A 106,163-nucleotide genomic window follows, 5' to 3' on the forward strand; every position below is an offset into this window, starting at 1 on the left:
TAAATTAATTTGGTCATAAAAAAATTTAACGAAATAGAAAATGTTAGAGGATCAACACTACACTTTTAATTAGTAGAAAAAAAAAATGAAGAGTTCGTTAACGTTGGCCTCAAATGCAAGGCAAATACAAGAAAAAATATTGATCGTTTTAATTTTTTTTTTAAAAGATATCAATATGAATTAAGTTGGTCATTTTATTATTTTCCTATTAATTTCTAAAGTACAATTTATTAAGTGTCATGTGACACTTAACAATGGCTGATAGCAAAATATTATCAAAAAGACCAATTTGATTTTTTAGCGACTAACCGACTAAATTAAATACATGCACAATTTTTTAAATACTAATTTAATTATTAAATCAATATATATTAAGAGAACAAGTTTATTAATTTGAATCACACGAGAGTAATTTGAGAATTTTATATCTTTTAAGCAAGTGTAGAGTTTATTTTAGATTGTCCTGTTATCTTGAAATGAGTTAAACAACAAACTAATTGGATTTTTTTTTTTATGGATAAGACATGTTACACTGACTCACATAAGAAATACTTATAAGGTGAATTTTATGGTATTTATAGTATAATTTAATTTTTGTCTAATTTATTTGTTATGGTAATTAAGTTTTAAATATTTAATTATTATTTATTTTTATACTTTTAAAATTAAATATTAATTTTTAACCCTTTTAAAAAGTTAGGCAAACATTTATAGGCATTATAACAATCACCTACTTATAATCCAATTTGAAACAATCATTAAAAGTTAATTCTCTATATTTTCTGAATAACCCTAGCAATTAAAAAACTAAATTGAAAGTATTTTTCTTGTTGAACGAACTTCAAAGTAAACTAAATTCCATAGTTTATATTAGGAGTTTATATGGTCCGACTGGCGAGGATCCAAACATTTTGAAAATTAATTTGGTATAATTTTATTGGGTTTAAGTTAGGTAAAGATATTAAAAATAGACCTGGTCATTATTTAGGGTCGAATCCGAGTCAAAGTGAATCCAACTTTACTTAATTTATGTGCACTCTAAGAAGACTAATATATATATATATATTTTAAATTAATTCTAATATTATGTTATATTAATTATAAATTTATTATTTTATTAAAAAAGTTTAGGAGGCCAGCAACTTTATTGAATTCTGGCCAGCATATAACCAGCAAAGAAAAGTGAGTCATTAGATGAAATCTCACACCATTAAAATCATCATTGATGGTTGTTTGATGGCTATAAATCACAAAAGTTGTTGGCTCCCTAGCACTCCTCTATTTTATTTTTAAGAGGAGTGCTAGGAGACCAACAAATTTTGTGATTTGTAGCCATCAATTAGTTATTATTGGTATTTTTAATGGTGTGAGATTTTATCCAATGGTGTAGGATTATTCACTTTTCTTTTGTTGGTTAAGTGGTAGCCAGATTTTGATAAAAGTATTGGCTCGTTAGACTTTCTCAATCTTTAATCACACTTGTTGAATTAGAAAATAAGTAAAAAAAAGTATGAAATTAGAACTTATGGACAAATTCAAATTCAAATATGGATATCAATTTCTCGGTAACAAGTATATTTTTTTTTCTTTATAAATAAATGCATAATAATTTTTTGACTTAAAGTTTATCAAGACCCGAACTTCACTGATTTAGATTCGGTTTTAGTGTGACCCGAAAGTAGTAAGATTACACCGAGTCTAAAACTAAATAAGGATCTCAAAAATAGACTCACTCATTATTTAAAGTCAGATTCGAATCGAAGCAAACGCAACTTCACTCGACCCATGTACACCTTTAATTTACATTTCAGAATTAAAATTAACACAATTGAAAAAATTGTTCTACTTCGATTACAGACAGCCTCTAAAAACATAGAAAGGAGGAGATTTAATAAACATTTGACATAATACAATAACTAGAAGATGGATCATGAACTTATTATTTATACAAAATTATATCTTGCTACTGCATTTTTCTAGTACTATACATAAGAATTTGGATAATCTAGGAACTTTATAATTTAAGTTGAGCCAAGTCATACCATATTTGCTCAAATGCTTTAACAATGAGATCATGGTATTCACTTGAATTCAGTGAAAGATAGCAGGCAAGAAGGTTCTCCAAATCCTTGGAAGCAAGGATTTGATTCTCTCTAATCATCTCCACCATTGAATCCCTGAAGTCTTTCTGCGGATCGACTGACGACTTAACGATGGCAAACCCCTCCGGAAAACCTGCATTCTTTGAGTTTGATCCTCTGCAGGACACACTCCTTCTTGCATAGGCTTGAACCTTCCGGTTCGCGAGTTTTGGAGAATTCACTCTTAGCTTTATTCCTTTAGAATTAGCAGAGGATTTTCGAGATACTAGACATGTTTGAGTTGGACTTATGAAGATTTGTTCTTCGAATTTCGCCGGCTTTGTCAAGATTGGAGCAAGGCCTAACTGCGAAATTGCGTCGGTTGATCCACTCTTCATGTCAATTATGATGTCATTGGTTGAAGAACTGACTCTGCAGCTACATTCAGAGGTTACCAATCTATTAGGCCTGCTGCCACGAGCATTAAACTCGTGGCAGTCAGACTCGGACGAAGAATCACATCCTCTTGTTTTATGTTTTGGTTTAGTCCAATTTGGACTATTCTTTTCTAGAGAATGAAAGCTCCAAGATTCTAACACCGGCGACGAAACAATCGGCGGCGAAGAAGGCTCATAGATTGTTTTCCTTTTAGTTTTTCTCTTTGAGGAGGACTTTCTTGGCGAATCGCCGAATACAAAATCGGAATGTTTAGTGTAAATAGGAGAGTTATGAAACTTACCAGCTTTGTTATTGCTTGGTTCAATGGAGAAATAGTGATGAGAAGTTGAAGTTGTTACTTTCTTGTTCTTGATAACATGAGAGGCATTGTTTCTCTTCCTTGATTTGCTCATATCCCTCAGTTTGTAGAACCAACCATTTGGTATCATATCTGAAAATTTGAACTTGTTATTCCCCATCATCAAAGTGTGTGTTTTGGACTCAAATTGTTGAAATGGAAGATGTAGGAAGCTAGGGAAGTTGGTTTATAACATGAAAAGAATAAAAATGGAAGTAATAATATAAAGTTGGTGTTCCTTCAATGCAAAAATGAAAGTAAAGGGGGACCAAATTGACTTTCTCTAATCATTGCTTCCAGAAAACACGCACAAATCTCTGACCTTTGTGTTAGTATATATTCGTATTAATTAATTAGTCTTTATAGCTGCGTTTGTTTACGACAATAGGACAGAGACACAGAGACACAAAATCGTGTTTGACAGAGGAGGTGACAATGTATCTAGAGACACTGAATTAGTGTATTTTGTATCCATCCTGACAAGAAGGACATGGAAACACTAACAAGGGACACAACTTATTTTTCATTTTTTTCTTTCATTATTCTTGTTAATTTTTCATAATTATATTTTTTATTATTATATTTTTCATCTCAAATTTTTTGAATGAAAAAAAATGTGAATAAATTAAATTTTCATAATTTGTTCTAGTTTATCACTAAACAGAAATACAAGAACACAAAATTTTGTGTCTCTGTCCATCAGTATCTTGTCTTATCATATTCTCAATGTCTTGTCCTGTCCTATTCTCAGAAACAAACGCAACCTATGTTCCTGCTTATCAAAGATGTCAATTCCTTGGTATGTAATAAAGATACCTTAATGCTGGATAAATTAAAAAAAAATCAGAACTTATTTTATTTAATAAAAATTAATAAATAATAAATAAAATAAATTTTGATTAATTTTAGCTCTTTTTTTGTTATCAAATATTTCGATAGAAATATACTATATTAGAATTAACCAAAATTTTGGCATGGCTCCAAGTATCTAAAATCTTGCTTGATAATAAAAAAGAAACTTAGAGAAATTTTTAATTGAAGTATTTTTTTTTTTCACTTTCAAACAAAAAATATTTTTTTTTCTCATCAACATTAATTTTGCATCCATAAAATAATACTATATAGATATTTAAGACGGCCAAACTAACAAGTAGGTCTCTTTATATAATGGATAAATACTTAAATATATACGTTTACGGTTTACCATAGATTTTATGATTTTACAACCTAAGAAGCTAAAGAACAGTATGGTAATGTAATAATGTCACAAAAGTTCCATGATAAAAGCATGTTTAAGTGTCCTCATATAACTCCTTGAAGAATTTACTAGGTAATAGATTACCTTCCATCACTACTACTTATGAACACTTTTTATGGGTCAACAATATTCTATTTTACCAACACTTTGATAGTGGTAGAAGGAAATAGTAATAGTAACCCATAATTTGGTTCTCCATGCTTTGTTTGGGGATATTCATGTATTTAATCTTTAAGCAAGTAATCATGAATTCAACAAACAAGGGAGACCCATTTAAAAACACTTGTTTTATTTATTTATTTATTTTTTAATTACTTGTTTCTAAGCATTAGAAATGATGACATTCATTTGTTCTGCCACAAAAACAAATCTTATCGCATAGAATTGGTTATATAGATGCCATGAATTTTATTTGGTAGATCTTACAAAATTGTAAAATATTATAAGAAATTTTTGTTAATTGATTATAAAAAGTGTTTACTTAGCAATATGGCTATGCATTCATCCCCAACTTTGCTATTATTATTATGATTAAAATATTATGATTTTTCTAACTGACGACAGTAGTGAAAATTTTCAAAAGAAATATGTTTTAAACTTCAACTTTATCATTGCATTAAAATCTTACATTTTCTTATGAGAGACAATCTTAGTCCTATATAACTCCCAACACTAGTTTTTCGTTACTTCAACTTTATAGAGAGCATTTAGTTATTTATCTAGTATTCTTTTTCTTTTCTTTTTTTTTTTAAAGCTTACTAGATATAAATCTTCGAGTATCTTGGATTGAAAACTAATAACTAATTTTTAGTTGGAAAAAAAATCCTCTAATAGAAAGTTGGTAAAGTAATAAAATAATATAACAATTATCTTTGAATTTGTAATTTTTAGGGTTAAATACAATTTTGATCCGTAAAATATAAGTCGAAAAATTTTTTTGTCTCTAATTTTTTTTTTCATACAAAATCGTCTCTAAGATTTAACTTGGTTTAAAATCATTCTTTACCAAAATTTTTAATTCTATTATCAAGTTATCTCTAACTAAAAAAGTTATTAAAAAAAAAAAAAAGAAAACGAACGAGAGGAAGAAAGAAAGGAGAAAGAAAGAAGAAAAAGAAAAAAGAAAAGAAAAGAAGAAGGAAAAAGGGAAAAAAAAAAGAAGGAAAAATAGAAGCAACTCCCACTTCTATATAGTCTTTTCTTTCAATTCCTCTCTTCCAAATTTACTTCGTCATCCTTTTTAGTAAAATAATATAATAATTATCTTTAAATTTATAATTTTTATTATTTGTGAATTACACCATTTTAATTTAAAAAGTCTTACTTTAGAAGAACTTTATCGCCATCAAAATTGTAACCTCAATACTTAAACAACAACCCAAACAAGTTACAACTACCATTATGATAGATATCATTATTTTGACTTGACTTTTTTTTTTTTCATAAATAGAGTCATACCAAGTTGCAATTGGACCATTTTCAATCCCCAAGTTCAGGTGAATTCGGTGTATTTGCCAAATGATGTAAACTCACGTATAGCCGTCTTCATGTAAAATTGATAGTTAAAAATCGTTAAATAATAATTTAATCAAACCATTCAAATTATCTAATAATTCTCTACTATTAATTTTACATAAAAATAATTACATGTGAATTTTCTTTGTCTAATATCATTGTTCATGCCCAATACAAGCCCAAGGTTGGTAACGCTTAAATTTAGCCCTTTTTAGTTTTTTTTTTTTTTTTTTTGGATCCACCTATATTTTCATGTTGCTTAGAGTAAATCCATGCTACCAACAAAAACAAAAAAAAAAAGAGTAAATCCATTCTATTTATGTTTATTTGAGTAATTAGTTCATTTATCTATTTTAATAAGTATCGAAAGTTTGAATTATGTCTTAGGTATGTAATAACCCATTAATTAACGATAAATTCTTAGTCTTTAGCTCGTCGAATTAGAAAATATCGTAAGAAAGAGAAGCCGAGCCTCATACATGATAAGGGGGAGGCAATAACCTCCCCCAACTATCAAGTTTTCCTTATAAGTTATGCATAAATTTTAGTTTATCCCCTCTTAAATTTTGTATTTTTTTTTTTTGTTAATGGTAAAAAATTTTTAGCCCTTTCCTAAAAGTTAATCTAGTCCCCTGGTAAGAAATCGAAAAGAAAAAAAATGCTATGTAAATACCTAATAAGAAAGTCATACTAACTAGTATCTATATCACATCATTCTTTTCTTTGGAGCATACAATGTGCCATTTATTTTACCGCATCTATTCAAGCTACACAGAAAACTATTGATATTTGTTTCCATACTCACAAGTCCTAATCCCACAGGCACATGCAAGAGTCTTGACTCTTGATGAGAACTATTTGGTGATTATGATTGTAAAAGAAATGAACATGAGTGACTTGATGGATGTTAGAGAACTCTCTAATGATATATTGATATGTTTGGCCAGAGGATCCCCCATTTATGGCTTAAGTGGGAGAGAGCACAAAGATATTAGTAACTCTTTTTGTCAAGGATTGCTTTTTTTTTTATTAAACTATCATTTCTATCCACACAAGTTTTAAACGCTGACAAATTTATCCATAAAAAAAAAAAACTAACATTTCTATTCACAAAAGATGATTCAGTATGCTAAAATTATTCAAACACTAAAAAATCACCTAATAACTTCGAATTATCATTTTTCTAACCCTAATTTCAACACCCCTCCTTTAAATCTCAATCCTCCCTTTATTTTTTTCATGGATTTCACCACCTTCACCAACACCACCATGGCCACCAACCGTAAGCCTCACCTTCGGAGACAAAGGAAACTTTGATGGCGCACCGCCTGCCGCTAGGGACTGGATCCCGTCCTCCACGCCTTCCCGTGTAACCTCCTGGTAAAAAGCAAGCATCCCATGTGCACCACCCAAAGAAATCACCTTTGTGTCGTCATCGCTGTTCTCGATGCAAAGCTCGAGCTTGTCGCGGATGTTGCATTGAAGGCATGCTCTGAAGCCTCCTTCAATGAGAGGGAGGAAGACAGTGTAGAGAATCTAGTTACTCTCGTCGCTGTTGTTAGATTCGAGGTGAGAACCGTCCTTGGTCTTAACGAGAAGGCACTGAGTTTCCAATGTAATGTCTCTTCCTTTGTCATCCTCTGAGCCATCAACTATAGCTTGAAGCGGAAGGAGGAAGGCGAGGTTTACAATTGGTGATGGTAATGGTTGAAAGAGCCTAACAACAGAAACAACACAAATATCCAATACAAGAACAATATGGAAGCACTCAACACAATATAGCAGCAACTATGAACAAGCAAATATAGCAAGTAAAGCAATAACAAGAACACACCGAGATTTTGACGTGGAAAACCCCCTCAATGTGAGAGGTAAAAACCACGGGTCGTCCAGATCAATTAAATAGCTCCATTATAATCAAACGAGGTACAAGAGAGTCTCAAACAAAGCACAAAAACGTGCATATAACCAGCCAAAACATCAAAGCACCAAAGCTCATAAATGAGAAGCAAGAAGATGAAAAATACCCAAAAACAGAGCTGTTGTTCGAAGCCTATTTCTTCCTCTGTATACCTCCAATTAAAAACTCCACCGCCCAGAATGAAGAACAAGATGAGATGAATACGCAGTTCAAATTTCAAACCGATCCAACGATGAACGAATGAGAAACTACCATTTGAAATTTACTGCTTTGCATAAAAACGGGAATTTTGTTTTCCCTCTTCTCTCTCACTTTGTGGCTACACTCTCTACCTCTCTCAATGACCTCCAAAATCTGATTAGGGTTGTGACACATTAGATGCAAAGAAACACCCTCAAAATGTTGGGTTTGGACCTCACAAAGGAGAGAAAAAACCCAACAATGGTGTTGGTGAAGGAGGTGGTAAAATCTATGAGAAGAGGGTTGAGATATGAGGGAGAGGTGTTGAGATTAGAGTTAGAAAAATGGTCATTTGGAATTTTTAGGTAATTTTTCATTGTTTGAATAATTTTGTTGTTGGTAATTTTTCATTGTTTGAATAATTTTGTTGTTGGTAAAAATGATCGTTTCTATTTTTTATGGATAGATTTGTCAACGTTTGAAACATTTGTGGGTAAAAATGGTAATTTACTTTTTTTTCTTTTTTTTTTTACATGAAATTCTAGGTAATGATACATCTACATTAATTTGAGATGGAAATGAAAATGAAGCAGCAAGTAGCATATCCGAAAACACAGACAAATCAGCACATAAACTAAGGGAGATTACGGGGAAAAAAAATTAGCTAAATCAATCAATCAATAAATAAGAAAGAAAGGAACAAAGAAGAGAATATAGAAAGAAACTTTTCCCTTGATGCACAAAAGTGACATCAATCATCCTACCAAAGTCAAAGCATGCTTCTAGGCTCCTTAAACGTTTGCAGAGACACTTAGTGCTTATATATTGCTCACCAAATTGTTCTTCACATTGGCAGCAAGAATTTAACTTGCATCCTTGTGGAATACGAGGTCATTTGTTATCAATTGCATCTATCATCTTTGGCAAAAGATAGAAATTACTAATTAGAAACAGTCAGAACAAGCATATACACATCAAGATCCTAATCATCGGGATGCAGACGAGATTACAGGATACAAGAACTAAACTGATGGATTAAGTCTCTAACACAACCTAGTAGTCATGGTTATCTTGAACAGCTAAGCTACCACTAAAGAAATTCTTGTACAGAACAAGAATTACCAGCTAAAAAGACTACTACAAAGCTTCAGATTGTTTTGAGATATAAACTTGAGACTTCACCAATGTTTGTCCGATTTTAATGCCAGGCATGATCATGAACTGAACACTGTAGGTTCCTTGTTCTGCAATCTCTCTTTCCACATTGACAGATTCCATGTACAAACTTGAGAACATGCTTCCATTGTCTGCATAAAACATGGTTGCATTGGGGTCTATTGATGCTGCAGAACCTAGCAAAACCCAAACCCATTTAGCCATTTTCGTGAATAATTGATAGAACTCTGTTCTCGGGTGCTTGCCGTTTGATACCAAACTCCGGTGATCCAAATTTCCAAAGAAAGACTCTTCCATTGTGCGATGAACAACCAGAAGATACTTTGTTCTGCAAAATTTAGAGAAATCTGAGTCTGGATTCTCCATCAGTGCATCAATTGGATCATCAAACTTCACAACATCACCAACATCATAAGATCTTAAGGACACCCCATGAAACATTCTGCGAGCAATGTAGGCCTCAAAAGCATACTTCTTGTCTCCCCTTTTGACATAAACAGCATCATTCTCAATCCATTTTGCTGCAGCATCCAAGTCCCAACCTGAAGCCTTCATCAAGCTAATCAACGGTTTTGCAAAATCATGAATGGACATTGAAGAAGCCTCGAAGACCTCATGGAACTTAGCAACACTTGAAACACTTGCATTCTTCATCTTATTTATCCTCTTGATCTTCTCTGTCAGATTCTTATTCACCATCTCCAAATCATGAAGCTCTTGTCGCAACCGAAGAATCTTAGAGTCTTTAACATTGTTCTTACCCTTAAGCTTCCCCAACAATGCTTCCTTGGCCTTAATTTCAGATCGTAAGCGATCAAATCTCCCGGCATTTAACATTGCAATCCTGCATTGCTTCTCCTTATATTCAACCTTGAACTTGCAAAGCTTCTCAAGCTCAGCACTTACTCTTTTATCAGCAGAAACAACCTTGTGAGGGTCATAAGGTATATGAGCTTGTTGGAGCTCAAGATAAGCCAATTTGATAGCCGAAACAACATCGAAGATCTTCATGATCTCCAAACCAGCACAAAAACCCTCACCTTTAGGCACCTCAAATTCAATGGGATGTGGATGGATTTTCTGTCCATGGCTCCTATTATCATCACTTGCAACACTACTAGTGTTTCCACTCACTGAGGCATTATCACAAACAGGTTTGTGCAAGTGATGGAGATTGGGGAGTTCAGATGAGAACACCCCAATGGATTTCAATGTGCACACTTTTGCCAACTTGCTAACAATTTCTGATATGTTTGGGTTTGGTTTTATGAGTTTGGTGTTTGAACATTCCATCCCAAAAATATCAAAAACTTTCTAAACTCATAAAAAGACCAATCAATCCCTAACAAAGTTCTAGCTTTGCTTCAAAATACAACTAAAACCAACCATCCACAAAATCTTCACACAAAGAAGCAAATTCAAAGACATTAGATTATTAGAAAACAACAAAAGAAGCAAGATTTTCACTACTTAAAGCACTATCTAACATTTACCAATAAAGGGGTGTCTTTAGATTCAAAGTAGTGAATATTAAACATGATAATGAAACATAATAACAAAAAAAGGACACATTTTGAGGATGAACAAAGCATGAGTGTGTTCAAGTTGGAGGATGCAAGAGAGAAAATCTTACCAGAAGAAAGTTGAAGGGAAAAGGGTGAATGGAAATGTTGGTGTTGGAAAGAGAGAAGGGTAGAAACATTTAGTTGAGGTTCTGACATGCTGAAAAAGCTTGAAAGTAGTGAAGGCGCGTGTGAGAGTGTGTCCTTGTGCTCTTTTCTGCAAACACTGTCAAATGCGACAAAATTCATCGACTCTTGTTATTATTACTTTTCTTTTCTTTGCTCTTTGGAACCAAGTGCATGCACAACCGCGGGAATCTTTTGCTTCGAAATATGCTATTTTCTTCACTTAAAATAATTGGGTTAACTTTTTATCTTACATTTTTTATTAAGGAAAATTGATTTAATTAAATAATTTTAATTGTTTATTTGTATATTTTACCTCAATTATTTTTGGGAAGTAGGGTGCCTGATGGTGAAAGATTGGAGATCCGAAACTAGGTAGAGTTAGTGTTGTAATTCAAATTTTAAAATTAAAAAATTTTAAATAATTTTTCAATGTTTAAATAATATTATCTATCAAATTTTATTTTTTTATGGATATAACGTTAAATTTATTTATCAATGATTTTTTTTAACATTTTAAATATTTATTGGTACAAATATTAGTTTATTTGAAGAGAAAAAAAAAACGAAAATAATACTTAAGATTTTACAAAATCAGCCATTATGTTTATTAGGGGTGGAGCTACACATATGGAAAGGAGGCAATGGCCCCAAATTTTTAATTTTTGTTAAAGAAAAAAGAATAATAGATATAGTCCCTCTTTTTTTTTATTTCCTAGCCTCTCTCTTTTTTTTTTTTTGGTACACTTTTTCTGTCCTCCTTTCATTCATAAAAAAAATCAGTCTATTTTTATATATCATTAACAGAGTATAATAATTTTAGGCTTAGTCTAATAGTTTGCTTTATTTAAAAAATAAAATATAATTTTTTTTCTCTCAATATCTTCATTCACTCAAATTTCTCACTTTTATTTTGCAGCAGATAATAATTTTAGTAAATTATTAAAATCACCTCCCCTAAATAATTAATCTAGCTCCGCCCCTAATGTTTATCCAAATTATTTTATATATTTTTTAATAAAGTAAGTATTGTTAAAATTATTATGTGTTTTTGCACAATTAAACTTTAACAAAATTGCAAAAACAAAAAAATTAAAGACCTATACTTTTATATTTTTGTTTGTATTTTGATTATAAATATAATTTTAGTTTGATTATATTGTTTATAAAGTTTGATAATAGATATGATATAAAACTACTCTATATTTTTACATAGGCGATTGATTTTTTGCATTCGTGTAATATGGTTGAAGATTTTTGAACTTCTTTGTTTAAGAGTTTAAAATAAATACAGAATAGAGGTTTGGAGAGTTTATTATATATTTTTACAATTTTATTTTTTATTAAAATGTTAAGAATTATAATGTTAAATGATAATATGGTCATTTATTATGAATAAAATGTCAAATTAAATTAAACCTAATAATACAATTTGAAAGAACTTGAAAACGAGGAATTTAAAAGGTTTTGGAAGCTAGAGTATTTTTAAAATTAAATTATTGTATGTACTAGACAAAATTCTAACATTGAATACTTGGTTTTTGTTGTGATAAGAATGAGACGTGGATGTCCATTTCCATGTAAAACTTATTTTCTCAAGAAGGAATAATATTAAATGAACGTTGAAATTATATCCTCCCATTCATGTATAAATAGAGGCCTTTGTTTCTAAGAAAAATATAATCAACAATAACAACGTTCTCTCTCTTATATTCTCTCTCCTTACAAGTATTTTAAGCACTCCTCTCTCTTACTTTTTATATATAATATTAGTAAATATATTAATCATCTCTATTATATTAAGATAGTAATTCTAGTAAATATTACTACTTGGGTTATCTAATTATATTTTCATATTTTATTTGTTACTTCTTCTTTATTTATTTAGTTATTTTATAACAGTTTTTTTTTTTTTGTGATTCGTTAAATATTTGTTTAAGCTAACTATTAAATCAACCAAAATTCTGTAATATAAATAGAATTTTTTTTTGTGAACAAAGTTTTGTTATTGAGAAATGTAGGCCCATACTAATATATATAAGATCTACATACACTTGTAACAAAAAATCTAGAACATACAACAACATAACATCATAGTACTGGGCTCATTAAGATATCTGAATCTGATCTTAAGTCAAATGAGGCCTAGTACCTCAAAACTAACCCCACCTACAAAACTCTTATGAAAGTTGCTAAAATGATTTGTATCCCACATAATAATGATGCATGCTGGCCTCAGATAATGCTACAAGCCTACAACTAAAAGGTGCAGAGATAGAAAATATAGACATAAATAATAGCTAGACATCTCAATTAATGGGTAAATACTTTTGAAATATTTTCCCTTCGAATTTTCCCATAACATATTTGGCTAATTCTTGTGTATTTGTCTCCATGCCTGCTTAGCATCATGTCCTTGCTGATTTATTGCAATTTATTTGATTAGTTAATATTATAAGATTTTTATTATACTATTAGTATATAAATTAATCTCTTATGAAAAGCTGAAATATATGTATAGAAACAATTTTTAGAAAAAAAAAATTATTTTATAAAGTATAAAATCTTGTCTCCAAAAATTGAAATGGTGCCTTTTGCAAATTAAAATGGCATGTGACACTGTTCCTGTGGAAGTGGAGCACACGCTACTTGTAAGTTATATTGGATTGGGTCCATACAATATCTATCTTTTGGTATTTGACGCAAGTTTATGATATGTAGCCCCACATGGGCATGGGTTGCTTCTTCATTAAATTGCATTCAGACTTCAATCCTAAGTCTTTCAGTTAGCAATAAGGTGCAATCTATTATTTACTAAGTGAGACAGAGACATGTCATTGCAATTTGCAAGTTAAATAGATTTGAATGTGATGGCTGGATGTGGACGTATCTTGTGAATTTTATCATAGGTTTTATAGTTATATGAATGACAATGGATGCAAGAAGGAAAGGATGAAACAAAGAGTTAAGCTTTAAATTAGTACATCAAGTTACACTTAGAGATTTAACGCTTTTTAATTTCAATATAAACGCTGAGTGGTGTTGGACTCCATTATGGGGGAGGGAGGTGCTTCACAATACTGTGGTGTCAGTGTAGTCACAATTCGGACCTTCCGAGTTTTTGCTGGCTAAACGGACCGTCCGATTTGCCATTCACCAGACGCATGGTCTGATTTGGAAGGGGATGGACACGCGTCGCGCAGCAACTTCTCTCCAAACGGTGCCCTGAAACCAAACAAAGACTCATGCGTTAACCACTCTCACTATGCGAATACAATCACTTTCATAGATTTCACTTTCAACTTGAATCCCCCCATTCTTCTTCTTCGTTTCTCTTCTCAACCGTACATGGTGGAAGAAATAAAAGCATGCCAAAGAAACACAAAATTAAAGATATTGATCAACCTGAACTTCATGTTATACATTATCTCAGTCATCCTGATTATGTAAATTTTTTTTTGAATATTTTTAAATATTTTATATTTATAATTATTATTGTTAAAAATTTACTTCTTATGATTGTTATTATTAGAAGTGTAATTTAGAAATATAAATAGAATGATTATTAGTATTTTTCAGCATTTATATGATTTTTCTGAATTTTTTTAACTAAATTTTAATTATAAATATTATTGTTAGTAAATTAATTATTATTATTTTATTAGTTGTTGAATTTTAAAATGTAAACAGAATGATAGGGATTTTTTTATAAAGAACGTAATTTTTTTGGGGATATTTTAATATTTTTATTATAATTATTATTTAATATAAATATAACCAAATTAAAAAGTGCCAACGGCTCAATTTTTATTATAATTATTATTGAAAATAGGGTTAATTTTTTTAAATCCTTTTAAAATTATTAACTATAATTGTTATGGATGAAGCTAAATGTTATTGTTGTTGTGAGAAACTGTTAATACTAAATGAGTAGTAGTAATATTTTTAAAGCACGTTAGTTTTATTTTGAGAATATTTTAATTTTTTTAATTATAATTTTTATTGTTAGCAAGTTAGTTAGTTGTTATTAATGTTGTTAGAAAATGAATTTAGGCATAGATTGATTATTATTATTTTTTAAAATTGAGAAAAATATGTTTAAATAATAGTAAATGACTAATTAATATTAGATATTATTCAAGATGTTGTAATATTGTAGAGAATTTTGATTAGGAATTTATGTATTAGTTATTATTATTATTAGTAGTTAGTTATGATTTATGAAGAATTTTAAGGATTAATAATTAATTTTAGAAGTTAGAATTATCTGTTTTATAAGGTTTTAGTAAATGAATTTATGATAGTAACTTGTTTCTTGTTGAGCTATTTGTGCAAATTTTGTAACCATCATAGTTATTTAATTTTGGCAGGAGTTTATTGTTTTAGTTGTTGTGGTTAAAAAATTATTATATTTTAGTAGTAAGTTAGTAATTGTTAACAAGTTCGACTAATAATTTGTTATGTTTTTTGTAGAAATTAAGAATGTTGACATGTGACCACCCAGTTCCTCTGGATCAGTACAACGATAGGGTGGAGGAGCATTTACGATAAAAAAAAACTAATTTATTCGTAAATAATTCAATAACTAACTAAAAAAAACTAATACGACGAATTACGTACCTGCAGTCATGTATTCCGGAAACTCCAGAACATGCATGGCTTCCAAGTTCAGAACTCGCATGAATGATGGCTCCTCAAACGGCAGTTCGTTTGCGAGTGCATTTTCCACCTCTGTCACATCTGGAGCCATACTTCCGTCACCTTGATCTTCATCTCCATCTGGATCAACACATTCGTAGTTGCTTTCGAACTCTTCTTCACTGTCACTATTATAATCTTCCCGTAGAATATTCCGGTCGGCCTCAAATTGTTCAAACTCAACATACAACTCGATGAACGAGATCTGAGCCCGGTTTTCAATATATATTGAAAACATCTCTTGCATGCTTGCTTCGTCCGTCACATATCTGGTTTGAAATTGGACGAAGCCACCAAACACCGGTATGGGATATTTGTATAGAATACATGATATTTTTCTTGCCCTCTTAGAATCAATCTTTTCACAGATCACACATTTGAGCTCTTCAAATGAGATGATAAAAGGAATAACAACATCTAGTGAATTTTCACAAATAAACTTTACTCCTTCAGACGTTTGTAACAAAATCTGACCAAAATAATACACTTTTAACAATACTCTGTCACTCATTTCTCTCAATCACTAAAAAAGGAGCATAACCAAAGCTACTAAATTTTCTGGTTCAAAACAAGTAAGGAAGAAACTCAAAAAGAAGAAACAGAAGAAGCAGCCGTTGAAGAAGGGGAAGAAGACGCGAGTAAACTACCACCAATTCCCTACACACTTTTATATACGCCTCTATAATCAACTCGGACACTTCGACTAGGTTAACCTGATTCAAAAAAATATTAAACAATGAAATCGGACCATGCGTTTTCATGTTCCAGTTCATATAAAAAATTGCCTAAGTTTAGCCAAAACGGAGGGTCCGAGTTCAGTCTTCCCGAATTCAAACTCTCAACATGCAACTTAGACCATGCGAGTTGATGTTCCATTTCATCAGTTAAAAACCCCATCTCAAGCAACACGGAGGGTCCGATTTCAACCTTCCGAAATTTAATTCCTCTTACCTCACAAAACGGACCATGCGATTTGTTAGGGAATAGTTTAAAACCAAAATGTTGTCCCACATATATGTCTAGTCCCCCTTGAATCCATATCGAAGAATAGCACACATATGCCTTCCATTTCCATAAAATTGAGCCGAGATTTAAAGTGGTCTCTAAAATTAATAATTATTTAATTTTAATTTTGAATTTATATTTTAAAATTTAGAGTAGTTCTTTAGACAATTTTTGTCTATCATTAGTCATCAAAAAGTTGAGGTGGATTGATTCTTATCACGTTGACACTAAAATTATGTCATTTTATATTTATGAAAAAGGGTAAATCATAAAAATACATCCGAATAATTTTGTCGTTGACAAAAATACATTCGAATTTTGTTATCGACAAAAATGCTCTCAAATAGTTTTAAAACGTAACAAAAATGCACAACATTAAATATGTATTTTCAAAAAATATTTTAGAGATTAAATTTTGATGTGATTTTTTGCAAACATGATTAAAAAAATGAGATTTTTTATCCTTAAAATTTGGTGATTTTTGCTAAGTATATTTTTTTTTGTGATTTTTTTATCAATAATCAATAATACTTTTAAAAAAATCACAATAAAAATATACTTACCGAAAAATTGCCAAATTTTAAGAATAATAATATCTCATTTTTCTAATCATACTTGTAAAAAACCGCATCAAAATTCAATCTCTAAAGCATTTTTTGAGAAATACAAATTTAATATTGGATATTTTTGTCGCATTTTAAAATTATTTGAGAACATTTTTGTCAATAGCAAAATTCGAGTACATTTTTGTCAACAACAAAATTATTCGAGTGCTTTTTTAGTAGTTTATCCAATAAAAAAAAAACTAACTGCGTCGGAGGCCCCCTCCCAACCTACTCTCCCATACTCTCAGTACTCAACACATGTCAGAGGTGGAGCCGTTAGTTAGCCGTGGGCATGCCAACGTGACTAGACTTAGTCCACCTCAGCTTTCCAATAACTAATGATAAACAAAAATTGTCTGAAGGACTACTATGAGTTTCGGAGTGTTATTTTGAGGATAAAATTGAGTAACTATTAACTTTAGTAACTACTTTGAGTCTCGAGTGTAATTTCAAAGACTATTTTGAGACTTATCTCAAGAAACAAATGGATGAAAATTATCTTAAGAAAAATGTTAGAGAACCATAGATTTTGTTCTTGCTGAGTTTCGCCGGTGTATAGCTCATCTGTCGATGAATGTCTTCAAGTTTCTCGTCGGAATGAGTTATACGTCGGCAATGAGAGAACAAGGGGGTGGATACCTGCAAAAGACACTCCGACGCTCAAGTCAGTAAGTGTTTAAGAGGTATAAGAATAATTCTATGAATATAGAATGTATATAGAACATATCTAGAATCTCTATAGAATATATGATGTATATAGAAATTAGTGCCTTTTATAGGCGTAGAGTTGATGGATAGAGTTGATGATATGACCGTTGATCATTAAGTCAGAATAATGGTCATTAAGTCGGTAATGAAGGTATCGGTTACAGAATGAATGATAATTAAGGCCGAGTTATAACTCATAATGCACAATAAAGACCGAGTTATAAGGTGACGGATCAGAATTTATTTTTTTATTATTTTTAGCTATTTATCTAATTTTTTATTTTAATAATCTAATAATATATTTAACTTACATTTTTTAATATTAATGACTAATTGATGGATACAAATAATAAATTCTAATAAAAGCAATGCTACGTAGCTAATAAATATTATTATTTTTTGCCAATACTTAATCAACAATAATTTACATCCATATTTATAGAATTTTGTATACAAAAATTATATAATTTGTATTTATATTTACAGAATTTTGTACATATAAATTAATATAATTTATACTCATATTTTTTAGAATCTGTATACATAAATTAATACAATTTATTTATTAAATACAATTTAATATTTATCATCATCAAATAAAGATAAAAATATTAAAAATGGTTGCTTCCAAAATTTATCTTATGATAATTTTCTAATATTTTCCTTAATTTGTAAGAGGTTCCACGTAATAAGGGAATACATCTATCTTTTGGGGAAAAGATAAAGGAAATTCCACCTAACAAGGAGCCGAATATGCTAAAGAATTAGCTTAAATAAATTAATTGAATTCTTGGATCAAATAACCAGTTAGCAACTAATTTCCTCTTTTATCGGCAGATAGGCGATACTGTTGGGTCATGAAGGTCACGTGAAATGCTACTAAGTTCAGTTCCCTTGCTTGGTAAAACACATTTTAATCACTTTTGTGCTGTCCCCAAATCCAACCAGTAACACACCGAATAATCTAACAACGGCTTCCCAAGATTATGCTATTGTTCTATTCTGGTATGTTCCATTATTCCCTCTCTATATTTTTTGTGGTGCTATTTTCTCTGCATGTGAATAATTCTAGTTTTTTTTTTTTTTTTTTATAACATTTATTGTGTTAAATTTTAATTATAGTCATTTTATTTCCTTGTTATATATAATTTATTAAGGCATATAAGGTAAGAATAAATATGTATTAAATTAAATATGAGAAATGCTAAAATACACAAGTTCATGTTACATTAGCATCATACATATTTTGACTTGTACATAAATTACATTATTTTTTATACATTAAATTTTGCTTCTATTTTTTTGGGGTTAAATTTGTAATTTTATCTTTTTCTGCGTTAATGACTTTGCTAGTCCTTTTCTATCGTAGTTAATGTTATCACTTTAATGCTTTATTGTTCTAATACTACTTAATTATATATTATTTTTAATATCTTTTTTGATATTTTAATTCAATTAATATCAAATATTTATTTATTTGTTTACAGAAAATATGTAGCATTCACGCAAAAAAAAAAAAAAAAAAAACTTCTGTAAACAAAATTCTATGTTAAATTTTGTTTTATGTGTGAATAAGAAATAAAAGAACAAAAGAAAATTTAATATTAAGTTTTACTAAATTATTGGGATAATTTACTTGGATAAAATAAATGTTTAATTACTATGTCGATTCCTATAGTTTCATCGAATTTTTAATTAGGTTCTTATACTTTTTTTTTCTTTTCAATTAAGTCCTTATACCATATTAGATTTTATAATTAAGTCTCTACCGTAACAAAAACGTTGAAATTAACAGAATATTCTGTTAAACTATATAAAATATTCAGTCAAGTGTTAGACATATTCGTTTTGCTTAACAGAATATTTCGTTAATTCCAGCATTTTTATCACGGTAGGAACTTAATTACAAAATCTGATATGGTATAGGAACTCAATCAAAGAGAAAAAAAATATAGGGACCAATTAAAAATTCAGTGAAACTATAAGGACTAACAGAGTAATTAAACCTAAAATAAATGAAGTTTAAAATTATGCCCCTAAACTATAATCGATTACACATCCTGTCCTAAACATTTATATATAAATCAAATCGTACTCTATACTCAAGAGAGAATGAGAGGTGAAATACGGTGAGAAAGATGGCCATGCCATCGGAAGAGATAAGGGGGAGAGCGTGGGAGGGTGTGTATCAGTGTCAAGGAGGGTTTTTCTCAAGAGGGTTTAGAAAAGCCATCCAAGATCTCTTTTAGAGATAAGGTCGTTGGTGTAGAGAAGTCTAAGCCCTTTGGATTAGTAGGTTTACGCCATGGTGACAGGTAAGGTGATTCTCGTCCACCAAGTATCAGTTTACGAGAGAGGCAAAGAATTGTCTAGCTGAACCATATAAGGAAGCCATCGTGATCAAGGTGCTGGATAAACATTATGGCTACACGGCTCTTATGCATAAGCTTCTGATAGTATGGCGCATCAAATGAGGGTTTGATTTGTTGGATGTGGGGTTTGGATATATTTTTTTTTTTAATTTGGTATTGCTGCAGATCGTGAGAAAGTCATGCTTGGTAGCCCGTGGTTGATAGATGGTCACTATTTAGGCCATGCGCACAATCCTTCGGATCAAGGCTAGTATGGATTCAAGTCTTGAGACTTCCGATTTGGTGCTACCAGGAACAAGCGATGCTGCGGATTGCTTCTGCAATAGGGGTTCCGGTGAAAGTAGACTTAGCCACGAAGCTTGCAGAGAGAGAAAAATATGTCCGAACTTGTGTTCAAATTAATCTTGGGTTACCGATAATCAAACATATTATAGTAGAGGGTATGACTCATGAAGTGGAGTACGAGAGTTTGCAGTTGATTTTTCTACTTGTGCACAGTATGGGCATGATAAATCGTTGTGCATGGAGAAGGAGTCATCGGAAGGGAAGGGTGATTCTTTTGGTGATGGAAAGAATCATGAAGCCCCGACATTAGTGCCACACAACAATCATGAAATTCAAAAAGAGGTTGAATCGGAAGCTCACGATTTGGGTGAGGATTCTCGTAATTTGGACGAGAAATTAGGAGTTGTTAAAGGGAATGATGCGGTTACGGAATCATTGACCCCTCACATGGCTGATGGTCATGTTAAGGAGGCATGCATGGATGATGGAGAGGGCTGGCAACAAGTGCTGAGGAAAAATTCACAATGGATCATCCATCAGGTTTGAAGGACCAAGACGGAAAGCAGCACATGTATGGTTCAAGAAGGGTCCCAAGGCCCAATTTGCATGGTGATAGAGGCAAATCGATTGGCATTAGGATGGGGCAGCGAGGAAAGCATGAAATTGTGCCATCTCCATCGCACAAAATTCCTGTACATCGTGGAATTTCTCTCCAGAAGCGTCCGTGACCTTCCTCCCTGCAGAACTCGCCAGTTGATAAAAATAGCGGCGCAACGGAGGGAACCTTAGTAGATGGAAGCATGGCGGGTGTAGCATTTGGGGATCCGAGAGTGGCAATTATTGAGGATCAGAGTGTGCCAGTACCGCAGGACAAACCACCTATTGAGGTTGGTGATTCTAATTAGAGTATTATGTTCTTATTTATTCTGTCTCTATTATTTATGGATAGTTTAAATATGATTGTTTGGAATATTAGGGGTGCTTCTAATAAGTTAGCCCAGGTGTATTGTAAGGAACTTGTTAAAAAATTTAGACCTGTTTTCTTTATTGTGGTTGAAACCCACTCCCCTTTTCAGCATGTAAAAGCTCTGGAAAAAGTTGGGCTATCACTTTGTTGGTATAGTGGAAGCAAAGGGGCATAAGGGAGGTATTTGGTTTCTATCCTCTATGCAGGGTATTTATTGTAAGGTCATTGATGCTTTTGATCAAGGTGTTACTGTTGAGGTTCAATCTGATAATTTAATTTGGAGGTATAGTGGTATTTATGATAGCTCTCAATTTAATAAAAGGATCCTCCTTTGAGATTATCTTGTTGCACAATCTATGATTTTTCAAGGATCTTGGATTATTCTTGGTGATTTTAATGAAGTCATATTTTTCCATGAATATAAGGGCTATCAATTTTCTCATCAAAGAGCAAACATGTTTGCTACTTCATTAGGGGATAGTGGTTTATTGATCTGAAGATTATTGCGAAATGATTTTCTTGGTACAAGAGGATAAAAAATTATGTTGACGTGGCAAAAAAGCTTGACCGAGTCTGTATAAATAGTGGTTGGTTATCTATCTTTCTAGAGGCTTATGCAGAAGTTTTAAATAGGATTCAGTCTGATCACTGCCCTATTCTGGTGCGTTGTAAAGGTCGTCCTCAACCTAAAGGGAATCGACCTTTTCAATTTGTTGCTGCTTGGACTACTCATCCCGGGTATAAGAATATTGTGAATCAGTCATGGTAGTCTAGTAATAGAGGAATTCATGGCAAACTTTCGAAAGTGCAAAAGAATTCATTAGAGTTTAACTCGAAGGTGTTTTGTAATATTTTTGTTAAGAAATGTGAATTAGAGCAACAGATTAATTATTTACAGAAGCATTTGGAAGTGGTGGATATCATTCATTTGCGTCAGAAAGAGCAACAGTTGCTTAATGATTATAATAATACACTAGTGCAAGAAGAGCTCATATGGTTCCAAAAGTCTAGAGAGCAGTGGGTAAGGTTCGAAGATAGGAATATAAGATTCTTTCATATTCAAACTCTTGTGCGAAGGAAGCATAATAAGATTCATGGCCTTTTTCTCAAGGATGGAGTATAAAAAACTGATCCGGGGGTTCTCAGTCGAGAAGCAGAGTCTTTCTACAAAAGTTTATTCTGTCGTTTGGATAATGTTGATTTGGGTTGCCTTTGTGATATGCCTCTTCCTTCTCTGAAAGAGGAAGCTTGCAATGATCTTACGTCACCAATTACTATGGAGGAAGTCAGAACAGTTGTTTTTCACATGAACTCTTTTAAAGCTCCGGATCCTGATGGGTTTCAAGCTTTCTTTTTCAAGGAATATTGGAAGATCATTAGTCTTGATGTTTGGAAGATGGTTAAGCAGGCATTCTCCGATGTTGCTCTTGATCCGAGAATGGTGGAGACTTTACTGGTTCTTATTCTAAAGGTTGAATCGCTGGTATCTATGAAAGATTTCAGGCCGATTAGTCTCTGCAATGTAATTTACAAAATTATCACGAAGGTCCTTATTAATAGGGTCCGTCCTCATCTTGCAGAGATTGTTGGCCTGCTTCAAGGAGGATTTATTCCGGGACGAAGAACTCCTAACAACATCATTATTGCTTAAGAGGTCATCTACTTTATGAAGAAGACTAAATCAAAGAAAGGCACACTGACCTTTAAGATTGATCTGGAAAAAGCTTATGACAGAGTTGACTTGAGGTTTTTAGTCCATACCTTTAAGAGCTTTGGTTTTCCCATTCCTACAATTAATTTGATTATGAATTGTGTCACTGCTTCTTCCTTATCTATTCTTTGGAATGGGAATCGTCTGAATGGCTTTACTTCTAGACAAGGAGACCCAATATCACCCAATCTTTTTGTGTTGTGTATGGAGAGATTGGCATACTTTATTAGTCATCAGGTTGATTTGGGCTTGTAGGAGCCGGTTGCTATTTTTAGAGGGGGACCAAGAATATCTCACTTAATGTTTGCGGATGACTTGCTTTTATTCTGAAAAGCTACAAAGAGACAAGTGCAAAATGTGATGTTGGTTTTAGAAACTTTTTTCAAAATATCTGGGATGAAGATTAATGTCGAGAAGTCTAAAGCACTTTGCTCCAAGAATTTCTCTGCAATAAGGAAAGAAGTTTTCATTGGGGTTTTCTCTATCAGATTTGTCCAAGACTTAGGCAAGTATCTTGGGATTACACTTAGCTATTCTAGGGTGACCCATTCAGCTTTCAATGGTATCCTAGATAAGATTCGAGGTAGACTAGCAAGTTAGAAAGGGAGTTTACTCAATCGGACTTGTAGACTCTGCTTGGTTAATTCTGTTGCAGCCACTATTCCCACGTACCAAATGCAGGTATCTATTTTTTCCAACGGAATCATTAGTAAATTGGAGTCTATGATGAATAATTTTCTTTGGAAAGGACAAGTTGATGGAAGAGGATTGTATCTTGTTAGTTGGAAGGTACTGGTTACTCCAAAAAAATATGGAGGTTTGGGAATTAGAAATTCTTATTGTGTGAATATTGCTCTTTTTGGGAAGCTAGTTTGGACTTTTTTCTAGCAGCCAGACAAGTTATGGGTCTAATTATTGGATGCCAAATACCGATCATCTCTATATGACTGTTTTAGTTGTCCTAAGAACAAGGGCTCTCCCATTTGAAAGAGTCTTTGCAAGGCTTGGGAAGTGTTGAAGGATGAGTTTGCTTAGTGTATTGAGAATTTGAACCAGAATTTTTGGTTTTCTAGCTGGAGGAGAGAAGGACAGTTTTCTAATGAGATTGATTATGTTCACATTTCTGATTTGAACCTCCGGATACAGGATATTTGGACGGTTGGTAGGTGGTATTTGGATACTCTTTATTCTCCTTTATCTTAAAATCTGAAAGGTAATATTCTTTCTTACAATCCAGATGTGCAAGCAGACCCGAAAGCGAGTTGGTATTAGTCTGGATTTGCTGTCAAAGTCTATGATTCATGCAATGGTTACTTGTGATTGTGTAAGCAACTATTTGGTTGGGAGGAGCAGGAGAATTGGCTTTGGCTTTGGCGTCAACTTGTTCCGAAAAAGCACAAGTTTTTAGCTTGGCTGTGTCTTGAGGAGGCTCTTCCTACTACAAGTTTTTGCTTCAGAAGAGGCATGTCATCATCGGATAGGTGCCCAAGATGTCTTTCTAGCCAGGAATCAATTTTACACTATATTTGAGATTGTCCAAAAGTTCAGCTTATATGGCATAGGTTGGATATTTCTTGTCATCCTTTGGATTTGAAGAACTGGTTCTTGTATCATATCAGAGAGCATCCATTCGGGTTCTTTTCGGGACTTTGGTGGATATGACGAGTAAGGAATAATGACATCTTTAATCCTCGTGAGAGTTGGCCTCCAAAAAAAAGTGATTTGTCTGGCATTAGCTTCAGAAACAGAGCTTAGGAATACTTATGAATTACAACGTACGTCCCTTCCCTCTATTTTAAATGGTTTTTGGAATCCCCCATCCATTGGTACTTTCAAGATTAATTGTGATGCTAGTTATCCTGGTTCAGGTGATAGTGTTGGTTTTGTTTGCGTTATTAGAGATTGTAATGGGAGTTGACAAATGAGATGTTTAGGAATAATTGAGAGTAATAGTATTCTTCAAGGGAATTGTTGCTATTTGGAGAAGATATCTCTTAGCTTGGGATATGGGTCAACGAGATGTTATTTGTGAGACGGATTGTGTGGAAGCGTTTAAACTTGTTACTAATCACCAAGATGGTTTTGGGTTTATTGATTCGTTGGTGCTCAAAATAAGAGATATCATGCATTGGAATTGTCGTGTTGACTTTTGTTTGATTATGAGAGATGCAAACACGGTGGCAAACAACATGGCAAATATGGTGATGAGGTTACAACTTCATCGTGTGGAGCTTCGTTCTCCTTAAAAGGAGTTTAAGAGTAGTCTTGAACGGGGCTGTCTTTCTATTTAAGCAGTTTCTTTGTTTTTCTTATTCTTTTTCTTTGTTTAGTTTATTTAAGTCACAAAAAAAAAAAAAACATATAAATCAAATCATGCTATTTACATGTAAATCAAATTAACTTGATTCCATTTACTATATATATGCTATACAAGTACTAACTCGAATCAAGTTAATTTGATTTGATGCGTGTACAAATTATTGACATTAACTTTAAAACATAAATGCCAATAACAAAATATCTGTTTGGATTCAAATAAAATATTAACAAAAAAGAGTAAGAATAGAAATTTAATATTTATGTTTTAATTTAAATTCTAAAAAATCTACATTTTTATAAACTTATGAATTTAAAATGGAATAAAAACTATTTCTAAAAATTCATTAAAAAATTATCCATTGACTCATTAGCATCTAAAAAATTATTACTAAAACTTTTGATGTTAAAAAAGTTATTATAAAGTATAGTCATCTAAGGTGGCATAGGAATTAAAATTTAAGGACTGATTAGTTTGCAAAAATATTTTCTATTTTTGTTTTTAATTTTTTTTAAAATAATTTTCATTTCCAACTTTTTCACATATAAAAAAACGTGATTGGTTTGTAAAAAGATGATTCATTTTTAAACGTCGAAAATAATAAAATTATATTTAATTGGCATATTTTTAAAATGTACTTTTCAATGTTATAAAATATAAAATAATATTTTTATTAAATGTACGATTTAGTTATTTAATTTTTTATTAAATTAATAATTTATTTTTATACAATATCAAATATTAAATAAATTACTATCTTAAAATAATTAATTGTGTTCATATAGATCTATCATTAAAAAATATAAGACTAAAAAAGACTATTAATTAATCTATTATTTATTATAATTCCTTTAATTCAATTAGTACATACTCCGTACTAAAAAATAATTCAATAAATATACTTATTTTATTTTAAATTTTAGAACTAAATTGATCATATTTTTATTGGTTATTTTTTTTACTGTTTCTAGTATTGTTTGCTGTACTTAGTTATTTTAGTTGAATTTGGAAGACCCATCTTATTTTTATACCTATATTAAAAAATTATGTTATCTTTTTATTCAAATTAATTAATAAAATTTTATTTAAAAAATTGACCATATTAAGAATATATTCAAAAGATAAATAGATCACCGACCTTTTAAATCGTGGACCTTTTGGTTTATCAAAATTGAAAAATATATTTAAATCCCTCACTTTTAATAGATAATTATACTCTTATGTAAAATTGGGGTTAAAAACTATAACAGATAATGCTGTGTCCGTTATGGTGATGATGGTGATGATGCATAGGGTTGGCAAAAAATAAAAAGACAAATAGATTTTTCCGTCAGATCCATCATGTCTGCTGCCACGTCAGTCTCAACTTTTTCTGTCTCTTTTTTACTGCTGTCATCTTCTGCGGCACAATTGATACCGACAAATAATAAATCGAATCAAGTTAATTCGATTTACATGTAAATTGCATAAATCAAATTCATTTGATTTGTAAATTGAATCAATTTGATTTGATTTATATAGATATATTTAAGATAGGATGTGTAACTAATTCTATTTTAGAATATCTGTATAATTTTAAATTCTATTTTTTTAACGTAATTATCTTAAATTTTTATTGAATATATTTATTTAAAAAAAAATTATTTGAAAAAGATAAAAAAGAGAAAAAAAAAAAAGAAAGGTTAATAAGGAGAGAGAAAATGCTAAAGTAATTAATGTAAATTGAAGAAGGATATAAATAAAGAGTCAAGCTATATATGTATAAGTGTTTTTGAAATAAAGTTCAATTAAGTTGGTACAAAATTTAACTAAAAAAAATATGTACATTATTATATCACTATTTTTTTTTGTGTTTTTTACGTCACATAAATTTTTATTGGAGAGCACAAAAATTTATTGATATAGTATATAAATTTTTAAAATTAGCAAAAAGAATTTTGTATATAACACAAATTTATCGATATAACACATAAATCTTTATACATAGCACATAATCTTTTCTACAAATATATTTTGTTAGTTGGGTGAGTCAATATTATAGATATGTAGTCTTTTAAAAATTTTTATACTGTACATCAAAATTTTTATATTATGCACCAAAATTTTTATATTGTACATTAAATTATATGTTGTGCATATTTCATTGGTATAGTATATAAATATTTGTATACAATATACAAATTTTTGTATATAAAACACAATTTTTTATTATAAATATATTTTATTAATTGAATAAGTCAATATTTGGAGTATATAATTCTCAAAAAATTTATGTATTATAAATCAAAGTTTATGTAATATACATATTTTATGGATACAATATACAAATTTTTGTATAATATTTCTTATAAATAAAAGAGCGTGCAAGAATTTAATTAAAAACTTGGTTCAAACGCCTGGTATTTTTCACAAATAAAAGAAGAGAATTTTATCAGAAAGAGAAAAAGTTAAACTATAATTAATATGAATAATGATGATAATATACATATTCATTCTTAATTATAAAGCTAACATAAAAAATGAATAAATTTGTTGTCAAAATCAAAATTTGTAGGAGCTTGTGTATGTTAGCCATTTTCATTAAATGTATTATTAATAAAATTTATGTTTGATAATACAATAATAATATTTTGAAAATAAAATATTTCTATCAGGAAATCTTTAATAATATCAGTATTTTTTTACAAATTCATAGTAAACATATCGTAAAAAAAAAAAAAAAAAAATCATATATGGAGTAATATTATTAAAAATATGAGTGATATTGTTATTTTTTAATATTAATTACATAAAATCTAATCCAACTCTAGCGATTTATTTAAAATTGGATCCAATCAAATTAAAACTGTTATGATTTTGATTTGTCATTTTGCATTGAATTAAATGAACAATGTTATTTTGACCAAACACTTGTATCACAAATTCATACTAATATGCCACATTATTCTAACAAAACGAATATCCATTTTTCCAAAATTACCCCCAAAAAAACACGTGCCAAGATCCAATTGCAAGATTTCAACAACCGCAACACTACACGTGTGTGGACACAAACAAAACCTTCACGTTTTCCCCCCGAACTTTCGTAAGCCAAAAAATAACAAAAATAATAAAACAAAATTAAAATACTCTTATCCCGGTTCTCTTAAACGGAAAAAGCAGCAAAACTAGGCCAATAAAACCAGAAACATGCATAATCAAAACCAAATCCTCTCAGTCACTATTCAAAACCCAACAAATAACAGATTTTGCGACCAACCCATTTCAATTCCCACCCCCGATAACAAAACCCATATCCCAATTTTCAATCTTCACCATCAACGGCAAATCTTCATTTTCCGGTAGTCCCAATGCCGGAAATTGAAGACCACTCGCCACCGTCTCCGACGGAGCAAAGGGCTCTATTCGGGAAATACGACCTTGGAAGGCTCTTAGGATGCGGCGCGTTCGCGAAGGTTTACCACGCGCGGAACCTTGAGACTGGAGAAAGCGTGGCGGTGAAGATCATAAACAAGAAGAAGTTACAGGGAACCGGTTTAGCCGGTAACGTGAAGCGAGAGATAAACATAATGAGTAGGTTGCACCACCCTCACATCGTGAAGCTCCGCGAGGTTCTTGCGACGAAGACGAAGATCTTCTTCGTAATGGAGTTTATTAAAGGTGGTGAATTGTTTGCGAGGGTTTCTAAGGGGAGATTCTCGGAAGATCTGAGCCGTCAGTATTTTCATCAGCTGATCTCGGCCGTTGGATATTGCCACTCGCGTGGGGTGTTTCATAGGGATCTTAAACCGGAGAATCTCTTGCTTGATGAACATGGCAATTTGAAGGTTTCGGATTTTGGATTGAGTGCAGTTAGGGATCAGGTCAGGGCTTTGGCTTCAATTAACAGCATAATTTCGGGTTAATTTCATCTTTCATATTCTAATTATTATTCAATTTAGGGTTCGAATTTGCAAAGTATTCTTTAGTCCTAACATTATATTTTAGAAAGAGATTGAAGAAATTCAACAAATAACTTATTACTTATTACGTTTGGATTTTTTACGTTAAAAACATTTCTAAGAAGTGCTTTTCTAAACCATTTTCTATTTGTTTATAGAATTTGCTTTTGATATATTGTACTATAAAACAATTTTGAGTTAATAATCAGATTGGTTTATGAATAGATAGTGATCCTCAAAATTTTAATTTACTTCATTTGATTTTTTAATTTAATATTTGTGACTTACGTTTTTTATCTTTATACTTCAATTTGTTCTCTAAAAATATTTTAAAATTTTAAAAATTGGTTTACTGACGGAAGTAAAGTTAGAACCAATGTGAGCCATAAATATTATTGAATAAAACACTAGTATAATTTCAGGAATATTAACTCAATTCATTCCATTTTTTTTTTTAAATTAAGAGTGGAACTCGAATTTGAGATCTTTTAGTGAGAAGGAGAGACTATGCATAGCTCGTTGGCTAACTCAATCCATTCAATTACGTATAAATGGTTATGAAAAAAAATGTGATTAAACGATGTTTAATCTTTTACATGATTATTTTATCAGAATTAAATTTTTATTTATAATTATTATGTTTTACCAAATATAATAATTAGATTCTGTACCTTTTTAAAGCGTACAAACTAATCTAGACAAAGTTGAATCTTATTTTTTAAGAAAAGTTTTTACGTTTATGCTTCTAATGAACACTGGCATCTTTCCCAACATTTTTGACACTTTTTTTTTTCCAGATACACCCTGATGGACTATTACACACGCTGTGTGGGACCCCTGCCTACGTGGCACCTGAGATTCTATCGAAACGCGGCTACGACGGTGCCAAAGTTGACGTATGGTCATGCGGCGTCGTTTTGTTCGTTCTAACGGCAGGGTACTTGCCGTTTAATGACCCGAACTTAATGGTTATGTATAGAAAGATCTACAAAGGAGAGTTTCGGTGTCCACGTTGGATGTCACCGGATCTCAAAAGATTCCTCCGGAAGCTTCTAGATGTTAACCCAGAGACAAGAATAACTGTCGAAGAAATGAAAAAGGATCCGTGGTTTAGAAAGGGCTACAAAGAGATTAAGCCTTATGAGGATGATTATGGGCTTGGGCTTGGGGTTGGGCCCAATAAGGTCTTGAATGCGTTTGATATAGTAACTTTTTCTTCCGGTTTGGATTTGTCAGGGCTGTTTGGTGATATTGGTAGTGGGAAGGGAGAGTGGTTGGTGGTTAGGGGGTTACCGGAGGAGGTGGTGGAGGTGGCGGAGGAGGTTGGGGTGGCGCAAGGGATGGCGGTGAGGTGGAAGAAGGAGGGTGGGGTTGACTTGGGAAGGATGAAAGGGGAATTGGAGATTGGGGTGGAAGCTTACCGGCTACCGGCCGAGATGGTTTTGGTTGAGGTTAGAAAGAAGTTTGGGGATGACGTGGCTTTTAGGGAACTTTGGGAGAATAAACTCAAGCCTAGGTTTCTCTTGTTAAAATGTGGTTCCGATGTTGCGACCACCTCGTCGCAACATAACGAGGAACCAGAGTCTCCGGTTCTAAACGAACAAAGCAGAAACAATAAACCAGAAGTGATTTATGATCAATGTTGAGACAAATCCTGAAAGAATTGGGTCAAAAAATTCTTACCCGATCCAAACCAGTTCGATGGCAATTTAATTGGTTCGATTTTAATTTGTCTTTAATTTAATCCAATTCGAACCACAAACATCCCTATCAAACATTATTGTTAAATGAAGTGTGATCGTTCGAATCCCGCCTTGTGCATGCAGCAGTTTATTGGCTAGTGGCAGACCTTTAAATGGAGCTCCGATCTGCGACGGATTAGTCTTTCGCCTGTCGGGTTGGGGATACCGTGGGCAACAAAAAAAAAAAAAAGAAGTGTGATCTACTGATTTCACAAAAGGGTTCATACATCCAATAATAGATGGAGTGGGGTCAACGAGACTCCATCTAATGGATGATGGGAGATGAATTGAGAATTTGGGATGATGTTTGAAACTGAATTGAAGCTTCTTAAAACAACGAAGGTTGGTGGTGGGGCAGAATGTTTGATTACCGTAGCACATGCATCGGTTTGGGACTTGAAAATGAAGATGGTGGGTTAGATTTGGAAATTTTTGGATGGTAATGACCTCTCAACAATGATTATATATGATTGGATTTATTTATTTATATAAGAAAAATAATAGATAAGGGAGGGAGTATGTAAGAAAAAATGATAGACAAGTGGATTCTTTTGACGTAGGAACTATAGTTTTTAACATATGCTAAGGACTCAATTTTCTAGCTTTGTAAGAAAAAATGATGTAACAAAAATGGAAAAATCATGCACGTGTTAGGCATGTTTTTGCATTGAGGTTACCATCAGAATATGTAAATAAGTAAGTTAACATACAAGCTACAAATAATGGAGGATAGAATCCAAAAGAAATTAAGAATGCATTCGCCATTTTTTTTATACGGAAGGGGATTCTTTCTTTCTTTTTGTTTTTTATTTTTTTTACTTTTTATTTTTTATTAGGTGATTTAATACTTTTTTTTCTTTCCAAATTTTGATTTATTATGTGCATTTAATATGGAGACCTTTTTATATTACTAATAATTCTTGGTAGAGCTAGTTTTTTTCTTTCATTGCTTAATGGATAGTGGTGATACAATGCCCTGGCATAGATGATTATAAATTAGACAATTAGTAAAAATGCAAACAAGCCAATTTCTCAAATACCAAAGACTCTTTTTTGTCCATTTTTATTTTATTTTAAAAAACGACTTATTCATTTTTTTAATTTATTATTTCTCAAACAGGTTCAGAGGCTCAATTTTTTGATATGGAATCAATTATCATGTTGATCCTGAATCTGAAGAACAGGTGTGTTTATAAAATATATGGAGGTGATTATTTTTTTAAATTCAGAAGAACAAATCGGATGCACCGATTTAGGGGGAGAAGAAATCTGAGGTTCCGAATTTAGTTTGCTGAAAATTGAAATTTGGTAGTTCATAACTTGGAGTTTTCGAATTGTGTGTAAACAATTTTTTTTTTACTTCTAACAAGTTTTTAATGGTTAAAAAATATAAAAATTAAAAATTCAAATTGGTAGGTCAGTTTTACAAATAAAAAAATTAATTAGAGAAAAATTGAAATTTGAGACTCAGATTTGTATACATATATATACATACCAACGGTCCACTTGCAGAAACTTCATCTTCTTCCACTCATCTTCTTTCTGGTTTTTTACCGTTTTGAGTTTCTTTTTTTTTTTTTTTTTACTTTTGTCCATATGAACTATCAGTGAAGCATAGTTTTTAAACAAAATGAAAAATAGAGTTATCTTAGAATTATATTATCATGGTCAAATTTTGTTACAAACACTTGAGAGTGTAAAATTTGTATGTGAAAATTTATATGAACTTGTTGTTCCTTTTATATTATCATTTGAAAAACTAAAAAGTGTTATTTGTAAAAGAATAGGCCCGCATATAACTAAATACCTTATCACTAAGTACCTTATAAAAAACATCTAGATGAACATATTCAATACCCTACACGGAACCGTAAACAAGAAGGCCATAACTAATTATGGTTTAACACATAACCTAATTAATTATTATCTTTAATAGCTTAATTATTTTTTGCAATAATTAGTTCTAATTCTTATCTATTCTACTACAAGTATAGTTTATACATTAAACCAAAAATTCTAATTCATATTTGCATATAATTTAAAAGACTCAAATTATCGACAAACTAAGCTCTATTAATTTATTTGTTAACATTCTTTAATTAATTCATGATGACACTAACATTAAATAGATACTACCAACAACCTCAATATCAGGTGATATAAAATCTTTCAACCAACAAACTAAATTTTAATTACACATTCTACTAACAAATACAATTAATAAATTTATAAAATAATTATAATTATGGCATAACAAATATAATACTAATTATTATTCTCAACCATATTATTATTATTATTAATAATAACAACACCGTAAACTAGCTACTGTTATAGACATATATATGCATATTATTATTAGGGATAAGTATTGTTTTGGTCCCTAACGTTGAGGGTTGGAATCGAATCCGTCCCCAACATAATTTTTGACTTAAAATCATTCTTAATATTTTTTTTTCCTATTAAAATCGTCTTTTTTAATAAAATTTTTAATTTTATTCCTAAACTACTCCTATTTTAATAAAAAAATTATAAAATTAAAAAAAAAAAACAAAAGAACGCGTGTTTGGGGGGGGGGAAGGAAAGGGAAAGGACGCGGGGTGGGGGTGCGGGGGAGGGGCAGGGGGAGGGGGACGGCGGCAGCGAAACTTGGAGCCGCCATCGCCATCGTCGTGGCCGTCGCTGTTGGGAATCACGAGGGAGAGAGGAGACGCGAGCCACTGTCGCCGCTGACCTCGCCGCCGCACCTCGCCGCCTCGCCGCTTCATCTGCACCTCACCCCCTCGCCACTGCACCTTCCCATTTCTCCTTCAGCTTCTTGTTTTTTGGTTCTGCAGCTTGCTTCTACTTTCTTGCTTTCCTGATTTTGCTTCTTGCTTCTGCTTCTTGCTTTCTTACTTCTGCTTCTTGTTTTTGCGTCTGCTGCTTCTACTTCTTGCTTCTTGCTTCCCGATTTTTGATTCTGCTTCTGTTTCTGCTTTCTTGCTTTTAATCAAAAATAAAATCAAGGAGCATTTGTTGAATGAAAATGAAATTGTATTTTCTGTTTCTGCTTGTTAAATTTTAATGGTTAAATTTTTTTTTTTCAAATGTGATAATTTTGCTCCTGAATTTACTCAATCGGTGGTAGACTGGTAGCACAATTCTCATCTGGCTGACGCCATTAATGATTATTCTACTCTGCTTCTGCTTCTACTTGTGCAATGGATGAAAATACAATGAATGAATTGTTGCTTCTTGCTTTTATTTCTGATTTTATCAATGTTGAAGTAACTCTATATATTTTGCTTTCTGCTTGTTGCTTGTTGCTTTCTTGCTTTTATTTTACTCTGCTTCTGCTTCTGTGAATTTTGATTTGTTGTTTTCTGATTTTATTGTTGTTGTGTGTTGATTTGTTTGTTGAATTTGTTAAATTTTTTATTCCTTGATTTGTTGAATTTGTGTTGATTTCATTGATGTTGTTTTTCTCAGTGGTGGAAGTAATGGTGCTGGTGGTGGTAGAAATAAAGGTGCTGATGGTAGGAGAGGGTATTTTTGTCCAGAAAAAATTAAAAGGACGATTTTAATAAGAAAAAAACGTTAAAGATGATTTTAAGTCAAAAATTACATTGGAGACGGGTTCAATTCTGACTCTCAACGTTAGAGACCAAAACAATACTTATCCCTTATTAAGAATTATTAGCGTAAACTAGCTATGTTACTGTTATAAACATATATATGCATGTAAAACTAACAACGATCTAAATAATGTTAATATTATCTTTTATTTACTATAAATAATATTAACTCACAAATATTATTATTATTATATTTATATTTAAAAAAATAAAAAAAATACTTACATAATTAACTTCACTAAAATAGTTAATAATGTAAAATTTAAGGCTATCAACTTCTTTAATTTTTTTTAGGCATTATGATTAATTTATTGGGTACGTAGGAGATGAATTATGAGAGTAAATGAGAGTGTTGCAGAGAAGGAATTGAAGAAAGTAATGTTCAGAAAAGAATGAAACTGGAAAGAAGGAAGATAGGAGCGTGGCTTTATTCTTTAAGGTTGGAGTGCATGGGTGACACGTGGGGGAGGCCACAAATCTGAGGCTCAGATTTGTGGTCCACTCCCTCACCGTTAGATCTGCTTTGCTTCTTCCCTGACGGTTGATTTTTAAGGGTCTCAAATCTGAGGCTCAGATTTCACCAACCCCATCATCACCGTCTGATCCTCTTCAATTTAATTTTGACCATTTGATACTTCTTCTAAAGCTCAAATCTGAGGTTTCGAATTGTAACAAAACTAACCCTCCGATTTCATGCCCCTAAAAATCTGAGCCTCCGATTTGTCTTCCACGCCGTTACGAACCGTCCACACCCATGAATAACACACACTGGCGCTTTTTAATTTTAATATTGGGACTTCAATGGTATTTTTCACCGTTATTGCCAGTGTGTGTTATCCATGGGTGTGGACGGTTCGTGATGGCGTAGAAGACAAATTGGAGACTCATTTCTAGGGGCATAGAATCGGAAGGTCAGTTTTGTTACAATTTGGAGTCTCATATTTGAGTTTTGGAGAAGTATCAAACGACCATATTTAAATTGAAGAGGATCGGACGGTGATGATGGGATTGGTGAAATCTGAGCCTCAGATTTGAGACCCTTGAAATCCAACTGTCAGGGAAGAAGCAAAGTAGATCTAACGGTGAGGAAGTGGACTACAAATCTGAACCTCAGATTTGTGGCCACCCCCACGTGTCGCCCATGCACTCCAACCTTAAAGAATAAAGTCACGCTCCTATCTTCTTTCTTTTCAGATTCATTTTTCTCTGAACATTACTTTCTTCAATTCCTTCTCTGCAACACTGCTATTTACTTTCATAATTCATTTCCTACCCATCCAACAAATTACTCATAATGCCTAAAAAAAAAAATAAAGAAGTTAATAGTCTTGAACTTTACATTGTTAACTATCTTAGTAAAGTTAATTATGTAAGTATTTTTTTTATTTTTTTAATAATAATAATAATAATAATAATAATAATATTTGTGAGTTAATATTATTTATAGTAAATAAAAGATAATATTAACATTATTTAGATCGTTGTCAGTTTTACATGCATATATATATATATATATATATATATATATATATATATATATATATATATAACAATAACGTAACTAGTTTACAGTTAATAATAATAATAATAATAATAATAATAATAATAATAATATGCATATATAGCCTTTAACAGTAGCTAGTTTACCGTGTTAATAATAATAATAATAATAATAATAATAATAATAATAATATGGTTGAGAATAATGAGAAGCTATATATAGAAGTAGTTAGGATTATTGATCATGAATTTTCTTTTTATTTTTTCTGTATAATGAGAAGTGCATTTTCTCACACGTATTTCTTGTACTCTCATCACATATCTCTCTCTCAATTCTGATCTTGAGCACGGTTTTCACATGATGCGGTGAATGTGGAAGATCTAAAATCTGACAAGAGGTGAAAAACAGTTACAGATCGAAACTGTGATTCTACTTTAATGGCAGACGTCTCCGTTTCAGACATAGAAAAAAATCACGATCAATAATCCTAGCTACTTCTATATATAGTTCTCACTAATAGCTAATTAACTTAGTTAGGAACTATCTAACCTGATGCTGAGTTAGCTCATCACTTCTACAAATAACACAACTAACTATTAGTTACAACTTGTCAAAGTAGAATATGCCCAAACAATAAAACTAACTAATTTACATCTTCATCATCCTCCCTCAAGTTGGAACTAATCACTCCACTTGAAGAGGAATCACATCCTCCCTCAAGCGGGGAATGCAATCAAGCATTCCTAGCTTGTTGAGTAGCAAACCAAATGGTCTTGGAGCAAGCGCTTTGTGAGAAAAGCAGCTGTTTGATTAGCTGATGTAACTGGCATCAATTTAAGCACACCGCACTGCACCTTCTCCTGCACGATGTGATAATCCACCTCAATGTGTTTTGTTCGTTCGTGAAAAATCAGATTCGTCGCAATATGCATCGCGGATTGATTATCACAATACAAACTGATTGGTTGCGAGTGCTTCGAAGCTTAGCGAGATTGCTATCGAAGCTTTCTGACTCAAGGTTTCCAGATCTGAACTCGAATGGAGCCAAGTCAAGTGCGAGTGCTTTGGAAAATCCGTCGAGCGTTTACTACCTCCATCTAGGTGAAAATCCTGGAGTTTCTATAGTGTCAGTCGTGTTGAATACCTATAATTATAACTCCTGGTCTAGATCTATGAAGAGAGCTTTGAGATCGAAGAATAAAATCGGATTTATTGACGGCACACTTGCTAAACCAATTAAGAACCATCCTGAGTTTGTGGCGTGGAATAAATGTAACACGTACGTAGTGTCATGGATTAATTTGTTACTAAGCAGTGACATAGCTCAGAACGTAGCTTGGCACGAGAGTGCGGTAGATCTGTGGCAAGATTTAGAGTATCGATATTACCATGGAGACTTGTTTCGAATTGTGGAATTACAAGAAGAATTATATGCTATGAACCAGGGGGACTTGAATATTACAAAATATCACACAAAAATGAAGGCAGTTTGGGAAGACATTGAGAGTTTCGAACCTGTTCCAGTGTGTGTTAGCTGTGATGTGAATTGTGAATGTGGACTTGAAGTAGTTAGAAATTACCGAAAAAGAAACTATGCGGTTCGATTTTTGCGTGGACTGAATGAGCAATTTAGTGGCGTCCGATCACAGATCATGCTGATGAAGCCATTTCCTGCTGTGAATGAAATGTTCCCTTTGCTTACTCAACAAGAGAGACAAATCCATGGGATGGATACTGAGACTAGGAGCTTCGCAGATCTTGCCAATTCCACTCACAATTTTAACGATAATAGCGTCCCTAGAGGGAGAGGACAAGGAATGCGGGGTGGAAGAGGTGGACGAAGTGGAAGAAACTCACCTAAGAGCTGCTCATACTATCACAAGGCATGACACTTGGTGGACACATGCTATCACAAGCATGGATTTCCACCACACCTCCAAAGGCAAAAACAGCCAAGGGAAGTGAACAATTTGGTAGTAGCCAATCACATTGCTACTGAGGTAAATGATGACAGTGGCAGTGGTTTGAAGCAGGACAAAGAGAAGGACGATCCACCATTGTCCAATCAGAGTTTGAGAGATGCACTAGTTGCCTTTCTTCGATAGGAATGTGTACAAGCTTGCCATGGAGAGAGCATGAGAGAAACCTGCAACTCCAACGCAGGACAGAGAGGTACAACTTTAGTTGCTTACACATTATGCATGAGCTCACATATTGCACATCTATTATCGGTAAACACTTTTTTCTCAAATTCTTGGGTGCTTGACACAGGAGCAACTAATCATGTGTCACTCTCACTGCATTTTTTTACAACTTTTAGGCATATTAGGCCGATTTTTGGTGAAATTGCCAAATGGATCTTACGCAACCTCAAATATTTGTGGAACTGTGGTATTTTCAGACACACTATATCTCACTAATGTGTTGTACATACCAAGTTTCAATTTCAACTTACTTTCTATATCTCAGCTTATAAAAGGCTTGCATTGTAAATGTGTTTTTACTGATAATGGTGGTGAAATACAGAGTCAGACCTCCTTGAAGAAGATTGGCACAGCTAGAACATGTAAGGGGTTGTACATATTAGATACACCAGCTGATTTGCATGCATCATTAGCATTAGTTCCTTCTACATCTACGGACAGCATCATACATCAACCAAAAGAGAGTAATAACAATAGAAAAACAGCTTTTAGTTTGAATATCGAGACAGCAGATTTGGTATCACACCATCAATTTTCTCTAACTAGTTTGTGGCATAATAGGCGAGGTCACTTACCACATAGTGCATTTGAAAGTATTAGGAAGGTTTATCCTTGTGTAAAATTCAATAGGCTTGAATGTAATAGACCTTATGATTCTTGTCACTTGGCTAAACAAAAGTGGTTACCTTTTTCTCTTAGTGAGTCAAGAAGTGCGCATAGCTTTGATTTGATACATGTAGACATTTGGGGACCTAATTCAGTTATTTCAATGCAAGGATTCAAGTATTTTTTAACAATAGTGGATGACAAAACAAGATTTGTGTGGATTTACTTGATGAAGTTGAAATCTGAAGCAGGTTCTTTAATGCAGAATTTTGTAAACTTTGTTAAAACACAATTTCAAACTCAAATCAAAGTTGTTCGCTCGGATAATGGTTCGGAATTTAAACTCATTACTTTTTACCAAATACAAGGCATTTTACATCAAACCTCTTATGTTGAAACCCTCAACAAAATGGTATTGTTGAGAGGAAGCATCAACATCTACTCAATGTGGCAAGAGTCTTGATGTTTCAATCTGGTTTACCTAAATGTTATTGGAACTTTGCTATAGGTGATGCGTGAGCATCTTTTCTATCTTTTCCTAGTGAATTTGCATTCAAATTGTTGAGTTTAATAAAGAATTAATTATCTTTTAGCCACTATGAATGCTACTTTGAGTCGTGTATAATTCTGTTTATTTCAGGTAGCATTCGGATGGATTTGATGGAGTTTCTATAGAAAAAGAGAAGAAAGCGAATGATGTTGTCAACCCTAACCTCTCTGCACTCTAACCTGAATAACTCGAGCTACAGAGGTCCAATGGACGTGATTCCAGTGGCGTTGGAAAGCTAACTTCCAGAGCTTTCCAACGATATATAATAGTTTATACTTCTTCTCCATCAATTCTGCAAGAGTGGCGCCTAATTTGATATTTCTCAAGTTAGGCGCCAAGATGAGCAATATACATGAAACCAAGGCAGCCAAAGTGGCGTCTCAAGTTAGGCGCTAGGACAAGAGAAAGGCGTTAAATATACACTGCTAAGGCTGCGCCTAACTTGAGATTTCTCAAGTTAGGCACCAGACACAACAACAACGCACAAGATTGATGCTGCCCCCTCCAAGTTAGGCGCAACAACACACGCAAAACACTCCAAACCATGTTGGCTCCTCCAAGTCTAACTTGAGATTTCTCAAATTAGGCGCCACTCCTAAGGAAGGCCATGGTCCCCACGTCCAAGTTTATGATGGCAACGAAGATCTCTTTTAATTCTAATTAAACTTTATTTTATTTAAAAATAGGAAAAAGATATTATTTAGTTTTAGGAAATATAATTTATATTAATTAGGATTAGATATAAAAGGGAAAAGAATCAGCCATTCGGGCTAATCTCTTCTCTTCTTTCGCATTTCGCAATTTACAGTTTTTCAGAATCCTTGTTTTCTCTCTCTGAACCATGAGCAACTAAACCTCCACTAGTTAAGGTTAGGAGCTCTATCTATTGTATGGATTGATACTATTACTTTTCTATTTTAATTCATGTACTGATTTCTATTTCAAAAATTGTTTTCGTTCTTTATTTTATGAATTTGGGTGGAACGGAAGTATGACCCTTGTTCTAATTGAGTTCTTGTATAACTTGGAAAAGCTCTTTACTGGAACAACAACTTGAAAAAAATTTTTCCTAAATTTTTAATTATCTGGACTTAACGGGATACGTAACATATAATCCTCTTATATTTGGATAATTAGGGTTTCTATGGCATATAAACTAGAATGAAACTTCACCCTCTAATTGGAATTAAGTGACCAAGGAATTGGCGGTTGATGAAGGTTAGAGGAGACTAAAAAGGTCTAAGGAATTAGGGTTTAGTCACATATAGTTTGCCATGAATTGAATCTTGCATGATTAAAATAGTTAATAAGAAAAGTCAATCCGAAAGATAGATATCTCTAAAGCCTTAACTGTTTTCTCATATATATTTCACAATCTGTTTACTGCTTGTTTTCTGATCTTCTGAATTTACTGTTAATGCGTTTGAACTCTCAAAACACCATTTTTTGTTTGTCTGACTAAGCAAATCACTTGATCATTATTGCTTGATCCATCAATCCTCGTAGGATCGACCCTCATTCACCTGATGTACTATTTGGTACGACCCGGTACACTTGCCAGTTTGTTTGTGGTTATAAATTCCGCACCAATAGGTCAAGCTGCGCATATAATTAATCGATTGCCATCTCTTATTTTAAAGTATCAAACACCATTTTCCGCTTTATATGAAAAAATACTGATATTAGTAACCTTAGAACATTCGGTTGTTTGGCCTATGCATCTACATTAGCTCACGGTAGGAAGAAGTTTGATAAGAGGGCAAGAAAGAGCATTTTTCTCGGTTTTAAATCAGGTACAAAAGTTTTTCTTCTATTTGATCTTGGAACTAGGGAGCTTTACTTGTCAAGGGATGTGGAGTTTTATGAATCTTCCTCTCTGTACATGTTGTCCAATTTTAATATTGCTATGGATACCTCCAAATCTGTTGGTCCCAACCACAGTTCGGATCTTGCACTACTCAATCCTTTTACTTGTGATTATTCTTCTTTGGATAGTGTCGTATCTTCCCGTTCTGCATCTGCATTTCATTCATCGCATCCTTTAGTTGTTAATGAGCATGTTAGGGATCCATCTGAGTCATTGCATCAAAACAGTTCATCGTCTGAGTCTATGCATCAAAACAGTTCATCTGCATCTTCTTCTATAGTTCCCCTACGCCGGTCAACTCGGGTTAGCAGACCACCACACTACTTGCGTGATTATCATTGCATGCTAGCTAGGACAAATTGCTCTAGCTTACAATCTGATTCATGAAAGTATGGCCTGTCGCAAATGGTGCATTATAGGAAGCTATCCCCACCTTTTAGAGCTTTTTCCCTTGCTCTGACCATAACCGAGGAGCCAAAAACATATCAGCAGGCTGTGGCTCATGAATGTTGGAGAAACGCCATTAGTGCGGAGTTGCTAGCTCTTGAAAGGAACAAGACTTGGACCGTTTCTTCTTTGCCTCCAGGAAAGCATGCTATCGGTTGTAAATGGGTATTTAAAGTGAAATTCAACCTGGATGGCAGTGTGGAGAGATACAAAGCATGACTTGTGGCTCGTGGGTACAACCAACGGATTGGTTATGACTATTTTGATATGTTTAGCCCGGTGGTGAAGATGACCACTTTGCGAGTACTTCTGACCTTGGCAGCAGTCCACGGTTGGCCATTGCACCAATTGGATGTTAATACGGCATTTTTACATGGTGAATTACATGAGAAAGTTTACATGGCAGCTCCACAAGGACTTAATGTTCTGGCCAGATCTGTTTGTCGACTTGATTGATCGTTATATGGGTTGAAGCAGGTGAGCCGCCAATGGAATCTGCGGCTGTGTGGTTTTCTTAAGCAGCACGGTTTCCTCAAATCCAGTCATGATCATTCCTTTTTTACCAAGCGCACCAGCAGTGGACTGGTGGTGATCCTTGTGTATGTGGATGATTTAGTGTTATCCAGAGATAATGCAGTTGAGATTAATGCTATTAAGGAAGCCTTGGATGCTGAATTCAGCATCAAGGATTTGAGAAGACTGAAGTTCTTACTGGGAATGGAGGTAGCATGCAGTTCTCAGGGTATTGCTTTGTACCAAAGGAAGTATACCTTGGATCTCCTTGATGAGTTTGGGATGGTGGAGGCAAAACCAGCAAGTGTGCCTATGCTTTACAATGGAAAATTAGCTAAAGATAGTGGCTCTAAGCTCCCAAATTTGACAAAATTTAGAAGGTTGCTTGGGAGACTCCTTTATTTGACTAATACACGTTCGGATATTGCATATGCAGTTGGTAAACTCAGTCAGTTTCTCGATTGTGCCATTGATGAACATTTTAAGGCTGCATTTCTCATTCTTAGTTATCTCAAACAAGCACCAGTGAAGGGGTTATTCTTCCCTTCCAAGAATGATTTCAAGCTTTCCGGCTTTGTTGATTCTGATTGGGCTACGTGTGCGGACACCAAACGCTCAGTCACCGGGTATTACTACTTCCTTGGATCTTCCCTCGTGTCTTGGAAGAGTAAGAAACAGACAACGGTGGCCTGCTCTTCCTCCGAAGCAGAGTATCGGGCTATGGCACAAGCAACTAGAGAGGGGCAATGGTTATTGTTTCTCCTTCTTGAATTTGGGATTCAGCACTCGCAACCAATCAGTTTGTATTATGATAATCAATTCGCGATGCATATTGCAGTGAATCCGATTTTTCACAGACGAACAAAACACATTGAGGTGGATTGTCACATCGTGCGGGAGAAGGTGTTGAGCACGGTTTTCACAAGGTACTTAGTGATAAGGTACTTAGTTATATGTGGGTCTACTCTTTCACAAATAACACATTTTAGTTCTTCAAATGGTAATGTAAAAGGAACAACAAGCTCACATGGATTCTCGCATACAAATATTACACCCGCATGTGTTTGTAACAAGATTTGACCATGGTAATATAATTTTAACATAACCATATCCTCCATTTTGTTTAAAAACTATGCTTCAGTGATAGTTCATATGGACAAAAGTAAAAAAAAGGAAAAAACTCAAAATGGTAAAAAACCTGAAAGAAGATGAGTGGAAGAAGATGAAGTTTCTGCAAGTGGGCCGTTGGTGTGTATATATATGTATAAAAATCTGAGTCTCAAATTTTAATTTTTTTATAATTAATTTTTTTATTTGCAAAACTGACCTACCGATTTGGATTTTTAATTTTTATATTTTTTTATCACTAAAAACTGATCCATCGATTTATTAGAAGTAAAAAAAAATTATTTACACACAATTCGAAGGCTCCGAGTTGTGAACTACCTAATTTCAATTTTCAGCAAACTAAATTCGGGGTCTCAGGTTTTTTCTACCCCCTAAATCGGTGCATCTGATTTGTTCTTCTGAATTAAAAAAAAACCACCTCTATATACTTTATAAACACACCTGTTCTCCATATTCAAGAACAATACGTTAATTGATTTCATATCCAAAAAATTGAGCCACACACCGACAATAACAGTGAAAAATACCATTAAAGTCCCAATATTAAAATTAAAAAGCGAAATTTAAAAGCATAAGTGAGCTATCAATTTCAAATACAAAATAATGAAATCAACTCTTGAAAAATACACCTCCCAAAAACCTCCAGCACTGAAATGCAAAGCGATATGACACTTCTGCCAACGTGGAAATTACTATAAAATATAATATTATATATAAATTAATATTAAATATTTAAAAATAAATAATAATAATAAATATTAATTACAAATGTAATGTAATATTAAAACATAAGATTCAATTAAATTGTTATACAAGCAAAATTATATATGGATCATGAAAATCTTAACATAAAATTTTAATTATAAAGAAATAAAAAACATGTAAAATAATATTTTAATCGTAATTTTTTTTGTGTGACTTAAATAAGCTAAAAAAATAAATAGAAAAACTATTTAAATAGAGGGACAGTCCCGTTTAAGATTATTTTTTAAATTCTTCTCAAGGAGAAAGAAGCTCTACTTGATAAAATTGTAACTTCATCGCCATGTTTATCATGATATCTGCCACCGTATTTGCATCTCTCATAATGAAACGAAAGTCAATACGCCAATTTCAATGTATGATATCCCTTATTTTGAGTACCAACGGATCAATAAACCCAAAATTATCTTGGTGATTAGTAAGAAGATTAAACGTTTCCACACAATCCATCTCACAAATAACATCTCGTTGACCCACATCCCAGATTAAGAGATATCCTTTCCAAATAGCAAACAAAAATTCCTTGAAGAATACTATTACTTCCAATCATTCTCAAACACCCCTTTACCAACTTCTATTACAATCTCTAATAACGCAAGCAAAACTAACACTATCACCAGAATCAGGATAATTAGCATCACAATTAATCTTAAAGATACTAATGGAAGGGGATTCCAAGAATCACTTAGAATAGAGGGGAGAGATATATGTTATAATTTAAAAATACTCCTAAGCTCCTTTTCTGAAACTAATGCGAGACAAATCACTTTTTTCGGAGGCCAAGTCTTATGAGGATTAAAGATGTCATTATTCCTTTCTCGCCATATTCACCATAATCCCGAAAAGAACCTAAATGGATACTCTCTGCTATGATACAAGAACCAGTGCTTCAAATATAGAGGATGACAAGAAATATCCAACCTATGTCATACAAGCTGAGTTTTTGGACAATCTCGAATACAATGTAAAATCGATTCCTGCCTAGAAAGACATCTTGGGTACCTATCCAATAACGACATTCCTCTTCTGAAGTGAAAACTTGCAGTAGGAAGAGCCTCCTTAAGACACAGTCAAGCACTCAAGCCAAATACTTGTACTTTTTCGAAACAAGCTGGCGCCAAAATCAAAGCCAATTCTCCCGCTCCTCCCAATCAAACAGCTGCTTACACAACCACAAGTAACCGTTACGTGAGTCATAAACTTTGGCAGCAGATCCAAACCAATACCAACCCACTTCTAGACCTGCTTGCACATCTGGATTTGTAAGAAAGAATATTATCTTTCAGATTTTGAGATAAAGAAGAATAAAGAGTATCCAAATGCCACCTACCAACCGACCAGATATTCTATATCCGGAGGTTTAAATTAGAAATGTGAACATAATTCATCTTATTAGATAACCACCCTTCTCTCTTCCAGCTAGAAAACAAAAAATTTTGGTTCAAATTCTCAATACACCAAGCAAACCCATTTTTCAACATTTTTCAAGCTTTGCAAAGACTCTTCCAAATGGGAGAGCTCTTGTTCTTAGCACAACCAAAACACTCTATTGAGATGATCAGTACTTGGCATCTAACATTTGGACCCATAACTTGTTTGGCTAATAGAAAAAATTTCAAACTAGCTTCCCAAGACGAGCAATATTCACACAATAAGGATCTCTAATCCCTAAACCTTCATATTTTTTTGGAGTAACCAATACCTTCCAACTAACAAGATTCAATCCTCTTTCATCAACTTGTCATTTGCAAAGAAAATTCCTCATCATAAACTCTAGTTTACTAATGATCCCTTTGAAAAAAATAGATACTTGCATCTGGTATCTAGGAATAGTGGCTGCAACGGAATTAACCAAGCATAGTCTATCTGCTCGATTGAGTAAACTCCCTTTTCAACTTGTTAGTCTACTCCGAATCTTATCAAGGACACCGTTAAAAGCTGAACGGGTCATCCTATAATGGTTAATGGTAACCTCAAAATACTTGCACAACTCCTGAACAAATCTGATGGAGGACATCCCATTAAAAATCTCTTTTCTTCTCACATAGACATTCTTGGAGCAAAGCATTTTAAATTTCTTCATATTAATCTTCATTCTAGATTATCTGTAAAAAGTCTCTAAAACTACCATTACATTTTGTACTTGTCTCTTTGTAGCTTTACAAAATAAAAACAAGTCATCCGCAAACATTAAGTAGGATATTCTTAATTCTCGTCTAAAAATAATAATTGGATCCCACAAATCTAAATCAATCTAATGACTAATAAAGCATGTCAATTTTTTTATACACAACACAAAAAGATAAAGTGACATAGAATTTTTTTACTAAGGCTCCGGCTAAGAGTAAAATCATTCACATGATTCTCATTCGTGTTTAAATTTTTCATGTGTATATTTTTTTTTATAATTTATAATTTTCTTTGATTGAAACAAGTTACCGTTAAAAAATATTACATAAAGATTTACCTCATTTCAGTTATTTATTAAGAGACTGGAAGCTTAGTTTTAACGGTCGAATTTTTTCAGCAAAAAGAGAAAGAGAAAGAGAAAGAGAAAGAGAGAAAATGAGAAAGAGAAAGGGTTCATCAAAATCCCTTGCGAGTTCTGCATCTGCATCTTCATCAACATCATCTTCATCATCCACTCCACAAGAACATGGCTTCTTCGCTTGCTACCTCTTGGCCTCTCTTAACCCCCGCTTCAAAGGCCACACTTACATCGGGTTCGGGTTCTTCTCTCTATATCTCTGTAGATCAAATTTTGATGATCCCCTTTTGTTAAACCCAAAAGTTGCACACATCCAATTTGCTTTTTGATTATATTCGCTAAAAATTTTCTGTTTTTTCATTCATTGGATCTTGGGTGTATGTTTGGTTATTGCAGATTTACAGTGAATCCACGGCGCCGGATCAGACAACACAATGGGGAGATTGGATGTGGTGCATGGCGAACGAAGAAGAAGAGGCCTTGGGAGATGGTTTTGTGCATCTATGGCTTCCCAACAAATGTTGCTGCTCTTCAGGTTTCATACTCTGCTCTTCTTGTTACTAGGGTAGTTGTTTTGAGATTGAACAAGTCAAATTCATTGTTGTGTGAATGTCAACATCATCAATCATAATCCCCTTTAATGAGAATAGTAGTATATGTGTATGAGTGACTAGTGACCCTCTCATAGTTTCTTTTATGTTGATTCTGCAACTAAATAGAGCACTTTCTTAAGTACTATAGGTAGGACTGAATTTCAGGACCTGTGTAAAGCATTGAGCACTAAGTTTTCTCATGCTTCAAAAGTTCAAGGATCCTCCTCAATGAATTCAATATAAATTTTTTGCTTCTTCAAACCGCTGTGTAATGATGATAATAATTCAGCTCTTCTTTCTAGACACTTCTCATAATTCTTAGTTCTGGTAAGTTCCTAGATGATAATGTTTCTCCCTTAACTCCTAGATTTCTTAGTCTTATTCTTCACATTTGCCTAACAGATCTTAGCAGAAAAATCCCTTTCTTTTTTTGAAAAATGCTCTGAAATCTCTCTATGGCCTGAAAAGGTTGTAATCCCATAATCCCTGATATACAGTTTAAGTTTGTTCTCTCGACTCTCCCTCGCATTTGGGCCTCTCATCAAGAAGCTGCAAACACTTCCATTCATTTACCATCATGTGAACTCTTCGTCATATCATCATCATCAACAACATTGCAGCGTTCTCCAACTTCCACCACCCTTCCTGGTCACCATGTTTGTGATATAGATACTTTATCAGATGATGATTCGATTTAGAAACTATATAGACACCAAAAGAAGAGAGCGGGGGGGGGGGGGGGGGGGGGATGTACTAACTGAAAATATTTCACTTGAAGATTTGAAAACAGAAAATTAGATTCTGCTGAATATGAAAGTATGCTGGAAATCCAAGAATTTAAAATAGAAAATAATTGTGGAAGGATTAACGACAGGGAAAGGAGAAGCTAGAAAGGAGAAGTTAAGGAGTGAAGGAAAAGAGGAAAATGTTAGAATAGGATAGAGCTATAATATGCCTTCTGATTTACCCAAATAAAATAAAATAAATAGCTCGTTATGAAATAATGCAAATGTCCTAAATTGGATTCTGTTACAGATATTAGGACATTTAAATATATGACATACGAGTAATTTTATATGAATAAGGTATATTATATTGATACATGAAGAAATAAAAAAAAAATGGGGCTTATAGCCAGATTTTAATACCTTTTGATTGATTGGGGGATTGCAGTTTGAATGGGCTTGGCAGCACCCTGTCGAATCCTTGGCCGTAAGGAAGGCAGCTGCAAATTTTAAATCCCTTTCGGGGGTTGCCAATAAGATCAAACTCGCATACACAATGCTCACCCTACCATCTTGGCAGAGGTATGGTGTTTATTTCTTTATTGAGTTTGGAATTGAAATTCTCTTTTTGTTGGGCAATGGAGTGGATTATATACTGAGTTTACTGACAATATTGTGTATGAATGGTCACAGCATGAATATGACAGTGAACTTCTTCTCCACAAAATATATGAAACATTGTGCTGGTTGCCCAAGCTTGCCAGAGCACATGACGATTGAGATGGGCGAAATGGATGAACTCCCGTGCTATACTGGGAGAATTGATGGTTTGGTATCAGATAATGATGACATTGATGAGGGAGAGTTTGGTAAAAACAATAGTAATAGTGATATTGTACCAGACATGTGTGGTGGCGTTTCTATTGCCCAAGATTCAGATCAAAATAATGGTGACAAGATCAGCGAATCAATTGTGCAGAACCAAAAATCGGAAGCTGCCGGAGAAGCAACAACTGATCCGTTAGCTTCACAGGATTCGTCGGATTCTATCATGTTGCCTGCTACTGGTGAAGACACAAATTTGGTGAGCGCAATGAATAATGGTGGTAGTAATATTAGCGATGGATTGAGTCAGTCGGAATGTGATCAACCACTGCCGGCTACATCACCAAAAAGAGTAGAGATAATTGTGATGAATGAGAGTAACAGTTGTGCTGTTTTGGCTGCTAATAATAATAATAATCAAGAATCCAGGAGAATGTTTCTTGTGCCCCATGAAGCTGAGATAATTGATCTGTCAACACCATCTCCAAGCTGCAGTAGAAGGGTTTTGGATAGCAATAAGAAGAGAAGAGTTTCCTCCTCATTATGTGTTGGTGCTGACTTTATAGATTTAACAAAGTCACCCAACTTTGTCCAATTGTAATAATAAAGCTTTTGGATATTTATATCAGTGTGTTTAGAAAATTTTTGTTGTTTGTTAAATAATCTGGCTTGTCAATGCATGTATTGACTTGTATAATAAGTATTAGCTTCTCTACGAAAAATCTTGTATGTTCTTGGAGTAATAAATTTTCTATCACTCTCTTGCTCTCCTTTTTAGCTCAATTTCTTGCAGCTTTATATGACTCTTTTATCTTTCAGTGTTCAACCTTCAGGTTATTTTTAGTGAAAAAAAAGGAAACAGAGGAGTAAAAAAAATCTATGCCATAAAACAATGAATAAAAGTTCAATTCCTATTCAGTATACATTGGAGATTGGTAAATACAGTTCTCATTATCAAAATGTCAACAATACCTATAATATGCATTTCTTAAACCTAATATTTGATCAACATTGTTAACGAAATTTATCTTCTTTTTTTTTTCATCAAATATAGGATTCATTCTTTGAAAGAGATGATTTACAAAAGACTACTAGAGCCATTAGCATAAGTGAAGTGAACTGTGAAAGTGGGATTCCCACAATAAAAATGGATTACAAACAACCTTCGAATTCCTTAATTTTAGAGAGAAAAACTAAAGAAAATAGAACTAATACTATAAAATTTAAAAATCTAAACTAGTCATTGATTAATGATTTGCACACAAGTACTTTAGCTGATAAAGCAGATGCAAAATAATTGAAAAATGCTATTGTACACTAAAATCAGTCACTAATGTATTTGTGTATAAATACATGTGTAGTTTAATTTATTTTCAATGTGTATTTGTATTTCAACATGTATTTTATACTAGTGGCTGATTTTGGTGGCTGATTTTAGTGTACACGTAACATAATCCTAGTTTTTTTACTGCATAAACTACTAAAAATACACTCGAATAATTTTATTTCTGACAGAAATGCACTCGAATTTTGTTATCGACAAAAAATGTCCTCAAATAATTTTAAAATGCAATAAAAATATCCAACATTAAATATGTATTTTTCAAAAAATACTTTAGAGATTAAATTTTGATGCGATTTTTTATAAGTATGATTAGAAAAATAAAATATTATTATTCTTAAAATTTGGTGGCTTTTCGTTAATTATATTTTTTTGTATTTTTTGAAAAGTATTATTGGTTATTGACAAAAAACAATCACAAAAAAAATATATACTTAGTAAAAAAATCACCAAATTTTAAGGATAAAAAATCTCATTTTTTTAATCATATTTGCAAAAAATCACATTAAAATTTAATCTCTAAAGTATTTTTTGAAAATATATATTTAATGTTGTGTATTTTTGTCGTGTTTTTAAATTATTTGAGGGCATTGTTGTTGATAACAAATTCGAATGCATTTTTGTCAGTGTAACACCCTAATACTTTTAAACTGAGTTAAGCTTTATTTGGATTATATTTAGTAGCTGATATTCAAAACCTTGCAAAATTTTTCTTTTAAAACGAAGGTGAAATATTTATGTAAAATAATTTATAAATAAAAATATTGAATAATTAGTTTTTATTAGAATAGTTACTAGTTTAAAAATATAAGTGGATTTGAAAATACTAACATGAAAAACCAGTGTGCTAAACTATGAAGGCACAACAATGACAAGCTTTACTCATACCAAATAAAAAAGAAAACATCACAGTTACAATTGCAATCAGTCAAAAAGGATAAAACAAAACACATAGGACATCCTAATTCTCTTATTTTGTTTAACTATGGCTAAAACAATCGCATATTCTTCCTTCTTAAAGTAAACGTTTAATGTTTTGTATCTACATCCTCGATAGCTTGCTCCTACTAGTGCACTTGTCTTTTCACCTCAATTGTATTGCTTCGTACTGCATCATTCCTGAAGATGGTACGGAGAGAGGGGTGAGAAACAAAAGTTTCTCAGTAGTTTTTATCTATATGGTGTCATCGTATCCATCCCCAGCCACTCCGAGTTTTTAAAATAAAAACAGTGATGATGCAATGTTGTTCAATTATTATTTTCAAAAGTCTTGATTAGTCGGAGTGGTGTGACTTTTAGATGCTTCTCATTTACTTATGTTATGACATGTGTAATGCATATAAAATGCCTATAGCGTTAAAACATATAAAGGTAACTCATAAACCTTGGTATGATGTTCTCATATGCCATAAAACAAGACAAAATAAATAATAAATAAGAGAAGAATAGTAACATTGCCATAGATAGGTCAAACAGAATAGATCTGAATAAAATAAAGATCTTAAACAATATCATGCATCATACAAGAAGGAACTTTGGAAAAAAGAAGGATATTTGAATGCAATAATAAACATAATCATAAATAAAAAAGGATAAAAGAAGAACAATCATGATCACACTTTTCATTGCACTTTTCATTACTTTTTCTCATAGCTTTTATGGAAGGTATTGAGCTCAAACCGGTATAAAAGGTGGGAGTCCCCTTCCCTTACCGAAGGTTCTTATCCCAAACGTTTTGGCGATCACCTTCCCTTACCGAAGGATCATCTCGATCGATCCCCTTCCCTTACCGAAGGATCATATCGATATCTTGTCTTTGGGGGTCACCTTCCCTTACCGAAGGTTCATTCCCTCAGTTTAATTTACGATCAAGGTTATTTAGACATACACAAGAAAAGAGTTATATCAACAAAGATATCTTATTATATAAAATTGATGGGCGTTCCCTTCCCTTACCGAAGGTTCCCAAAAGTTTGTCGATCACCTTCCCTTACCGAAGGATCATCTCGATTCGATCACCTTCCCTTACCGAAGGATCATCTCGATTATCTTGTCTTTGGGGGTCACCTTCCCTTACCGAAGGATCATTCCCTCAGTTCTTTAATGCACATAAGATTGTTATTATAATACATAATGCGTATGAAGGAAAGAGACATTCTACCATGACATGCAAATAAAGCTAACATCTATGTTCGAAAACATTTAAAACATGACATATAAAATTAGCACAAAAACCCCCTACATCGAGTGAAGTTCTACTAGGTATTCCGATGCAAATAGATGTGCTTTGTTAGTGAAGAGAGACTTGTTTCATGGCTAGACTTTGTGTATACTAGAATGTTTTGTATAGAAAAAGGGAATAGAATGAGAAAGGAAGGATCAAATAGCTCTCAGGCATGTGCAGATTATGTTAGGAGGCATTTAGGTGAAATCTTCAATCTGGATCGTCACTTTGTGAGCCTTATAACTTTTTCTACGTTTGGAATTTGGAATTAGCTATTAGAGACAAATTTATAGAGAATTGAATGAGCTTTAAAACAAATCTTAAACGAAGTAAATCGGATAACAATAGCTTGATATATTTCCGAAATACTGTTAGTATATCAGGCTGGCTGATAAGAGCGCGATTTTCTACTCTGAACTCGTAACCGATTTATCTATCTAATTTAATTTGAATTTGATTTTATACTGAACTTAAGGAATAGAGCTAGTATTCTTATCTTTTCATATAACTAAATATCATTCAAATCTAATAAATGTAGAATTAATTATGACTATATTTTAAAAGGTTGTTTTATTGTCGGTTAGAGATTTACTACCACTAGTGCTCTCATATGTTTAAATTTTAAATTCAAATCTTAAATCATTACCATTTTAATTAATTAATTAGTTATTAAATAATGATTTGATTCAAAAAGTTGGGATGTTACAGTCAGCGACAAAATTATTCGGACATATTTTTTATGGTTTACCCTTTTTTATAAATATAAAACGACATAATTTAGTACAAGAATCAATCCACCTCAATTTTTTAACGACTAGTGATGAATGAAAATTATCTAAAAAAATACTACTATAAATTCTAAAATATAAATTAAAAAATAAAATTAAATAATTATTAATTTTAGAGACCACTTCAAATTTCAAATGTAACTTCATGGACTAATTTAAAGCTTAACTCTTTGTTTCATCCTTTCCATCTTGCATCCATTGTCATGTAACTATAGAGCCTATGATAAAATTCACAAGATAAGTCCACATCCAGCCATCACATTCAAATCTATATAACTTGCAAATTGCAATGACATGTCTCTGTCTCACTTAGTAAATGATAGATTGCACCTTATTGCTAACTGAAAGACTTAGGATTGAAGTCTGAATGCAATTTAATGAAGAAGCAACCCATGCCCATGTGGGGCTACATATCATAAACTTGCGTCAAATACGTAATTTTCAGATACAGAACGTGAGCCATCTCGCTGAAATGTCTGGATCTATTCTGCAAGCAAAATGGGAATATTGGCTTTTGATATTTTGCCGCGTGTATATATATAGAGTTTGATATTATGTATCTTTTGATCTTCTGTTCTTATTATATGTTTGTGTCTTTACTCCTCTTTGTAGGCAAGTTTTCATTTACGTAAATGTTACGCTTTTTTTTTTTTGTGACTTTTGTTTAAACTTTCTTTCAAAGCTCTTTTTTATAAATTTTTTTCAACTATTATTATGTATATATTTTATTTTAGAGGTCGTAATACCTCACTACCCCAACTTTACAACTTAAGCGTAAAGTTCTGTGTGGTAGGATGTTACACAATACGCTTGTAATAGGATGCGATAAAGATCTGCAATTTCTGTTTCATTGTCATAAGATATTGGCTCGTGCATTTTTCGTGAAATTTTGAGGAGATGAGAACTACCCATGAGTTATATGCTAAACTTGATGAGGTTATTGTCAGTTATGAGAACTACCCATGAGTTATATGCTAAACTACCCATGAGTTATATGCTAAACTTGATGAGGTTATTGTCAGTTATGAGAACTACCCATGAGTTATATGCTAAACTTGAGGAGGTTATTGCCAGTTCTGGGAGATCAGCTCCCAAATTATTCGAGTTTGATGCCTGTAGTTAGATTGGTGCTGGCATTGGTGGTATCTTTATCTTTTGCGGCTAATTTAAATCGTGACGATGAAATGGATGTGTTTTGGGAAATAATTGTTCATTTTACGAGCTTGTGGTTGCAATGATTCTTCTTATATGATTTCTGCTAATGTGAAAGACAAAGGACCTGATCTGATTGAAAATATAGTGCAAATTCTCTTTATATGTCTATAGTGTATTTTTACGGTCTCTTCTAAATATTTTTTTCTTGTAATGAAATTTTTAGGTATTACAAGTTACTTCTCAGTATTGATGGAATTCAAATATAAAAATACATTGCTTCTAATAATTGTGCAAGATGGATACATTTGTGGTAATTTTTTTAAATAATAAATAAATACAAAATTCCATTTTTATTGAAAGAAATTATCATAAACATCAAACACAATAACCACAGTACAACCATATCTTATTCGGCGTAACAAACATAAACAAAAAGACTTAAAGAAGAAACAAACATGATTAACAGATCTTACATGAGGTTTTGAAATCGGTGAGGCTAGTACAAAACAGAGAGGATAAGGTGGTATGAAAATATGATAGACAAGGTATTTTTTCAACTAACTCATTTGTGCAGGTATGGCAGGAGGAAATACTACCACAGGAGATAATCAGTTTCAGCTTTACTAAGAGTATTTGGAAAGGTCTGGTGCCACCGAGAGTGGAGCTATTTGCTTGGTTTGTGTTGATAGACCGAGTGAATACTAAGGAAAGGCTAAACCAGTTTGGTATTATCACCCGGGAAGATAATGTTTGTGTATTATGTAATAATGATGTGGAACATGTACATCACTTGTTTCTAGGCTGTACCTTTGCGTGGCAGGTGTGGAATGCTTGGATATCAGCTTTTGGCAGACATTGGTCTTTTTCGGGGACGCTGAAAGAGCACTTTTTGAGCTAGACAGAGGAACCGCGGAGTAAGGAGAACCAAAGGCAGCGGTTGAGGTGCTTCTGTGCAATCCTTTGGAACATCTGACTGGAAAGAAATAAGAGGATATTCCAGAATACCAGCAAAGGCATTGAAGAAATTATCAACATGACTTTCCTTAGCGCTAATGAGTGGAGTTGTGTGGATCCTTTTTGTTGTTGATGTCTATGTCAAAGATGACTTAGGGATCGGTCTTGTGGGGTTGTTCTAGTTCTTAGCTTTTAGTATTTAGTTTATTTTTATTCTTTTTGATTTATTGGATGATCCTGTTTGCTCCACTTTACTGTGTTGAGCTTTGCATTCAAAAAAAAAAAAAAAACAACATATCCATATATGTTTATGTTGCATGCATTCCTAAAATATATTATAGGGTTCAAATGCTACTAATAAGAAGACTAAGAGCTTCCATCTCCTCCCTGAATTTGGGCATGGCAGCATTAGGGAGAGACACAAAAACCCTAACTCCTTCATCTTTCATTGATGAATCCAACTTACTAGGAGGTGCAAAAATGCACAAGTCCACTGCGGCAAACATGTTGCATGGTGCTGGTAACGAATTCACTAGAACATTCCCTCCAAAATCCATGTTTTCCAAGAAACCCAAATGTTTCCAATCGGTCACATTAAAATATGCACCAATACCATCCACATTAAAATCTTGTTCTTTTGTCACCAAAGTGTTGATTGAATCCGTGATATAGTTTCTAGTAAAAGCAACTTTCTTGATCTCTTTGATGTGCTTCACAACTTGTGAGAGAGGTTTCTCCATGAGTTCTTTAACTGAAAGGACAACATTTGCATCCACAATTGCATTCCCATAATACCCTTCAGGCAAAGGTGGATCCAAATGTCTTCTCGCCCCAACTAATATGCCTAGCATAGTTTTCCCATCATAGTTTAGTTTCAAGGCTCTAGCCCTTGACCTCCAAATATAAGCAGTGAGTGACTCAAAATTTGTGAAAATTTCTTTCATAGTCTTAATATTATTGTGATTAGTAAATTCTTTGATCAATCTCATTTTGAGTCTTCTAAAACTCTCTCCATCCACCTTAAAGCATTCATGTACGAGTGTTGTGGTCGGAAGATATGGTGAAACGGCGGCCGAGGCATCATCGATAGGACTCGGCAAGGGCATTTCGGTAATTGACCCCATCAGCCTCTCCCTTTCCCAAACAGGCTTTATTGATGGCTCATTTCTTCCTCTTGCTAACTCAATTATGGCATGAAGAAATTGAGAGACTCCAAATCCGTCACATACAACATGTGAGACCCCAATTCCAATTGTGAATCCTCCACATAGAAATTTGGTTACCTTGAACCCTAAAGGGTAATGATGTCCACTTTCATCATCTTGTGAAGGAAGCTCAAAGGCCAATTGTTTTGCAACTTCCATGTCATCAATACCATCAAGGTAATGAAGAGATGAAAGATTGCAATTAGCAATTGCTTCTATAAATGGAACTCTATCATTGGAATTGCAATGAACTCTAAACTTCCCATCATCATGTTTGACTATCTTCCCAGCAAGAGGGTAGTAATAGAACAAGGCCATTGAGAGTGATTTTTTTATCACATTAATAGGGTTAGGGTCAATTTGGTCATTTGGGTAACCATCATGTTTTTGTGATTTGTAAACTTGAATGATATGCCATAACATATTAAGGTCAGGTCTCTGATCAAGTGTAGATAGAGAGAGAATAGAAGAAGGTGTAGACTTAGATGGTTTGATAAATACAACATCTTTCATATCCACAATGAGAGGTGCCATGATGGGAAAATGTGGCTTTGATGGATTTAGAGATTGTTATCTTTTGTGTTTGTGCCATTTGAAATATATGGGAATAGAACTTATATAGATCAATACTTTGTGATCATATGTATGTACATTTTGTTTTGTTTAGATTAAATTATTTTCATCTAATAATTATTGAAATACATGATAAGACCATCCAACAATAATAATAGATAGGGTTATGTTACGTGTACACCAAAATCAGCCACTAAAGTTAGCCACCAATATAAAATACATACTGAAATACAAATATACATTAAAAATAAATTAAACCACACATGTATTTATACACAAATACATTGGTGGCTGATTTTAGTGGCTGATTTTGGTATACAAATAGCATTTCTCAAATAATTAGGACTGTGACAGGTACTGCCACATCCTTTTTCTTCCTTTCTGTCTATCTATTATTAGTATTATTATTGTCATTATTTTCCTTTTGCTTTTAAAATTTGGGACCAGGACTGTGACAAGTGTGCTTGAGATGAGGAACATGAAGAGGAAAATCTGAGAATAAAGAGACCTCAGCACTGGTCAGATAAATTAATGATGCCTCACATGATAACTGTGTGTGTCACCTTTTATTCTCAAAAAATAATAGATATGAGTGTCACTCTCACTATATATGATGCACAATCGATAATAGAAGTGTCCACTAAATGTAGTTTATCAACATCAATACTCTGGTTTAAATACCAATGTACAAAAGTTCAACTTACTACAACTAATTTGATTCCAGCCAAGTCTCACCAAGGATTCAGTATAACTAAACTTTGCCTTTTTGCTGTTTAACAGTCATCACGCTTTTAGTTCATTTTTAGAATATGATATATATAGTTATTTTTGTTATGCAATTGTTCAATAACTATTTTAAATTATTAAAAATCTGAATTGGAGCAAATAAGAAGTGCAAGTCAAACAATAAGAGAGGAAATCAGTATAAATAATATTGAATCTTGAGAGGTGTTAAGTGTGTGGTTCAACACTTTTGAGCATTCATGTTTTGTATGAAATAACACAAGCATCAAAGTAGATTAACTCAAATGAAGTTGACATATAACATTTTGGTTCTATTATCATCCGATCAAAACTGGAAAGTTCAGTAAGAGACTGATTCAGAGCAAAACTGAGAAATGTACTAAAACTTTGATATTGAGACACAACATATGCTACAATAAGGTCACTGCATTATGAAAATGCAAGACCGGTAAATGCCAAAAAATTGGAAAATTCAAGTTACAATTTGGTCATTGCATCATGAAAATCAAGATGGTGTTCCCATGAGATGAACAGACAGAGTAAAAAGTACAAGAATAACAAGACCTTCAAAATCTGGAATCTGTTATGACTCGGGTGGTTGTGGCGGCTGGTCATCTATCTGCGGCTGTTCTTCTGGCTCTTGTGGTTGCTGCTGTTGGTCATTTTGCCAGACCCAAATAATATCCTTAAGTGCAGGTCTTATACCCTCTTGCAGTATTTTCTGGTATTCCAATGTATCTCCATTGGATTTCTTCACCTCCACCAGATGGAACATAGGAGTAACCTCGAAAATCTCGGCATCAATTGATAAAACCCCCTTCCTACCTTCGGTTAAACCATCCAATTTCACCAAGCCAGCTGCTGTTTTCTTTATCTTCAGCTTTAGTCGCTTGGCAGCATCTTCCAGCTTGGAAAAGATGACCGATGCAGGTTGTCTTGAACTAAACCTTGCTTCTCTTTTCTGAAAACTGTCTTCGAAAAATGAAGAAAGATCGAAACCAGCAGAAAGGGAGATGATATCAAATGCATTTATACTTGTTGCCACAACTGGTTCTTCCTTTGCTTCTGCTGCTAGACCTTCACCTTCATCACTTAGATCAGAAACTGTACCTGAAGAGACGCTAGTGGTTTCTGCGTCAAGTTTTTTGTGCTTAGCTTTAGGTCCTCTCTTAAACCAAGAATTTTCTGTAATCTTGGCAATAGTAATCCTGGTTTCAGGATTTGGATCCAGCATCTTTCTCAACAACCTGCATACTTCTGGCGGGAACCAACTCGGGAATTTTAATTCAGCCTTGCTTATCTTCCTATACATCTCTATCAAATTTGCATCATGAAAAGGGAGAAAACCTGCCAATAAGACAAATAGAACAATTCCACAAGACCAAATATCAGCTTTTGCACCATCATATCCCTTCCTTTTGATGACTTCAGGAGCAACATAGGCAGGGGTGCCACAAGGTGTATGGAGTAGGCCATCCTGCCGCTTGGACTCCGCGAGCGCACTTAACCCAAAATCAGATATCTTTAGGTCCCCATTTTCATCCAACAGAATGTTCTCCGGCTTTATATCTCTGTGGTATACGCCTCTACTGTGACAATAATCTACTGCATTGATTAGCTGCCTAAAATACTTGTGAGCAACATCTTCCTTGAGTTTTCCCTTGGACACCTTGTCGAAGAGTTCACCACCTTTAGCAATTTCAATAACAAAGTAAATCTTAGTCTTGGTGGCCATAACCTCGAAAAGCTGTATAATATTGGGATGCCTAGCCCTTCTCATAACAGATATCTCGCGCGTGATTTGTTCGGCACGCCCAGTTTTCATAACCTTATCTTTGTCAATCATCTTAATAGCCACACTCTGGTTAGTTATCGCACTCCGTGCATAGTAAACCTTCCCAAAGGTACCCTGCCCTAGTAATCTTCCTAACTCATATCTTTCCAACAGAACAATTGATTTACTCTCCATACGAAACTCCCAAAAACAAAACAAATTTCTATCCTAATTCCCTAAAAGCCACCTAAATTCTATATCATTTACAATTCTAGAGTATATGTATGACACTATAAGTATATAACCAACTATATCTATAACCGAATGGTATTTCAACCGTCTTCACAGAGATCGCGTATTAACAGAAGCGGCACTCTCAAAAAACTAGTGTGCCAATTGTGCATCAAGGTATTATAGCTAATGAATGTGCTATAAATTTGTATTCCACTATTTTCAAGCATCAATTGCAGATGAAATTGCAAAGGTATCACCTTATGGAAATCGAATACAGAGCTTCGATCGAGAAGGCTCATCTTTCGGCATTCCAAGTTGCATGAATCTCAGTTGTCCAAACTATAAGTTGCTGAACTTCATCGGTGCTATTAGAGAGAGAATCTGAAGAAGAACAAATAAAGAAATATCCACTTCAATAATTGTTAAGATTTCTTCTCTATGAACAATTGAACATAGATTCCAAGACACAAAAGGAATGGCCATGAATCATGATTAACCAATTTGAAAACACATAATTTTAACTTAAAATACGGAAAGAATTGAAAGAACTCGGAGATTAAAATAAATATAAAGCGGTGGAAAATAAGAATAATAATGGAATAAGCTTGACCTTTGTGGATCAGGTGGGAGAGAAGTTGGTAATACGTTGAAGAATGTAAGATTTGAAGTGGCAGAGGAGAAAGTGTAAGAGACAGAGAAAAAGTGAAATATAAGCGATGCTTTGTTTTGATTTGATTCCGGAATAGAGAACCAAAGTGAATTTCATTCGGTGATTAATTAATTAATTATTAGTGTTTGTATTATTTTTTTTATGAGTATTTTTTATTTGGCAGCTCAATGATTAATTCATCGTAAACTTAAATTTTATTTAAGAATTTGTCGTTGGCTAATAAAATATTACATGCTAAAAACAAAATTTAAACTTGTAATACTTGTTTAAAAAATTAATAAATTAATTGCTGAACCAATCAAAATTAGTTAGTATTTGTATTATTATAGTATATTTTTTGATATTATTTATATCATTTTTTGGGATCAACACAACACCGCCTTACTCATACACATTTTATATTCTCTTTTTCTTTTTGTTTACTCATATTATTTTTTAGTCTGATAAGATAAGAATTAATCCGTCGTAAATTTAAACTTTATTTAAGAATCTGTAAATTTAAACTTTATTTAAGAATCTGATCAATGAATTGCAGTATATACAAAACAAAATTTAAATATCTAACATTTATTCAAACAGACAAATAAATTAACTATTTCACTATCTAAATTGATTGTATGCTCACTTTTTCACCAAGGGAGATTCAAACCCATGTGGCCATTTTACCAGGCAAATGTGTTTGTATTATTGTACCATTGAAGTTGGGGAAAATGTCGAGAAAGTGCATGTGGGCCAGGCCCAAAGACGTGTGACCCAATTTGTGGTTTTAAGGGGCAGAGTTTCTGCCATCAGACAAAAAAGCCACTTGAATCTGTTCGTACTTATTAATTGGCATTTGGGCAAGTTATCTGACAAAAACGAATTTAAAGACAAATATAATTTAATACCAAATAAAAAGACATAATTTTTTTCTTTTTATTTTTATTTTGGGATCCTGACTTCTTTATATACTCTCTTCTGATATGTTGATGAAAATATATTAGCTTCTATCTATTTTTATCGTGGACATATAGATTTATTTAAAATAGATAAAACTCATCCTTAAATATGATAGAGTGTGAGAAAAGATTCAAAATTACATCATTTTTAGAGTAGGTCATAATTAAGAATCTAGAGCATAATTTATTTTGGATAAAGATCTCTGTTTATGACAAAAATGGTTAAATATCTAATTTTATTTTACTCAAAATAAAAATAGATAATGAGAGAACAAATACACTAATTCACTAAAGTTATAGTAATAGCTTATATATATACACAAGATAGATATATATAATTGTCTTATATTAAAATTCACTCAAAACAGAATATAGCACCTGATTCGTCACTTTATAGCTCGATCTTTATTATGCATTATGAATCATAATTCGATTTTATTTGTCTTCATTCTAAGTTTATAACGGACGATCTTAATAACCGTTATTTTGACTTAATGACCAACAGTCATAATATCAATTCTATTCATCAATTCTCAACACACACACATGATAAGTTCTATTTCATGTCTTACATTCTATAATCATAGAATTCTTATATCTCTTAAATACTTACTAACTTGAGCATCGAAGTGTCTTTTGCAAGTACCCACCCTCTGTGTTCTTCTTGCCGAAGTATACATCCTTTGGAGACGAAAAGACAAATTCAATTTCTTCTAAGGTGAGATATACCTCGAAAGTTCATCCACACAAAAATAATTGGCGCCGTCTATGGGGACGAGTAAAATAATTCTTATTCCCCTCATATTCATAAAACTGGGCTTATATTCAAAATTTTGAGCCAATTTTAACAATCCTGTTTAAGATTTTATTTAATATCTCTTATCAAATTATAATATATCGTAACTTTTTTATAAAGTATGTACTTTATACATTCGAATTGCTTCACTTTTACGTATCATAATATTTCACATCTCATAATCGATTAATGAACCAATCCGAAAACAAACTCAACTTTCAATCAATCTAAGAACAAACTCGATTTTCAATCAATGCGAGCACAAACTTGCTTATCAATTTTGCTAATTTTTTAAAAATTCTCTATTTACACAAGTAAAATTATATATTTTATTTAACATACTTTTACATTTATATTTTGTGTAACTAATATTTACTAATTTATTAGTTATTCAAACTTCAATATATATTCTATACTTTATGCTATTAAATTTTATGTTACTATTTGTTTAATGAAGAAAGTTAAGCAAAAAATAGTTACAAACATGCAAATTTGTTATTTTTGCACAAGGAATATACTTCATAGTTAAACAAAATTTATTATATCATTAAATGATTACTTATTTTATTGCTTTATTAACAAATTAATGTAGATTCTACGAAATAAAGTTCAAATATTAACAAATAAAATTAAATAATTCACATTTGACATGTATGACATTCATATATGTTGTCTTCTTTTCTACAATTATCAACTTTCAAGATATATTTTTCTACTTTGAACTCTTTCACTTTTACAATATATATTATTCAATATATGTTGTGACTTTGTACATATTCATTTTCACAATTTATCTTATTCATGTCATATGACATTCACTATAAATTGTAAATATTCAATAACTAATTGCTTTGAGCGAGAAATTCATCAATAAGCTGTTGTGGGCCGAAAAAGTTTCTAAGACAATTAACCATTATATCATCGAATCATACAATCGATTTCGTTAATGGATATCTATTTGTGAATTTTTCAGTTTACATACAATCAAATGCTAAAATTGTTCTTGAGCGAAAAAGTATCCCCACACAGCTATCTTGATTGAATAACTCTTATCACTCAATTATTTTTCGAATAAGTGCCAACATAATAACCCGACTAAGCTTGGGGGCTCACTATATTTTTTAACCGAGTTATGACTCATTTTATTTTTCTAAATTTGTAAGGACGATCTTAATAACCATTATTCTGACTTAATAACTAACGGTCATAATATCAAACCTATTCATCAATTATATGCCTATAAAAGGCACCAATTTCTATATCTAACACACACACATGATAAGTTCTATTTCATGTCTTAAGTTCTATTTCATAGAATTCTTATACCTCTTGAACACTTACTGACTTGAGCGTCGGAGTGTCTTCTGCAGGTATCCACCCTTCGTGTTCTTCTTGCCGAAGTATATATCCTTTGGATCGGAGACAAAGAGACAAGTTTAATTTCCTCTAAGGTGAGATATACCTCGAAAGTTCATCCACACAAAAACACCACCAAATAAAACCAAATTAACTGCTTCTCTATTATTTCTCTAATTCTGTTATGAATAAAGATTCAGAATCTTTATCTTTTCTCTCCTTTATACTAGATACATTGAATTAAAAGTATATCATTCATAAGTTAGCTTCTATGGCCCAAAATTTGATAAGTCATTGTCATTTAGTACCTATATATAATTTCACGAGTATTCATGCTTGTAAATCTTGTGACTCTTAAGTACTTTTAAGTATTGATACTTAAATATTATTTTGATTATTACTAGTAAAAGTTGAGAGAATGTGGCCGTTAATTTTAAGGTCTTCATAGAGCTACAGCTTGTCACATGTCACCTGTGACACTTCAGTACTACCAATAAGCAATGTGTACCCCTAAATGTCAGGATAATTGAAAGCACAATGAGTATTTATATGAAAACTTACTTAAGCAAAATAAATTATTTTCATTGAAAGTCATGATTTTTCTAATGAAAAGCTAGTTTCCATGGTGTAAAAAGTACTGATTGAAAAGAAAATAAAAGAAAAGAGTAGCATTCTTCTTCTTTATCATGTGATAGAAAAATACACAGATTGTAATAGTTCATCAGAAAATTATTGCATAGATTGTAATGACTGATTCTAAAATTATTGTAACATTTTTTTTTTATTATGTGTGTGTGTGTCTTGTCCAATGAGATTAGTCATAAAAAATCTGTCATAAAGTTGCAAGTGTAAGGAGTAGTGTATAAAATTAGTCCCACATTGAAGAAAGCAATGAAGAGTGAGAAATTTATAAGATGAGAGACCCATTAACTTAGAACTTTGAGGTTTTGAGTTGGATGTGGTGTATTTTCATCTTATGTTGTTCCTCTCAAAAGTCTCCCCAGTTGGATTTTGGTGGTATCAGAGCCGATGGTTAAACGGTTTGATAGTTTTAAGTGGTACTACTCACTAAAGTTACAACAATGGTTTATATATATACACAAGACAAAGATATAAGATATGTATAACTGCCTTATACTAAGACTCACTCAAAACAGAATATACCACCAAATAAAACCAAACTAACTACTTCTCTACTATTTCTCTAATTCTGTTATGAATAAAGATTTAGAATCTTTATCTTTTCTCTCCTTTATAATAGATACCTTGAATTAAGAGTATATCATTCATGAGTTGGCTTCTATGGCCCAAAATTTGATAAGTGAATATTCTGCCTTCTATTTTTCTCTTCTTTGTCTTTTCTTTCTTTCTTTGGTGTTTTGCTCTCTCTCGTTTAACATTCATAGTTCCAGAAATTTCTTTATGGTATTAGAGCATGAATTTTGAACGAGAAAAAGCAGAACACCAAAGAAAGAAAAAAAGATAGAAAAGAGAAAAATAGAAGGCGAAAGCTAAAATTAAAAGAATAGAGAGAACGAATACACTAACTCACTATAGTTACAACAATGCTTTATATATATACACAAGACGAAGATACATATAACTGCCTTATACTAAGACTCACTCAAAACAGAATATACCACCAAATAAAACCAAACTATGTACTTCTCTATTATTTCTCTAATTCTATTATGAATAAAGATTTTAAATCTTTATCTTTTCTCTTCTTTACATTAGATACATTGAATTAAGAGTATATCATTTATAAGTTGGATTCTATGGTCCAAAATTTAATAAGTAATATTTTCATTTAGTACCTATATATAATTTCACGAGTATTCATGTTTGTAAATTTTGTGACTCTTATGTACTTCTAAGTATTGATACTTAAATATTATTTTGATTATTACTAGGTAAAAGTCGAGAGAATGTGGCCGTCGATCTTCATAGAGCTACAGCTTCTCACATGTCACCTGTGACATCTCTGGACTATCGATTAGTAATGTGTGCTCCTGAATATCAGGATAATTGAAAGGACAATGAGTATTTATATGATAGCTTATTTAAGTAAAACAAATTATTGGCATTGAAAGTCATGATTTTTCTAATGAAAAGCTAGTGTCCATGGTATAAAAAGAACTGATTGAAAAAAAATAAAAGAAAAGAGTAGCATTCTTCTTCTTCATTACGTGATAGAAAAAAATATAGATTATAATAGTTCATCTTAAAATTATTGTACAATTGTAATGACTCATTCTAAAATTATTGCAACATTTTTTTTCTTTATTATGTGTGCGTGTATCTTGTCTAATGAGATTAGTCATAAAAAACCTGCTCATACTGTTACAAGTGTGAGGAGTAGTGTATAAGATTAGTCCCACATTAAAGAAAGCAAGGAAGAGTGAGGAGTTTATAAGATGAGAGACCCATTAACTTAGAACTTTGAGGTTTGGAGTTGGATGTGGTGTCTTTTCATTTTATGTTGCTCCTCTCAAAAGTTTCCCCAATTGAATCTTGATGGCATTAGAGGTATCAAAGCCGATGGTTAATCGGTTTGGTGATTTTAAATGGTATCAGAGAGACCCATTAATTTACTACTTTGAGATTTTGAGTTGGATTTTGGTGGTTTTAAGTTTTGTTCTATCTATTCTTTCAATTTTAGCTTCTGCCTTCCATTTTTCTCTTCTCTCTCTTTTCTTTCTTTTTTTGGTGTTTTGCTCTCTCTTGTTAAAAATTTACGGTTCCAAAAAATTCTTTATGGTATCAAAGCATAAATTTTGAACGAGAGAGAGCAGAACACCAAAGAAAGAAAGAAAATATAGAAAAGAGAAAAATAGAAGACAGAAGCTAAAATTGAAAGAATAGAGAGAACAAATAAAACTAAACTAACTACTTCTCTACTATTTCTCTAATTTTGTTATGAATAAAGATTTAGAATCTTTATCTTTTCTCTTCTTTACACTAGATACATTAAATTAAGTGTATATCATTCATAAGTTGGCTTCTATGGCCCAAAATTTGATAAGTGAATATTGTGATTTAGTACCTATATATAATTTCATGAGTATTCATGCTTGTAAATCTTGTGACTCTTAAGTATTACTAAGCATTGATACATAAATATTATTTTGATTATTACTAGGTGAAAGTTGAGAGAATGTGGCTATTGATTTTAAAGTCTTCATAGAGCTATAACTTCTCACATGTCAGCTATGACACCTTTGAACTACTGATAAGCAATGTGTATCCCTGAATGTCAGAATAATTGAAAGGACAATGAGTATTTATATGATAGTTTACTTAAGCAAAACAAATTGTAAACATTGAAAGTCATGATTTTTCTAATAAAAAGCCAGTGTCTATAGTGTAAAAATTATAAAAAAAAAACTAAAAGAAAAGAGTAGCATTCTTCCTCTTCATTATGTGATAGAAAAAAAAACACAGATTGTAATAGTTCATCTTAAAATTATTGTACAGATTGTAATAACTCATTCTAAAATTATTGCAACATTCTTTTTCTTTATTATGTGTGCATGTGTCTTGTCTAATTAGATTAGTCATAAAGAACCTGCTCATAATGTTGCAAGTGTGAGGAGTAGTGTATAAAATTAGTCCCACATTGAAGAAAGTAAGAAAGAGTAAGAAGTTTATAAGATGAGAGACCCATTTATTTACAACTTTGAGGTTTTGAGTTGGATGTGGTGTCTTTTCATCTTATGTTGTTCTTCTCGAAAGTCTCTCCGGTGAGATTTTTAGTTGGATTTTGGTGGTATCTGAGATATCAAAAAGACCTGTTAACTTACTACCTTGAGATAGTCCTTGCTACAAATCTCATGGGCTAATTGCTGGACACATTTGATTCCTTTCCCATATTGTATATTCTTTATCTTTCTAAAAACAATCTCACAAAGTGTTGCCCGAGTCTTTTTCAAAATTAACCAGGTTAAATAGATTGAATCTCAACAATAATAAGTTGTCGAGTACAATTCAAGTTATTTCATCCATGCCACAATTGTTTGAAGTGAGCATTGAGGGGAACTCCGTCGAAAGTTCTATTCCAAACCTATCCAATTGCAAAAACTTGAAATATATATCCCTTGCAAATAATAGGTTAACAGGTGTAGTTTTACCTTTTTTGGAATTGTTCAATGAAATCTATCAAGTTTCATTGGAAAACAACTGGTTGTGTAGGGTCCTCTTCCTTATTTTAATAAGGTTCGACCTCTAAAGATAAATCTTACTACTAATGCATTCTGTTTAGACCATCATAGACCTTGTGATCACAGAGTCACTACTTTACTTCAAGTTGTTCAGGCATTTCAATATCCATTTCTCTTGGTGCAATCATGGCAAGGAAACAATCTTTGTCAAGCTTGAAATTTCATCACTTGTGATGACAAGAGCAACATCAAAACCATGAGTTTAATTTTGGTGGTATTAGGGCTATCTGAAAGACCTATTAACTTACTACCTTGAGATTTTTTGTGGTTTTAAGTTGTATTAGTGGTATCAAAGAGAATGGTTAATCGGTTTGCTGGTTTTAAGTGGTATCACAGAGACACATTAACTTACTACCTTGAGGTTTTGAGTTGGATGTGGTGTCTTCTCATCTTATGTTCTCCCCGGTGGTCGAGAGCTCCCCATGGAGACCTAACAAGTGGCATCAGAGCCGATGGTTAATCGGTTTGGTGGTTTTAAGTGGTTTTTAGTGATATCAGAGAGTTTCTTACTACCTTAAGGTTTTGAGTTGCATGTGGTGTCTTCTTATCTTATGTTCTCTCACTTGGATCCTCCCTGAAATCTCTCCAGAGGTCTAGAGCTCCCCATGGCGGTCTCCCTCGTCAATCTCTACTTCCTCGATCTTGGAAACAACTCTCTCAGTTGTTCTTTGCCATTTTCTTGGCCTCTCCTATCTCCAAAAACTGATCTTGTCTCAGAACAACTTTACCTCCATCCCTCACAGTAGCTTCTAAGGTTTAAAAAATTTGAAACTCCTTGACTTGAGTCATAGTGCCAATCTCTCACCCTGAAAATTTCTTACCGACTTGAATAGCAACTCACGCCTTACAGTCCAGTCCTCGAACTCAGGGCTACAAACCCCATGGGCTCATTGCCGGACACATTTGATTTCTTTTCCGTATTGTATATTCTTTATCTTTCTAAAAACAATCTCACAGAGTGTTGCTCGAGTCTTTTTTAAAACTAACCAGGTTATATAGATTGAATCTCAACAATAATAAGTTGTCAAGTATAATTCAAATTCTTTCATCCATGCCACAATTGTTTGAATTGAGCCTTGAGGGGAACTCCTTTGAGAGTTCTATTCTAGACCTATTCAATTGCAAACACTTGAAATATGTATCTCTTGTAAATAATAGGTTAACAGGTGTAGTTTTACCTTTTCTGGGACTGCTCAATGAAATCTATCAAGTTTCATTAGAAAACAACTGGTTGTGTAGGGTCCTCTTCCTTAATTTAATGAGGTTTGGAGTCCAAAGATAAATCTTACTACTAATGCATTCTGTTTAGACCATCCTAGGTCTTGTGATCACAAAGCCACTACTTTACTTCAAGTTTCTCAGGCATTTCATTATCCATTTCTGTTGGCGCAATCGTGGCGAGGAAACAATCTTTGTCAAGCTTGAAATTTCATCACTTGTGATGACAAGGGCAACATCAAAACTGTGAATTTGACAAACATGATTTTGACGGGGACAATATCTCCTTCATTCAAGAATTTAACGGATCTGTATGAATTGTATCTTGGTAGGAATAAATTGAACGGATTCATATCAGAGAGCTTGGCAAGCTTAAGAAAACTCAAAAAATCTTCCACCATTCTCAACAAAAATCATCGTCATTACCACAGATAATGCTTTTCTCCAGCCGTCTCTCTCATCCAAAATCTCAATCTCTTCTACTTTTATTCTAGGTATACTCATTATTATCTCTATATTGAGCAATGTTAAATTACCAAAAATAAAAAATAAAACAAAATTAAGACTATGTTAAACTTATAAATTTATACCAACAAGAGATTACATTCAAAAAAGCGATGTGTGTGGATGATGAGCTTATAACAACTTAATGTAACATTAAAATAAATTACACAACCATTATTCTAAAGCAAGTATTGATCACTTTATTATATATATATATATATATATATATATATATATATATATATATATATATATATATATATATAAAGAAATATTAATGAATAAAGAGTTAAAAACATAATTAACTTCTATAGGCTAATGAACATACATGTTCATCTCTCTACGCTCATGTGTAAAATATTGAAGAATGTTAAAGGTGTATGAGGGTAAGAAAAAGAAGGATTGAAGTTGATGATGACCGAAAGAAGAAATAAAAACTGAATATAGAATTTTATAGAATGATTGTGATATTCTGATTATAAGTGTTGGTGTTAGTTTGGATTGGTTTTTTTAAGTAAAAAAAGTACTTTTCTTAAAAAATAAAGTACTTTTATTCAATTTAAAATTTATTTGGATACGTTTTTTTAAAAAAAATATTTTTATTAAAAATAATAAATTATTTATTTTTTCTAAAAGCTAACAATATCTTGTTTTAAAAAAAAACAAAAGCAAAAGATGCTTTTTAATATTTGAAAACACTTTTTAAAAAGTCTATTCAAATATAAAATAATTTTTGTTTGATAAAAAAAATCCTTTTTAAAAAATAAAAAATAATTTTTTTTAAAAGTCAATTCAAACTGACCGTTACTCTTATACACTCATACATTAATATATACAATAGCTAGGATTTCTAACTTTCTAACTAACTAAAATAATTTAATTTTTATATATAAAAAATTATTTAATGAAAAAATTTAAAACTTAATATTAAATCTGAATAAAATTGTAAGGACATTATATATTTTAATATTTGAAAGAATTTATCACCTAATACATATGTTTAACAAATTAAATACTATAGTACAAAAATAAGGCATATATGCAAATATGAATATAATTTTTAATATTATTATTACCACTAAATAATATTTAAAAATATATATTGTTAAAAAAATGTGATATATAAATGACAAAAATCAAGGATTAAACACTTCATAAGAAGAATAAAAAATGATGTGATGATATAAAAATTATAAAATGATAATTTTACCAAAATATTTATATGATAATATTAAATGTTATCTAATATGCCAAGAAATTATTGTGTTATTACTTGATTTTTTTATACATTATAATAAATTAATAGATAGATAAATAAATAAATAAATAGATTTTTATAAAATAAAATTTATTCTCTAAATAGGATATGCAATATTAGAATTTAGACTATTAATATGAATTAACGTTTTTATACTACATTTTTATTTAGAATTAGATTTTTTTTTTATCAAAGATAGGAGATTCGAACCCACAACCTCTTAATTGAGTATGGGGAGACTATGCCATTTGAGCTATAACCCATTGACTTAGATAGTTTAGTATGTGAGATTAATGTTAGATTGATTATATAAATACTATTCTCTATGATAGTATAAATATAATTTTAAAATAAATATTTTGTTATGTTGTTACAATGGATGACATATTAATTTTTTATGAAACTTGAGATCTTATATGTGATTTATCCACTATAACATTACTTTGGACTCTCCTTTAATATAGTTTAATAGACATATACCGACTAATTTTTAGTATGCATTTAATATTTTAGGATGCATATAATGGTAGAAGAGAAGTAATGCTAGTGACATATAGTCACTTTTTGATATATGTGTGTGAGAGAGAGAGAGAAAAAGAGTTAGTTTTCAGTTATGGCATTTTTTTAAATTTAAATTTCTATTTTGTAATTATTTCTCACTTCAATGTATATATGCGGGTATATCAATGGCTGGTATTGGCATTATTGTAATAATCTTTATTGTGATTGTTTTATTATCACAAGAGACATTTATTACAAAAAAAACTTCTATTGATTAGCAGGTTAATGAGCTGATAAAAAGTTATGGTACTACATCAATAAAATATACTTAAGTAGAAGTAAAACAGATGACAAACTCATTTCATAAAAACATTCTACTTGCTTTTATAAAGACTCGGAATTAAAACCATAGTTATCAGAATCGGACCGGACCGATCAGTTTGACCAAAAAACCAATGAATCAGTAGTCTAGCCGGTCCGATTGGTAGATTGGACCGAATAAGCATTCGAACCGGTCAACGATGGTCAAATCCATTAAAAACCGGCCAGTTCACGCGTCAGATCGAACTAAACCTGCCGCAGGTCCACGGTACGCCGAACCATCGTAGGAGTGCCCACTTGTGCCCAAAATTGTTGAATGCAGGTTTCGAACGCAGAGCTGCGCCAAAACCCAATCTTTCCCTTGCCACTGTGGCAAACTTGATTCTTACTTATGAATATGACAAACATTATATATATAACAAAACGTAATGATTTTTTATTTTTTATTTATTTTTTAACGTATGAATTTACATGGATACCAAACAAGTAACAACACATAGTATACAAATATATTGATATATTAATATTGATTGTGTTATCTTTTATTTTTTATTTATTAAAATTGAAAAAATATTTTGTATTAATAACAAATTTATTATCTTTTTTTGTATTATAAATTATATCTAAGAATTGATATTTAATTGTTATTAATATATTTTTGAAAATATGTATTTAATTTTTAATTCTAATTTTATTTTTATAATTTTATATTTTTATTTAATTATGAACGGGTCAACCGGGTAAATCAGTGATTCACCGGTTGAACCAGTAACTCAGTGACCCAGTCGTATGACCGGGTCAATTACCGGTTCGGTTCTGATAACTATGATTAAAACATTCTTTGTAAAACAAGTACACACCAAGCAGTGATGCCTTAAAGAAATCTGGAAGGAAAATATTCTCTTGATGTGAATTCTGAATTTTAATGTATACTCACAGGTCCTTTATTAATACAGAAAAATATATTTCAGTCTTGCTAAAATACAATTGAGACTAGTAAATAAATGCGGAAACAATAACTAAATGTGAAAAATTACTACCACAAATGATTCCTTCTATGGCTAGCTAGAACAAATAGCTGGGGCAACCACAAGCGATCTTTTTTTTTTCTTTGCAAAATGAATTGTGATTAATTTTTTACAGGTCACAGTACAACCAATGAATGCTACCACTTTGATTAGTCCTAATATCAGTGACCTCATTTTAAGATTCAGAACCAAAGCAGCAACCAACTATTGTCAACTTAGCTTGAGAGAAGATAAGAAAAATTCCTGCTGCTCCCTTTTTTCTGATGACAAAGTGTCCTCTTTTTCTTTTTTGTGTTCTGATCCCATGAATATATCCCAAGTTTCCACAAATATCAAGTTTAATTCACTGTAAACGAAAACAATTCAACATTGTTAGTGATCATGTTACTCCATATATACCAGCATGTTTGGCTGTGGGGCAAAAATGGTGGGGTGGAAATTCTCATGGACACACTCCATGTTTAATTTTCCACCATATTTTTAGCCCGCCATGAAAATTTTCACCGAATTTTTATCGCTAACTAAACATACACGTTGAATCCTTAGGAAGACACAAAAGTCAACGAGTCCTATACGGATAAACCACAAAAAAAATGCATGTCAATCTCTTTGTATATCACCTCATTGTTAAAATGATGTTGACAAATACCTTAATTGATAATGATGTTGTGGACTATGACACTTTTGAAGCTACTGATATATAAACTATAGAATTTTAAACTAGAACAGGTGAAGTTTGAAGGAATACTGACCAGTATTTTTCATGTTAAACCCCATATAGAGGTAGAAAGGTTTTGACGAAGGAGTATGCGAGCGCACCAGTAAACACATAACTGTCCACTCTGTCTAGTACTCCACCTGTGCAGAAATGTGGTTAATAAAATGAATTAACCCTTCAAGTACTTTCAAATGGAAAAGAATGGAAGGTTCGATTTGAATGAGTTGTTCATCGTTACAAAATTATCAACCAAATGATCTGTCATTACTTATTAATAATTCAGGGATGGCCAAAACAACAGTATTATTTATATATTATCTAATTTTTGGAGGTCAATATCCATATTTAAATGGAAGTTTTTCGTCCTAATTTATATCATGACAATGATTGATTTTCTTTTGGATGAGGCTTGTAATTTTCTAAAGGGCTAAGCAGGATGATTTATCCAAGTCTTCATTTCTTCCATTTTAATCTTTTCAAACGTTGCTAAGATTTAATCTTAATATCCAGAGATAAATAAATAAAGCATCCAAGAGATTAATAAAACAAAAAGTCATTACCATGACCAGGTATTAAGGAGCCTGAGTCTTTCACACCCGCATCGCGTTTAATCATTGATTCAGTGAGATCACCAAAAACAGATCCAAAGAAATTCAGTACACCAAGAGCTATTGAACTGACAGAACCCATGTACATACCACAAGTTAGCAACAGTATTCATAAGCGCATGTAATATATAAAAAGAATCATGGCATATGTACGAAGTTCATCTTAAACTAGAAAAAAGATTATTTGCTAACCAGTACAAAAAATACATAATTTGCAAACCCACAATGGTTAATAATAACAATATGAGTCAAGAATATGGCAAAGCCACTAATGTCTATCACGGCATTGTGACTTCAAGAAAGTCCAAGAACATTAGGAAGCTATTCTTTTAGTAGCAAAGATTTTTTTCCGTAAGGCACACATTAGCCGACCCCACCTAGTGAGATAAGGCTTTGTTGTTGTTGTTGTTGTAAGAAGGCACACATTGTGTAAGTTGGATTGTATGAGATTTCTACAAGTCCTCATAAAGAACAGCAATTAATAGTTTCACCAAGTAATGCAATTCATAAACACCATGCAAAGTTTTGTCTCCAAATTTTGTGAATCGAATAATTATAATAAGCACAAAACAAGATTGACATAAGTAGCAACTGACATTAATTAGGATGTATAGCATACCTTGGTAATGACATTGGCCAACTGAAAATTTTTGAAAGCACAACAGAAGTAACTATACACCCACAAAAGCCTATTATTGTACCCTCCCATGTCTTCTTAGGACTTATATTGGTAAGTGGTGTTCTACCAAATACCTGCATCAAGATACAAGAACAATTTCATAATCCAAGGCTGGATTGAATTTGTAATTCTAGGCAGATATAAAGTAAGATACACTGTCTGAATGTTGAATGAACAAAACATAAATTACAATAAACTTCATTTATAAAAAAAATCACAATAAACAATTAGCTCCTAGCTTGAGTCAAAATATAATGACAGTCAGAACAGAATACTTTTCTTTTTTTCTTTTCTGAAAATTTTAATTGAAGAACAGAATACTTTTGTAAATGCAAGAATTGGCCCCCTCAAGTCTGGATTTTGCCTGGCATCAACCCACTAAAGCCCCTTAGAAAGGATATATTGCTAATCTTTCACAATTCAATATAAAAAAAATGTCCGCTTCTCTGAAGAATGGGGAGCTTACCCAGGGATATAAGGTTCCAACAATCCTCAACATACTCTAACAAATTTGACAAAGACTGTCTATGCAAAGACACATTATAAGTTGATTTCTCACCAATAAATTGTTAAATACTATCATTTCAAAACAACGATCAGTTAACAGGGCTTACAAGTTATAGCAAACATAGTAAACTAAGTTTGGTATAATCTATAGCATACTATTAATTATTGCCTTCCAACAGAATAATATAAATTTGCTAGAGGTGTGAGACTGACCGTATGAGATATGGCCAGTATATCATAACTACAATGTTGGAAATCAAGCAGGATCATAAAAATAAGAGAAAGGGTTTGCAAGTAACAATATAAATATCACTGTTTAACAAGTAACAAGTGACAAATGCAACAGAAAACAAATAAGTTGCAGCAAGAAGCAGATATACCTTGCCACCAAGAAATGCGAATGTATCAGCTGCAATTATGCTGCTAATGGAAATCAAAGTTGCCACAAGACCAACTGTCCAATGAGCTTGACCACCAAGAAGCACAGGCCATGTTGCTCCTATTCCTGCAAAACAACAATCTGATAAGGACAAACAAGTCCTAAACCACAGAAAAAAAGGAGAGTACAAAAATGATGCTCAATGGAATATGCCAAAGCTGGCTTTTATTAATAAATTCTACCTAAAGGATCAGACCCTTTGGGATGTGCTTTAAGATAACAGAATAACTTATATTGATAGGTGATCATGGATATAAACTTCCTAAATGACATCAAACAAGGCCCTCAATTGTTGAAAATCAGAGCTGCTCTCACAGCATGTCAAATTTGAGCAATCTCACATCATGCCAATACAAGCAAACTAGCAAGGGTATATTTATAAACCAACAGATTTGTAGAGAGTAGAGACATGCAGGTACTTTAAAGGACAAAAGACCAGCCATTCTTGTCTTCCACAATAAATTTCTATTTTATGCCATTAAGTTTCTTCCAGCAAGGGCAATGACACATTCCCAATAAATTATTTAAATTCTCACTTAAACTAGCATATAAAATTATTGCATTTGGATCCATAAGCATATTAGTTAGTTAAAAGATGAAACATGAAGAGCACAGTTATACACAACATTCCTCATGCTTAATAGACCTTGAATATATGGTTTACCCACCATCAATTGCAGATACTAATACTATATCTTAAGACCAGCTTAATAAAAAAAATAAGCCAAATGAAATTACAGAGAAACAAAATCTTTCCTGTCTCAGTGTCCAGATTATAAATAATCCAACATACAGACATCAATAATTTAAGCAAATACAATTTATATTAGTTGGTGTTTTTTTTGTTGGTTTTTTTTTTTTTTGGGGGGGGGGGGGGATTCAAACCTGATGGCAAAAAAGACATCAAACAATATTATGCCTTTTGTAATGATCAGTATATTGTTTAAAATATGGAAATTGAACATAACACGAGCAAGTATACTTTAGTAATTTTCTTTTATTAATAAACAATTTAAAAAAAAAAAAAAGAAACATCTGAACTACATCAGGATCACAGCAAACAGAACTAAAATGGAATGGGAACTAAGAAAGTTTACATACTCGTATTCAAGGCTGGAGCTGCTAAACCACATCGAAGCTTAACCCAAAAGCACGGAAGATAGCCACAATAAAATAATCCAAATATGGCACTACTTAGCTGGGCAAAGCGTGGACTTCCTCTTTGTAAGAGTAATGCCATGGCCAAAACAAATGCAGCAGAAGTTACAGAGACATCAATATGACCACGATACCTGGCCGTGTATCAGAAATGCTAATAATCAGCAAGCAACATCCATCAAGTCTTAGTACATATAAACGGAGAGTAGATTTGTGACTATGGGTAAAATACAGATCATCCCGGAAATTTGGATCATCCATCGGTAAATAGAGTTTATCTTTTTCTACAATACACAACTGAAGTATGGAAAACATGAAACCATCGGAATTACTCCTTAACAATGAATTAGATAACATAATTTTGCAATACATTTTCCTCAAGTTGAAAAAACTGAATGGTTTAGATTTGTAGTTCAAAAACAAGGTACTATTATGACAATACTCCCTTTTTAGCCTTTCCTTTAGTGAAACAAAAATTCATGAAATTAAACAAAGATCACTAAGTTTTGATTTGTTAGGAGATTGTCAGATGTATAAACTTAAGGAAATTTAAGGCCCACTAAACAATTAACCAATCTTACATGATATACAAGGGCAATAAGGCACAAGCGACAGAGCAGACTCGTGACACATAGCGTGGAGGAGGTGTCATTCCTTCAGTAATTCCACGACTCCGAACCAATTCAAAATACTCACGTGCCCCAGCAAAAACAGCAGCAGCCATGGCAACTGCAAAAACCCACCCTCCAGCCAAAACAACACCACCTACGGTTATTCCAATGCCGAGTCCAAAAACAATTCTGTTCCTAAGCTGACTAACTTGAGGTTTCAAGAGCACGTCTTCCTACAAGGGCAAATCATGGCTTCCATTAACTCCTGAGGAACACCCACTTCAGTGACTATCAATCTGTTACACATGCATGCTCAGAAAGTAAAAATGCGAGTGCATCATCTAACATAATTTCTCATCCGTATAAATGTCCACTCCATTTTTATTCCCCCTCTCACCCCGGCAACAACAGGAAAAAAAAAAAAAAAAACTAATTTACTAAATAACAATTTGCATGAACATTTGAACTCAAATGATTCTTTAACTTACCCTTAAACATAGATGATGATCTTAACTAATCACAGTCAACACTAAGAAACACTCCTCAATTTCTTCAAGACAGCTTGAAATACTTTAAAACAGTAATTCATTTAAAAATGAATATATAACATTATCATTCTTTTATAAAATAGTTTATCCGTATACACAAACCAAAACTAAACTCATCCAGTTACATCCAAAAGAACACAAATTAATAGCAACATATAAAGAAACCCCAATTTTCAGCTCCAAAACCATCCAATAGTCAATGAAGCTATAGAAAACGATATTACCCCTTCGGCATTGCTCTGTGGAAGGTGTTCCGGTTGGGCCTGACCAATCACGCGCGGTGGAGGCGAGGCTCCGGTTCGGCGGGTGAACCGGAGCAACGGCTTGCAATTAGAGAAGAAGAAAGATGATGGAGTAGCTTTATGGAGAATTAGGGATTGGGAAGAGCGTGGGCGGCATGGGCAAGCACGAATTGGAAGAAGAACAAAGGGTTTCTTCGGATTGTTAGGGTTATGGTGGTTGCAGAAGAGTGAAATTGTGGTGGTGGAACTGAGCGAGTTGGTGACTCGGGGGTGAGCCATGAAGAGACTGAGTTGGGAACGAGCTCGCTAACTACGATGGGGATTTTGCTTTTTTGTTTTATATTATTTTATTTTATGTGTACGGATTAATGCATTATGCCGTTTTTATCACTGCCACCAATGGCGAGTGGAACGGGGATATGGCAGTAAAACGCGCCGGGTTTTACTGTCGTTCATGTGCACACACATTATATTCACTTTTTAGTTGTTATGCTTAAATTTTCATAAATATCTATTTAATTTCTATAAATCCTACTTTTAATCTCGTATTTTTTTTATCTTAATTCTTTTTATTCTTTTATTCTATTAACATATTTGTATGATATATTTTAATCTTCCAAGTATTTTTCAATACCTCTAAATTAAGTCAAATAAAATTTTAGTTCCATTAAAAAATAGATATGTAGATAATTATTACTATATTAAAGGGTACTTGCTTATATTTACAACTTTTAGAACCATATATGTAAATATTTATACGCTAACATTATTATCTTTGTAAATATCTCTTATAATTAAATTACAAACAACAACAATAACAATAATAATAGTTAAAACAAGAAGAAAATAATTATAAGAATTAAAATTTTAAAATCTTTTTATATCTTATACAAATATCAAATTTCAAATTTTTAATATTGACGAGACAATAAATTTCTCTCGCTCAAAACTCTAAATTTAATAAATTTTAGTTTACTAGTTAATTCACATCCAAGTAATTTTAGCATTTAAGTTTATTCAAATAATTTATAGTCACACGCTTTTTTTTTTCTTCTTCTCCGCCCTTATTTCAAATTTATGTATACGTTCTTCTTCTTCTTCCCATACTTGTTTCAAATTCATGCATATGTTCTTTTTCTTCTTCTTCTTCTTTCTTGATGCTACGTCGTCTTCTTCTCCTCCTCCTTTTTTTTTTTTTATTTTTCACTTTCGTTACTGTTATCACCACCACCACTTCCTCCCCCTCTTCCTCCTCCTCATCTTCTTTCTTTTTCTTTTCTCATTTTTTGTTCATGATTCAAATTTTGTTTATGTGCTTGTTTTCGAATTGAGTTTGTGTGTCGCAATTATTAAATAATTTCGTTTCATCCTGAATTTAAATAAAGGTACACTTGGTCTGTGTTTGTTTTGAAACGAGTTTACATTCTTAATTTAATTTTTGATTCATTTCTGAGTGAATTATTTTGTTATGTGCTTATTTTGAAACGAGTTTACATTTTGAATTTAATTTTTGGTTCGTTTTTTAATATAATTTCGGTTTATTTCTGAGTAAATTATTTTATTCTGTGCTTTTTTGAAACGAGTTTACACTCTGAATTTAATTTTCGGTTTATTTTAAATATAATTTCGGTTTATTCTAAATATAATTTCGGTTCATTTCTGTTATGCACAATTCAAAACTCTTCATCCCCATCTTTTACCGTTTCTTCACCAGGAAGGGAGAGAAGGAGGAAAAAAATACAGTAACAACAACAAAAAGAATGACGATAAGAAAAAAAAGTAAAAAACACGTGAAAAAAAAAGAATGCGAAAAAGAAGGAAGAGGAGAAACGCAAAAAAAAGCGAAAAAGAAAACAAGCGTAAACGAGCCTGAAAAAAAGATGAAGCAACTGCGTAAGAATGAGAAGCATGTGCGCGTGTAATTAAGCTTTTAATAAGAGTAATTTTTGTTGATGTTAAACCTACATAAATAAATTTAAAAAAAAATACTTAAATATGTAGCAAGCTACTAATTAAAAATTGTTTGGTGTTTATTGTTTAGCAATTTTAATTAATGAGTATGGAATATTCCATGAAGATTAAACAAGCCGTAATTAAGTTGAATAATCATCTTCTTCTAGAGTCTAGACCAACTAGAGGAAGAAAAATCTAAAAAGAAGAGAAACTGAGATTTTACATTTTTTATTTAAAAAAAAAAGAAAAAGAAAAAGAAAAAGAAAAAGCAAGAGAACACTGAACACAGGTCTTAGAAATTTCCCAATAATTTCAAACACATCGTTTGCCCTAACCACCTCACTCCTCGGGCGCATCCCCACCACCGTCGCCGGCCTTCAAAATTGAGCTCCATCCGCTCCGTTCGCCGGCGGCGCTACCGTCCTCCTTTCGTCGTTTGTCTTGAGCTCAACGCCGGCGGCTACAAACACTAATTGCCAGAAACGCTGTCTTTTCGAGAAGAATCTTTTCGAGTAGAACATTCTCGAATCCTTCTTTTGTTTCAGTGTTAGATAAAGCAAAAGAAACTGAACTTGCTTGCCGGTGTATACACAGTCCTGGAGATCGCTGCATCAGATTCCATTCCACTGGTAAACCTCAACATTTTGCTTTGGAACTTTCTCGAAATTTTAATCTTTTGACCGCCGTTCATTGTGTTTTCTTTAAAAAATGATTTATTAATTTAGTTAAGGTTTGTTTCCCTGGATTCGGTTATCGTTTTGAAGAAATTAAAAAAAAGGGGGGGGGGGGATGGAGGGGTGTAATGCTGGGATTTGTTCGTGTTGTGTGAGTTTGCAGTTATAATTATCATTTGTTTGGTGTTGTGGAAAATAATAACTTGTTTGGTGTTGAAGAAGTTGTGGTTGACTTGTTGTGACTTGAATTTGAGTTTAGCTTGTTGAGCTGGATCAGCTCCCTGTGACTATTTTAAGTTTAAGGAGTTTCGGATTAATTTTAGAGTAAACTCATTTTTCTAGTTAAGTGGAGCAAACTTAGCTGTAGTTTGGTATGAACTTCATTGTATGATCCATAATTCCATATAACCCACTTTGTGACTAGGATTGCATGTTGTATTTAATTGGTAAGTTGAGCTGGCGGTGTTTTAGATTGGCTAAGCTCGCATTTGATGTTCTAGGTAGACAAGTATGATCACTTAAAGGATTGGATTTTATAAACTGGAATTATCCTGTGAAGATGATGCATTTATCTGGTACTGATTGTAAAATACTATTGTAGTATTAGGGAACATTTATGCATTGGATAGGGAACATGATGCTTGCGTTGCAAGTCCCTTATGTCTTAGGGGTTAGATACAGAATCCCCTAAATGGAGAGTTCCCTATCTTTTCAGCCTGGCTTTTAGGCCTACACCTACCTGATCATCTGTGCTAATTGGAACGAAATCAAAGGCTGGGTTGTTTTCCTCATTGTGTTGATGCACCATGTTACACTTTTTGTAGGGTTGAGAAAGGAGCATTAGTTGCATAGCATGCCATATATTAGCCTGGCATTTAGTGTGGACTCTCTTTCTCATTGAAACATCATGATCTTAAGTTCTTAACCGTTAATGATCTAATCATACAATCCAAAGTGTTGTTCACAACCCATTTTATCAAAGGCCAAACTAAACATGCAGAGGGCTCTCTTTTGCCTTCAAAGTAAACCGGAACTTCCACTCCAAGAAAATCTTACCTTTAGCATAGCAATAGCAGGAGTCTTTCTTAGTGCAATACCAATGCTTAAAGCATGCGAGCCGCCCTAGCATCCAGATTCTAAGCCACACCCACCCACAATTCTTAAATGGATCTTAGGCCAGTAGGCTCAAAGAATAAGAGATGCATTTCTTTACAGACCTATATTTTCTAGCTCATAAATTAATTTATCCAATTTTTTTCATTTAATAAAAGAAGAATTTTATTGAGATGAAGATAGAAGTTTACCAAAAGGTAGGAGAGGATAAGGGATACTCTTTACAAGAATAAATCAAACCACAAAGGAATTACTGATGAAGCATAGCTTTCCAATCTTGAAATATTTGAAAAGGAAATTCCTGTAAAAAGATCATGTTAAGATTCAATTGCACAGTTTGCTGGATTGCGACTGAGAGACATTTAAAGTACGGAATTGTGCCTTTGAAGTAGACCGTAACTTGTGTTCTGTCCGATTGTTTAGGGGCTGTGTTTACTTGAAACAAGGAAAGATGGGTGTTAGATAGTCGGGGGCTAATGCTCAAGTTAAAGAGCTTGCACCAGGCTAATTTAGAGTTAGCATATGCATTGGCTGTGGTGGAAGTTCTAGGACAGAACATGTTATGAGAACTCTAAACTCCTTGATTTATTGATTGAATTACGGAATGTTGATACATGTACGTATACAAATACATCTGTTACATTTATATCAGTATGAAAAGGATGTCTCTTATAATGTGTAGTCTACAAGTTATGTATGCTACAAAGACCAGACCTTGGCTTTCTCCCTTTCACGTTGACAGTGAAAATTTTCTGGCACATTTTTTCATACTAAATTTGCTTTCTAGAAATAAAATGATAATTATGGAATCATTTAATTACATATTTGGAACTGTTTTTATTACATATCAATTGGATCTATTTACTTAGTTTTGTTTATTGATGCAGGTGTTATGGAGATATCATTGTTAAAGATGCTTGTTAATGGCATATCCTCGTTTCTGAATTTATCGTTTTCTGGAAACGTCAACTCGGAACCCATCTCAAAGTATTACCAAAAGGCAGAGGAGATACTTAGGCTGTTGAAGCCAATTATTGATGCAATTGCTCATTCTGAGTTAGCTTCTGATGAAGTGCTTAGTAAGATATTTGAAGAACTCGGTCATGCAGTTGATGAATTAAGGGAGCATATTGAGAACTGGCACCTGTTGTCCAGCAAAGTTTACTTTGTAAGTGTCATAATATCTCAATTCTTCGTTTGCAGATATACAAGGCATATCTATTTTAGTCATTAATTTAATGTCAAATGAGCTGATCTTCCATTATGACCGATTGTTCTTCTCATTTCTTTATGTTCGGATTCAATCCTGTTGCCTTTTGCAGTGGTTAGGGAAGGAAATTATGCTATTTCTGCTTTCTCTTCTAATCGAACACAATTATGATGACCTTCACATATATTGTCATCTCTCTCTCTCTCTCTCTCTCTCTCTCTCTCTCTCTCTCTCTCTCTCTCACACACACACACACACACACACACACTGTTCCTCTTCTCCTCCCGCACACCATTCCTTCATATTTTTAGCTGTGTAGTTTACTCAAAGCTTTGTGTTTGTTGTGCACTTATTTCTATTTTAATTTCATTTATTTTAATAGTTAGAAGTTTTGTTTTCGAGAACCATGGTTCAGGGTCCTAATAATTCATGTTATAGTTATGGTTAATGGAGATGATCTTGTGGTGGATGTGATAACTTGTTAGCTTGCTTGTTGCACTCAAACTGCAGACTTTCTTAATTTTAGAAGAAATCTTCACATTATTTCATCTTCTTTTCTTGTTTGCTTGGTGATGATCCAGCTCTTTCATCACCAACAAATTGTTTTTGAACAAAAAAAGTTCTTCTATCTGAACAAGTGTACCTCTTCCATCATATTTATCATAAACCTGATTACAACTTTCAAAAACCATGTTCACATGTTAGTATAGTTTTCCACTTGATCATAGTTGTCTGTCTTGGCTTCTTTAATGTATTTTATCATTTGATATTATCTAGTTACCAAGTCTCATTTTCTAGATAGGATGAACTGTGTTATTCTCCTAAGAAAATGTTCATTGTCATGGTTTTAGTTATTTAAAGAAACTTTGATTTTTAGCTATCTTCTTTATTTAAGTGAAATTTTGTTGGTTTCAGCTTTGACTTGTGAAATGCATCTATGAAATGATCTTGTTATACTTGGTGGGTTATTTTCTGGAAGATAATGCTATATGAACCTTTTAGAGAGAGAACACGTGTGAAGAGTCATTAGATTGCTTGTGGATTAATGTGGAAATATGACACCTCATAGATCTACAGGGAAATCTAATAGCACAAAATTGTTACATGTTTATATGGCATTACCTTCTCCCGAGATATATATATATATATATATATATATATATATATATATATATATATATATATATATATCACTTCTTACTTAAAGGGTTACCTTTTCATTCTATACACCTTTGCAAGATATGATTAGGATATAACTGAAGAGTGTTCAAAGACCTTTGCTTGAGTTAGCTACCCGCCTGGCAGAAGTAAGACATGTAGTAGTTCTTTTGTTGTGCCTGCATCTAATGGGATGTACATGGCATGACTGTTGCAAGTTATGCATGTTGAATTCTCACTACATCTGCTATTATGATCACTAGGCTATGCAAGTTGAACCCTTGATATCTAGGATAAGGACTTTGGGGCTCAATATTTTCCAGCAGCTGAAGGTTTCTCAGCAATGTCTCCCCGATGAATTGAGTTCTGATCATCTGGAGGTAAAACATTCTATCAAACAAAAGAGTTGGTTTAAGCTTCGTCTTTTAACTGGAGTCATATTTTCATTATGTGAAAGAAACTGAGGATGTGTAATATCAATATTAAAATTGCAGCATTGTGTTCAGAAACTTAAGCATTTGGGACATGAAGAAGTATCAGCAGTCATTAAGGAAGCTATTACTGAACAACGGGAAGGTTTAGGACCCAGTTCAGAGGTCCTGGCAAAAATTGCTGATAGCCTAGGTCTAAAGTCTAATCAGGAGGTTCTGATTGAGGCTGTGGCCCTTGAAAAATTGAAGGAGAATGCTGAGCAAACTGAAAAGACTGCAGAAGCTGAATATATTGATCAAATGATCGCTGTTGTAACACGTATGCATGAGCGGCTTAGTATGCTTAAGCAAGCTGAGAGTAGCAGCCCAGTTCCAGTACCTGCTGATTTTTGTTGTCCTCTCTCTTTGGAGTTGATGACTGATCCAGTGATTGTGGCATCAGGACAAACCTATGAGCGGGCTTTCATTAGGAACTGGATTGATCTTGGACTTACTGTTTGTCCGAAGACTCGGCAGGCACTAGCTCATACCAACCTAATACCTAACTACACTGTAAAAGCACTAATTGCAACTTGGTGTGAGTCAAACAATGTGAAACTGGTTGAGCCCTCGAAGTCCACTAGTTTAAATCAAGCATCTGTCATTCAGGGGTATATGGAGTCTGGTACAACCAGGGACTCACCTGTCTTTTCTCATTCCAGGGGCAACCAGCCATCCTCACCTGAGTCGGTGCGTTCTCATTCTTTTAGTTCACCAGGTAATAACATAACTTCTGCTGGAATCCAGCGAGAGGGAACATCACCATTGCATCCCCGTTCAATTTCTGAAGGTTCCTTAAGTGGTATGGTTAATGGGCAGCATATGGATCTTGCTGGAGCAGGTTTAGATGACAGGTCTGCTAGCTCAGATGAAAGCAGTGTGGATTCAGTTGGCCAACCCTCAATGTCGCCATCTAAAAGGGAATCGTCTGGTGCCTTTATCCCTGACCAAGCCCAAGCCCATGTTAGAACTATTTCTTACTCCAGTGCACTTTCTAGTGGAAATTTCCCCCAAGAAACACCAGGTGATGATAATAGTTCTCCTCAGTTGTCAAGCAGTCCAGCATACAGTAGAGATGTTTCAGGTGAATTAAATCCCGGCCCAGATTCTGCTAGTGCTGCTACTGTTCCATCTTCACATAGAGAACCAGAGTTCCCACCTCGATCGGAGACAAGGTCCCGAACATCCTTGTGGCAGCGACCATCCCAGAGGCTTGTTCCTAGGATGGCATCCTCTCCTGCTGCTGAAACTAGAGCTGATCTTTCTGCTATTGAATCCCAGGTTCGGAAGTTGGTTGAGGGCTTGAAGAGCACCAATATTGATACTCAGAGAGAGGCAACAGTAGAAATTCGGCTTCTTGCCAAGCATAATATGGATAATCGAATTGCAATTGCAAACTGTGGAGCCATTACCATATTAGTTGAGTTACTCAGATCACCAGATACAAGGATCCAGGAAAATGCTGTTACTGCACTTCTGAACTTATCAATCAATGACAATAACAAAAGTGCAATAGCAAATGCTGGTGCAATTGAACCTCTGATTCATGTGCTGAAGACAGGGAGCCCAGAAGCCAAGGAGAATTCTGCTGCCACTCTATTCAGCTTATCAGTGATTGAGGAAAACAAAATTAGCATTGGTAGGTCGGGGGCTATTGGACCGTTGGTTGATCTATTAGGGAATGGAACCCCTAGGGGTAAGAAAGACGCAGCCACTGCTTTGTTTAATTTGTCAATATTTCATGAAAACAAGAATCGAATTGTGCAAGCTGGTGCCGTGAAGCACCTTGTGGAGTTAATGGACCCTGCTGCCGGAATGGTTGATAAGGCAGTGGCAGTCTTAGCAAATCTGGCCACAATTCAAGAAGGAAGAGTTGCTATTGGTCAGGAAGGTGGGATTCCTGTTTTGGTCGAGGTTGTCGAGTTGGGCTCTGCAAGAGGAAAAGAGAATGCAGCAGCAGCTCTTCTGCATCTATGCTTACATAGCAACAGATTCTTAAGCATGGTGCTTCAGGAAGGAGCTGTCCCACCATTAGTCGCATTATCACAGTCAGGTACTGCGAGGGCCAAAGAAAAGGTACGGTTTGTTCTTTACTGTTTCATCTCTTATTTGCCTCGTATTCTATTTCTATTTCTTCAAACACAGTGGTGATGGATTATTTTCTTTGTTTAGGCCCAGGCTCTCCTCAATCAATTTAGAAGTCAGAGACATAATGCGGGGAGGGGCTGATTTTGAATCCCCAAGCTGTTGTACCATCCAAAGGTTTTGAATTAACTTTTTATAGTACTTCTCTAATTTATGCATTATTACATGGTGCAAATAATGTGTGTAAAGGTGTTTTGCATTATTGTTTCACTTGCTTGTAAAGGGGAAAAAATGTTATTTATGGGGGGCACGATTTGATTGTTTCCTCTAACGGAAAACCTTTTTCTGTGTTGTGAAGAAAATTTATACATGTAAGTCTAGCTTTTGTTTTTAACAAAGAGAATGTCTGGCTTCTGTTGCTGGCATAGGGCGAGAGATGTCCGTGGACAAATAATTTTGTTTTATTTAGGGTTTAACTGCCCCATAATGTATGGTATCAACTATCAATATCAAAATTTTTTCATGTTGGCATATGTAAATGTGGCTCTTACTGTTGTAATAATTCAATTGTGTTGTATTGTTGAACTGTTCATATTCCTCCACTTTATCAATGAATCAGAAGATTTTATTAAAGGAAGAGTTTACCTAATATTTTTTCATCATTCATCCCCTTGTGGTTCTAGATACTGAATTTTAGCATATGAACTTTTGGAAATGACAAAACTAAATCAGTTGTCTTAATTTGGTTGTTTCATGAAATCCTGATTATTAATTCCAAGTTCTGTTGAATCACAATAAAGCAACGTCATAATATCTTACTAACTATATATAAACCAAGGGAATGAGTTTTTCTTATTGAAAATTTCATTTTACTATGGCTTGGTCTGAACATGAGTTATACAAGAATATTAGTAAGACCATCGTGTATATGTGACAGTGTATTTGGTTTAAGCAAATCATAAAATCATTGCCTTCTTTTAAACAACAGTATAATTATATTTTCACTTAAGGGTAGTGATCAATGTACTAAATATTTTATTCTATAATGATAGGCGATAACATTTTATATATTGAACTACACAAGAACCCACTAGAATGGAAATTCTTGTGTTTCTCTTTACCATAAACAAAGAGAAACACATGAAAAGATCCATTATATAATTCACACTTTTCCAAATCACTAGTGTTCACTTAATTAGACTGTTAAACAGCTTAAACTCACTAAACTACTGCTTCTCAATTTCCAGAGGCATAAAGTTCACATCAAGTAATGAATTTATGTGTCTTTATTCATAAATTTAATTCATGAACTAATTCACTCTTCTGCAATTCTTCCTTATCTCACCTTTTGACCCAGTTAAGGGCAGGATGTTCCCCATCTTAATCATTCCAGTAACAAAGTCAGAAGCAAAGGCCTTATTATTCTGACTATAGGCCTTAACAAGTGAATCAGTGGATCCACCATTGAAGAGTTCTTGATCAGAATGAAGGAGACCCTTTTTGTTGATGAGGTTCTTGTAGTAGTTGTTCTCAAAATGTGTGGGTGTTTGTAGGTCTAAGGGTGCTAAATTGTTGTCTCCTGTGCCATTTTGCCTTGGACAATTTTTCTGCCTTAACTTGGCAAATGAAGGGTCAATGTCGGTGTCATTGTATATGTGACCTCTGAAACTTGTACACCTTGCTTGCCCAATTGTGTGAGACCCTGAAAAACCACAAAATAAATGACAAAATTAATTAATAGTGATGAATCTAGAAAATTTGAATAACAGAACAATGACAATATTAAAATGTTGAAATTAGTTAATGAATGTCTTAAGAATATTATCCGAGAATAAAAATAGACATTATTTTCTGCTAGTGCATTAGGATTTATAAATACTCTTTTTTTTTTTTATTAAAACTTTTTGCTTGAAGTAGCTTTAACAAGTTCCTCAAAATGTTATACAATTATTATATTAATAAATAGTGGAGGCAAACCACATAGATATATAGTTGAAAACATTCAAAATTTAGTGGGCATATATAACCCAACATAAAAGCAATGCAAGTATATCTTTCCTTGATTAGACGAGAGTTGCTAACTCTGGTAATTTTTCCTTCTACACATGGCATAGTATAGTGGATTCAGTTTGATATATCCTTATTGGGTTATCCAAGCATACATTATTATTATTCTTTAAAGAACAATAATACATTATCAAGTTATTAAAAGTGTTTGTCCCTTTCATATAAAAACGTGTTTGATTCTATATAGTATGATTAGTTGGTATAATCACGTGGCCATTCATTATTAGTAAAATTAATGATCCACTGTATTATGCCATGTGCAAAAGCTTTAAGGTAATTAATCACATAATCTCGTCATAAAAATAATTAAAAACTAAAGCAAACATAAAATTGTGAATACAAATTTAATTGACAATAATATAAAATAATAAATGAGATATGAATGACAGTTAGACTTCAATTTTTTCCCAGATATTGAAATATTATAGATGATATTATAAACATATTTATCTTCTTAACTATGGTGGATAACTGGATATGCATGATTTTACCTTCTAGTCAACTCAACAGTATTATATTGTTGGTTATGAAGTGACTTGACAATTAGCTAAAAAAGCACGTAATAATGCAATGAACATGAACATACTAGTTGTTTAAAAGTCATATTCATGTACACCTAATATAATTAATGAATTCCATTTAATTTGGCAAAACCATATGGTTACATACAAAATCAACATCGAAATGTGTCACGTTATCACAGACTAAAGCACTGTTTTCATATAAAGAGACAGTGAGGTGTAAAGTATATATAAACTAAACTACAATAAAATATATGTGACTCACTCTTTTTTGAGTTATCAATTGTGACTTATCATCACTTTATATCAAAAGGTATGGATTATATATATTTATAAAAGAGAACTATACTTTAATTATTCTATAAATATAAAAAAAATAAGCTATTTTATTATCAAGCATGATTAATTAGAGTGAGTGAGTATAAAAGGAAAATTACCAGATAAGGCAACTAAGTCCTTGACATCAAGGCCATGTGACTTAAAATTGGAAATTAGGGTACTAAGGTTAGAAGTGGGAGGTGGAATTACACCAGTGTTGGCAGCTGTGAAATTTGCTGTTCTTGAATCCCTTCTTCCAAGTTTCACATCCCAAAAAGGCCCTCCAAGCTTAACAAATAAAGCAAAATAAATTATGATAAACATTGTTGTCATTTTTATTACTAGTAATATCCTAAGTTAGTTTTTTAAAAATTTTAATCTAATTTTTAATATATTTTTAATTATTAAATCAGTTATTTTTATTATTATTATTTAATAAAAATATATTAATTTTTAAAAATGTTTAAATTAATTTTTTTACATAAATTGTCTAACAAAATGAGAATTTAAAAAATTAATTTAATAATTAAAATTTATTAAGAACTAAAGTTTCAACTAAAAATTTCTCAATTCTTCTTAGGTTATATTATTGTAGTGAGTTATTTAATTAGTAGAATATTATACTCACAATAACAACAGCGTCACGAGAAGCAATGGCCAAGATATCAGCACATGAAACAACACCGGGGCACAAAGCTTCAACCTTTGACTTGATTGCATCAATTACTTCAAACCCTCTCACTGAGTTTTTGTTTGCTGCTGCTGTCTTCTCTCCTTTGAATGTTGATGTATCATCCAATAACAATGATCCATCACAACCCTGCATTTTTCATGTTCCCACATGCATGCACGTCAATTTCTTAGCTGCTTTAATTTTAATTAAATCATATACACAAAGTGGGACTAATAACAGGGTGCATACCTAAAGTAAAAACTTACTTGTAGTTATTTTTATTTGAAATTGATAATTAAAAATTATTAAATAATTTAATATATTTAATTTGACTATATTACTATATAACAATTTTCAATTATTAATTTTATATGAAAATAACACGTGAATTTTCACCGATTAGTAATAAGCCATCTATGAGCCATTAGTTGGTTGAGATCTTTTTTATTTATTTGATTTTTTTTATTCAAAGTGTCACATCCCTCTGAAATGAAAAGTTATAAAATGAAAAGAGAACACGTACTAAGGGGTTGAGAGCCATATATATATATTGAGAATTATTCGAATGGCTTAAATAAACTATCAATATTTATGAACTAATTTTAAAAGTAATATATATCATATATGATATATTTCAAACTTTCAACTCTAGATCTAGAATTTCATATTTAGATCGTGAAGTTTTCTTGACCAATAAAAATGATGGTTTTAAGAAGCAATATCTGCAACTAGTATATAATAATGTCACCAAGGAATAAAAAAAAACTAGTATATAATAATAATAATAATAATAATAATAATAATAATAATAATAATAATAATATATGTGCTTTACATGTATATAAATGAAAAAAAAACTATATAAAAAATATGTGTTATGTCTCAAGTGCACTGGCATGAACTTAAGTATATAAATGCCAATAACTCTTTGCATGCACTTCGTTAATAATAATTAATCAATTCATGCAGTGGATAATGCACTATAAATTATTCTAAATTTATAACTACTCAACATTATAATTGTTCATCATGATTTCTCACAGTTTAAATTTTTGTGAACTAATAATATAAAATAATTTTATATTGTTAACATATAAAAATTATTCTCTTAATATAATACCTTACATTTTTTTTTTCCTTTAACCTTAGGTTATAAATATTTAAAAATTGGTACCACTCCATTCAGGAGTACCAAAATAGACAAAAATTTAGAGGATGACATTGTAAAAAGTTTAACATTAATATTAATATATTTAAAAAAATAAAAAAACACCAAAAATGATGATAGTAGTAGTTGAATTACATCAATAAAGCAATCATGGAAGAAGAGGCGAAGAATAGAAGCACCAAGGCGTTGTTCTTTGGCCACAGCATCTTCAACAACAGATTTCACAGCATTGAAAACTTGTGGACATTTTCTACAATAGAAATTCTCTGAAAGTAGATGGGCTGAAGAAGAGGTTCCAGCAAGAAGAACAAGAACAAAGACAAGGAATAAAGAAGAAGAAGAAGAAGAACGAAAAAGTGTCATATTTGTTTGTTTTTTTTTTTTTTATGTGAAAGTATATATGATGATTTGATGAATAAAGAGTATAGTGTGAGACTCCAATATATAGAGAGTGTAAACTCATGATTAATTAATTCTCACCTAATTAGCTAGCATCTATATTGATCAAATTAAATATAATAAAATGTATTGCATGGCAATAACAGTGTCACCTCTTGAAAATTTTGATTGAATTGATAGATTGATTAGTAATAATTAAGTATTGGTTTAATTACTCTGTTGGTACTATAGTTTCGTAAAATTTTCAATTAGGTTATTATACTTTTTTTTTTAATTGGGTCCCTGCACCAATTTTTTTTTAATTAAGTCCCTCTTAATAGTAATTGACTTAATTTTATAGGGACTCAACTAAAAAAAAGAATTGGTACAGAGGCCTAAATAAAAAAAAAAAGTGTAGAGACCCAATTAAAAAAAAAATTTTTGGTGCAAAGATTCAATTAAAAAAAAAAAAAAAGTATAAGGACCTAATTAAAAATTTTGCGAAACTATACGGAGCAAACTAATTAAACCTTAAGTATTTTTGAAGATTTTCTCTCATCCACTTCTGATCTCTTGTACTTTTTCTGATCTTTTATAATCTTTTAAAATATTCTATTTAAATAATAAATATTTAAATTCCCTTAAAATGAAATACCTTTTCATTTATGAAATCCAAACTTAATTAGAGATATTGTTTAAGTAAAACCGAACATTTATTATATATCCACCATGTCATGAATCTATTTTCTCAAAATATCATATGATAATTCAGTTTTACTGACAGTTTTATGGATGTTTACGATATTGATAATATTAAAATAATTATAATGACGCCCGCCCTATACAAAATGTGTTGTCTCAAAAAAATCAACATATAATTTATATTTATATCGATAATATTAAAATAATTTATTGGAGACCATTTGATGAATAGACACCGGATTATGTTTTCTAGTATAATAAATATAATATATATACTATTTAATAAGAAGAAATTCGATTCTATTGTGTCGGTTGATGTTTAAGGACAATAATTCATTATTTTTCATCATTATCTTATGATATTTTCCATTGAAAAAATACTATATGTTTTTCTCTAAATAATTACAAGAAATTTTAAAATATATTCTTATATTTAATTTATTTTATTTTTAGCATCAAATATTTTATTAATATGATCTAAAATTATTTTCAGGTGAACATTAAAATTTATAATAATTTTTGTCTTAAATATTTGGTTTATGTTTTAAATCCTGATTAAATTATTATTAATAAATAGAGATAATATTTTAGAGGCGTAGCAACATATAGCATATTTTTTTTAATGAAAAATGGTAATTTTCACTTTTTGAGTAAAGAGTGAAGATTGATTAGTATTTCTATAATGAGGTATTAAGGTTCATTCTTATAAAAGGTGAAATGTACTATAAACTTGTTGAAAAATGGTGTCCATGAAATATTTTCTTTTCCCAAAAGGTGCAGATTGTGGTCTTAGCGTGTTGTCCCTTTGCTAGGATTACGACAACGTTGAATATTACATGTTGCAAAAAGTGCATGCTAAATAAAATGTATTGGTAATCAACCTGAGTTTGGTCGAGTTGTTAATTCACTCGTTTGTTTAAATAAATATTAAAATTTTAAATATTATTTTGTGCATGTAACAATTCATTAGTCAATATAAACTCTTAAATAGAACTCAAATTTACAATAAATTAATCTTTCGTCTGTCGAGATGAGATATATGATATACCGTCTCCAACCAAAAAATAAAATAAAATGTGTTAGTTTTGTACGTATTGTTAATTTATTTAGTAAAATGCAATAGAGAGAATTTGTTTTATTCAAGCATGATAATTTTTTTAATTTTTAACATTTTATTTTTATTGTTCAAAATATTTTATTTTTATCTAAAATATTTTAAATAGATTTAATATTATAGTTTCGTTAAATTAAAGGAAATTCTTAACACCCTTAGTAAATGTACAAAGTTGACAAAATTTGCTAAATAAGTATTTTCAACTCACATATTGTCACCACGTTAGCTATATTATTAATCTATTTATTTATCAAGTAAATTCTAATATCTTCTAATATAAATATTATAACTTTTTTCTTATTTATAAAAGCATAACATTACCAAATTCATAGATATTATTAAAGGAAAAAAATTGTTTAATTGATAACATTTTCACTGCACATATACTAATGGTGTAAATATTTAAAATAAGATATTTTAAATAGAAAATAGTAGATTAAAATTTAATTTAAATATTAAAAACTAAAACAATATTTTATTATCATTTATAAATAAGATTCTAATATGATTAATATATATCTTCTATTTTATTATGACCGAGAAAAGTGCAACTGTGATTATATCAAATGGCTAAAAGAAATTATTAAGTAGTTGAATTATACATGAGAGTGAGGTGAATAATGGAATTGTTATAGAAGACTATACTATTTTCCAAATTCAACTTTGTGTGAAAGAAAATAATGAAACTTTTGTGAAGAAGAAAACAGAAAGGGAGTAAAAACATGCCAAGTGTTGGTCTTATATAAGTGATTTTAAGATCAATATTGTTAGAAGTTTGTCTTTGCATTGTTTTGAAGTGAAGTTGTGATGTATGTACTATGTATCTTTGAATTTAGAGTTCCATTTCAGAAGCCTTTTCTTTCACTCTATTGCTTCTTCTTTCTTTTTTTTTTTTTTTCCCTATATACCTCTCATCCTATGAGGATGGATAGCTTTTTTAGGTTAATTTTTTTGAATATTGAATAAGAATTTGTATAATCTTTTAATATTAGAAATTATGGTTACAAAATTTTGGAAGCTATAGAATTTGCAGAGTGCGAATTATCAGATCAAAATTTTTTTAATTTATAAAGACAATACACAGATTGGGTATCGTATTATTTTAATATTAAATTATAATACGCAGGCTGTATATTGTATTATTTTAATATTAAATTACAATACACAGTCTGCGTATTGTAAATACACAACTGCGTATTGTCAGTGCAATATATATTCTGCGTATTATATTTGCACAAAATAGTGCTCCCAAAATATTGTAAAATTCTATTTTTTGTAACATTAACGTAAAACTCTATTTACTCTTTCATATTAAAATAAAAAATCCGCTTTTTTAATGTTATTTTTATTTTTATTTATATTTTTATATTTTTTTCTACTTTTAGAGGGACAGAAACTAGCCTTAGGGTTGAAAAGAGTTTGCTATCAAGTTATTATTTTCTCATATAGAGTGATATATATTGCATTATTGCTATTTGGACTTATTTAGACCTTAATTAGTTTCAACACTAAATAATAAATATAGCATCATCATGAGAGAAAGGATTGGTTTTGTCAACAATAATAATGAGGCAATACATTTTAATGAGGTAATATATAGGGGTTTAATTATATAATGAGGCAATTTATTTTAATTCATATTACTATATATAACCAAAAAATGTCATATTTTATCATTACCCATGCCCATCCATGACTAAGATTATATCATCAACCTAATTTTTATGAAACAATTAAACACCACTGTTAATTATAATTCACATTAAAAAGTTTCAACTTTAAATATGTAACTTTTTAATCTTAATCATCCATATAATTATATCACTAAGATGTACTCTTCTCACTTTATAATAAATCACACGCATATTATAAAATAAATATTAAATAATTAGCATGATTTATTATTTTTGGCCACTGATTAACCAGTAATATTTTAAAATATGGGCTAAACATATATTGTTAGATTGTTAGACAAAAAATTAAATTAATAACTAAAAATACTGATAAAAAATAATAAATTCTGCTAAACTCACTACAAGAAAATAGAGTTATTTTAACACTTTATTTTTTAACACCATAATTAAATGTCAAAATTAATATATATTTTTGACAAATATCGCAAATGTCAACTTTTCTATATTTTCTTGATGAATAATTTGACCGTAGAGAATTACTCCTCAATTTTGATACTCATTTGTTTTTAATTTACTCCACTATTTTTCTTCTTCTTTGGGCTCTGTTAATTTTGACACCACACTGCTCTCAGTTTAGGATTATACTACTCATTCTTTATCTTCAAAATCTCAATTTATTCTTTAGTTTCAAGATCTCATTTCATTCTTTGTTAAAATTTTTTGTTGAAAATATTTTATAGTCAATAAGTGTCAAAATAAATAGTATTTTTGACAATTAATAAGTATCACAGAAAATATGTTCTCAAAATTTTCTAACAAATTATTTTTGACAGCCAATATTTATCAAAATAAAATTTAAATTTTTTTCACAATTACTTATATGTTAAAAATACTATTTTTGACAAAATTTTTATTAACATATTTTCATAGTTAAAATAGTGTCAAAATTTGTTTTTTTGACAAATTTTAATTTTCTTTTACACATTATAACCCTCAAAAATAATCTATATTGTTGTAGTGACTCTAATATTTTTCATAATATTCAAATAAGCTACTCTTGATGCAATTTCTCCTTTGTTTACTCTATATTTTTTGTGTTTGGCATCATCCTATCTGACTATCCGTCTTCTTTTGTTGGGTCAAGGATTTGTCTTTATATTTTTTATAAGAAATGATATTTAATTTGTATTATTTTAAGTATAAAAGGTAAAATTTTTATTTTCTCTCACTCTTTATTAATTACTTTTAATACAAAAAATATATAGAATATGTTCTAAAGTGTTTACTCGAACTGGTTGTCAAGATTGAGTCTGAATATTTTTTGTATGCGTCTGAAAATACTTACAAAAGACTCTGATATTAAAATTATTAAAATTTTATTAGAGTATAATTTGAACTAGCCTAAAATTTATTTAAAAGAAATATGGAAACTCAGGTGCAATCGACTTCACATGAAGTTGATAACTGAGAATTGTTAGATAATTTGACTAAATTTTTTTCTAACAATTTTCAACTCTCAATTTCACATGAAATCGATTGCACCTGAGTTTTACCTATAAGAAATATCAATTAAAAATAGTACAATAGCATTTTTTCGCTTTTTACATCTTTACTGTTTATCTTATTCAAAATTTTATTTCAATTCTTTTTGTTAAAGTATAATTAGGATCAATTAGCATTATTTAGCATATCTGAATATTTATTATGGAATATTACGTCCTTATTATTTTGATTCTCTTCGCACCTATAAATATCATTCTATATTGTATCATTTCACACAACTTGAATATATTTAAACCTTTTCTCTATCGTTTTCTCTTCCCCTTTCTAACACTTTTATCTACAAATGACCAAATTAATAAAATTTCGAAAATACAATCTCAAGAATAAAAACTACAACATTTTTTTCACATATGCCACACTTTCTGAAATCGTTAAAAAGCGTTGCTATATATATATATATATATCGAATAATAAAACTACTTTTTTTTTTCATAGATTGAGAAGTTGTCATCGTATATTTTCTTAATAGTCTTGATTAAAATTGTGGGGACAAACGAAGTTACAAGGAAGCTCAACTATATGCCCTTTTTCCTTTGTACGTGCCCGACTTTTATTAAAAAGGTTAGTGGACCTAACTTGATTAATTATATATTATGCATGCATGTAAATGTGTGTGGATTAATTTGCCTTATATTTGTGTCTAATGAATATCAACAAATGACATGTTTGAAGTTGAACCCTGGCTATTTTGAAAGTATATATATTCATATAAATTAACTCGAAATAAACTGGGTAGATCCAATATATATAATTAGTGTATAATTTTACAAATTTTAAATATCAAAGTAATAAAATATTATCTATAAATATTGAATTTAATAAATATTATTTAATATGTATATTAAAATATTAATTAAAGTTTAAATATTTTATTATTAATTTCAATGTAAAATATAAATTTTAATTATAAAACATCACTTCAAGCTGAATTGGATCAACCGAAAGTATGACTAGAACTTAATCAAAAAATAATACATACAAATAAAAAAGCCAAATTCAATCCAAAAAATATGCACGCACACACACACAATTTTTATTTAAAAATAAAGAACAAGGATATAAAAATGAAAGTTGGAGTAGTGCTTATGGTTGGAAAAATAGTAAAGTATCATCTTAAATAATTTAGATATGTGGAGAGAAGATCGACCATAAAATATCCAGTTAAAAAGGTGGATTAGATAAAAAATAAGTGACAAAATAAAATATCCAAAAAAATTTTAAACATAAAGTATTTAAAGAAAATTTGTGTAATTAATTTTATTATAGACATTATATAAAATATATAAGACTTTGTTAATATAATAAGACTTTGTTATCACTTATCATTGTTGATGTTGTATATATGAGGTCAAGTTAATAATAACATCATGCAAATAATATATATTTTTAGTTATATATTCTATACTAAAAAAATTCCCATTGTATATATATAAATATAATGTTGATCCTTCGCCATAGGGGTGGCAATGGGTAGGGTAGGGTAGGGTTTGGATCCAACCCTAACCCTATCCGTGGGTTGAGATTTTTATATAAACTCAACCTTACTCTATTCGCGGGTTGAGAATATCTCAACCCTAACCCTACCCACTCTTAACCCGCGAGTACCCGACCCTACCTGCGAGTTATAAAAAATATACAACATTATTATATAACTTGATGATAATTTAAAATAGAATTGATTTTTATGTAAAAAAAAATATTAAATTATCAATTAATGATTTTCTTTTAGTGACTAAGGATCTTTTGCATTTAGTGAGAGGTCTTTGATTCAACATCCACTTAAAACATATTTTTATATAAGTATATAATATAAACATATATAGAGTGCGGGTTAGTCGGATAGGGTTGAAGCTCAACCCACACCCTACTCGACCCACACAAAAACTCTACCCACACCCTACCCTACCCGCTGTGGATCGGGTTGGCAACCCTACCCGAATGGATGGGATCAGATTGGGTACCCGCAAGTAGAGTACATATTGCCACCTCTATTCACCACCCTGCTTAATTAATGTGGTTGTAGCTATCATTAATATAATAATATGGGGCTAATCATAAACATCCCTAATTAATAATTGACCCATAATTACATGTACTGAAAATGATGTTTTTTGGGATAAGTCTCTAATTTAATTTCCCAACTAGGATTCTTTCAACTTCCATGCTCCTTTTTGTACAACTAGGAAACTTAAACGTGAAGGCAACCATCATCAGTATCTGTACTTGAGATTTTTTCCACAAACTTGCTTAAATCAGAAAAAGTTACGAACCGGAGCTGGTTCAATTGATGAAGAGATTTCAAGTTTGAGATAAGAAAAAAAAAATGGTCATACAAAGAGTTAGTCCTATATATTATAATAATATATGAATGTTCTTAATTTTCTATAAATAATGTTTCATGTATGTGGAAGATGCATAATGTGGTTGATCATGACAACATAAAGCTGGAATTTTTAGTAGAAGATAAGAATTTATATAGGATAAAAATAAAGCAAAATGCTAAGTATACATTTTATTACCATCAAAAGTTCTATTGCAATTAGTTTGAATTTCACTTCTATTATATATTTTTTTCTTTTTTCAATTTTATATTTAAAGTTTATAAATTTTCAAGTTGGTATGTCAAAATTAAATTTTTAGTTATTTAGTAATTTCAATAGAGTATAAAAACACAAAACTATACACAAATAATGTGTATGGATTATCATGCCTATAATATGTATGATTATAAATATGAATCTACTCTAATCATCATATGTGGTTATTAAGTGCAATTATAACAATAATCTTTTTGCTTATATAGTTTATAAAATTTAATTATAAATATGAATTTAATTTATATTTTGCATTTTGCATGCATATGTATAAAGAATGAAAATATTTAATAATAAAAAAATTTAGTCAAAATTAATTAAAATTTATTTTATTTAATATTTATTAATTTTAATAATAATTAATAAACATTAAATAAGATAAATTCTAACAATTTTTTTTATCTTTTTAATACTATTGGTATAAAAAATAGCTGACGATGATTTTTATTTTGTAATATTTACATAACACTACTCATTAAATAATGTAGCCAATGCAAGTATTATTCTCCCCTCAACGTGTCAGTTAGCCATCTTTATCATAATTTATATGAAGTTTATGCACACGAGAAAAGTAGAGATTAAAAGTCAAGACAATGGTAATAAATGCAAAAATAATAAATAAATAATAAATAAATAAATAAATAAATAGGTACATTTATTCTTACCTAGTTATTATTAAACTATTAAAGGAACCAACGACTAGCTATACATGTAACTCTATTATTTAAGTTATTAATTCGTGACAAAACTTTGTCCAGTTAAACATCATATTCATATTAACTTCGCTTCCTATAAGTACCATTGATTTTTGTCTTTAATTCTTGAAAGGGAAAACATGCACCTCAGCTCTAGAGATCTCTGTATATGCAATGATGATTATTTTTTTTTATTTGTCTTATTTGATTCACTTTTACAAAGATAAAAAAATCATCGGTGTTCAACTTTCTAGTTCCCATCTAAGAACTACTAACTCAAAAACAAAAGCCTAAATAACCCAAACCAACCAAAAGCTAAAGTTTTTCTTTAACTTTAATTTAGACTATAGTAGAAAAAGTTTATAAATAGTTATATATACCTTTTATACAAAACCCTCTTTTAAACATAAATATTTATTGTGCATAAGTCTTTTTTTTAAGTTTTTCTTGTTGTTCTTACTTGCAAAATAGATCGGCCTTTAATGATGAATGCTTGCCGAGTTATTATCTCGGTGGCTGAGCGTTCAATCCTTGAGTCCGAGCTTTTTTCTCAGTGTGACGTGAACAGTGCAAATAAATGAGGGGGGAGTGTACCTGCAAAGGCACTCCAAAACTTAAGTCAATATATTGTACTATTTCTTACTCGCCGAAAAAAAAAATACTTTACCTTGCTTTATATGTTAAATTGTTCGACCGTTACGTTTTTAGCATTATGGTCGGTTACGAAAAGATGGGTAACGTATCTTAATTGTGTACCGTTTTGTCATCGGTTATGATGGGAGCATTTATCTGACCGAGTTATGGCTCATGAATGGAGGAGCTATAACGGATCATGCCGAGTTATAGCTCGTTTATGACGACCATATCACAGCTCCCAAACTTAGCCTGTGGAGAATTTTTAATGAAGCAGGTTGAGCTTCTTGAGGAGTTATAACTCGGTTGGATAGGTTACTGAGTGAGCCCCCAGTTCAACGTACTTCATTAAAAAAGTATTATTTGCTATGACGTGGGGAGTCGTGGCATTGTTTTGGAGAGAGAGAGAGAGAGAGAGAGAGAGAGAGAGAGAGAGAGAGAGAGAGAGAGAGAGAGAGAGAGAGAGAGAGAGAGAGAGAGAGAGATTAATGGACGCATTAAAGGCTTGTTGCCTTTCCAAAGTAGTTGCGTCGTTTTAGATTTTATTGGGAGACAGTTTCAGTATTCGAACCGTTGTTGGGTTACTGCTAGGAGTTAAACTCTAGTTTCTTTTGGTGTTTGGATTTTTCATTTTGGTAACAGAATGAGCAAAAGAGGTATGTACACTTTGTCTCTTTGCTTCTGATTTACTGCTTCTTTCTCTTTTCTCTTATTGTGTGCTTGCTGTTGTGTCTTAATGGGGTTGGAGAAGGAGAAAAAGGGTGAGATTGATTGGTCTTATGACTGGGTTAGTGAGGATGTGAAATCCCGAATCTCCCTATTTCGTGATGAGTCTGCTGTAAAAGAAGTGAACTTAGCAAGAGTCGTTAGGGCTGGTTCTAGGGTTCAGGTTGAGCTGCTTTCATGTAGCAACGATAATAGGGTGTATCATCAAGGGCAGGGTTTTGAGTTCTTCTACATGCACAGCTGTGTGCTTGAAGAATTGAGGATGAAATTGTCATTTACAGAGTTTGAGTGTCAGGTTCTGAAACAGTTGAACTGTGCTGCGTCTCAGCTTCATCCTAATGGCTGGGCATTTCTACGCTCCTTTGAGATTTTGATGGAATATCTTAAGGAGACGCCATCGGTTGACTTGTTCTTTTCTTTATTTCAAGCTAAGGGGGTATGGAAAGGAGGTTGGATAAATTTCAATAGCACCCCTGGGTTTGCTATTTTCAAGTTGTATAAATCCTCGTTCAAGGATTTAAAAAAAATGTATCTTAAGGTTAGGAGTGTAGAAAAAGAGTTTCCCTTTTATGTTGATGAGAATCTGGCCGAGAAGTTTTCTTTGTGGTGGTGTTCGGAACCGCAAAATATACTCGGTCCTGAAGTCATATCGCCGAGGAATGTGTGTTTGATTGAGTTTTTAGTTGAGGGTATTGATCGTAAGGATCTTATATTTATGTATGAGTTACTCAAATGGGAAGATGATAAGGAGGCAATGATAAATTATCTGGGTGAGTTTGGGGATTTTGTATTAGTTTCTGACGTGTTCTGTATTTGTATTGCAGGTGGGAAGTACGCTGGGGTCTCAGCTGCTTCATTCAGGGCACGCTTTAAAAGCAAGAATTTGGAAAATGAGGTTTCATCGTCGAACCGTGAGAAAGTGGTAACGACTGGAGAGTTCTCGACTATTGGGGAGATTTTAAGGAGGAATCAAGTGAGATAACATAAGATAAGAAGACACACATCCAACTCAAAACCTTAAGGTAGTAAATTAATGGGTCTCTTATCTTATAAACTCCTCACTCTTCCTTACTTTCTTTGATGTGGAACTAACTTCAATACTCCTCACACTTGCAACATTAACATTAAAAATATTAATACAATTTTTTTTAAATACTTTATCATTAGTTGCCAATATATAGTGATATACATGAAAGTAAACACATGAATTAGGAAAATAATTAAATTCAAGCGCTTTATTAATATATGCTTGCATGGTGATGCTTAATTAAGTCTCGTCGGAGTCATAATTTTTGAGTTAGTTAGGACATTAAAGCCGGAATGCGTAATTAGAATCCGTAACTATGTATGTGTGTGGAGATTTTAGTGAAAATAATACATGTCAGCTTTAAAAGTCAATAAAGAAAATGGTGTGCATACTGATGAGCCCTACAAATTGAATTGGAGGTCAACATTTCAAATAGTAATATTTATATTCTATATCTCTGTTTTGTTTTTTATTTTTTATTTTTATTTTTTTTTTGTTGTTTACCTACTTTTGTTGGCAATGACTATGAAGAGTTGACTTGCGACCTAATTATAAAGTATAAGGATAAAATAATTTTTTTAAAATGAGGAAATTGGATAAAGGGTCAAGTAGCATGTCACCTTCTTCATCATGAATTTCAAGTACAAAAGGAATGATAAATCTAAAATGACTAATGCGATTCCAAATTTACAGGAATGATAAATATATATATAGTGATGATGTATATGTACTAGTATCTCATGTATGTGGAACAAACAATTGAGAAAATTTGAGTACAGTGATTTACCCCAGAAAAATTTAAGAGTAGAGACAAAAATATAATAAAATTTAGGTATTGATATATATTTTTTTACTTTTCACGATACCTAACAAGTTAAGAATTAATTTGTCAGTAGACTTGCGCTCTATTTAAAGATCTGTAATTGGCCAATGAATTGCTACATATACGAGACAAAATTTGAATTTCCGACATTTACTTAAATGGATGACTAAACTGACCACTCGACCAACCTAAATTGATTTAGATATATTTAAAATTTTAAATTAAAACTATCTATACGAATTGATAAAAACTAAAAATATATACACAATCATTATAATATTTAAAATAATAAAAAATAATTTCACACACATGATAATATTTTAAATAATAAAAAAATAATTTATAATAATTTTTTTAACATGACTAAATATTATTTTTCTATATATATACGTTCTTAAACAATTATTTTACTTTTCATTGTCTCATATTAAATTGTGAAGTTTATTTATTATATATAGTATTTATTATTTAAATAAAATTTTTAACCAAAATAATTACTAATAATTAAGACTATTTTAATAATAAATATTAATATATAATATATTTTCTTATCTTAAATCATTTTTTACAAAAACTAATAATTTAAGTTGTATTTAATAAGGTAAATTTTGATTTAATTATCGACTAATAAATTAATATAATAAAATTAATTATCATTTTTTTAAATTTATTTATTTATTTTTAATTTTATATTAGATTAAATTTAACAATATAATTATTATATGTTAAATTTAACAAAATATTTTTTTAATATAAAACAAAAAAAATTATTTATATTTTATTTTGGAAACAAATATAATATAATAAATAAAGGATATTACATACATCTATATATAAATATTAGTATTTTTTTTAAAAAAATTTGTGGGGGACAAATGCCCTCTTCATTGCATGTGGGTCTGTTTCTATTTGAATAAATACTTAATACAGTCTCTATCATTTTTCTCGAAAAATAAGGTGATTTTTGTCTAAAAAAATGGATATTTCGGCTCTTAACAAAATTATTTTGAAATAATATGATTTTGTTATTAAAAAATCTATTAAATAGTAACAAAAATTAATTTTGTAAAAGTATTATTTGTAATTTATGAAATTTTAAAATTTTTACAAATTATTAATAAATTTATTTTTAAAAAATTCATTCACCAATGATGTAGTTAAGTAGAGAATGACTATTGTTAAAAGTAATGTTACAAAAAGAAAAATAATTACATTAATTACGAATTGAAATCTTTAAAGAAAAAAACAAATAGCATCGCATAAGAAATGATAGAAGAAAATAATGATATTAATAATGTTACTATTGGTGTTAATAGTAATAGAGGAGATAATAGTAATAACAAAATATGATTATACAATTAAAGTATTAGAAATAGAAGTAATAATAATAATAATGAAAAAGATGATGATAGTAATTATAAATAAAATTCTCAAAATATTAATTTTTATTTTAACAGAGATATTTTATTGTTTTAAAATAATTTTGTTTAAAGTTAAAATATCATCTTTTCTTTAAAAAAATAAATAAAGACCGAATTGAGTGTTTTACTCAACAAATTTTTTATGATATAGATGTTCACAAATGGCACATATAAATCTTGTATAACTACACTTTTTTTACACGGAATTACTCTTCTTTATTTATTTATTTTCTCGCTTTTTCAGAAAGGAAGTTGAGTAATGCAAATTGTGGCAGAAGATCTTTAGAAAGTGTTTAAGTTTAACAATATTTAATAATGGGATTTATCTTAATGATATTTTGTGTATTTTTATTGGCTCACCATAAAAATTCTTTTTTTTTTTTTTAGATTTAGGCTTAACGGGTTACAATGCAAGGTTAGAATTTTGGCATGGAGTTTTTTTTTTTTTATGCTAAGAAAAGATTTTTTACTATTGTTGTTGGTGTAATTGTTTTACACGGTCTATGGGGTCCTAATGATGAAACAAATTAAAAGAATAAAATTCTTATGTCATTTTTAGAGTGATTATTGTATTGTAATTTTATACAAAAAAAAAATATTATTTGTATATCAAATTCAACTATCAAGATTAATTACCGTATTTTAATACGTATATAAGTACAATTTAAATCGTCTAACTAACAAATGTTCTATGCACCGAAAACTAAACAATTCACTGTTTTCAGCGAGTAAAGTCAAATACACTAATAAAAATATTACTCTCTTTTTTTTATTGTACCTCTCAGCCAATTTTTTCTCTTCTGTGTGTACTTCATCCTCCTCTTTTCAGCATCCTTCAATCTTCTCTTCTTAGCGCTTATGATTTTTTTCTCATTAAAAGTGAGTTATTCTCATCAATCATTTATCAATTTAATTTCATTCTCTTTATGTTGATTTGTTTTGTTTTTTTTTTTTTTTAATTCTAAGATTTTGATATTTCATTTGTGAAATTTGTAGTTAGAATTAGAAAAATTTTGTTGTTCTTTCAAGTAAAATTCAGAATCTAATGAAATCATGAAGCTCTAATGTTAAGGTTTGTGTTTTATTTATTTATTTATTTTTTACTAAAGATAGGAAGACTCGAACTCACAATCTCTAAGTGAGTAGTTGATGATTTTATAGGATTAATGAATTGAAACACTCATTTGTAATGTTGATTTAATTTCAGTCACTATTCATAATAATATTTGAGACTTTCACACAAAAAGTTTTTTTTTAACTAAATAAAAAGTTTATATTTATGTGGATAACACTTTTAGGGTACTGTTTTGTACACATAATCTTGGATGTTGTATATAG

At 31.7% G+C, this 106,163-nt stretch overlaps 9 protein-coding genes across 12 annotated transcripts; 3 read left to right on the forward strand and 6 right to left on the reverse strand.

The window, feature by feature from the left end:
- Nucleotides 1–1,740: 1,740 nt before the first annotated feature.
- Nucleotides 1,741–3,065, reverse strand: LOC112723736 (transcription repressor OFP1-like). Its single transcript, XM_025775181.3, has one exon. It carries the CDS (start codon nt 2,999–3,001, stop codon nt 2,015–2,017), a length of 987 nt encoding a protein of 328 aa, XP_025630966.1. The 5' UTR covers nt 3,002–3,065; the 3' UTR covers nt 1,741–2,014.
- Nucleotides 3,066–8,670: 5,605 nt separating this feature from the next.
- Nucleotides 8,671–10,723, reverse strand: LOC112719896 (protein GRAVITROPIC IN THE LIGHT 1). Its single transcript, XM_025770630.3, has 2 exons — nt 10,561–10,723; nt 8,671–10,325 (listed from the first exon to the last, which is right to left on the reverse strand). The coding sequence occupies exon 2, from the start codon at nt 10,218–10,220 to the stop codon at nt 8,889–8,891; it is 1,332 nt and encodes a 443-aa protein (XP_025626415.1). The 5' UTR covers nt 10,221–10,325; nt 10,561–10,723; the 3' UTR covers nt 8,671–8,888.
- Nucleotides 10,724–28,018: 17,295 nt separating this feature from the next.
- LOC112719897 (CBL-interacting serine/threonine-protein kinase 11) lies at nt 28,019–31,739 on the forward strand. The gene is made up of 2 exons (XM_025770631.3): nt 28,019–29,146; nt 30,022–31,739. The coding sequence occupies exons 1-2, from the start codon at nt 28,634–28,636 to the stop codon at nt 30,868–30,870; spliced, it is 1,362 nt and encodes a 453-aa protein (XP_025626416.1). The 5' UTR covers nt 28,019–28,633; the 3' UTR covers nt 30,871–31,739.
- A 14,933-nt stretch (nt 31,740–46,672) lies between these two features.
- Nucleotides 46,673–49,562, forward strand: LOC112719898 (uncharacterized). Its single transcript, XM_025770632.2, has 4 exons — nt 46,673–46,884; nt 47,046–47,184; nt 48,416–48,549; nt 48,661–49,562. The coding sequence occupies exons 1-4, from the start codon at nt 46,727–46,729 to the stop codon at nt 49,391–49,393; spliced, it is 1,164 nt and encodes a 387-aa protein (XP_025626417.1). The 5' UTR covers nt 46,673–46,726; the 3' UTR covers nt 49,394–49,562.
- A 5,933-nt stretch (nt 49,563–55,495) lies between these two features.
- Nucleotides 55,496–57,085, reverse strand: LOC112719899 (tetrahydroanabasine acetyltransferase-like). Its single transcript, XM_025770633.3, has one exon. It carries the CDS (start codon nt 56,992–56,994, stop codon nt 55,600–55,602), a length of 1,395 nt encoding a protein of 464 aa, XP_025626418.1. The 5' UTR covers nt 56,995–57,085; the 3' UTR covers nt 55,496–55,599.
- A 1,047-nt stretch (nt 57,086–58,132) lies between these two features.
- LOC112719900 (CBL-interacting serine/threonine-protein kinase 10) lies at nt 58,133–60,568 on the reverse strand. The gene is made up of 2 exons (XM_025770634.2): nt 60,396–60,568; nt 58,133–60,166 (listed from the first exon to the last, which is right to left on the reverse strand). The coding sequence occupies exon 2, from the start codon at nt 59,744–59,746 to the stop codon at nt 58,361–58,363; it is 1,386 nt and encodes a 461-aa protein (XP_025626419.1). The 5' UTR covers nt 59,747–60,166; nt 60,396–60,568; the 3' UTR covers nt 58,133–58,360.
- Nucleotides 60,569–72,476: 11,908 nt separating this feature from the next.
- Nucleotides 72,477–78,470, reverse strand: LOC112719901 (phosphatidate cytidylyltransferase 4, chloroplastic). Of its 3 annotated transcripts, none has more exons than XM_025770636.3 (8): nt 78,088–78,470; nt 77,286–77,548; nt 76,648–76,838; nt 75,488–75,612; nt 74,541–74,674; nt 73,874–73,989; nt 73,348–73,453; nt 72,477–72,941 (listed from the first exon to the last, which is right to left on the reverse strand). In XM_025770636.3, exons 1-7 carry the CDS (start codon nt 78,382–78,384, stop codon nt 73,362–73,364), a joined length of 1,218 nt encoding a protein of 405 aa, XP_025626421.1. In that variant the 5' UTR covers nt 78,385–78,470; the 3' UTR covers nt 72,477–72,941; nt 73,348–73,361. The 3 variants fall into 3 exon arrangements, with proteins under 3 accessions (XP_025626421.1, XP_025626422.1, XP_025626423.1); XM_025770637.3 differs by having other exon boundaries at nt 77,286–77,611; nt 78,088–78,463; XM_025770638.2 differs by having other exon boundaries at nt 77,286–77,580; nt 78,088–78,461.
- Nucleotides 78,471–80,230: 1,760 nt separating this feature from the next.
- On the forward strand, nt 80,231–88,508 carry LOC112719902 (U-box domain-containing protein 4). 2 transcript variants are annotated; one of them, XM_025770639.3, is made up of 6 exons: nt 80,231–80,687; nt 82,733–83,013; nt 84,477–84,593; nt 84,708–86,759; nt 86,856–86,945; nt 88,126–88,508. In XM_025770639.3, the coding sequence occupies exons 2-5, from the start codon at nt 82,738–82,740 to the stop codon at nt 86,910–86,912; spliced, it is 2,502 nt and encodes an 833-aa protein (XP_025626424.1). In that variant the 5' UTR covers nt 80,231–80,687; nt 82,733–82,737; the 3' UTR covers nt 86,913–86,945; nt 88,126–88,508. The 2 variants fall into 2 exon arrangements, with proteins under 2 accessions (XP_025626424.1, XP_072062404.1); XM_072206303.1 differs by lacking the exon at nt 88,126–88,508 and having other exon boundaries at nt 80,236–80,687; nt 86,856–87,307.
- On the reverse strand, nt 87,781–91,941 carry LOC112719904 (peroxidase 4). The gene is made up of 4 exons (XM_025770642.2): nt 91,651–91,941; nt 90,303–90,494; nt 89,794–89,962; nt 87,781–88,470 (listed from the first exon to the last, which is right to left on the reverse strand). The coding sequence occupies exons 1-4, from the start codon at nt 91,876–91,878 to the stop codon at nt 88,079–88,081; spliced, it is 981 nt and encodes a 326-aa protein (XP_025626427.1). The 5' UTR covers nt 91,879–91,941; the 3' UTR covers nt 87,781–88,078.
- Between the last annotated feature and the right edge of the window lie 14,222 nt (nt 91,942–106,163).

The sequence above is a fragment of the Arachis hypogaea genome, chromosome 11 (assembly GCF_003086295.3).
Source record: "Arachis hypogaea cultivar Tifrunner chromosome 11, arahy.Tifrunner.gnm2.J5K5, whole genome shotgun sequence".
NCBI classification, from domain to species: domain Eukaryota; kingdom Viridiplantae; phylum Streptophyta; class Magnoliopsida; order Fabales; family Fabaceae; genus Arachis; species Arachis hypogaea.

What these genes read in the sequence shown, in the direction of transcription:
- LOC112719896 (XM_025770630.3), bottom strand. Translation starts at nt 10,220, where the DNA reads ATGGAATGTTCAAACACCAAACTCATAAAACCAAACCCAAACATATCA.
- LOC112719900 (XM_025770634.2), bottom strand. Translation starts at nt 59,746, where the DNA reads ATGGAGAGTAAATCAATTGTTCTGTTGGAAAGATATGAGTTAGGAAGA.
- LOC112719897 (XM_025770631.3), top strand. Translation starts at nt 28,634, where the DNA reads ATGCCGGAAATTGAAGACCACTCGCCACCGTCTCCGACGGAGCAAAGG. An exon ending in TGAGTGCAGTTAGGGATCAG is followed by an intron (nt 29,147 to 30,021) that starts GTCAGGGCTTTG and finishes TTTTTTTTCCAG; the next exon opens with ATACACCCTGATGGACTATT.
- LOC112719904 (XM_025770642.2), bottom strand. Translation starts at nt 91,878, where the DNA reads ATGACACTTTTTCGTTCTTCTTCTTCTTCTTCTTTATTCCTTGTCTTT. An exon ending in TCCATGATTGCTTTATTGAT is followed by an intron (nt 90,495 to 91,650) that starts GTAATTCAACTA and finishes TGAAAAATGCAG; the next exon opens with GGTTGTGATGGATCATTGTT. An exon ending in GGACTTAGTTGCCTTATCTG is followed by an intron (nt 88,471 to 89,793) that starts GTAATTTTCCTT and finishes GTGGTTTTTCAG; the next exon opens with GGTCTCACACAATTGGGCAA.
- LOC112719899 (XM_025770633.3), bottom strand. Translation starts at nt 56,994, where the DNA reads ATGGCACCTCTCATTGTGGATATGAAAGATGTTGTATTTATCAAACCA.
- LOC112719902 (XM_025770639.3), top strand. Translation starts at nt 82,738, where the DNA reads ATGGAGATATCATTGTTAAAGATGCTTGTTAATGGCATATCCTCGTTT. An exon ending in TGAGTTCTGATCATCTGGAG is followed by an intron (nt 84,594 to 84,707) that starts GTAAAACATTCT and finishes TTAAAATTGCAG; the next exon opens with CATTGTGTTCAGAAACTTAA. An exon ending in CTGCGAGGGCCAAAGAAAAG is followed by an intron (nt 86,760 to 86,855) that starts GTACGGTTTGTT and finishes TTCTTTGTTTAG; the next exon opens with GCCCAGGCTCTCCTCAATCA.
- LOC112723736 (XM_025775181.3), bottom strand. Translation starts at nt 3,001, where the DNA reads ATGATGGGGAATAACAAGTTCAAATTTTCAGATATGATACCAAATGGT.
- LOC112719901 (XM_025770636.3), bottom strand. Translation starts at nt 78,384, where the DNA reads ATGGCTCACCCCCGAGTCACCAACTCGCTCAGTTCCACCACCACAATT. An exon ending in CACAGAGCAATGCCGAAGGG is followed by an intron (nt 77,549 to 78,087) that starts GTAATATCGTTT and finishes TTGCCCTTGTAG; the next exon opens with GAAGACGTGCTCTTGAAACC. An exon ending in CTCCTTAATACCTGGTCATG is followed by an intron (nt 73,454 to 73,873) that starts GTAATGACTTTT and finishes ATTTCTGCACAG; the next exon opens with GTGGAGTACTAGACAGAGTG.
- LOC112719898 (XM_025770632.2), top strand. Translation starts at nt 46,727, where the DNA reads ATGAGAAAGAGAAAGGGTTCATCAAAATCCCTTGCGAGTTCTGCATCT. An exon ending in AAAGGCCACACTTACATCGG is followed by an intron (nt 46,885 to 47,045) that starts GTTCGGGTTCTT and finishes TGGTTATTGCAG; the next exon opens with ATTTACAGTGAATCCACGGC. An exon ending in ACCCTACCATCTTGGCAGAG is followed by an intron (nt 48,550 to 48,660) that starts GTATGGTGTTTA and finishes GAATGGTCACAG; the next exon opens with CATGAATATGACAGTGAACT.